This window comes from Mus caroli, unplaced genomic scaffold, assembly GCF_978045245.1.
Source record: "Mus caroli unplaced genomic scaffold, Mus_caroli_1 scaffold_9, whole genome shotgun sequence".
NCBI lineage: Eukaryota > Metazoa > Chordata > Mammalia > Rodentia > Muridae > Mus > Mus caroli.
The window spans coordinates 22,076,465-22,220,643 of record NW_028227264.1 but is presented as its reverse complement, the minus strand read 5'-3'; the positions used below and the strand labels follow the sequence as shown (position 1 = coordinate 22,220,643).

At 42.3% G+C, this 144,179-nt stretch overlaps 2 protein-coding genes and 1 long non-coding RNA gene across 4 annotated transcripts; 1 reads left to right on the top strand and 2 right to left on the bottom strand.

Annotated features, from left to right (window-relative positions):
• Positions 1-28,856: 28,856 nt before the first annotated feature.
• Positions 28,857-96,518, top strand: Enpp1 (ectonucleotide pyrophosphatase/phosphodiesterase 1). 2 transcript variants are annotated; one of them, XM_021174644.3, is made up of 25 exons: positions 28,857-29,078; positions 56,136-56,208; positions 57,353-57,469; positions 59,301-59,426; positions 60,503-60,563; positions 63,108-63,205; positions 65,221-65,300; positions 65,445-65,564; positions 66,163-66,272; positions 70,431-70,496; positions 70,780-70,852; positions 73,437-73,545; positions 75,155-75,286; positions 78,148-78,179; positions 78,777-78,904; positions 80,321-80,390; positions 81,275-81,362; positions 82,199-82,365; positions 83,410-83,461; positions 84,914-85,068; positions 86,864-86,993; positions 88,148-88,228; positions 88,957-89,089; positions 90,913-91,075; positions 94,759-96,518. In XM_021174644.3, the coding sequence occupies exons 1-25, from the start codon at positions 28,893-28,895 to the stop codon at positions 94,927-94,929; spliced, it is 2,721 nt and encodes a 906-aa protein (XP_021030303.1). In that variant the 5' UTR covers positions 28,857-28,892; the 3' UTR covers positions 94,930-96,518. The 2 variants fall into 2 exon arrangements, with proteins under 2 accessions (XP_021030303.1, XP_021030304.1); XM_021174645.3 differs by having other exon boundaries at positions 28,858-29,078; positions 84,917-85,068.
• Positions 36,818-43,786, bottom strand: LOC110303535 (uncharacterized). The gene is made up of 3 exons (XR_002378928.3): positions 43,701-43,786; positions 40,046-40,109; positions 36,818-37,126 (listed from the first exon to the last, which is right to left on the bottom strand). It is a non-coding gene; the product is annotated as an uncharacterized LOC110303535 (long non-coding RNA).
• Positions 96,519-137,641: 41,123 nt separating the features above from the next.
• On the bottom strand, positions 137,642-140,909 carry Ccn2 (cellular communication network factor 2). The gene is made up of 5 exons (XM_021174229.3): positions 140,515-140,909; positions 140,205-140,427; positions 139,693-139,944; positions 139,348-139,559; positions 137,642-138,978 (listed from the first exon to the last, which is right to left on the bottom strand). Exons 1-5 carry the CDS (start codon positions 140,575-140,577, stop codon positions 138,682-138,684), a joined length of 1,047 nt encoding a protein of 348 aa, XP_021029888.1. The 5' UTR covers positions 140,578-140,909; the 3' UTR covers positions 137,642-138,681.
• Positions 140,910-144,179: the final 3,270 nt, after the last annotated feature.

The window sequence follows — 144,179 nt, the reverse complement described above, 5'->3', positions numbered from 1 at the left end:
AAAGTACTAAAAAGGATATTTCATATCCCAATGAAAGAGTTTTGCATTTTATAGGCAAAGTGTCAAAGCCAATCAATGGCTTTTGTAACACAGCAATTGTAACCCTAGTGTCTATGGGGTGCTAATGGGATACTGAAGCCAACTGTGGCTTTTAGATCTAGGCCAGCATACGACATAGATGAGATGAAGCCAGCCTTGGCTGGAGAAGTTACACCTGTCTTTTTTGAGATTGGAGGTCTCTGTGCAGTAGAAACACAGTTTCTAATCTGTTTTAGTCAGGGTTTTACTGTTGTGAACAGACACCATGATCAAGGCAAGTCTTATAAAAAACAACATTTAATTGGGGCTGGTTTACAGCTTCAGAGGTTCAGTCCATTATCATCAAGGTGGGAACATAGCAGCATTCAGGCAGGCATGGCACAGGCAGAGCTGAGAGTTCTATGTCTTCATCCAAAGGCTGCTAGTGGAAGAAGACCTCCAGGCACCTAGGGTGAGAGTATTAAGCCCACACCCACAGAGACACACCTACTCCAACCAGGTCACACCTATTCCAACAAGACCACACCTCCAAATGGTACCACTCCCTGGTCCAAGAATATACAAACCATCACAGCTGGGGAAGTTACACCTGTCCTTTTTGAGATTGGAGGTCTCTGTGCAGTAGAAACATAGTTTCTAATCACAGAATGTAAAGACCACAGGGTCACTTCTAATCATGGAGGAATTTCAGGGTTCAGTAATTCTGGTGGCAGACAATAAAGATGTCCATCTTGATTCCCCTTCAGTGAACGATCAGACTATAGAATATAGAGACTATAGAGAACATATAGAATATATAAAATAGTATTACAGATATAGGATGCATGGACCAAGCTTTCCTAGGTTTCCTAGCAGACATGACTTCAATTTTCCTATGGTTTTCTGAGTGAGACATTAGTACATTCTTATTCACAGGGCTTGCTTCCAGGATGTGGAGAGCAACGAGTGGTCAGAGGGTGATTAATCCTGCACAGAAGTTTCTGAGCACAGTCATGAAATTTGGTTTTGATGGATTTCTTTACAGTTACTTAGCAGAAGACTTGCATGCTGACCAATGTGCACCTTGTCCCTTCCCTCTCTTCTTTTCCTTGCCTCCCTTTCATGAGAGATGGCTGCATTCTGGGTCCTGGAGTTTCCTCTGTTTGCTCTGCAGGTGCATAGGCTGGCTTTCTGTGTGACCCAGAGGTACTGGAGCCACTGAGCAGCAGAGAGGGGAGAATGAAGGGCATTGCCATCACAGACCTGGGCTCTGGGATGAAAACCAAGCCATTCTCACAAGGAACCAAATGGAGGGAAAATGTAAAGAGTATCCCAGTGTTCCAACAGTCACCGATAAATAACACATAAACATTTTTACTTAGCTTCTCAAAGGTAGAACGGTATTACATCACTTCTTTTTTTTTTTTTTTTTTTTTACAAACATAGAGTTCTTCATACATTCTTTCAGTATTCTAATGTACACAGTACTCTACACGAAACCGTCAATTTAAACACACATGATCTCAGGGCTAGTAGTCTGATGTACACAGGACTCTACATGAAACAGTCAGTTTAAATACATGATCTCAGTGTGGCCCTATGGGCCCTGGCTGCCCCTGGGATCCTGGCAGTGGGAAGAGATGAGGACAGATTGTCAGTTTGCTGCTCTCCATCCAAGCCACCTTTATTAACTCTTGGCATCTGGGTTCTATCATGACTGCGTTGGATGCCAGCCAAGAAGAGGGACTTGGCTGTCTCACCAACGATTGGATTAAGAAGAGCCATCAACTGGAATAATTCAATTTGATACACATATTTCCTTCTTCCCATTCCTATTTGTCCGCTGTTTGTTAAATCAAGAAGATGACCAGTCTGAAACATTGTAGCTATTATTATCCAGTCTGAAACATTGTAGCTATATTGTCCAGTCTGAAACATTGTAGCTATTATTATCCAGTCTGAAACATTGTAGCTATATTGTCCAGTCTGAAACATTGTAGCTATTATTATCCAGTCTGAAACATTGTAGCTATATTGTCCAGTCTGAAACATTGTAGCTATTATTGTCCAGTCTGAAACATTGTAGCTATATTGTCCAGTCTGAAACATTGTAGCTATGTTGTCCCTAACAATGTAGAAAATTTAGATGGAGAAGATGCTATATAAGCAAACCATGCTTATACTTAGTGCTTTTTCATGGTAAGCTTCTTTGAAAACTATTTATGTAGCCTCTGTCCAACTGTGCATGTGTGCATGCGTGTATGTGTGTGCATGTGTCGAGTATACACACATATAGTGGAGGCCAGAGGAGGATGTCAGATAGCCTGCCCTGCAATCTCTTACAGAGGTCTCTCACTGAACTTGGAGCTAGGCTGTCAGCCAGCGCATGAGGGCTGGGGATTTGAACTCATGTCCCCATGTTCTTGCAGCAAGTGCTCTTGCCCAGGGAGCCATCTCTCTAGCTCCTGATATAAGCAGGAGAATCATTTCAAAGCACCATTTTACTAGCAAAATGGTAACTTACATGGACTTCTTTCTACTCCGAGAACTGTTTAAAGTTAGCAAAATCTATAGCTATTCACAGTAATATTAGTAGCAGCAAATGTCTCTATTATTATGCATAGCATACAAGTCACATGATAAAATAGTATTTGGAAAGAGGCAGAGGGTAGCTAAAGAGAGGCAAAGAACATGAGAATTTTTCTTAGGGAAGGATATTTGAATGTTGCTTATTATCTGAAAATTCTACATGTTGTAGGCATGGTTGTATATGTCTTTAATACCAGGCTGAAGGCTAAGGGGGAAGGCTTAAGAATTTGAGAGCAGGCCAAGCTACTAGCAAGCTTATGTCTCAAAAAACAAACAGAAAACCAGACCAAGACACCAACATGCCAAGATGAAGAAGGCAAGGCAACACACAAACACAACACACAAACAGTGCTCCAGGCCACCTGGAAATAACAGACCCAAAGGAAGTGAGAACGAGCCAGGCTGGGGACACAGCCAGACAGGCAAGCAGCAAGGACGCTTTCTATTCTTTCTTTAGGAGTGAAGATAATTATAGTGTGTGTGCACGTCGGGGTGGAGGGTAGGGGTGGGGATGGGGGCAGCTCTTCGTTGCAGCAGGGATCTCAGAAGAAAACACTTAAAAAATATCCAAAATTTACAATAAAATAAAGGACCATTTTCTTGCTCAGCATTCTGTATAATTATAAATTTACTTTGAAGCCTCAGAAATGTCCAATTTACACTACCATCACCTCAGGGTAGAATTGCACTTTGGAGCAGTTTAGAAAAACTAGTTTGCCGCCTTTGTAGTTAGGATGTGTAGAGTGTATAACCAGGGCATGGCAGCACAGGCCCATAATCCTTGCGCTTCGAGGGTGGAGACAGAAGGGTCAGCAGTTGAAAGTCATGCTCACAGACAGTTTAAAAACTTTTCATAGCATGAACATAGAAAAAGACTACTGATTTAAATGATATAATGCTTACATAATCCACTTGCCAACATGTATTTAGTTTGAAACAGGACAAAAATTTGAAGAATTCTAGAGGAAATCATTGTCACACCAGAGTGCCCAACGCCATCTTCACGGATACTTTAACTTGATTGCTCAGTCGTAATTACAGCAGGAATTCCATGGCTAAGCAAATGGGTTCTTAAATTTACAAAGCTGGGCAAGGGTAAAGTCGAGTCCTTGCTATGAAATCATCGGAGGATTCAGATGTGAAACCTGCACATGGGGAGGCTCTGGTTTCAGTGAGGGATCTGTCTCAAGAAACAAGGTGATGGTCCCTGAGGAATGACTTCTGAAGCTGACCTTTGACCTCTGGATGTACCCCACCCCCAACCCCACACAATTTACAAAGTACTTTCATATACCCAGATCTTTTTCTTTTTCTTTTCCTTCTTCTATTTTTTGTACTGTTGGGGGTTTAACAAAATCTAATGTAACTGGTGTTCCTTATATGCACTAAGTAAATGCTTTACTGAGCTACATGCCCTGACTCTTAATTATTTTCCATTTTAAAATGTGGAAATCAAGCTGGGCATGGTGGCGCACGCCTTTAATCCCAGCACTCGGGAGGCAGAGGCAGAGGCAGGCGGATTTCTGAGTTCGAGGCCAGCCTGGTCTACAGAGTGAGTTCCAGGACAGCCAGGGCTACACAGAGAAACCCTGTCTCTAAAAACCAAAAAAAAAAAAAAAAAAAAAAAAAAAAGTGCAAATCAAGTGAAGAATGAAGTCAAAAGTCCTGGTTCTGGGCTTGCAGCTGCTCTATAGTATGGAGGACTTAACCCTATCCTGACTGCAGCTCTCACTAGATCTGTGTAACTTTCTTTACTGACAACATTATCAAGGAAACCATTAAAACAACAGTGTGTCAATTGGAACTCAGGGATACTGGGTACAGCCTAATAACATTTCCATCCTTTTCTGAACCTGCCTCTCCTCTGCTCTCACTCCTGAAGTAAAATTCCCTAATGAAACACATATAACCAGGCCAGTGAGATAGCTTAATATAGGGACATTTGTTGACCTGACCTGAATCCAGTCCCAGGAAAAGGTGAAAGGAAAGAACTGAATGTCACATGTTGTCCTGTGACTTCCACGCATGTGCCCTCATATTCATACATGCACACTCATACACACACACACATGCACACATTTAAACACAGGGAGACACACAGAGACACACACTTATACATAGAGAAACACACATATATATATAAACACACACACAGACAGAGACACACACATATACATAGAGAAACACACACCCACAAACACACATACACACACACTCCCATGAACACTCATACACGCACATATGTTTAAAGGTTTACAATGAAGTGAGTGCAATTGTCCCGTGAGTAGCATGTAGGAGTAGCAGCCAAAGCGTTCACTCCACCAAGACCTCTGAAGGTGGTTAATGGAGCATGGTGTTCCTGGAGCTAGGTAAACAGCAAAAGCAAGCTATATCTGAAGTACAAAGGAAACTAATGATGAATAACCCCAGGGATGAATGCAGACACCCAGACATGTCACAGCTGATATAGTTGCCAGATCCAAGTTAATTTTAGAAACATAACTCACGGACTTAAGGTTAGGCTTGGCCTTTCTTTGAAAATGTTTCTTTGACAATTGCATATGTGTCTACAATTTATTTTGATTATATCAAGCCTGCACTCCTACCTGACTCCTTCTAGACCACCCTACCATATTTCCCTCTGTGTCCCAGTCAGGGCTGTCTGTATATGTATGGATGTAAAAATCATCTACTGGATCAGCTTACCAGGGGCCATTTCTCTGAAGACAATTGACCCTACCTGCCCCAGAAACCTTCAATTGCTGAAGCGCTCTCCCATCCATGTTGCAGTTTTGACTGCTTTAGTCTAAAGTGCCTCCCCCATCCATGTTGCAATTTTGATTAGTTTAGTCTTGTGCAGGCAGCCATGTCTACCATGAGTTCCTAAGTTCAATGGCCTGTTGTATCTACACAACACTGTTTAGGAGTTTTCCCCAATCTCTGTTTCTTAAAATCTTTCTTCCCTCTTCCACAGTGTTTTCTGAGTGTAGAGGATGTGTGATGATTGGTAGATCTCTTTTATGAGTGGGGAGGATGTGTGATGATTGACAGGTCCTGTTTAAGGTTGGCACGCAACAGTTACTTGTACTGTGCATTGTGATCAGCTGTAAGTTTCTGTATTCATCACCATATGCTACAAAAAGAAGCGTCTCTGATGAGGACTGAAAGCTGCAGCAATCGGTGGGGTGTGCAGATAAATATTCAGAAAGCTGTTTGATACTATGTGCATTTAACAAAGTAATTGCAGTAGATTTTCTAGCAGATAGTCTAGGGCCTATGACTTCCTACTCATAGTTCTCTGTTAGGCTTATAATATTGGGCATGAGTTTTATTCTGTGGGTGCCTTAAGTTAAATCAGAAGTGGTTGGTTACTCTCCTTAACATTCATGTCACTGTTGCATCAAGGGATTATTTTGCCAAGTTGGACATAATTGTAGAGTTCACAACTGGATAAGACTATTGATGTTTGTCTTAGTTAGGGTTTTTCTGCTGTGAACAGATACCATGACCAAGACAACTCTTATAAAGGACAACATTTAGTTGGGGCTAGATTACAGGTTCAGAGGTTCAGTCCATTATCATCAAGGTGAGAGCATGGCAGCATCCAGGTAGGCATGGTGCAGGAGGAGCTGAGAGTTCGCTATCTTCATCTAAAGGCCACTAGGAGAAGACTATTTTCAGGCAGCTAGGAGGAGGGTCTTAAAGCCTACCTCCACAGTTACACACTTCCTCCACTAAGACCACAGCTACTCCAACAAAGCCACACCTCCTAATAGTGCCACTCCCTGGACCAAGCATATTCAAACCACTACAAAGACTTTCTCCCTTAGCAACCTGGATAGCAACTTTTAGCACAAGTAGGAAAGAAGCTGCGTTATCAACACCAGACTACATTCTCTCCTGTGACATAGCCATGTCCACTTTTAAAAATATGGTTACTGGGTAAACATGGGTCCTGCTGCTTGCAAGGCAAACACCTTACCAACTAAACTATGTCACAGACCGGGTCTCTCTAAGCTGATAAGACATCAGTGTCCCATCATAGCAGGTACATATGTTAATGGCTTAATACAGTTGTCTTCTAATGAATCCACAGCCACTTACTCTGGGGAAACAAAAAAATCCAGGCATTTCAAAAACAGTCAGATCTACATCTTACTTGACACTGCTATCCCAGGCTCCATCTCTCACTCAGTCACATCAAGGCCTTGCCAATGACCAGAGCTCAGGATAATAAATAAATTAGTCTAGGCCACATGAAACAATAAATGGGCTCTTGGCTCAAGCCTGGTTCATGGTGCCATGAATTAACAGAGTAAAATGTTTTCTAGTGTTTTAAGGTTTAATAAGAAAGAACAGATGTGGTTGTCCCATAATGCTTATGTGAGCTCAACTTATGCAGAGAAAAACCATCACACAGTTGTAGGGCCAAGTGACCACCTATGAAGCTACATATCTACATTGTTATTATGCACCCCAAACAATGGAATCTCCCGGGAAAAAAAAGAGCAGAAATTAGGGACTACCCTAAGAGAGCCACAAGCTATCTGGGTAGTGGTCTCTTGATAGCCTTGACTACATAGTCCAATGTAAACTAGATAAATCCTAGTACAAAATATTCTCAACTGCATTTTCTGCTTTAATTGGAAAGGTAGCTAGTGGTGGCTTCTTTTGGGTGTCTTAAAGGAAGCTGAGAGAGATTAACTGAGAGGACACGAGTATTCAAATATAGGACACTGAAAAGTTCCCATGCACCTACCATGACAAAACAGTGACAGATATTCCAAAGAGTAAAATGTAGAAACTTTTAAAAGCAACTAGCATAACACTGGAGAACTGAAAAAAAAAAACTCAGAGGGAAGTTTCTTTATAATAAAGTATAATATAAAAAGCCAAGGACATAAAACTGAAGATTGAGAAGTATGACCATGCAATAATAATAATAATAATAATAATAATAATAATAATAACCCTAACCCTGAAAATACTTGACCAGGATAACAACAGAGTTCAAAGATCCCAGTCTGGAGTTTAAAACTTGCTAGACCAACTCATCCCATCACCCCAGATGAATTTGGTTTCTAAAATTGTATTATGGCTGGGCAGTGGTGGCGCACGCCTTTAATCCCAGCACTTGAGAGGCAGAGGCAGGCAGATCTCTGAGTTCGAGGCCAGCCTGGTCTACAGGGTGAGTTCCAGGATAGCCAAGGCTACATAGAGAAACCCTGTCTCAAAAAAAAAAGAACCTTCATTAAAAATAAGTTAAAAAAATTGTATTATGGTTATCACGAAGGGTATGAGTTATGTTCCATGGCACACACATGGAGGTCAGAGGACAGCTCTGTGTGGTTGGTTAGCTCTCTCCATCCACCTTTGAAAAGGTTTAGAGAGCACTGTTCAGCCCATTAGACTTGCAGTTGGGCAACACATGCCTTTACCTGCTTAGCCATCTCTCTCTGGCACCAAAGACAATTTGATAGTATTTATTTACCTCTGATTACTCATCCAAAAGTGATGTTGATAACAAGTTAATGTTGTACCTATTCCTCAGATGGTTTTTGTGAGAATAAAGTGATTTAATGGGTATCGGCCATTTAGGATAATTACAATGATGTAGAAAGCACCGGCATTGCCCTATTGAAAAATTGGGGGCTGCCACAGAAACCCTCATGCATTGCTTATAAAAATGTATATTAATTCACTGTATATAGAGGACTATTTTCCTTAGAAGTTAAAAATATGATAGGTAACATGTCTGCTTGTAAATTTAGATGCAACCAATGATGTTATCCATGTAGAAGATACAGCAGGCAGAGGGGGATTATTCTAACACAGTACTCCTAAGAGTAGAAATAACTTAACATCCAGGTCTGTTGGTGCAGTGGATTGCTGTGACACTACTGAGCACATTTTATTCTCTGTATGAGATGATGACCCATGTTTTGTGCATAAGGCTGACAGCTGCTGCTGCTATCAGTGATAAAACCCGCCAAGTACTCCCAAGCAGATCTCATCCCACAACTTAGCCCCAGTGTATTGTGGGTGCCTGACTAAGTGGTAGCCGGTATCATTTTATTATTTATCATTATCCCACAAGGCTCTTGGGAGCATTCATGGTTGTTTGTATCAGTTCCTATTAAAGTCGTCCTTCCTTGACTTTGCTCCAAAACAGAAACTCTGTATCTCATGGTTGCTGGCCAGACTGCCCTCCCCTCCCAGCAGCGGCTGCTTTCCAGCTGACCTTAGTCATGGCTTTTTGCCAGAGAGCATGCTTGAGTGAATCCTTAGAGTCTTTTCTGTCTCTGTTCATCATTGCTGGCATCGCTGTATCTGCAAGAAGTGACTGTTGAAGAGCTGTTTGCCACCCATCTTCTGCAGTGGCACTGTCTCTGAACTGCTGCTGTGGGGACTGAGAGAAAGTAGCCTGATAATGTGACTGACATTCTCCACAGTCTATGTTTTGAAAAGCACAAAAAATTTATTCTAGGGAATACACTTCAAGAAACTGGAGCAGACAATGTTTTGAACAAAACACCAATAGTACAGGAACTAACCCAAGTGTCATCAGATGAACTATGGTAAAACAGAAAGCACAGCAAAGGGGGGAAAAAAAAACCATCAGAGTAAACAGACAGCTCACAGAATGGGAGAAAATCTTATCAGCCATTCTTCAGAAAAGGGGTCATCATCTAGCCTTTACACTGGGTCTGGGAGGTATGTGTTTAATCCCAGCTCTTGGAAGTCAGAGGCAAGTTTATCTTTGTGAGATTGAGGCCTATGTCTACATAGAGATTGCCGTGAGATCTCAGGTTATATAGAGAGATCTTGTCTCAGATGAACACACACACACACACACACACACACACACACACACACACACACACACCACTACCACCAGCACCACCAGCAGCAGCAGCAGACCAGTGGAATCCACAAAGAATTCCTGAAACTAAATACTAAGAAAACATAACTGGCACTAACAAATGGGCAAATGAACTGAAGATGAAGTCAGTTTAGGAAAAAGAAAACAGAAAAACAAATGGCCAATAACAGTTTTGAAACGTGTTCTAGGTCTCTATCAGGGAAATACAAATTAAAACTACTTTGAGATAGCCTCTCACCCCAGTCACCACGACCATCAAGAAATCTGACAGTAAGTGCTGGAGCCAATGTGGAGAGGAGGGAAGGAACCCTTATTCATTGTCTATAAAAGTGCAAATTAATGCAACCAGTGTAGACATCAGTTTGGAGACTTCTCAAAAAAATTAAAAATAGAACTACTATATAACCCAGCTATCATACTCTTGGGCATATACCCAGAGAACTTCATACACTACCGTAGAAGTATTTACACCCATGTGTTATTGTTATTTATTATTTATAGCAAAAAACTTTATTAATCTAGATGTTCATCAAGAAATAAAAGAATAATGAAAATTTGCGTGCTTTTCTCTTTCCTCAAGTGTCTGCCCGTGTGTGTGTGTGAGTGCATGTATGTGTGTGTGTATGTGTGTGTGTGTGAGTGCATGTATGTGTGTGTGTATGTGTGTGTGTATGTGTGTGTATGAATGAATGCTATTCAGGTTTAAAGAAAAGTGCAATAACACATTTGTGGATTTAGGATGTATAGTGTTAAGTGAGGTCACACAATCCCAGAGAGAAAATACCACATGATCTCCTTTACATGTGGAATCTAGCCAAATATATATATTCAAGTGTAAATATGGCTACAGCATAGCAAGTAGAAAAGAGAGCAAGAAAAGCTAAATATTAAGGAATGGATGTGAGCTACAAGAGAGGGCCTAACCCTAACTGCTTTCCTAACCCTGTCATGGAATTTTCCAGGGTTGGGGGTAGGCAAGTGCAAGCAAGTAAATTCAGTAGTGACTGTGTAAAATCCACTGTGAAACTCACACTTTCAGACGCCTATATTAACTGTGCAGATTTTGAATCTGATTAATGTGTGTGTGTGTGTGTGTGTGTGTGTGTGTGTGTGTGTGAGTGATTTCCAGGTCCTTTTAATAATAAAGTTAGTTAAAATTACTAAAATATAATTCTGATGTACATTACAGTTTGCAACCCATAAGATTCAAATATCTTTGTAGGTCTAACTTTTATTGTTGTGATTGTCCGTAGCTTCAAAATACACATTTCACATAGATTCATACACAAACCCATTTTCTAGTAAATAAATTGAGTTTATATGCAAATATAAACTTGAAATATATGTGCAGCTTTAGTTGTAGTGACAGCTCCCAATTTGCAATGTTTTCCTTGAAGACAGTGTGTAAGCAATATTCTTTCTGTAGGAGCCTCACCTGTATGCACCTATTTTCACATTAACATCAATAGCCAATAATTGCTTGAGACACTCAACACTTAACAATACTGCAAACTAACACAGTGGTTTCAAGCCCGGTTATGGTGGCTTAGAGGTAGTTGATTGGCAGTTAGGTGTGCTGAATACATTTTTGGTTCATAGTATTTTCAATTTACAGTGTTGTATTAAGTTACAGCCAGTTAACAACTCATGGAGCATTTATGCTTGAAAATGACTCTTATTTGTTTTAAAATGTGTATTTTTACATACTTTCATGGTTTTGTTATCATTTTTAACATGTATATAATCTGAATCTCTTTTTAAATACATCTTATTATTTCCTGCCCTTTGAAGCTTGTTTACTGATAGGTTCAAACACCTCCTTTCTCTGTGATTTCCAATCTGTTCCTGGAAGTGTCTGGGGCTAAACTGAGCAGTGGTAGTACATGCCTTCAGTCCTAGTACTTGGGAGGCAGATCTCTGTAAGTTCAAGGCCAGCCTGGTATAGAGAGTTGTGGGACCATGAAAGGCAGTCGTATTCTGGTGGAGCAAGGCTTACTTAGATCTCTGTAAGTTCAAGGTCAGCCTGGTGTAGAGAGTTGTGGGACCATGAAAAGCAGTCTGTTTTCTGGTGGAGCAAGGCTTACTCCATAGACCCAGTAGAAAACTCTACAAGGGATGGAACAGTGAGCCACATTCACAGACACAGGCGCCTGACACCACTAGTCCTCAACTCTGTAATCCTGTGACTATTAGTCACATAGACAACGTCCCAAGCTCCTGGTATTCTGGCTAGACTTCACCCCCACCAGTTAACCTGGCATAGCCAGGTATGCTCCTCCCCACAGTTACCTGGCAACAGCAGGGCAGCCCAGCCCACTATAAAAGGGGCTTCCTTGGCCCCCTCCTCTCTCTCTTAAATTCTTGCTTCTCTTGCTTCTCTTACCCTCTTGCTCTCTTGCGCTGTTCTTATTACCTCTCGCTCTCTTTCTTCCCTTCCCCCTCTCTCTACGTGGCTATGGCTGGCCTCTATTCTTCCCCCACCCCCACCCCCCCCGCACCCCCCCCCCCGCCCGCCTTTCTACAGTAAAGCTCTAAAACCATGGACAGTCTCTGCTCATCAAGACCCATCATGCTAGAACCATGGGATAGGCCTTCCCCTAAAGCGTCTAATCTCCCGCAGGAAGGCCTCCCAGTGTTTCCAGCTGCTAGGCTGGGCTAAAGACTCTTGCGTGGGAACCACCCAGCATCTTTCCCCCTACCCCTTCTCCCTTCTGCCCGGGGATGATCAAGCTGTCCCGGGACCGTCACTTTGTTCTCAGCTCTTCTGAGACATACAGCAGCGTCTGAGATGTCCGAGACTGGACCTCCGTGAGGCCCAGAGATTCTGAACTGCTCCCTCTCTATCCCCTTGCACTGGGGTTCCCTGGCTTCCCACAGCCAGACTCCCAATAGGGCAGCAGAGAGAGCAGAACTATGTCTGCCCACCAAGAGCCCCAGAGCTCTGGCGGGACTTGGGTCATCTCTCCCACCCCCTTGATTTCCCCGTGACTGGCCCCCCACAGAGAGTGAGTTTCAGGACAGCCAGGGGTACATAGAGAAACCCTGTCCCAAAAAAGAAAAGAAAAACAAGAGTAGGTGCGAAGAAGTGTGAATCTTCAGTCCATGACTCACACATATCTAACCTGTCTCACTTCTCCTATGTGCAAATTTGTGTCTGTGGTCCTGTTTCTGCTTCCTCTATTCAAGCCCTATATGTCACTCAAATCTTGGGTCAACTATCAGTCCTCTAACCACAGTGTACCCTGAAGACTTCAGACTGATTCAGACATTCCTGAGACATGTTCTTCTGGTCCATCTTACTTTGTGACCATAGTGCCACAGCGTGTGGATTGTAAAGTTACATTCTCTGTATATAATTCAATCTCTTTCCAGTATGCATTGTGGGGATGATATTCATTCAGTTGTAGCTCAATCCTGGGTCAGCTGTCAGTTTATCATACAGACTTAATAACTATTTGGTGCATAGTTGAATTAAAATGTAGGAGAAGGATTATGGGACCCAAAGGGGATAGGAACTCCACAGGAAGACCAACAAAGTCAACTAACCTGGACCCTTGAGGTTCTCAGAATCTGAACCACCAACCAAAGAGCATACATGGGCTGGACTTAGGCCTCCCTGCACAAATGTAGCAGACATGCAGCTTGGTCTTCATGCAAGTCCCAAATAACTGGAACTATCCCAAAGGCTGTTGCCTGACCATGGGATATGTTCTTCTAGCTGGCCTGCCTTGTTGGCCTCAGTGGGAGAGGAAGCACTTAACCTCACAGAGACTTGAAGTACCAGGGTAGGGCGAATCCAGGAGGAACAACCCACTCAGAGGAGAAGAGTAGGGGGATGGAGGAAAGATTGTGTGTTGGGACTACCGGGAGGGGGACAGTGAGTGGGATGTAAAGTAAATAAGTAAAAGATAAAATTTAATTAAAAAAAAAAGGTGAATAAATAAAACCATAGTGTGGTGGTTTGAATAAGCTTGGCCCATGGGAAATGGCACTGTTAGGAGGCGTGACCTTGTTGGAAGAAATGTATCATTGTGTAGGCAGGCTTTGAGGTTCTGTTCTCAGGCTCTGCTCTGTGCAGGACAGATCCTTCTCCTGGCTGCCCGTGAGACAGTCTTCTCCTGGTTCCTTTCACATCAAGATGCAGGACTCTCTGCTCCTTCTCCAGCATCATGTTTGCCTGCAAGGTGCCATACTTCCTGTTATGATGATAATGGACTAAACCTCTGAAACTAAAAGCTTGCCCCAATTAAACATTTGCTTTTATAAGAGTTAAATTGGTCGTGGTGTCTCTTGAGAATAAACCAGAGGACAAAATCTGTGCTGGGCTTTTTTGAGACTTCCTTTGGTTTTTTTTGTTTTTTGTTTTGTTTTTTGCTTTTTTCGAGACAGGGTTTCTCTGTATAGCCCTGGCTGTCCTGGAACTCACTTTGTAGACCAGGCTGGCCTTGAACTCAGAAATCTGCCTGCCTCTGCCTCCCGAGTACTGGGATTAGAGGCGTGCCCCACCATACCCGGCTAAGACTTCCTTTGTTAATGCAATTAATATAAGTCTCTTTACCTTGGCCTCAGGCAGACTCTCTGGACAAGGGCAAAAAGCAGCATCAATCTTCACCAAGACACCCTAAGAGTGATCTCCAGAGTTCAAATCATCCTCAGCACCAATGTCTTCCATCTTCCTACTAGGATGGCCCATTAAGTCCCACTCAAAGCATTCCATGGCTTTCCAAATCCAAGGTCTCAAAACCCACAGCCCTCCAAACAAAAATAAGGTCTGGCCTATCATAGCAAAGCCTCAGTCTCTGGTACCAACTTCTGCCTTAGTTAGGGTTTCCATTACACTGAAGAGATGCTACGGCCAAGGCAACTCTTACAAAGGCAAACAGTTCACTGGGGCTGCCTTACAGTTTCACAGGTTTAATCCGTTATCACCAGAGCAAGAAGCATAGCAGCATTCAGGCAGGCATGGTGCTGGAGAAGGAGCTGAGTCCTGCATCTTGATGTGAAGGGAATCAGGAGAAAATAGTCTCACGGGCAGCCAGGAGGAGGGTGTCTTCTGCACGGGGCATAGCCTGAGTATAGGACCTCAAAGCCCACCTACACAGTGACACACTTCTTCCTAATGGTACCCCCATCCCCCCCAACAGGCCAAGTTTATTCAAACTATGACAGATAGTTGGCAGGATTGTTAGTCTCTATCTTAAATCTGCCCGTGATGAGAATTTAAGTTTGTTGAACATATGGTTGTGATTTCAGAAGCTGAAATGGTATATTCCCTCAAGTATTGATGTTGCCATATTGTTTCTCACAGTTTAGGTTTTCCCTGTGTTGTGTGAGGGACTGAGAGAGAGAGACACGGTGGACATGTTTATGAGTATGTGTAAATGTATGTTTTAGTTTCATTTCATTGCTGTGAGCACGTACTCGAAGCAAAGCAGGGGAACTTTTATCTTGGATTGGTTTCAGAGAGACTTTGTCCCATTGTAGAACAGAAAGACATGGGTCTGTGGCAGCCAGGGATTGTGGTAGCTAGATATTTTGGTGGAATCTGTCCTCACAAGGAAGCTAACCAGGAGGAAGTAGGATTGGGCTATCCCTGCAAAGTCTGAGACCTACTCTCCTTCCCCCAACCAGGACATACTCTAAGAAATTTACACAGCCTATTAAACTGTCCATCAACTTACATATTTAAATCATAAGACTGTAGGAGACATTCTAGATGCAAACCATAACAATACGTATTTATAAAGTTGAAGCCTTAGCTAGAAATATATGTGAAATAATTTTATACATATTCTTAAGTAATATTATACATTTAAATACATATTTGCTTGAGTTTCTTTAATTTCACTAATACAGTTAAATTTTTACTATGAATTTTCTGTTTTCATGTGGTGGTAGTGTGTATATGTTTGTGTGGGTATATATGTGGACTGATGGGTGTGAACTTGGGTGTGCATGCCTGTGAAACCAAAGGTAATATTGGGTGTCTTCCTCAATTACTCCTCATCATAGCTTTTGAGACAGGATCTCTCACCGAACCTGAAGCTAATGGCTTCTTTTATGCCACTTGGATAATAAGTTGCAGACATCTCTTGTCTCAACTGTCTCAGAGCTTGGCACTGTCATGCCCATGTGGGTGCTTAAGGATCTATTGTCAAGATCTTGCACTTACAAGGCAAGCACTTGAACTACTGAGCCACCTTCTCTTGTTTTATCAGTAAGCACACCTTTACTTTCAGCATTGGGGAAGCAGACGCAGGTGGTTCTCTCTGAGTCTGTGGCCACCTTGGTCTATAGACAGAGTTCCAGAACAGCCGGAACTATATAGTAAGACCCTTTCTCAAAACATATAAGGATAGATCAGGAGAGATTAGGGGAAAGAGAGAGAGGGTGCTATCAGTAACTAATGCTAATTGTGAAATTTTCATATAAATTTGGTATTCTGATAATTTTTTGCAATTATCTTTGAAAAAAGTAAAATCATCCAAATTATCCAAAATGGGAGACTTGTAAATGTTTTCTGTTCTATTAAATTGATTTTAATTTCTGTCTCAGTGTTTTGCTTTCTGTGATAAAATGAGCGACCTGGGGAGGAAAGGTCTTTTCTTTTCTTTTCTTTTCTTTTCTTTTCTTTTCTTTTCTTTTCTTTTCTTTTCTTTTCTTTTCTTTTCTTTTCCTTTCCTTTCCTTTCCTTTCCTTTCCTTTCCTTTCCTTTCCTTTCCTTTCCTTTCCTTTCCTTTCCTTTCCTTTCCTTTCCTTTCCTTTCCTTTCCTTTCCTTTCCTTTTCTTTCTTTCTTTCTTTCTTTCTTTCTTTCTTTCTTTCTTTTTGGGTTTTTTTGAGACAGAGTTTCTCTGTATGTCTTGGCTGTCCTGGAACTCACTCTGTAGACCAGACTGGCCTTGAACCCAGAAATCTGCCTGCCTCTGCCTCCCAAGTGCTGGGATTAAAGGCGTGCAGCCGCCCCCCCCCCCCAGTGGTTTTTTTTTTTTTTTTTTTTTCTTGATCTCACACTTCTACACCACAGTCCATCCTGGAAAGAGGGCAGGGCAAGTACTCAAGGCAGGAAACTGGAGGCAGGAAGTGGGCTAGCGCCTAGGGAGCAATGGTGCTTAGCATTTTGCTTCTCATGGCTTGCCCAGCTTGCTTTCCATGCCCAAGGGTGGCACAGTAAGCTTGCTCCTCTCTTACTAGCTGTTGATCAAGAAAATGCCTTGTAGCCTTGCCCACAGGCCAATCTGTTGGGGACATTTCTTCCTAAATAACATTTCTTCTTGCCAAATGACTCTAGCTTGTGTCAAGTTGACAAAACTAACCAGCACAATCTTGATCTTTAATTTTTTTGATACCTAGTAATTAGAACCTCCCGATTAGGTCTCCATCGAAAAACTGCACCCTGGGAATGATTACTATTTCATTTCCTTTATACTTATTTTTTAAACAAATTTGCTCATGACTCTTTAATAGTGATAGTCTGAAAGCTTATTTTCCTCATTGAGATGATTTCCTTCCTTCCTTCCTTCCTTCCTTCCTTCCTTCCTTCCTTCCTTCCTTCCTTCCTTTCTTTCTTTCTTTCTTTCTTTCTTTCTTTCTTTCTTTCTTTCTTTCTTTCTTTCTTTCTTTCTTTCTTTTTTTGAGACAGGGTTTCTCTGTGTAGCCCTGGCTGTCCTGGAACTCACTCTGTAGACCAGGCTGGCCTCGAACTCAGAAATCCACCAGCCTCTGCCTCCCAAGTGTTGGGATTAAAAACATGTGCCACCACTGCCCAGCTGAGATGATTTTCAAAATGGAATATTTACCCGTGGCAACACTAACCAATCTTTCCCATGGAGTCAGATTATCACAGCTCATCTTTTCGTTCGTTTTTTAGACTCTTCAGAACTCGTCCTTTAGTTTTTGAATTGTAGACAATATGTGAAGAGGCAGATGGCCTCATTCCATTACTCTGTTCATTCTATCCCTAGGTGCCAGCTATACATTCCGGACTCTTCTGTCAAGCAGAAATGTGCCTCAACTGTGTCAAGTGTTGGCTGCGCAGTTCCTAGGAAGCCGTGCCACCCCACTCCTATGAGTCTACATGCCCCTGGTCCCTTCCTTCTATTCTTCGACTAATTCTCACTGGCTTTTCAAATTTACCCAGAAGTCACTGCCCTCAGGGACTCATCCATGATCTCTATTATAGTTAAGATTTTAGTATGGAAAGGAATTAATCCAAGAAAATTAGGCCATGGCAAAAGAGAAGGGTATGGTTGTAGGAGTAAAGAAAGAAGAAAATCCAAAGACAAGGAGCACGTAAGAGCTGAGTCCTGTAGGACCTGGGTAGAGTCCTGGACATCAAGGCTCTTCCTCTTCTGCTCTCACATCAAGGGCCCATCTGTGCTCCCTGTCCTGTGTCTGGGAGATTCTTTTGCTGATCTAGCCCAATACTGTTTCCATTTGCCTCGGTGTCTACATTTTGGCTATTGTGATGCTTTATAGAAAATGATCAGGGGACAGCAAGTCCCACTGTTGAAGACAAAACAACAATAACAAAACTTAGTCCAGCCAAGTCAGTCAATTGTTCAGATCTGTGAAGCATTCTGTAAAAGGTCCCTCCCGAGACCTTCTCCCTCTCTCTGGGCTTGGAAGTCCCACCTTTTCCTCTCCTGCTCAGTTATCAGCGGTTCAGCTTTTTATTTGATCAATAGAAGATGGTAGAAAATAATGTTTTTACAAGACACAGAGTCAGGAGATGTTTCATAGTGGTGACAATTCCAAGGCCCTGCATCCAAGGTCCTGCAACCAGACCTCTGTGTACAGAAGTCAGCATTCGAATGCACAGTGCACAAAAACCATCTCCTAATAACATTCACTGCTCTTGTTAGTCATGAAAGTAGGCACAGAGCCATGGTCCAGAGCTTATGAGGCACACACGCAGAGTGGCTAACTGCACAATGGTTTTCTAATGCATATTGCACATTATATAAGCAACAATGACCATGAGATCTATGGCCCTCACTTTGGGATTGGTTGCTTCCCTGTGGGTTGTAAGCAATGCTTTCTACTGTGTGTTCTTTAACACTCTGTAATAACCATTGCTAGATGCTGGACTAGAACCTTGAGGGACGAGAAAGATGCTCATTTGCTTTTAAATCATCATCATCTCCTCAGAGTCCTTGGCATGCTGTAGGAAGTGAATAAATGTGCATTCCAAGGTGAGAGTGCTGACATTTATCATGAACACTTACAGCATGCTTCACATTATCTTGGTAGTTATGCAGTAATTAATTAAACATGTTGATATAATAATTTATTGCCAGTGTGTTTTGGAGTTGGAGCCCACAGGCTGTTTTACTCTGTGATAACATTCTCCATAAAGAGTGTCAGGTTTCTGCTGACAAAGGAGGATGTAGAGTCAGGGAGAGTCTAACTTTCCAACTCTACTTAGTCAAACTTTCAAACAAAATTTTTTTCCCCCTCAAAACGTCCTCCTAACAAAATATCAAGTGCAGGCTGTTCTGCATATAAACCTGATAACATCCTGAGTTTTTGTACCTCTAGTTTAGGGTTAAGCTTTAGCTTGAACTAAAAACGATCAAGGGATTCTCACAAATGCATTCTTCATGGCCACCACTGCACTGATACCCAAGCCAGATGTGCACACATAGAAGAAGAAGAAAGCTAGCTAGCTAAAAGTCAATGCCAACATTCTTGATGAACTTAAGTGCAAGAATTCTCATCAAAAACCAACCCAGTAGTGTGTTTAGTAGATTATTCAACATTATCTAGTAGGATCTGTCTCAGAATGTAAGGACAGTTGGACCCCCCCACAAGTGAATAAATTCAGAATGCCTCATAATCAGAATGTAAGGTGGAAACCACAAACAGGGCGGGTTTTCTGGTGCCTGGGAACCCGGATAATCACAACAGAAGAATAAAAGTAGGCTCTTATCATTCACTAGTTGTAAACACCAAACTCAAAATGGGTTAAACACAACCATGTAAGACTTAAAACTAAGAAAATGGGAAACGTTTCAGAACAGTGGAATGGGTGAAAAGCTTCTTGGCTGAGACTCCAAAAGCACAGGAAACCAAGGCAAAAATAGAAGATGGGAGAGCGGAGAGTAAAGTTCTGCACATTCTCAGGCAGCAGTCACTGCAGTGACCAGACATGCCGGGAAATGAGGAAAACGAGTGGAATTCTGCATCCGACGGTTGAAATCTGGTGTGAAAAAGAGCTAGAACTGAGTAGCAAAATAACATCTCCAACCCTCCTCAAAATAAGACATCTGAAGGAAGAAAAGTATTTAAACATGGCAAATGTCTCTAATCACTGAGGAAATGCCTATGGAAATGGATACCAATATCCCAGCGTGGCAGTCAGAAGGGCTTTTATGAAAGGTTGTAGCCAGCTGAGAAGCACATGAAGAGAGGGAGCCAGGTTACTTGGCTCCTGCTGCTGTAGCTTAATCCATGCTTTACGGAAAACAGTTGCTCAAAAAATTTAAAAAAGCTAAGTGTGGAGGTTCATACATTTGATCCCAGCACTTGGGAGGCAAAGGTAGGTGGATCTCTGTGAGTTCAAAGTCAACCAGGAGTATGTAGTGAGATTTTTGTCTCACACAAACAAGTGAGCAAGCAGTATAAATGGGAAACTTCCATATGACCCAGAAACCTCACTCTCTGGTATACACCCAGGAAAATACGAGCAGTGTGTTGAAGAGGCACCTTCATGCCTTTCTGTATCCATTTCTCAAACAAGATATTATGATACGGAAATACCTTACGTATCTAGTAATTGAAGAATGCATAAAAGAATTGTGATATAGATACACAATAGATTGTTCTCTGGATGTAAGAGAAAAATGAAGTCTTGTCATTGTGACAATGTGGTTGGTGCTGGAGACCATTACATTAAATAAACCAGAAGCAGAAAGACTAGTGCTGCAGGCACTCCTTCCTGAGCCCTTAAGGACACCAAGAATTGAAGGGTGCTTATCACGGCTGAGGAGGGGAGGGAGGAGGGAGAAGAAGACACAGAAAGCTTGATGAGTGGACACCAAGTTACACCTAGGAGCACGACTTCCTCACTGGCCCTGCACAGAACAATAATCAACTGTGTATTTCAAAAAAGTACAAGAAAGGGTTTAGGTTTTCAACAGGAAATAGACATTTTAACTGATTTAAACATTATACAATAGCTAATGCTCCCATATTAACTAACTTAAACAAACACTGTCTAAACTCATACAGTATAGTATCTATTAAAGTGGACAGCTTTTATGATTTTATAAATCCAGGGGGAGAGACAATACTTTGTCACCCATTTTGTCAAAATATTTGTTGGAATGGAACAGGAGCGATCTGGTGATTCTTTTTTTCTTTTTAAAAAATGATTTATTTACTTATTATATGTAAGTACCCTGAAGCTGTCTTCAGACACACCACAAGAGAGCATCAGGTTTCATTATGGATGGTTGTGAGCCACCATGTGGTTGCTGGGATTTGAACTCATGACCTTCAGAAGAGCAGTCAAAGCTCTTAACCACTGAACCATCATCTCTCCAGCCAGGCTATTTGGTGATTCTTTTTTTTTTTTTTTAAGACATGGTTTCTCTGTGTAGCCCTGACTGTCCTGGAACTCACTTTGTAGACCAGGCTGGCCTCGAACTCAGAAATCAGCCTGCCTCTGCCTCCCGAGTGCTGGGATTAAAGGCGTGCGCCACCACGCCCGGCTTCTGGTGATTCTTAATAATCACACTTTTTTTAGACGGAGTTACATTTTCTCTGTGTGTATTTTACATTTTTTTCTTTCAAAAGTTTATTTTGTTAGAGAGTGTGAGAATGCCTCCCCTTTTTGCATTTTGCTCTAGTGATATTATTTTCAGGAATTAAGGAATGGCACACAGTGAGTTCCTGCTCTCGTGGAGCGAGGGACATTTGAGTCTTCCCTGTGTGTAGTGTGACAAGCAGACAAGTGAAAAGAGTTAGGGACACCCTCAGCTGCACGCTTTTATGGAGTCTTTAAGTAAGATGAACTGTAGAGTCGGGGTTATTGTAAGTTGAACAGAAATCCAGGCTCTCACATATTTTCTCCTGTCATTCTGAATGCGCCCTCTTGAAAGAGCTTCTGTTTCTGCTCTCCACGCTGCGTGGTTGCGTCCACCTGAGGCATAATGGGGCGGTGCGCTCTGTTCTGATGGTTCCTGAGGCAGAACTCTGAGATGCACATTCAGTGCTCTGTAAGAAGAGAAGAATCTAGACATTCCCACGTGCAGTGGATGATTTGGAACGCTCTTAGTTAAGGGCTTATGAAATAAGACTATTGATCTCCATATTCTAGGCAGTGACTCTTGCACCAAGGGTCAAACCTGACCTCAGAAAAGGATGGGGCGGAGGGCGTGGCTTTACTCAGAAGCACTTGCAGCTCTAGCACAAACCGAGGGGGAGTATTGTGAGCTATAAAATATTTCTGAGCCTTGGTGGGGCCGAGAAAACGAGTCAGCCATGTCCAGAAGGATCTCAGAAGATATGGTGGCTTTTACTCATGGATCACGTCAGACCAGATCCTGACCATGTAGACAGTGAGAATGTGTGGCGAGATGTGAAGCAATCAAGGAAAAGCCCACCCAGCACTGCATGAGAGCCCTGCCCAATCCTTGCTAGGAAATGCTGGGGCATCGTAGAGGTGGATAAACAAACAGGAAGGACAAGCTTATTTATTTCCCAGTGTGAGTAACTCCAGAGACCAGCAGATCTGAGGTAATGATGCAACCCTTAATCCCCATTCAATCTCCGGTGATTCGGGAGGACAGGGTTTAAAAGAAATTACTCCGTTGAATGCGGACTCTTTAAAACTTCAAAGGATTCCCAGAGAACGGGCACGATGCCCGCCATATGTAGAAAAAAGAAGAGTCCTTTGCTAGCAATTTCTTGTCCCAGGTAAAGCTGCCCATGGAGATTGAATTCTGCTCAGAGAATTCCAACACTGAATAAGGAGCCAAAGAGATTATAGCTGACCCGTGTCGTCTTTGTTATCTAGCATGAAGCCCTCATTGTTTCAGAACAGCACATCATTCATACAGTGGAGAACGAATCCCTCCCTCCCCAGTCATCTCCAACCTTAACTCACTTCCACACATTTGGCTGTTTAATTCCTGAGTCATTCTAAAAGCACAGAAAATGATCGTGACAACGTGAGCCTGCCCTTTCAGAGCAGAGACATGGGTAGGCAGAGAATCCCTAGCCTAGAGTTAAAATGAAGACTAAGGGGACACTGTTTCTTTGCAGGTCCTGGTACATCCATAGGACAGAGTTGGACCTTTGTGAATCCGGATCTGTTGCTGTCCTAGGTACTCTTTGTGGACCTCCACGATACTTTTAAAGTATTGTCTCAGTTTTGAACATTTAAAAGTCAAAACAAATATAGAAATCATCTGATATCCAATATGTAAATCTCTGTTGTGGATTTCCAACTATACAAGTATGAAGAGATAAACAAATTCTCTCCCTCAAATCCAATATAAAAATGGACAATACTCTCAACCGGGCATGATGGTACACACCTTTAATCCTAGCATTTGGGAGGCAAGGGCAGGTAGATCTCTTGAGTTTAAGGCCAGCCTGGTCTACAAAGTGAGTTCCAGGACTGCCAGGGCTACACAGAGAAACTCTGTCTCAAACAAACAAAACAAACAAACAAACAAACAAACAAAGACAATATACTCAGTAACTACTATTTTCCCTTCTAGTTTGTATTATGTATACTGCATATACATAATATTTATAACTGTATATCAATATATAATATATTACATTATAATATACTCATATATGTAATGTAATATAATGTATATGGGCACAGTGTAAAGTCTATGTTAGAAAGAAATGTACAGATATTTATATTTAAGAAATTTTTATTTTATGTATGTGAGTACACTGTTGTTATCTTAAGACACTAGAAGAGGGCATCAGATCTCATTATGGATGGTTGTGAGCCACCATGTGGTTGCTGAGAATTGAACTAAGGACCTTTGGAAGAGCAGTCAGTGCTTTTAACCGCTAAGTCATCTCTCCAGCCCCATATTTAAGAAATTTTAAGACATCTACTAAACCAAACCAAATAAAACAACCAAAGCCAGCAAGTTCCAGGTTATAAACAAAACTCTCTTGTATATTGCAATGAACACTTGGGCTAAATGTATAACTAAAAATCTAATTCCAGTTATAATTAAGAATATGAAATACTTAGGAAAAATAGTCAGATGAAGGGGTGGAGAGTTGAATATAGATGGACTAAGAGTAATGTCACTCCTGAGGAATACTGAAGGTCACATAGACAAGCCGAGGCCTGTGCACAGTCACAGGTCAGGTGGCATAGGTGGTAGAGGACAAGTCTCCTCAGTATGATTTACAGGGTAAGTATAATCCCATCAAAATCGGTAGACTCCTTGAAAATAGAAGCTGAGAGTGAGTCCTTACACTTCCTTTGTGCACTGATAAAGACACGTTCACTTTAGTAAATGGTTTCCCAGTGTGCTGGGTAATCCTGACGATGTAATTATCTAGGCACACCTTTGGCATATGGATCTGCATTTTTTCCCAGAGAGGTTTACCTAAGGGAAGATCCATCCTGAATGATATCATCTCATTGGTTGGAGTCCTGGACTGGATAAGTAGAAGGAAGCAAACACCAGTGTCCATCCCTTCCCTTTATGGATACATTGTGACCAGTGACCTCCTGTTCTTGTGCTATGCACGCTCAGTTGCTCAAACCCTGACTCCAAATAAACTCATCCTTTCCTTGTCTTTGTCAGGAATTTTGTCACAGCCCCGAGGAAAGCAGCTAACACAATAAATCTTTCAGAAAGTTAAAACCATGTGTGACATTTGGCTCAGCACTCCCACTTCTGTTCCAGGTGTTGACTCTGCAGGGACAGCAGTACCGATTCTCAAGGACGTATTGTGAGGGCCCACAGGAGCCATGTTCATAATAGCTCAAACTGGGAATGGTTCAAACATTCAATGGCTGGTGAAAAGATACAAGGCAGTACATCCATTCAGTGGAAAGAACCACTAATGTATGTGCAAGCACCAACGGACTATGTAATGTTCTGCTGAGTGAATGAAGTCATATACAAATTACTGTAGGACACCACTCACATGAATTTCTTAGAAAAGACAAGTCCACAAATGAAAAATAGAGCAAATTTAAAAGCTGGGGCTAAAATGGAAGCAGTATTTTTAGATTTGTTTTTATTATTTTTAAGTGTGCATGTATGTGCACACATGTGTGTGTGTGTGTGTGTGTGTGAGAGAGAGAGAGAGAGAGAGAGAGAGAGAGAGAGAGAGAGAGAGAGAGAGTGCCTTTGGAGCCAGAAGCATTTGGTTTCCCTGGAGCTGGAGTTATAAGCAGGTGTAATTTGGAAATTGAAGTCCAGTTCTCTGCAAAATTAGTATGTGCCCGGAAATGCTGATCCATCTCTCTTGCTCAGAGCAAGTTTTGGACTTTGAATGTGTAGGAAAAAACTTCCTCAGAAGATGAACAGGTTTCTGAACTGAATCTGTTACTATTAGTAGATAATATAGTATATTATATTAGTTTCTATTAATATATAAACTAAGTTTTACTAATAAGTCATCAGTAATAATAAATATTAGTCCATTTTATAAAGTCAATACATTTTAATTGTCTATCAATGCCAGGTTTTTTTTTTTTTTGGTTTTTCGAGACAGGGTTTCTCTGTATAGCCCTGGCTGTCCTGGCACTCACTTTGTAGACCAGGCTGGCCTCGAACTCAGAAATCCGCCTGCCTCTGCCTCCCGAGTGCTGGGATTAGAGGTGTGCGCCACCACGCCCGGCTTGCCAGGTATTTTTTGAGATAGCCATGAGGAAGAACGGAGATGAGGTGTTGGTGGTGGCGAAGATTATGGGCAGCCCTAATGTGCAGAATTGCCTTCCCCCCACTTGTTGGACTCCTACCCCAAAGCAGATCTTTTCCTCAAGATTATGCATAAAATACACATAATTCATGAAATAGATCTGGATTCACGTAGGCATGGTGATTGGGTGAGGACTTAACTAGGAACCGAATGGACTGGAGTGTTTAGATAAAGTCGGGAGAAATGCAGAACAATCAAAAGGAACTGGGAGACGAAAGTGAAATTCCCTATCAGTTTACAAGTGAAGGGATTCGGGGTCAGAGACTAGGAAGATGTTCAGTCACCCAACCTTTGCTGCCGAAGGTTGTATTAAAAATAAAAGAAAGAAAAATGAGGATGCTGTACCAAATTTTAAAAATAAACAAAAGTCAAGATATTATTTTTTTTCCTGGGCCTCATACAGATGAGAACCCTCTGTGGCTTTCTCCTTTTTAGACCTTCCTTGATGTTTTCAGTGTTTGATTGGCCAAGAGGTCAGAGCTGGGGAATGTAGCAGCTGCTGCTAAACTCATCAGTTGAAAAGCAAGGGATGTTTCTCAGCTTTGAGGTGGCAAAGTTCCAGTGCAGAGGGATTGGTTTGGTTTGGTGTTTTGGCCTTAGCAACATCTATCATTTCAGGTACCAAGATGGGCAAATTTAAATATTTACAAGTTTTAAAAGATTAAAAATCTTTTCTATTCTTAGAGCACCATCTCTGCTATTGTGCTAAGTTGAGTCCTTAGCTGCAGAAGTCGATGGTTTAGACCTAGAGACCAAACACTACATTTTCACATTTGGTTTATTTGGAAAAACCATGTTGATTTTTGTTTTGTTTTGTTTTGTTGTTTTTTTTAAAGATGTATTTATCTATTATATGTAAGTACACTGTTGCTGTCTTCAGACACACCAGAAGAGGGCATCTGATCACTTTACAGATGATTGTGAGCCACCATGTGGTTGCTGGAATTTGAACTCAGGGCCGCTGGGAGAGCAGTCAGTGCTCTTAACTGTTGAGCCATCTCTCCAGACCCACGTTGATGTTTTGTGTGCCGTGATCTTATTATACTTTGGAATAAGATGCCTCGGCCCTGACCACTCAGAGTAAACAAGACTGAGGCAAGACTTTATCAAAGGCTGTGTAATGTGTGTGGGTAAACAGCCTGAACAGCATGCTGGACATGGTTGTACTCTTCTGATTTTAGAAGTTTAATTAGGTTTTCATAACTACCTATAAAACCCCACGGTGCAGGCTAGGCATCAACACAGGGCAGAAGCCACATCCTCGTGGCCTGTTTCCCAGGTCCACCCTGCAGATGGGCTACATTGTGTTTGGTTTCAAAAGTGTTTAAAGACTGTGTGTGTGTGTGTGTGTACACAAGATTTCTAGAAAACTCACAAAAACATTTAAATTTCCTTCTTGTTTTTAAAAACTCTGAGTTTCCACCTTAGACATATAATCCTTGTATAACCCTGGCAACTGTTGCTAAGAGGCCAATGTGCTCTCTTCCTGTCTTGTCTACAGAGGGCTGTATCAGTCCTTAATGCTTCCTGGCGGTCCTCAGCTGCTTGAGACATTGTAACCTTGCAGATAGCACTGGCTTTTCCAATGAGGACAGTAGAAATGTCATTAATTGCTTTGGGTTGCCGACAAGACACTTAGTCGATTTTTCTTTTACACTCAAGGCCGCTTTGGAAACTGTCTGTTGAGCACTTTTAGAAAATTTGACGTGTATTTGGCCGGTTTCAGTGGAGTAAAACTTTGGCCTTCCATCTGGTTTATGGAAACAGTCAAAAAAAAAAAAAAAAAAAACCAGAACCAAGTTTGGGGTAAAAAAGTATGTTTCAGTATGAAATGGTGGACCTGTTTCTTGTGGCTGGTTTGTAATGTAGTGATAATAATAAAAAATAAACTAAAGATTGCTTTTGAAAGTTGCCTTTTCTCCCGCTGTCACTCTTTGGTCCTACTGTGTGGCTTGGGTATCTATATGCAGATCCTTCTCTCTACAGTCCTACTCTAGCCCCTTGCTGACTGACCCCATAGTATATATACACAAACACACACACACACACACACACACATATATATGAAAATTTTCACATTTTAATACATGTGGCATTCAAAATGTTGATTCATTATTAAATGTCTGAACGAATGAAGTCAGTATAAATTGAAAGTGTTCACATTGTTTTAATTTATTTTACCTCTCTTTATCTCTCTCTGTGTGTGTATGTCTATGTTCCTGTTTGTATCTGCACACATGCATGAAAGTGTAAGTCAGAACTACCAATGGTTGTCAATTCATCTGAAGCCCAGCTCACCTTTTTCTGAGGCCCTTTTTTATTAGCCTTGAACTTAGCAAAGAGGCTAGGCTGGCTTGCTGGCCATCCCTGGGGTCCATATGCCTCTGCCTCCTACTTTGGGATTACAAGCTCAGGCTACAGGGTTTTTGGAGTCTGGGATTTGCCCTCAGAATCTCATGCTTTCGAATGCCAGAACTTTACCTGTTGATTGCCCTCCCCAGCCCGTGCTGACAGTTTGAGAGGGGACAAACCCAATTTACAGCCATTAAATATCTATTTTTCAAAAGTGAATGTGATGTTTATAAACAAAGCAGGTAAGAGATGTCTTGTTAACTTGTGATTTTTCTTAGTCACATTGCTTCTGCTTTTGGGTTCTGGGGGGTGTGGTTTTGCTGATGTTCCCGTATCAGCAAAAAGCATAAAGCTGAAGAATCAAAGGTGAAACAAATCCCATCAAGAATTAGAGCCTACTGCTCACGTTGTTTCAAAAATAAGCTCATCAAATAGAGTTCGAGTTCTTGATTCTGCTCATCAATTAAAGTGCTGACTTCGGGGAAGCAAGACACAGACACCCGGAAGCCTCCGGAAGTCTAAAATAGCTAATAAGTAAATATAATAGGATAGCAACCCTGGACGCCACACATCCCATATGTGTGTTTGTGCAAACCCATCAGTGTTGTGTAAACCCCCGTGTCCCACGTTTAGCAGCTCCAGGTAGAGACTTTTTGTTTGCACTTGTGGGAGAAAAAGAAAGTCACCTCTCCACGCGCTCATTTGCATTTCCCTGGTGAAAGCAGGTCTGCTCCCGGCCACCAGTGTCCCGCCTTTGAGACCTCGGGGGTCGCTGCATCCTCTCACTTTTGGGGCTCTGTGATCTCACACTCTTTGCTGACCACACAGCGATTCCAGTCCAGTCCTCGCTGGGCTACGCGGGGCGATTCCGCAAGGGTTCGTAGGGTGCCACGATCGCGGGCGGGGACAGGGTTTGGGGTGGAAGTTAAAGACACGCCCACGTCAGGGACCCAAAATAGCCCACGCGCCCAGGGCCCGAAATCAGACAGGAAGCCAAATACCCGGGGCGTTGAGCGGCTCGGGCCGGAGCGCCGGCCGAAGGCTGGGAGCCAAGGGTCTGGCGGGGGCGGCGCGGGGCGGGGCGGGGCTGCGAGCCTATTAAAGCTCGGCCCGCGGGGGCAGAGCGGGGCGATGGAGCGCGACAGCGACCAGGCAGGGCACGGGCCCCGGCACGGGTCAGCGGGAAATGGTCGCGAGCTCGAGTCACCAGCCGCGGCTTCGCTGCTGGCGCCCATGGACCTAGGAGAGGAGCCGCTGGAGAAAGCGGAGCGCGCCCGCACTGCCAAAGACCCCAACACCTACAAAGTGCTGTCGCTGGTAGGTCTGTGCTTGCCGCGACCCGACACCCGGGAGGGGCGAGAGCCAGCAGAGAGCACGATCTGCACCCAGCAAGGGAGAGCGTGGGCGCCTCCTGCGCCGGCACCGGGTGACCTGCAGGGTCCTTACCCCTCTCCCAGCAGGAGCAGGCTGCTAAAATAGTCACCTTGAAATACCGTCCTCTTCCCCCAGAGAATACAGGACATTTGGAGGCGGAAACAAATGATCAGCTAGTCTTAGGATAGCGCAGCGATGTTTGTAGTCTTTTAGGTGGCGTAGGTCAGGGTACAGGTGGTGCTCGTGGCTTTAGGTGAATTTATTGCAGTTGAAAGATTTATCACAGCTTTTGAAAGTATCGGGAACTTTAGAAAACACCCATGTTTGGCTCTGTAGTGGTATTTCCAGGCAGTTGTTTAGGAGCCCCATTGACATTCATGTTTATGTGACTGGGAAGAGGCCCGGGATTCATTGCCCACTCTGAACCACAGACAGCGCTGTTTGTGCGTTGCCGGGCGGCACAGTTGCCTGCTGTATCCCTCTGCTCTTCTGTTAGACCAGTTGTAGCATCCACAACCAACTTCTGGAAACAGGACGCCGATTTTCACTCGGGATCTTCCTTGGGTCAGAAAGGAAGAGTCCTGTGTGGTCGTTCAAAGTTTTGGTGGGGACTTCCATTATTCTTCCCAAGCTCCGTTTTGTTGTGTTAAAATGAGAGCACATAGCATAGTTTCAATGGGACTGACTGCGGGAAATAAATTCAGAACCGAAGGAGGAGGTAGTTATTTTATAGTACGTGCAAACCACAGCTTTCTGTGGAGAGCACACCCTAAAACATATTCTTACACATTCTGGCTTGAGCACTGTTTTGTGGAAAAATCTTTCCGATGTTTAAAGTCTCCTTTTGACATCATTTCCATTTCCACTGTTCTTAAGGTTCTATGCAGACACCGTAGCACTTTGAGAACCAGAATCCCTAGACTTAAGGGATGGTGTCATATCCTTAGTTTTTTAAAAATAAGTCTGAGGTTCAAAGAAGAAGTCTCTCAAACCACAGGCTGCTGTCTCCCAGGATATAATTTTGTATCATATGTCACTCATATGATATCGATGGGCATTTATTTAGTTTGAGTCTAGTAAGACTTTTTGTTGTATGTTTTTTAATGGAAGATCGTAGGTGTTACAGGACTACTTAAATTATTGAGTTTCAGTACTCTTACCTACTATGAGATACTCAATGAAGACACACTGAATATTTATGAAATTGTAAGGCATATTTATAAAGTTACTATAAGTCATTGAAGGGTTTCCAGTTATTGAATTCAGTTTTACTCATTTGCATATAGGCCCACAATAGATGTCAGCACAGGTGCACCTTTAGATCACAGAGTTTTCACTCTGACACCTGCAGTCGCTTGGTTGGCCAGTATTCCAACATTACAAATGGCTCTGATGGCACACTTAAGAAATTGTTGCATGCCCTAGAATCTCCTCAAACAGATCAACTATGAATATTTGGTTACAGCATATTTTATGAATTAGAACAAATTCTTGTCTCAGATAATTTTTAGATATTTATATATTTTTAGTTTATGTGTATGACTGTTTAGCATATATGTGTGAATATATTATATATAATATATAAACGTATATTATATATACATACACACATATATACATATATATACATATATATATATACATATATATATATATATATATATATATATATATATATACATATATATAAACATCCCCCACTCCAGTTGTCCAATGTTCTCAACAGAGGTCCAGAGTAATGTAATAGTACCTCCAATTCTATTGTATGTACACACACATGCACACACACACACGCACACACATATACATGTGTGTGTGTGTGTGTTTGTACACCTTGTGTGTGTGTGCCTGGTACCCACAGAGGCCAGAAGAGGATGTTGGATTCCTTGGAACTGTAGTTTACAGATGGTTGTGAGCCACTATGTGGGTGTTGGGAACTGAACCTGGGTCCTCTGTAAGAGCAACAAAGTACTTACCTGTTGTGCCATCTCTCCAGCTGCAGCTTTATGTCTTTTGATGGACTCCAGAGAGGCATAAAATATAAGTTGTTTCTCACTGGAGCTCTTTGCTCAGGACTGAGCTGGAAGTGAAATCTATTTTTTCTCTTTTCCTCCTCTACTTTAATAACCCTCTATCAGAAGCCCTCAAAGGAATTTGACGACTGTCATCAAAGAATGCTGGGATATGTTTTCTAGAGACAGCCTTAATTATTGGATTTATCTTGTTTCTTTTTTCAGATTAAGCATCAGCACATTTTGTATGAAGCTGAAGAATCAGGTTGGACTAATTGCATCCTAGGGTTAGGATCAGGGAGGCCCCCACTCCCTGGCCACAGGATTCTAATCGGACAGGATAATCACAGGGCTGCTTGCAGGGGGAGGATGAAGTAGTGATGATACGATCGTGTGCTTTTCTTAGATTTTCTCTAATTAGTGAAAAGAATGCAGTTACATCAGAGTAAACGAAGAAATGGGGATCTCGTCCTAGCCTTGCTTGCCCGGGTGATGCTTCATCTCAGGACTTTCTGCCTAGGTACTCAGCAGGTCTAAGGAAACAGCAAGAGAGAAAAACAAGCACTGCTTTCAGTGTCCTCTGTGACATACGTGTGTTAGCATTCCCTGGCTGTGATGAACTACGTTGATAATTAAGTTGCCAAGGGAAAAGGCTGAGCAGATCGTGGTATGAAATCAGGGTAGCAGAGGTTCCGTTACATTGATTTGGGCCTCTGCTGAGAGCGCTGGGTGTTGGAGGGGGAAATGAGGATGGATGAGCAAGCACAGATGGAGCCTAGGATCCCACAGTCCCCTTTGACTGAACTCCATCCATGACCCACGAATCTCCCACGAGGTAGATTCTAAAATCTACCACCTCCTAATAGCACTGCCCTGTGGACTAAGAGTTTTATCTCATGAAGCTTTGGGTAGATATTTGCAATCTGAAGTATAGCAGTGTTACTTATGAAGTGCCTTTGCCTAGTTCCAGATCAAGTTTGAACTGAAGTATTCACTCCTAAAGTTGGGCTCAGGTATTTATCTAAAATACCATTGCTCCCCATTCTAGTTCTAAAAGGACTAGTAGCTTTCAAGTAGTTTGCAGTGTGAGCTCAGGTAGACCTTCTAAAGCATTACTCCTGTTAAAGAGTTCTTTCTAAGAGGTAGAAGTTGGCCTTGGTCTAGCTAGACTAGGGTGTGACAGGTTAATTCTCTAGCTTCTTCCCTCTTCCCATTATCTATCCTACAGTGTTCAGAATAACTCTCTCTGTTTGGATTGACATTGTCCATTGACTTTCAAATTTAACATGTCCCTTCCATGGCTTTAGCATTTTATTTCAAAATGACCAGGCTATCTCCAAAGCTAGAACAGTCTAAAATTTGTCTCTAAAGGCATTTGTTTCAAATGCTCCAATGTGTACGGAGGACCAAGGAGCCCAGGATTCATTGTGTTTCTATTGGGTCTCTGATAGTACCTGACTGCCATCAGCATTTGGTTGGTTGAATGAATACACTACACACTTTATTTCTAGTTAGAATCATGGGGAAGACAGAACACTCAGTTATAAAGTCAGAATGTGAGGAATCCAAACATACTTGGCACTCGGCTGTAACCTCAGGGGTAGGTAAGATAAAAACGGGGATAGTATTTTATTTGGATGACGGTGATGGAAGAAGTCATGAATGACCGGGATGAATGAGAGCCAGCATGCCTAAGCAGAGCCCGTGCTAAGCCTGTTGTAACTTAGGTTCAGGATCAGAAATGTAACCCTGAGCTTTCTTCCCCTTTGGCACACACAACTCAGGTGTGGCCAGACCAGGATATATCAAAAGGCCAAAACAAACCTCCCTCATTCATGCCAGGACTTCTTGTGCTTTGGAAACTCTGTTGTCTTACTTGAATTCAGCTGTGGAGTCTTCTGCAGATGCTTTCCCGTGTCTTGTCTCCTGTTCCTATCATTTGCCTCGAGGTCAGGCCCTATAGCCCAGTGTTTGTACCCACCCAGTCTCTTTCTTGGGAACACAGCCATGTTCTCAACACCCCCTTTATTCCTCTTCTATTTCACTTTGCCTCTTCCCTGTCACTGAAACCTCTTAATCATGACTCTGGATAGTCCCCATAATGGCCATGTTGAACATGTTAAACACCATGGGTGAGAGAGCTGGAGGCCACTAACTCTTCTAGATTATGGACAGAAATTTCAGTTGCCGACTAGTTTTTCTTTTCCAGATACCAATATTTAGAATTAAAGTAGTTTCATTTTATAGGCAGTATTTCTTTTTGAGTTTGATAAGTACCATTGAAATTTCTCTGTCTCTGTCTCTCAGTCTCTGTCTCTCTGTCTCTCTGTCTCTCTCTGTCTCTCTGTCTCTCTCTCTCTCTCTCATGTGTTTAAAGATTAGCAGATATATTTCATCTGTATTATAGACTTTAAGGACAAGCCATAGAACCTGGTCATGATTTATAACTTATCTTTTTTTTTTTCAAGAGAGAGCAGCATTTCACATTTTAAACAACTTATCAATGAATAAGCTTTTGGAAGATAACATAACTAGAAAACTCTCTTTGGATAAAATAAGCTTGCTTCTATTGACCATGAAATATGTCCCCCTACTTCCCCCCTCCCCCTAGATAGTCAATAAGAAACCTTGAGCTTTTGAAGTCAAGATAGACCATAGATTATTTATGTAAGCATAAATCTGCATTGGAAGAATAGACAAAATGTTGATTCAACATGAGAAATACTTCACTGTCTGAATGAAAGTTATGCATTTACTAAGGAGAGAAAGAATCGAAGGTGGTTTTTCAAAACAGTGACAAGAATGTTGTATTAAATATTAACTGGAGCATGTGACCACAGTATTTTAGTTACCAAAGGCTTCAGGACAACAGTTGAATACAGTCTGGAATGGCTTATATATTCTCTTGGTTTTTCAGGAGAATTGGTAGAAATGTGGGTGGTAAAGTCTTGGTGGTTATAAGTGTTCATGCTGTGTAAGGAAGTTTCAAAAGCCTTTTCCCATATATATTTTTATTGACCTATGGCACATGAATTCTGTATTAGGAAGACATAGTAATAGCCAGTTCTATCTAACAGTTAAGGAAATAGGCACAGAGGAATTCTTTCAGAATTCTAGAATGCTTGTGTGCCTGGAGACTATCTGGGGTTGCCTTAAAGGCAGAGATTCCAGAGGTCTTCTGACTTGGAAGATCTAGACATTGTGGAATGCATCCAAGGACTCTCTGTGTGTGTGTGTGTGTGTGTGTGTGTGTGTGTGTGTGTGAGAGAGAGAGAGAGAGAGAGAGAGAGAGAGAGAGAGAGAGAGAGAGAGAGATACAGAGGGAGGTCAGCTTGTTTTGTTATTCCTCAGGTACCTTACTGTTGTGGTTTAAGACGATTGTTTCAGTAGCTTAGGCTTCCTAGAAGCCCAAAGATCAGCCTATCCCTGTCTCCCTATCTATAGGGCTGCAAGCACCTCCTCTCCTCTCCTCTCCTCTCCTCTCCTCTCCTCTCCTCTCCTCTCCTCTCCTCTCCTCTCCTCTCCTCTCCTCTCCTCTCCCTCTCCCTCTCCCTCTCCCTCTCCCTCTCCCTCTCCCTCTCCCTCTCCCTCTCCCTCTCCCTCTCCCTCTCCCTCTCCTCTCCTCTCCTCTCCTCTCCTCTCCTCTCCTCTCCTCTCCTCTCCTCTCCTCTCCTCTCCTCTCCTCTCCTCTCCTCTCCTCTCCTCTCCTCTCCTCACCTCTCCTCTCTCCCTCTCCCTCTCCCTCTCCCTCCTCTCCCTCTCCCTCTCCCTCTCCCTCCTCTCCCTCTCCCTCTCCCTCTCCCTCTCCCTCTCCCTCTCCCTCTCCCTCTCCCTCTCCCTCTCCCTCTCCCTCTCCCTTTCCCTCTCCCTCTCCCTTCCTTTCTTTTTTCTTTTCCCCTCCCTCTCTCCCTTCCTCCCTCCCTTCCTTCCTTTATGGGTTCTGGGGATGGAAGGCAGGTCCCTGCTCAGACACTGCAAGCTCTCATTAACTGAGCTATCCTTCCAGTCTGATGTGTACCATTAACGAATAACTAAGGGTATTCAGGTGCAGGCCGTTCCTTCTCTGCACTTCTAACAATGTACATTGCTGAGAAAAATCCATGGCATTAGTTATAGAAACCTCATCCCACCTCATCTGCTCACCCTCTCTCTGTAGAGACCAAATGTCACATCCAGATGCATCACTTCTGGCTACCCCAGTCTGTCACCTTCTTTCCATTGTGATTTTTCATACTGAACGATAGGAATCTAAGAGCTTGCTATTGTGGTGGTGTATAGATCACTTATATGGTGAGCTGTGTTTCTCTTGATAATTCCCTGGCCCACTTTTCCTGGGAAGCCCACAATCTGTGCACTTTGAGTTACTACTGATTCAGTAATGTGTGTGTGTGTGTGTGTGTGTGTGTGTGTGTGTATGTGCATTAGCACACACTTGTAACGGGCCATCTGAGGCCTGTAGTCTCTTACAGAGAAAACAAACCAGAGACTCGGTGACTTTTATGGTGACATTACATGTATTACCAGAATTCTCCCAAGTAGAATCTCACACTAGTCTAGACCATCTTCATGTGATTTTAGATAAGTATGCTTATAATTCAAAGGCAATACAGCTGGAACAAAGTTTCAGCCAAAATATTTAGGGAGCAGTTCTCAAAATGGGGTTAGTGAATTCTTGGGTGTTCCCTAAGGAACCTGCAGGGGGATCTCTAGCTCAGAATCACCACCATCATCATCACCATCATCACCACCACCATCATCATCATCAACATCATCATCATCCACAACAACAAGGTTTAACTATTTCTCCCTGGTTATTTTGGAAGTTCCTGTGTAGATCAGGTTGTCCTCAAACTCATAGAAATCCCTAATGCCTTTACCTCCTAAGTGTTGGGATTAAAAGGTGGCTGTATCACACCCAGCACAAATCACTCTTACCTTAATAGAACAAGATGTTCACTGTCCTTTTGCCATGTTGGTTTTGGGTGATAGTGTCTTAGTGCAGTGGAATGAATGAACCCGATGATGCCTTGGTGGAAGGAGGTCAAGACAGTGTATGTAACAACCAGTGTTAAGGTTATCCCCAATTAGTTAACAAATGAATGAGGCTGTGACCTTGGCTATTTAGATTAGCTTTGACAATTCCCAGTGGTCACCTCTGATCTACTCTTCTAACTCCCGGTCTGGCTAGCTCCCCAGCAGTGTACCCCAGATACTTGCTGTTTCTCCTGGTCATGTGCTCATGGTCCGTCTCCTCTCGTGGTGACTTCCTCCTCCTCCTTTGCTTCTTCTTTCTTCCTTTCTTCTATCTACCGCCAACCAGGTAACTCCAAACCCACCTACCTCTTCAGTAATTGGCTGTAGCCAATCTTATTTAACCAATAGTTTAAGGAACAAGATTTGTACAACAAAAGCTTGTAAAAGTGAAAACTCACTGGTAGACTTAGACCTTCAGGTACAGAATTAAGCATCATAACACATAACAACAAACCAAACCTCCATAGCAGTGGGCTTAATTAGACAAGTAGTCATGGGCTTCTATTTAAACATCAACAATAGTGCCCTCCCCCCAAAAACCCTTTGATTTAAAAGAATGCCCTAGATGGAGCAACAAACATGACCCTAATTAATTTTAGTCATTTATTAATAATTCTAATTATTAAAGCTTAGCCATCATTCATTTTTCTGGATGCTGGAACTGAAAGTGTGCATCTGACACATCAGCCATTGATGGAAGAATGGTAGTTTTCTGCCAGCAATGAGAGCCTGCAGTGAGGTTAAAACCAGATGGGTTTCTCCCTTGAGGGGGCAGTTTACAAGCACATGCTGCCGGGCCTGACTTCTGAATGTAGGTCTTGTATGGCAAGCAGTTTCCTCGCTGAGCCTCCTCTTCAGCCTTTACAGATTCCAAACGCTTCTCCATGCACCGCATCATTTGGTCCCGTCAGCTTCTGCCCCTTGTTGGAGGTGGAAAAGTCATGCCTGAGAAAAGATTGAGAGATTGCAAACCCCGTAACTCTGTGGACCTCACCAGTGGGGTTGCTGATGAGTAGTTTTAGAGTCAGAATTAAGTTTAAACTAATATTATGATTGCATAAGAAAAGATGGTGTCCTGAATATCAGCTTCCTCAGTTGCGAAGCTAAAACCACCTCGTGTATCGTTAAGAGAGTCAGATAAAATACACGTGGTGGCACACTGTGTTCCCTGAGCAAGTATTTCTTTTTGTTGTAGTTAATAGTGCGACCTTGTAACCGCTCACTGTCATTCCTTTGGAATTTGTAAGAAATCAAGTGTCACAGGCCCCACCCCAGACCTCCTGGGCCATCACTTTGCATGTTAACATTTGGAGTGTCCCAGCATACACTGTCTGAGGCCTAACAACTAGGATTTTTTGTTCCTGGGAATTCTAATCAATAATCAATCATGCCATTGCTATCATGCATTAAATACAGCAAACAAGACAAAAAGCCAAGTGTTCGTTGTGGCCTGGATTGTGGTGAACTCTGGTCCTACTTCCAATGGCACATCTGCTCCCTGCCCAGCAGTGGGACTTCTGATAAGAGACTCTTCCCTTCAAGGCACAGTTTCCCTCTTACCAGCAGGGAACTCACTCTTTGTGCCCTTGCCTGAGGCTCTTAGTTTAATTACCATCCTCACCCTGCTGTGACTTGCCCCTTAATTGCTGTTTATTGCTTCAAGTACAGCCAAGTTTCTGCTATGGCCATTGGTAGATAGCAGATGTTTCTCTGAGTCTGCCATTTATCTCTCCAGACACCATATCTGGTCAGAAGAGCTCTCAAGTTAAATTTCCACTGCAGCATACTCTGTGGAGCAGGGCAGTTACTTGACACAGCCAAGCAAATGGATCTCTCAGTGGTTCTCCTGATGGTGAATCAGGTTAAATATACTTGGCACTGAGTTTGTTCCGGGATAACGCATTGTCCAATAGCATCAGTTTTCTAGAGTGCCACCTAGCATCATGGAGATGTGAATTTCTGGGATTCTAGGAAGTATAAATGAAATCTATTCAGGTGGGAAGGTGTAGAGCACCGTGAATAGACTCTCAATCTTAGCGATTTTTGGGTTACCCATTGTGTATTGTTTATTTAAATGCTGTACATAGTCAGTTTAAAGGAAGACACTGTGAAGAACTCCCGCAGACACAAGTGTGCATTTGTTTGTCATCCTTTGGAAATGGACAGAAAAAGCATCACTACTTTTTCTGGAATGGTTCAAGCAACGTGAAGGGATCATGTAGAGTATAAGCTAAGTGTTATTTGTTATTCAATATTTGTTAGTGGATAGTCTTCTCTCTTTGGACTGTTTGCCAGTTAGGGAAACAAAGAAGTCAAGATGTCTTTCCCAAGTGTTTCAGCTCTGCTCACACAGCCTTCTGCTGCACTCAGCTAGGAGACTTAGTTCCCCATCTATTATATCTGTGTATCTATATATCTATGTCTCTCTGTGTCTATATATCATGCTTGTATGTATGTATGTATGTATGTATGTATGTATCTATCTATCTATCTACCTACCTACCTACCTCCTACCTACCTACCTATTTCTGTCTGCCTGTCTACTTGTCCGTCTTAGTTACGATTTCCATTGCTGTGAAGAGATACTATGGCCAAGGCAGCTCTTGTAAAGGACAACATTTAATTGGCACTGGCTTATAGATTCTGAGGTTCAGTCCATTATCATCAAGGTGGGAGCAGGGCGGCATCCAGGCAGGTATGTCACAGGAGGAGCTGAGTTCTGTATCTTGATCTGAAGGCCTCTAGGAGAATACTGACTTCCAGGCACCGAGGAGATTCTCAAAGCTCACCTCCATAGTGACACACTTCCTCCAACAAGGCCACACTTCCTAATAGGGCTGAGGACGTTCAAACCACCACATTATCTCTCTATTTCTCTCTGTCCATCGAATCTATCTGTCATCTATCCACCCATCTATCCATCTATCATCCACCAATCTGCTCAGTGAATATGTGTGAATACATGCATGTAGAGGTCAGAGATCAGTTTTCAGGAGCTAGCCACCTTCCTAAGGATGGTTTTATGACGTTTACTTGTTTCCTTCTGTGCGTTTTCCTTCGTGTGTATTTGTGTGTGTGTGTGTGACAGCACACATGTGGGGTCAGAGAATAACTTCCTGGAGTCTGTTCTCTCCTTCCACAATGTGGGTCCCATAGATGGACCCTAGGTCATCAATCTGGACAGCCAGCAGCTGTACCCACTGGAGCTGTCATGCTTGCTCCCACAAGGTCCCTCACTGGAACCCAAGAATCTCTGTCTCCACCCCTTCAGCCCTGGGGCTGCAGGCATATATCACCATGTTTCACATGGTTGCTGGTGACTGAGCTTGGTACCTCTATAAGAGTCCATGATACCCAGGACTCAAATAGTATGTAAAACCAGAGATTGTTTTATTCTACATTACACAGGGACTGCTAGTCAAGGCAGTAGGATAAGAGGACTGGTCATGGAGGAGACAAAGGTGGTCAGCCCAGGAGACCAGTTAAAGAGTGACTCATACCAACCCTGAGACTGTTCTCTTTCTATTATTCTGTCTTGTAGTTTATTTCTGACTAACACCATGGATTCTTTGACCACCCCTGAGTGGTCAACATAGAAACAACATTCCTCACTTAAGGCTTCACAGAGTCCTCCCTGCTGGAAGAACAGCAAGTCTAGGCCTCCTCTGTTCTGTATGACTTCTTCTGCCAGGGAGGATGGAGAATCCTGCAGGGCCGTGATGGACTTTTCCATCTCCTGTATCCATCTATTGCCATCTATTTGTAACTTTTGTCTTGGAGTATTAGTGTTGAGGCCCCTACACTAGCAGCTCTGGCCAGCCCTATGCCAAGGAGAGAACCCAGTAACGCAGCCACCCTTCTTACCTGATTGTTTGGAGGTGCTAGCTGGCTGATGACATCCTCCCAAGAGTAATAAGTACAAGCTGTACTAGAACACAAAAATACTCAGTTGTATTTACAATCAGGCCATACAAATGCATGGGGTTAGCTCTGCGGTACAAGCCCACCAAGCGTTCTCTGGGGGCAGCATGTATCCTGAAACAGTATGGGTTACCGAGGTGGGAATAGGCTGGGGGTACCTTACCTTATTTCCAATATAGAGTCCCTGTCTGTTAAACAACAGTTCTGTATTAAGTCCGAGGTAACAGGAGTTAAGAGCTAGCATCCAATTGGCCTTCTTGCCAGCCATTATGAACTTGATGAAGAGGTTGTTGCATTGCCCCCAGGGTGTAGGCAGATAGTAAGGGGGTGCCCAGTTTATCCACTGGGGCAGCATTAAAGTGGGAGTGCAATATCCACATCCTGATCCTATCTATCCTAACAGCCATAGCTGTGGTCAGGATCACAAGAGTTAGGTTCTTTCCAGAGAGGTTCCAGAATCTTGTGGTTATGTCTCTTAATCCAGACCTGGTGCAAAGCAATGTGGGTTAGGTGATGGAGCAAACTTATACACCTGGCAGATGTTAGGCCAGAGTTGCTTCCAGACCCTATGGAGAGCTTCCAAGGATTTAGAAAACTTACGTTGGTCATATTCAGCTAAGATATCAGACTGGTGGTTAGGCAGCATGGGAGGGAGGCCTCCCATATAGGATCTCAAGGGGGTTGAGACCTAAAGTATAGTGGGGTGTTCCTAGTCCTATAAAGGCATAAAGTAGGGGGGGGGGACATCTAGTGACTGCCAGTCTCAAGAGTTAATTTAGTCAAGATCTCCTTCAGAAATTCCATACTTGACTTTGGGTTGATGTATCTGGGGTGCTAAGGAAGGTTTGATTCTGGGGGTCTGATGCATTGGCCAGACCCCCTTGAATATGTACCCCAGATAGGTGACAATAGCTGACAAAACTGGGCCTTCTTAGCAGACCCTTAGTAACCAAGTTAACTCAGCTCCTGTAGCAGGTCTCCTGTGGCCTCCTGGAAGGTTTCCAAGTGCTCCCCCCCCTCCACCCCAGGATGTCATCTATATACTGGAGTACAGTTATTTGTGGGTATTCACCCAAGTCCTCATGCAGTGCCTCATGGAGGATGGTGGATGAGTTCTTGAGTCCTTAAGGAAGGCCTGTCCATGTCAGTTGTCCCTTGAAGCCTCTCTTCAAATCTTGCCATTCAAAGGCTCACAGAGGCTGGCTTTTGGGTGCTGAAGCTTCCAGTGGATGTCAGGGGCAGCTTGGTTAACAAAAACCATGTTCTTGGCTGACTAGCGCTCTTGGGCTTCTGGGACAAATGGAAGTGTAGATCCTAAAGCCTTCAAAAAGTCTTTCTAGATTTTCCGTGGGGCTCTCATTCGTTCCCTGCATCACCTGGAGCCTCTCCTTACCTTGAGCAGTGTTAAAATTCCAGTTGGGTCAAAGTCAAAGGAAGTCTCCATTGATATCAGCCTGGACTTGAGTGGGCAGCCCATTTGCTCCTGGAACCAATTTTCAGGCGGCTCTCACAATCCTCTCTCTCTCTCTCTCTCTCTCTCTCTCTCTCTCTCTCTCTCTCTCTCTCTTCTGTTGTGAGGAGGACCTGGAGCAGTTGCTGACCGTCAGCCCAGGTAGGCAGGTGAGTCAGCACGATTGAATCTAGAAGGCCTGTGAGAGCTGATGGTCTTTCTAAAATGGGGGGTGGGGGGGTGTGGGGGATCTGCAACTTCCAATCGTAGAGAGCATTACTGGAAAATGGAACATATGTCATAAACTAAGATTTAGGCCTAGTCTCACAAATTGCCAAATTGAAGCTTGTCATGGAATGAGTCTGTCTTACCTTATGCTTCAAGGCACTTTATACAACTGGTTATATTCTGTCTGCTGGGAGTGGTCCTCCCATCTCCTCTCCTCAGGATCTCCCTCTGTGTAGTCTCTCACATCAACTATCTCTTTGCTGCTCTCTGGCCTACCTCCCATGTCCCTAAAGCACTCCATTGCTGTTAAGTCATGCAGAGGCCACAGCACTGAGTAGTTAGGGGACAGACTTTGGAATCAGAATGCTGGGGTGTTGACTTTATCTCTGCCAACAACTGCTGTGTGTTCTGGGCAAGACCCCAACTTTCCTGTCTTAGTTTCCTCACCCTTATGAGAAGGGATAACAGTTGCCACCTTTATGGCTGATAAACTCCAGATGCGGAATTTGTGTTTACCGTTCCCGAGGTAGGTGCTTTGTGATTTATTCACTGAGAAGTTGGAGCTCCTTGGGTAACAACAGTGTTGTGTGACTGTCTGGACGCTGGTGCTACGCAGGCACCTGGAAGATATTTGCTTTGTTCTCATAGTCTACAACCAGGGGCCTAGATAGCTGTCCAAGAATCACAAAAGGGAGTTATCAAGTGGCAGCTGTGGGGAAAGCTGCCCAGGAGCTGCACACAGGGCAGAGAGTAAGAAGATTGAAGTCTTGGCATGAAGAACCTTCCCTGAGGAGGCAACAGGCCTGAAGAAAGGGATCTGAGGGGAGGCTGCAGCCTGAGCAGAGGCCCTGGAGAAAGGTGCAGGCGTCAGTCAGTCCCAGCCCTGGCTGGTGTGCCTGCTGTGCAGAACTCCGGTTTGAGACCTCCCTCTCAATCTCTCTCTCTCTCTCTCTCTCTCTCTCTCTCTCTCTCTCTCTCTCTCTCATATATGTGTGTTTGTGTGTATATGTATGTATGTGTGTTTGTGTGTGTGTTTGTGTGTAATGTATGTATGTGTGTTTGTGTGTATATGTATGTGTGTGTGTGTGTATGTATATGTGTGTGTCCCACGGACAGTTCCTGGCAGGATCTTGCAGTCTGTCTGAAGGGTTTGGGTTTTTCAGAGTGACTGGAAAGTACTAAACTATTTTTCTGAGAGTTGTTTGTTTTTGCTGTCTCCTTCGGTATTAGCAACAAGATAAGGCCTGACTTACATGTTTTAAAGCTCATTTTAGTATTAGTGATAGGTTAGGTATAAATTGGAGAGCAGGTGTAGAAAGATGCACTGCCTTATTTCTATTTCGGGACTAATTTGTAACTTCTCCCCCATGGGGTAGGCACATGTGGTTATTATATTAACATAATGAATTAATATTAAATACAGTAAAAATTCATTACCTGAGCCACATTTCCAATGTGCAGTACTAAGTTTGACCACAACATTGAGATTTACAGGCATATAGAACAATTCTGTTGTCTTAAAATTCCTATTGGACAGCAACTATGCATTGTGATGTCATAGAGGCTTTGTTTGGGGATTGTGGGGATCAAACCCTGGGCCTTGTACACGCTAGGTAAACAGTCTGCCACTAAGCCACAGCCCCAAAGTTCTTTTTATTTCTAACCCTTTATAGTTCTTCAATTCATACTATTCCTCCTACTCCCACTTGCATATAGCACTTGTTAAAGATACATTAACTAAGAGAACAAAACAAATTAAAAGGCTTAAGCATAAATGTTATTATAAATACACTTTTGAGATTCTTTTCCCATCATGAACGTGTATAATTAAATCGACTGAAGTCATAATAAACATGTTAAAAGTCATCATGGCTGGAAAACTGTCATCCCTCCCTAATTATAAACCCACACACCCATTACCTGTGTGCAAGTTCTGTCCCTCTGTTACCAGTGTTGTTGTGATGGAGCAACTCCCGGGCCTTTCTCAAAGGTTAAAGGTTGCTTGTGCTGCCTTTATACTGTTGCCAGCAAAAAGGAAAAAAAAAAAAACTGAAATTTATTTGACTTTATCTCTTCATTTCTATTGAGTCTCTCTCTTTTTTTTTTTTATTAATTGCATTTGTCTCTTGGCCATTCCATACATGCTCATAGTGCATTCTGGGTAATCTCACTTCCACACTCCGCTCCTATCTGCCTCCCATCCCTCCCAACCACCCCACACTCATCCCTACAAATCCCTTTCTCACATAGGACTTTTTGTCTTGGGTTGTGACTACTGCCCTTAACCAGCAGGTCTGTGTGACCAGAGGTTTGGGACTGTTCATTGGAACCTCGTGGGCACACACTGAAGGCAATAATGACTCCTCTCCATCGGTCTGTTGGTAGTAAATAGCAGTTGAGAGGGGTAGGGTCTCCTGTGCTCCTGTTTTTCTGAGATCATACTCTGCACCCCCATAATTTGTTTCTTTTCACTTTCCTCTAGTCTCCTGCCATTATTCTCCATTGGCTTATTCTGTCTTGAGGCAGGGATCCTGGGTAATGGAGCCAGGCAGGGCCATTTCTCTTCAGCCCCAGGTCAGCAGGAAGCAGTGTTACAGCTTTGGCAGACAAAACTGGAGACAGACTCAGTGATCTAGACCATTGTGTCTGGGTGTGTGGGGTCTGCTCATAGGGTTTGCATTAAAGGGGAAGTAAATACACAGGACAGTGCAGATGGTGGAGGTGAGCCCTGATGCCCTGTGGATGGCCAGCGGGAGCCATGTTCAGTGGACACATTTGCCACACCATGTGCTGTCCTCAATTGAAATAACCCTTTGAGGTTGTGCAAGAAGGATCGGCGATCTCAGTGTGACCCTATGGCATTCTTCAGCCAAGGCAATCCCCGTAGGAGACTATTCCCAACAGCTGGGGTAAAGTTCCTTCAGCCCTGAAGACCACTCCCAACAGCTGGACACTTCAATTGGAGTGTCCAGTGCTGGCCAGAGTGTCCAGTCCACTAAGGAAACAGATGTGAAAATCAAGTCCACACACTGATCACACATTGCTGAAATACATAAACATTCAAACATTCAACTTGTTTTTTTTGATTACATAACAAAACCATAGATTATTTATCATTTCCACACTCCAGCCTGCCAATCCCCATGAAATTAAAATATACAGATATTTTAAAATATTCATTAATAAACAAATGATTAAAAAATCATGTTATATGCAAAAAGATGAATCAATACTGCATGTAGAATAATTTCTTAGTTATGCCTTCACAGCTACAATAGAATATTAATACGTTTTAAGAAATGAAAATAGACCAAAAATTTTAAGCAAAATGGAAATTTGTAGTAGAGTAATTCTGAATTTTTTCTGATTTCCCTGTTCCCCAATAAATACTCTATTTTTACAACAGTTTTAGATTTACAGAAAGGTTATAACTCTAGTACAGGGAGATCCCACACCCTTCCCTGTGGCTGACAGAGACTCACACAATCGCCAGGCCCCTTCTCTATCTTTACTCCTCTAGGACCCCCTCCCGGATGGCAGATGACACCCTGGCTCCTCCACTAAATGTCTCACTAAATGTCCTTGATTTTGATGACTTGCACAGTCTGGAGAGGATTGTCACATTTTGTGGGGTGTTCCTCATTTAGGATTTATCTGATGTTTTCCTCATGATTAGACTTGGATGGTGCAGTGTTAGGAGGCAGTCTGAAGGTTAGAGTGTTAAAGTTCTATACATTATGCATATGAATGTGGTTTATTCTCCATGCCCTTTTTGGTTTTTTTCTATAAAGACAGTCTTCTTTTTTTTCCCTTTGGTCCATTTTCATATTATTCCTTTGGAAGAAAGGTGTATATTTCTTTCTGCCTCCCAAGTGCTGGGGTTTCAGGTGTTTGCCACCATGCCTGGCCTTTGCTCATTGGACATCAGAATTAAACTGAATTAGAGGAAGCTCAGCTGGATGTCTGCAACTACAGAACTGTGTCTACCTAGAGATGGCATCAGATTCACAGCTTAAGGGCTTAGTCTCCAAAATTGAACCCCCTTCTGGTTTGCCGGTTTGTTGTAAGCCTCAAGTTGCTTTTACCCTGACTGGCTCCCAGTCTTCTTAACTTCAAGCAATTTTTTTGAGGGGCTCACATATCTCAAAGAAATGGATTTATAGTTACTATAAAGGATATTGTTGAAGGATGTGGATGAAGAGAGATGTATGAGGCAAAGTATGTGAGAAGAGGGTCGGGATTTTGTGCCCTCTGTGCCCCCTCTTACCAGGAATCTGCATGTGTTGAGCTGTCTGGACCCTGCCAATCAGATTCATGGCTGAGGGCTTAGTCTCCAAAACTTCACCTACTTCCAGTTTACTTGTCCCAAGCCTCAAGGTGTTTTTACCCCTTGCTTCTGATGGATGCTGGAAGTAAGGATTCCAGATGAACTCTGACAAAAGGGTAGCCTCTATTGATAATACACTGCCGTGGACATCCAGCACAGCTTGCTGCAATTCTCTGGCCTCCTTCTATAGCAGTCCTGTCTTCAAAGTAGGAATGCAATTTCCTTACTCCAGGGTAGGTAAGACACTCCTTGTGTCTTACTGTCCACTATTAGGCAAGGGAGGGCCACATGATTTCTTTATGGCTAGTTACCGACAGAAAGATTAGTGTTTCAATAACCTGCTCTTGGGAAGAGAAATACTAGTTTCTGGAGGCTTGTAAGACAGTATTAATGGACAAAGGCTGAAATAAGTATGAATATGGATACATTTAATATCACACATTGTTGGCAGGCTTTTGCTGTTATCACTTTGTTCCAATAAATGTCTTTATGGGCATATCTTTGTATGTTTATGTGAGTACCATATAAATTAATAGCATTAGAACCATAGGTTAAAAGATGTCCCTATGGATGTTGAGTTTTGATTCAGTTAAGTGATCGTCAAACAAACTGAAGCTCTTGTGAAGATGCGATGAAGGCGCCCGTGGTTCATCTTTGCCGACCATTACGTAATCAGTCTTTTTGGTGCTTGTTCATATTGATTTATAGCTTTTGACTTTTTAAAAATATGCATATGGGATAGGAGACAACTTCTGCGAGTCAGTTCTCCTTCCACCATGTGGGTTTGAGGGTCAAACTCAAGGGCTTGGGCATATGCCAGCCCTCTATCACTGAGTTGTCTCGCTGGTCCTAGATTTTTACCTTAAATGAAAGCAAATGCTTATTATTTCTGGGTTTTGTTGTCACCACCCCCCATTTTAAAACCGTTTGGTAACATTTCATTTTATTAATTTCATTTTATATCTTTAAAAACATGTGTATATCTTTAAAAACATGTCATTTTATTTTTATTCATGTGTGTCTGTGTTGGTATGTGCATGGGGTTCCTTGGGAGGCCAGTAGAAGGTGTTGGGTTTCTGGGAGCTGAAGTTACAGGCAGGTATGAGCTAACCCATATGGGAACATCTACTGATAATGCAGTGAATGTGAACACCCAGCAAGCCTGGCCTCTCTCTACAGCATTTCTTCCTTCAAAGTAGGAGTGAGATTGCTTTCCTCCAGGGTAGGAATGAGGAGTGTCTTGTTGTCCACTATCAGACAAGGGAAGGTCACATGATTTCATTATGAACTTATCTCCTAGGTGAGCATTCTTAGGTGAGCCATCTCTTTAGACTCTCGTTTTATATCTTTAACTATTATCGTCATCTACCATTTTATTTTTTATAAGGCATTCTCTCTACTGGACGCCCCCCTCTTCCCAGCTCACTGTGTTAAAAAGAAATGTTACATTTATTTATTCGTGTGTAGGTGACACTAACCTGCCACAGCTTGTGCAAGACAGAGTATAGCTTGTGGGAATCAGTTCTTTCCATCCACTGTGTGGGTCCAGAGGATTGAATTTGGGTTATCAAGCTTGCTGGGGAGTGCCTTTATCTCTAGAGCCATCTGGCCAGCCCCAAATCTCTCTTTTTAATAGGCAACTCTTCTTCAGGACCATTAGTAAATAGACTATGTAAAGAAAGGTCACAAAAAATAGTTTGTTATACAAAAAGTTCTATTAAAGACAAAAGACAGTTAAATTACCAGAGCAAGAACACACTGGTGATATTCACTGATTCTCTGATCGATCCAAGGCACCCACCCTTGTGGGCATAAACTGATGTTCTGTGGGAGGCTGTGTCTGAGGTGTGCCTTCTGGACATTGGAAGATTGATCCTGCTTTGCCTTTGTGGGATTTCCTGCCATTGGCAGAGTGCCTTGATGCCTGTGCCTCAGGCTTGAGTGAAGGCACACGGGACATGGAGGGATGACATCAAAGCTGAGCAGAGGCATTACTTTACGCTATCAGATGGACATTTTCTTCTCAGGCCTTTAACTTCAGAGAGAAAACGTCTGTGGGATCTCACAGGGCGAGACTGGAGGAACCTTTGCTCACTGAGGCGGAGGCTGCAGACACTACTTATTCTCCTCTTTGAAGATACTTGGTATTTATTAAACACAAATGATTGAACACAAGAGGAGTGTAGATAACTGTGCTCTCTGCAGATCTCCCCAACAGATCTCTCATTTGAAGGACATGACAAAGGTGAGCTCCCAGTGACCTTCCACTTCTGTGTAGGGGCTGATGCTCAAGGCCTCGTAGTTTATTCAAGGGAGAGCCCTCACCCTTACAAGATGTAAGAGATTAAATTGTCAGGCAGAAGTAGACTCATGGGTAGCGCTGTATTATGCCAGAGGAAGGTGGTGGAAGGGTGCACGTTGCTCAGAATCATCACATCCTAAATGTAGTTTGTGTCTTAACTCAGTTTAGAGGCTTGACGTTAGCAGTGGCCCACGGTTCTGAGATCTGTAAACTGGATCCGGCTGGAATGTGAAGGGTGTGCTTATAGTTTAATTTATATTGTTTCTTTCCTATTTTTTAAGGCTAGCCTTTAAATTTGAAATTTCCTCTTGGCCGATCCTTCTCAAGTCTTTTTTTAAAATTATAACTTGCAACTCCTCTGCTTTCTGAATGGAAGGCGTGACTCCTTTCTTCAAGTACAAATTTACCAGAGTAGTTCATCACAAAGCAAAGACACAATGATGCAGGTGTTGGCTTAAGTACCCAAGGTGTCAACGCCCTTTTTTTGATTCTTAATTGCAGTTTATAATTTGATAGAGCTCTGTCTCTAAGACCAGTCCAGCCAACTGTGCTGTGTTTAGTTAGTAAATAAAAGCTTGCACACGATTTTCTGTTGTCAGGTTTCCATTAGCTGCAGGCTTTGTCTCCATGGTCTTCATTCATGAGGGGTGGGCTGGGGAAAGTTAAAAGTCAACCAACTCTACTTTGTTCAGTGTTCGTGACAGTAGGATAGATTGTTCTCTCGGAAGACTCTCTGGGTGGCCTGGTTCTCTCAGCATCTCGGATGCTCTCTGTGGGAACTCTGGTTTACCTCTAGCCCCAGGCATGTCTGGGAACTTCTTGTGTGTTATGCTCAGGGCTTGGCCCTTTCATAGGTAGAAAGATGAAACAAAACAGAAGCCAGAAGTCCCAGTGATCCTATGAAGCATTCCCAGGACTCATGGCTACCAGTTTTCTAGAAGTTGCCATAATGTAAGCCCCAGGAGGCACTGGCTTGGTTCTACTCCCTGGTCTGTACCACATAGTGGAAGTGTTGTTCATGGAAATGCCGATTCAGTAAATTGGCTTTGAACCATTCTGCCAGAAGCTGGGACTCTTTTTGCCAGGCAGGTGTGTGTTTTTTCAGTGTTAGTATTTGAGGAGGGTCTGACCGTAAGGTTTGCCCAGGTGATGTGCCTATTTAGGCTCGCGGCCTCTTTCTCCCATTTCCAGTCACGTGAGTACCTTAACATACAGTTCCACTGTCACTGAGGAGGCTCTTCAGTGAGCATCTTCACACACAATCCCACTCTCCCTGGGGAGGAGATAAGTCAAACAATGGAAGAGAGATGCCCACGTGTGGGTAATAGACTCAAAGGCCATCAACACCTGCCTGGATAGAGCTTCAGAGGAAGAGTATGATATATGTTTGGACGTCACAATATTTCACAACATCTCCAATAAAACGTTAGCCTTTGTATGTCCTTTGGATTTCCTTCCCTCTAGGTGCCATCCCAGTGGAGGAGTCCTGGGAAGACTAAAATGCTGCTGAGGTTTGAGTTCTTGCAGGGTTGGGTTTATCTTGTTTTTAAATTTCTCTTGCAGTTTGACCTAAGGGTAGAGGTCTCATAGCTAATGCATCCCCTTGATCCATTTCCATAAAATATCAGCATCCTTTCTCGCTTGTTACACGTGGGCGGCAAATACAACAGTCGTTTGTTTCTGGATTTTTTAAAAGTGTATTTATTGTTGGTATCCTTTCTATAGATCAGGCATAATGACACTTAACAAATGGACCAACTGGGTCAAGTGAAATGCAGGAAAAGGTGGAGTTCTGCTTCTTTCCCCAAATCATGTTTTCAGGCAGGCACTGCTTGGTGGTGTCAGCTTGGGGGTTTTAATATGTGCAAGGCGCCTTGTTAGATGTGGAAAGCACAGAAGTAAATAAATAACGTCTATAGCTGCCTGGAGCTCACAGTCAGTCAGAGACAGGCAAATAAACAAACTCATGTCTGAGGTCTGGGTTCCTGTAACCTGAGGTGGAGACTCTGGTCCAGAGGAGCAAAGAGCAGTGAGTGCCCTTCCGAAGTGAAGCAGACAAGTCAAGACCTCATCTTGGTGTGAGATCATGCAGAATCATACCACAGCCTTCCAGGATGCTGCCGAAAGACTTTTCTAGAAGTTTCTAGAGCAACCCATTTGTGTTACTTCCGTAGTTAAAGGCTTCAAGATCTCCCCATCTCCAGGTCTCTTCCTCAACCTCTGTGCCCCACTCCTTACTGAATTTCTGTCATGCCACTTTTACATTAAACTCCATGATCTTTGGGGAATTATTCGTTTCTTCATAGTTCAGTTTCCTTAAACCGGTGCAATCATCATAATCGCTGTGAGAATGCTCTTGGGAGGATCAAGTGACTCAATATAAAAGTCTAGAACACCTTAGGATGTACTTTGGAAGTGACAGAAGTGACAGGTGTTATTCCTATTTTCTCAGATTCTATACCTGCGTAGGGCTTCTGGAGACCCCGTAGTATGTACAATGAATCTGTTGGTTAACTGTGAGGTTGCTTCTTGCTGGTTTGTGTCTTTCTCATTGATGCAAGGCTTCTTCCGGAGTTGTTCTCTCTAGACTGTACCTCTGAGATGGAAGATTTCACTACAGTGTCTTCTGTTTGCTTTAGTTTTGTGCTTCTTCACCGAACCTCATTTCGTCACACACTGCAGACAGATAAACACTTGTTCATTGGTAGAGAGGGAAATTACTTTCTCCTCTAATTATCTTTTTGTGGCCTTGTTACCTCTCCTTTTGCCTCACCCTGGGGCTGAGGCTACCGGTATGTTAGCATCTTTTGCGATTTTCTACTGTAGCTCTTGTCAAATTCTGTTGTGTTAATTTATTTTAGTGTCCACTGTCCCCCACTTTATCTCTTCATAGGCTCAGAGTTACTTCCTTTGCAGTCCTGGCCATCAGTGCAGGGAATACACACAAGTAGGCATTCATATCTTAGTGAATACTTGATTTAAAAAATGATGAAAATTAAAATAGTGCTAATATGGAGCTGCCAAGACGGCCCAGTGGGAACAAGCATGTGCTACTTAGCTTAAAGAGCTGGGTTCAGTCCTCAGGACCCACTTGTGGAAGCTGAGAACTGAATCCCATGTGCATGCATGTATACACACACATACACACTAAATTATAGGTAAATGTAATATAAAATTAATGCTAGTGTGTTTGAAGGAGTCTGTGAGAAAAATGAGGTTTGTGAAAATGCCTGTTTTTTTTTTTTTTGTTGTTGTTGTTTTGTTTTTGTCTCACTTAGTGTCAAAGAAAAACCTAATGATTTATATTTAGTTGAGAACTCTTATTAAACAAGCAGGAAGCTAAAAAAAAAATATCCTTTAACATAAAGGCAAACCATTTCAACAACTTTTTTTTTTTTTACATCATGTGCCTCAGATTTCCAGGAAATATTTTGCTATAATTTTCAAGAAACTATCCAAAATATAAATTGATGTATTCAAATTATAAGTTGAAAATGTCAAAATATATAAGTGTCTGAATTGTTTCAGAGGTAAGCAAAGCTTGGTGAGGGGTTAGAGAGGTGGACCTGGGTTCAACTCCCTGCACACACATGGTCCTCACAACCATTTGTAACTTCAGAAATCTGGTGTCATCTTCTGGACCCTGTGGGCATCAGGGTGCATACATATACATGCAGGTGATACACTATACACATAATGAAGAATATTAAAATAAATGCCAAGTGGACTTTGACATCAGATTAATCTACGTTGAGAAGCAAAACTGCATCAGAGTTCACAGTTTTGAAAATGTTCCAGGGAAATTTTCCACTAAAATGATTTCAACGAGGTGTGTTATGATAGAATAACAGATACGGCAAATTAATTTTTTTGTGTGGATATAAAGATACATGAAGACTATTTTGTTGTTATGTATACATGTTTTAATTCTGTTACACATTATATTATAAAATGTAATTACAAGGAACTTAAATTTTGACAATGAAGAGCTAATTATGAAAAGAGAAGTGTGTTCTTTCTGGTAGTTAGTAAGAGGGCAGGGTGTCACATACATATACATGGTTGCCTGTTAAATGGTTAGACCAATGGGCACAGTTTAAATGGTGGCTTACAGTCAACTCTTTCCAGCCTGTTCTTTTTCCTCCCGTTCTCCCACACAAGTGCTCAAGTCTGCTTGATCCTATTTAGCTATTCCACCCACGCTTTGACTCCCAAGTCTACGTTTCAGCTTTGTTGATTCTCCCTCCCCAGTTCCCAGGCTGTGCCAAGTTTTCAGCCAGTTTCCCACCCCATTCCTAGACTTTAATGCCATTTAGATCCATTGTGGTCTAGATAGGTCAAGCTGAGCTGCTGGAACCAGAAGGTCTTTCCCTTTCTGTTCCCTATCACTTGGCCGTCCTCGTCTCTGCCTTTTCTGCCACCCTTCCCCATGGTGCAGTCTGCATCCGGTTCATCACACCAGAGCTCGGCCATGACTCCCTCACTCCCAGTAGTGTGCTTCTGTTTCCTGTCACCCAGGCTCTTGGTATATGAGTGGGTCTGTCCCTGTTTGTTTGTTTGTTTGTCTTCTGTCACATTCTCTGAGGCTAACTCCTGGAGATGTTCCACAATACAGAAAAGAACATTTTTGTCTATCTATCTATCTATCTATCTATCTATCTATCTATCTATCTATCTATCTATCTATCTATGAGTACACTGTAGCTGTCCTCAGACACATCAGAAAAGGGAATCAGATCCCGTTACAGTTGGTTGTGAGCCACCATGTGGTTGCTGGGAATGGACCTCAGGACCTCAGGAAGAGCAGTCAGTGCTCTTAACCACTGAGCCATCTCTCCAGCCCAGAACGTGCCTTTTTGAACCAGTTTTTCTGTTCTGTTCTTTTGTGTGTTGAGTACAAACAGTTTTGAAGTAACTGTGCTCAGATAATCATTGCCTGCCCTTAACTGCATAGGCAGTGCTGCTTTTCTGGTTCTCTGATACGGGCAATTTCACTCGCCATGGTTTAATTAGATAGTACTGGCTTGCCAACAACATTGTTTGAGATCTAGGTATCTTAACATTGAAATACATGAAATACTAACTTTGTTGCTAGCCCAGTAGCGGGCAGAGAACTACAGATATGGATCATCAGTAGCTAGTCCTATCATGCATTTCAGATTCTGTCAGTGATTGGTCAAACACCTGTCAGTCAGCATAGACGGCAGCATGTGTTTGTGCTGTTACCTTGGTGACCAGGGTTTTGCCTATGTGACATTTTATAACAGTCAGTTATAGAAAAGGCAGTTGATGGATAAAGCAAGTGCAGAAATGAGCAGAAAAATGATAGTGCCGGGGCTGGAGAGATGGCTTAGTGGTTAAGAGCACTGACTGCTCTTCTGAAGGTCCTGAGTTCAAATCCCAGCAACTACATGGTGGCTCACAACCATCCGTAATGAGATCTGATGCCCTCTTCTGGGGTGTCTGAAGACAGCTACAGTGTACTTACACATAATAAAATAAATCCTTTAAAAAATTATAGTACTGGAATCAAATTCAAACAAATATAGATAGAGTTTTGGAGGGCATAGCTTATGTGATACTGTTGACATTACCACAGTTTGGATGAAGACAGGAAGGTGGAGGAATGGCGTGAAGGCTGCCGCATGGGCTTATATGAGGAGTGTGCCTGTGCCCATAAGAATGGGGAGCCCCAGGAGTGAGGGATCACCGTGGGATAGCAGTGTGCACTTAGGAAGCAAAAGGACTCTTCACAGCACAGAAGCGATCTTTATTTCATATTGTAAGTTATGCAAAGGATGGGCGGGGAGCAGACACACACGTCTGAACTGCTCAGGTGAATTCTACAAAGCAGACTTTAGTTCTCTACTGCTTAGTGTTTGCGCTACAGTGTGTGAAATATAGATGAGTAGTTCTGCCAGCTTATCCTCTATACGGATAGTTTACAGCAAAGGGGATTTTGATGTTTTGAAAAGATGCATGCTCATTCCTTTCTGTGGCATCACATATCTCTGTCACCGTATGAACAGTACCAGAGAATTTCATCAGTACCTTTTCTGATACTTTATTCTGTTCATTTGTCCTCAGGTAGTTGCTATTCATGTTTTCCTCTGATAAGTCTCCATTTTTATGGAGATACTAATAGTTATACCAGGCATATGCAAGACTACATATATACAAATAGAAGATCTACAAGTATATACAAGTATGTTCAATGCCTCAGTGGATACCTGGAACTGGGCTCTATATTTATATCATCTATATATTTATATTTATATCTACCTATGTATCATCTGTATACCAGTCTATCTCTATATCTTATATTTTTTCTCTATTCATCCACCTAATAAAGCCAAACTTAAAAAGTAGACACATATTTACATTAAAACTAATAAAATAACACCAAAACAATAATGAAACAGCCATAACAATATAATGTCATAAAAGTTATGGGAATTTGATTCTTCTCAAAGTATCTACTTGTGCTGTCCTCGTCTTGCTTGTGATGAGATAAAGCAAGGTGGGTAGAGGAGGCTTTGGGTCATGGCCTTAGGCTGCTATCTTGGGTTCCCTGAATGCAAGCACTGCAGTATTATGTCAGGGTATCTGAAAGCCCTGGATCCTCATAAAACTGACAGAGCATACAGCATAGATACATTAAAAAAATGGTGTATGTCTAGAGAGAGACAACACAATGACACATTCTGTGACTACTTAAAACATTGTACGATTTAAAAAATAATTATTTCTGCAATTTTCCTCTTAATATTTTCCGATGAAGGTTGACTGTGGGTAACTCTAATTGGAAAGTGAAGGCACAGATAAAGGGAGACTGCTGTGTCTATGTTTAGTGTTTTTTTGTCTTCACCTTCCCTCCCTCGCACGCTCCAGAGCTTGCTCTTGGAGGTAGCACTTACACTTCCCTTATTCCCAAAACACTTTTGCTTACAGTCCTTTCTCTGTGAATGCTGAAGTGCCCTGTGAGCTGACATTCCAGGGTGCTTTGAAGGAAATGCCAACTTGGAAAAGGTGGGCTCACACAGTGTGTGTGTGTGGGGGATTGCTCTGTGGATTATTTTCCTCCTTTGTCTTCTGACCCTCAAAACTTGTTGTTGACCTTAGGGGTTCCAAGCTCAGTCATTTTAAATATTAAAGGCAGGAATCACGGGGAGGGAGAAGGTGAGAAAACAGAAACCCTGGAAGGATCCTGAGAGATTGGTTCAGTCCAGCTTTCTGCTTTTATAGATGAATAAGCAGATGCTTAGACCTTATGAACTACCCCTTCAGCTCATACTGCCAGCTCATGGCAGTGCTGTGGCCCAGTGGTCATGCCCATGCCCATGCATGGCGCATCTGAGGGTGCTGTTCTGGGTTTAGGTTTGTGAGTTCACGGCTAGCACGTTCCTAGATGGCAGTAAGAAGTGGAGTCTCTTAATAGATTTCCTTCTTTTAAGGATTACAACTTTCTTCTGGCTAATTCCTTTGTGTGAGCCAAGTGTTACATTATCTTTGGATGATTTAGAAAGTTGCTGTCTGACGTTGATCACAATCTCAGAACAGGACTTAAATCACAAGTATGTGGTTTAAAAATGTTCAAAAAGTGAGCCTGTCCTGTGGTCAGCTGCCACATCTGGAAACACAGCAAAGTCAGAGACACGGAAAGGGATGAAGTTGGGGGAATAGGAGGATGTCAAAAGACTCTAACAGTCTTTTTCTCTCCTTACAGGTTTTGTCAGTATGTGTGCTAACAACAATTCTTGGTTGTATATTTGGGTTGAAACCAAGCTGTGCCAAAGAAGGTAATTAATGTTGTGGGGTTCTGTGTGTCTGTGTGCCTGTGGATGCATGTGTGCCTATGTGCATCTCTGAGTGTATGTGTCTCTGTGTGTTTCTCTGTGTTTGTATATGTGTATGATTACATCTATATGTATATGTGCATGTGTGTGTGTGTGTGTGTATTCGGCATTATGATATGATTGAGACAACTGTAATCTTCAAGTCCTGTGCATACTCCACAGATGTTGAAAATTTCATAAGTTTGATGCTGGTTTAAGCACTCTTCCTAAAGTCCTATCTTATTTTGGCCATACAAAGGATTTTTTTGCTTACAAATTTTTATATTAAAATGTGGAGTAGAGTCTGTGACCAAAAACCAACTCTCCACCCCTAAAGAAAAACCACGAAGACATGACCAGAGGTTCTGCCAAAGCCCCAAGGAGTTGGTTGCTAAAGCAGCTCTGGAGGTTACTAGGAGACCAGTTAGCATCCCTAAGTGACAGAGTCTCAAGAGAGTCTTTAGATATTTCTGCCATTGCTAGTTTCAAAGTAGTAACGAACTCATCACACTTCTAATTGTGTTTCCCTAGTATCAAGAGCAGGCTCTATATAACACCAAAAAACACCATATAGATAATGAAAACAAACCACAGGCAATTTCTGTGGTCATTCTTTTGATTCGGTAGTGTCTCCCCCCGTATCCCATATGGTAGGGTTGAATTGCATACATTTTTGTCCTGTTCAACTATCCTGCTATTATAATATTACTCGTCTAAATGTTTAGTGATTGTTTGAAATATGCCAATTTTACCTGTCTGGTTAGGATACCCTAGAGCAGATATACTCAAGCTTAATACAAATGAAAAGGTGGGCTTTTGTGTTACCTAATCTGAGCTCAGGGTAGCGTAGCATGCACTGTTTTAACAGTTGTCAGATGCATATGAAGCAACAGCAGTTACTGTGATTCCACGCTCCGCCCCCTTCTTCAGGTAGGTCTAGGAAAGTCAGTTTCCTCACTTTAGTTTCTCCTTGTAGAATGTCCTGGTTTCCAAGCGACAGATGTGAGTTACACGCCACAGTGGTGGCATCTTGACTCAGGTGTGCCTTAGCTGGTGCACGCGTTGTAATTTTGTGATTGACACCACCTGACTTATTCATCATTTTCAGTAAAAAGTTGCAAAGGCCGCTGCTTTGAAAGGACGTTCAGCAACTGTCGCTGTGATGCTGCCTGTGTCAGCCTTGGGAACTGCTGTCTGGATTTCCAGGAGACCTGTGTGGAACCAAGTAAGTGTGGTGGGAGAAGGGGTGGGGTTACAGGGAGGGGTGGAGTCACGAAAAGGGGTGGAGTCACGGAGGTCAGGAAAAGATCTCCAGGAAGCTGTGCGTCTTTCTGTCTGTGGTTGAATAACTCAATGATTTTTTTCTTTTTAGACGCCATTCATTCATTCATTCATTCATTCATGCATTCGTTCTTCGTTCTTCGTTCGTTCGTTTGTTTATTGAAACAAGGTTTCTCTATGTAACCCTAGTTGTTCTGGAACTTGCTATGTAGACCAGGCTTGACTTTAACTCACAGAGATTCACCTGCCTCTGCCCAGAGTACAGAGCTCAAAGGCATATCTCCAACATACTTAACTTCGTTTTCCCAATTATAGACATTATAATTGGAAAAAAGTTTAAAGACACTTGCAGGGTATTATAATTCTAACACTTCTGGATGTTTTAGCAAAGTGAGATTATGAATTTAAAGAATGCTGCTCTGCTGAGCTTTTATGCTGCAGATATTGCTGACAAAATTATTCATGGCCTGAGGTCGGTATTTCCATCTTGGTCAAGCTTCAAGAATGGCATATATAGCTTGATCATGCTAGCCCTTCTTGTCCTGGGAATACTTTTATTCCTGACCATTGTGATAAAACTTGCCTTTAACAACAGCAATATGTTGGTGGCCAAACTACATGGCTTGAAACTAAAAATGAACCTCCAGAGTTATTAATTTAACAGGCTGGCAGTCAAAGATGCTAAGTCCTGCACAGAGCATAAGACAGAAGTGCATTGCTTTTGATAATGCATATTCCACAACGGGATTCTTGTTAGAACAACCTAAGACAGACACAGTCTTGTTTATGAAATAAAAAAGGGGGATATATTGAGAGGTTTTTGGAGTCACTTGGCAGGAATTTGACACTGGGCCATGACAAGGAAGTAAGCTCAGACAGGAATCTGATTTTTGGGGTAGAACAAAGAAGTAGGCTTCAGGCAAGAATATGACTTTGGGCTAGGACAGGGAAGTAGGCTCAGATATCTTGTTCATCCTGATAAGCCCTTAGATACAGTGATCACGGGAGTGGTCAGGGGACTTTGTTTATTGCCTTGCTTGTTCCTTGATTATCTGTATCTATTGTCTTGCTTGTTCATCAACCTAGAACTGCCCCTATTATATGCATGCAATTAAAAGCATACCATTACATGTAATTACATGCTTGGTATAAAATCAGATTGGGAAAAAAATAAACCTGCCTTAGCCTCAGAACTGGCTGGGGTCATGTTACAGAATAATAAATAAATAAATAAATAAGTAAATAAATAAGTAAATAAATAAATAAAACAATTGAAACTAAAAATTGAGATAGAAGTCAAAGTTTAGGGATTTTTTTTTTTTTTTGGTTTGGCTTCTTTTTGTGTGTGTGTGTTGTTTTTGACACAAGACTCTTGTTCTATAGCCTTGGCTGGCCTCCAAGTTGCCATTCTCCTGCCTCTGCTTGAATAGTAGAATTATAGTTGTTTACTAGCATGCATAGTTCTAGATTTAACTTTGGGAACCCTGAAAATGGCTGCTGGAATGAGCAAGGGTTTTCTTATGTTTGTACAATAATGATGATGTGTCCCAGTTTAAAAACAATGAAATCCCAGGTTTCTAGTGAAATATTACTGGTAGGTGCCTGCATGTTTGCCATCTGTTAGCTCAGAAAGGCTGGGAGGAAGCAGAATCTCAGGGGTCAGTTATAAAATGAGTGATCATCTCTTATCCTCTTGTCCAAAATGGTGTCGACTTTACAGATGTGTTGAACTTGAATCATAAGTATCTGTTTGTCTGTTTGATGCTGGTTTCTAGCACATATATGGACTTGCAACAAATTCAGGTGCGGTGAGAAGAGGCTGTCCAGGTTCGTGTGCTCCTGTGCAGATGACTGCAAAACCCACAATGACTGTTGCATCAACTACAGTTCTGTGTGCCAAGGTCAGTTTCCCTACCCTGGGCCCTCCTGGAGCCTGGGCATCTGCCTTGGGGAGGTTTTGCATCGGCACTGTCTCTTCTCAGAGCAGCTGTGTTCACTGTCATCACAGTAGCAGATATGTTAGTGGGCCAGTTATGGAATGGCTTTGATGTATACGTGGACCAAGGACGCGTGATGTCATCCAGCTAAATGATAGTCACTACGTGGCTGACCTTATTTTACCTGAAGCCAATTTTCTATTATTTTTTTCCCTACCATCCTCCTTATGCCATTTAGACGGTGTCTGCATACTTACTACTGTATTTGAGTAAGGATCCTGTCCCAGTTTTGGCCAAGGCTTTCTTGTAATGAAGGAGCACTTTCTTGGCCATGGAGCACCAGAGCTGGTTAAATGAGACCAGGCACACTCAGGATGGAATGGCTGCAGATGGGAAATTGCTTTGAAGGATGCTAACAGTGTTCGAATGTTTTGCTCGAGAATTAGAAGGTGTCTTGAAATCTGTAACAGAGCCTGAGTCTAAATGTGAGGGAACACAGAATAGTTCTCCCTGTATTTCACAGAGACAAGTTGTATAACCTGTGAGGATACTTCAGTCCGCCAGTGTTAACTCCTTTTCATATTAAGTTGCTTAGTGTTTGCACATAGCCTGTGCATTTCTTCACACGTACCTTAAATGCTCTGCAGTTACTCACAGTACCCATGGAATACAGAAGCTATGTAAATAATTGCTATGCAATACCACTTAGGAAATTAAAGTTTAATATTCAATACTGATGCGACTCAAAAAAAAAAATATTTTCAATGTACAGTTGGTTGAATCTGTGGGTGAAGAGTATCTAGAGGTGGGGGATGAGGAGTGTATTTTCATCTTACAGTTCTGTATTTTGTTTTCTCCTGTTGACTCTTATTTTGAGACAGAACAGCTCTCTATATTCATGGTATTTGTTTACTGTCAGTGCCTCGTGATGTTTTTGTTTTGCTTTGGGGATCTGTGTTGCTGTGTCTGAAAAACACTGCATTCCTGCCATTCTCAAATGCGCTCACTTTATTTTATTTTTATTTTTGAAACGATTCCAGATAAGAAGAGTTGGGTAGAAGAGACGTGTGAAAGCATCGATACCGCGGAGTGTCCAGCAGAGTAAGCTCCCGGCGCGACACAGGCATACTTTTCCCTTTTTCAGAAGGGTTTTTTTTTTTTCCTTTCTCTTTCTAAATTAAGATTAAAAATAGTAATAAATCATTGGTTAATTAAACATTTGCTTTCACCAGACTGTGTTTGCTGCTGGTTCTCCAGAGGACTGTGGTATGACCCTTTCTCTGGAAGCTAGTAGAAAGAAACACCATGAGTAATAGCGGCTGTTATCAGTGAGTGTGGTGGTGTGTCTGTAGCCTTCTACGGAAGAAAGCATCTTGGCTCTAGTATGGAGTTTTTGGTGTTGAACTTGTAGCAAATTGCAGTTCTTTAAATTTTTTTTCAATTGTATGCACTTTTAGCATAAATAACACCTCTGTGAGAAAAAGTTACAGGATTTTTTTTTTTTTTCAAGACAGGGTTTCTCTGTATAGCCCTGACTGTCCTGGAACTCACTCTGTAGACCAGGCTGGCCTCAAACTCAGAAATCCACCTACCTCCCAAGTGCTAGGATTAAAGGCATGCGCCACCACTGCCCGGCTACATGAGTTTTGTAATTCATCTGTGCTCTTTTTTGAATTATTCATGTCAAAAACCATTTTATTTTATTTTATTTTATTTTATTTTATTTTATTTTATTTTATTTTATTTTATTTTGAGACAGGCTTTCTCTGTGTAGCCCTTGCTGTCCTGGAACTCCCTCTATAGGCCAGGCTGGCCTAGAACTCAGAGATCTACCTGCCTCTGCCTTTGTAGTGCTGGGATTAAAGGCATGTACCACTACCATGTGGCAGAAATACATTTTTTTTTACCAGTTTAAAAGTTTTTTAGACTTTACTTTAAACCTGTATTTTTATCTTATTTTGTTCATGTATGTATTTATTTTGTCATACAACATTTTTTGTTGTTGTTTGAAACAGAAGTAATGACAACTAAAACTAAACCTAAACTAAATAATTTCACCAGAAGAGGGCTTTTAGGGGGGAGGGTCCTCTCTAAACTGCTTTTTAAAATGCCAAGATATACTAAAAATTTAGACTTGCTCAACTTTTCTTTCTAAATGTTAATTATTGCTTTAAAGTATAACGTAAGATCTTTTTTGTTGGTTTTTTTTTTTTCTTGGTTTGTTTGTTTTTTCGAGACAGGGTTTCTCTGTGTAGCCCTGGCTGTCCTGGAACTCACTTTGTAGACCAGGCTGGCCTCAAACTCAGAAATCCACCCGCCTCTGCCTCCCGAGTGCTGGGATTAAAGGCATGTGCCACCACGCCTGGCATAACGTAAGATCTTTACTGGAAAATAGAACTCCTGGCATAATTCAGAGCATTTTATTCTGAGAAATTACATTACCTGATATTTCAGTGACCTGGGTTTTATGGCTTTTGTTGATTGACATAGTTTTGTGCAGTGACTGAGACTATACACATTTGATTACACTCACCCAGGAGGGCCAGGTTATCAAGAGTAGTTACTGAGAATTGTAGAACAAAGTTCTTCCTTGGGTGTGGTTGCTTTTGGTTAAAATGGGAGGGCGTGAGAAGATGTGAGAGGGAAAGCTCATTCACCCTCAGATTTTAAGGTTCTGAGAAACTGTGGGCAAGATGATCACTGTTGTTTTGCTATAAGTAATGCGACTTTTCTACCATCCATTAGTGAAAGTGTCTGGATGCAATTTCTGAGCCATGGCTGTTTGTTTGTTTGTTATGTTTTGATCCATGGCTAGCTATTCTCTTTTGCCAAGTGTACCTGATAACAGTGTTTTATGCCCTCTTGGGCTTTCTGTGGCACACACCTCTGTGTCTTTCTGTGAACTCATGTTTCAACATTTCCAGTCACTTCATTGTTTAAATATATGAACACTGTGTCTTTCAGGCTTCTGCACCACATACTTATCTCTTCAAAATATACTGAACTTAAGTATTAAATATGGCCAGGGATGCAGCTGATGGGCAGAGCGTATGCCTAGCATTAGTGGGGACAGACCTGGACTTGATCCTCAGCGTATAAAAAGAAAGCAACAAAGCCTAATTATAGCATATGTTTTATGCCTAATGAGGCACCATCTACTGAAGGAGAGACAGAGATTTGTTCAGAAAAAGAATTAATGGGGAAGATGTAGTTTGCTTGTCAAATTTAGTTTCTTAGAAAGTTTGAAAATCTTATAATATGACAATATCATTTGACCAAACTTTTGTAATGCCAGAAACTATGATTGAAGTTTCTATGTTGTAGCTCAAAACAGTCTGGATCCTTATAAATATTATTGGTGATACATGCATGTGAATAACTTTTTGATAAAATATGTATACAAATATAAATGCATGAAGGATGTTCTCTTATGTTCTTGCTGACTTTTCAGATAATTTCAGTTGCATGCTGACCTCATTGAGAAACCTTCAACGAGGGTGGAGCCAGGGAGAGGGTGGGGCCAGGGAGAGGGTGGAGCCATGGGGAGGGTGGAGCCAGGTAGAGGGTGGAGCCAGGGAAAGGGCATCCTCATTGGCTGTGTCTTCATTTTGTCTCTTTACACAGTTTTCTTTTACTCTTTACCAGGTTTGAATCACCCCCTACTCTCTTGTTTTCTTTGGATGGATTCAGAGCTGAGTATTTGCACACCTGGGGTGGACTTCTTCCTGTCATTAGCAAGCTGAGTGAGTAACTTTAGAGTTGAGTACTGAAGGGTCACGACTTCGGAGATGGATGAGGGAGGGGGGATGTTTTTGGAAAAGTACTGTGAAGCGTCTCACTGTTTTACCAAACTTCTCCATTGCAAAGCGGTGAACTTTCAAGACCACTAGTGTTGATATTGTAGATCTTGGAAACCGCTCCAAAAATACTTCTAGCTTAATTGGTTGTCCTAGTATCTTAACCCTTGACCATGACTACTCATATTTATTATTCTTGAGAATTTTGGGAAAATACTTACTCGTTTCCTTAGTTTTCAAGTTAAAATAGTACTGCAAAATATGAAAAATTTTGGAAACAATAGTATACAACTCATGTAGACTACTAGCTTCTGTCATCATCTGGGTAAAACTGAATAGCCATTCAATTTTGTGTTTTAGTTTTTGAGATGTCTTGTGTAACCTAGGCTAGCCTTAGACTTGCTGTGTAGTTAAAGATAGCCATGAATTCCTGATCTTCCTGGTCTTTCTTTCCAGGTTCCAGGTTCCAGGCATGCCCACCTTCAACTTCTTTATCTTAACTAAAGCTCCCGTTGAATGACTATTCTCCAAATTACTGATGAGATATGATAGTATTTTCTTAATGTCTTAGCTAAGCTTTAGTCCTAACTTTAGTGAGTTAGCACCATCACTGGAAGTGGGAGGAGCATGGTTGGATGTGACCACTGTTAGCCTTTGCTAGTTGTTAGTGTTAATAGTTGCTATCTTGTTCTATGTGCCTGAAATAGAAGTAGATAAGCAGTTCTTGTAGTGTTCTTCTGGAATTCTAAACTATCTCCTAGACAAATACATTCTGCTGTTTTAAACCTTGAAATTACTCTCAGTAAATGCATATGTCAATCATTATGTTATGGTAACTTAAAATTTTCAGTTTTTAATGCCTGCCTGGAAGATAATCTTTTCAGTCGTCACTTGGCATAAATCAAGCCTGTGGACTTGGAAGTTGTTAGCCAGCCCACTGTCCCTTCCTGAGACTTGTCTATGTGGTACCTAACATGGTTCCTAAATTCAAAGTGAAGGAGCTGTTGTCACCCATATGTGATATTTAAGCCAAGTCAAGGCTTAGCTAACTTAAGCTACAGCACTGGGTAACCGGGAGTGTTGGGCTTGTGGCTGGTGACGCAGAGCCCTTAGGAAGGTCACACATATGCAGACACAAATCAATCTGAGGATCTTTTTCAGATAACGCAATTCAAGTGCTGGGGTCAACAATTATATGTTCCTCTCCTAAGAGTAGACAGTGCAGAAGAGTGAGACACGGGGCTAGAAGGTCAGCAACAGCTGACTCCTCCATTCCCTTTGATATATTTTTTGTTTTTAAAGTAACTAAGAAGTTCATCCATGGGTGGCTGATTTGTGTTTTATAGCCAGGGACAATGTCACCTTAACTACTGCATCTTATTAGTCTAGATTAAGCTGAGAGTGCAACTACTTTTCCTTATACTTACTGTTATTTAGCTATTTGAGCACTAAGTATCAGGCTCTCCCAAGCATTGTGTCACTACTTCTGTCCATCTATTCAGGCTACTGATGATTATAGGATAACTGCCTACTTGGCTTAATCACTTTGCTTATTGCTTTTCTAATGAAGACTATAAGGTCTGGAGTTGAGGCTCAGGTGGTAAAGTGCTAGCCCAGCATGCATGAAGACCCAGGTTCAGTCCCCAGTACTGTATAAACCACTCATAATGGTGGATAGCTGTAATCCTAGCACTGGGAAGGTGGGGGCAGGAAGCTCAAAGTCTAGTTTCTCCCTTACTGTACAGCAAACTTGATGCCAGCTTGGGTTACATGGGAAGGGAGAGAAAGAGAGAGAAATAAATAAAACTTTTTTTTTCATTGTTAACACTAAATTTGTAGCACTTGTGTTACTGTTGACTTGTTCTGAATTTTGATCTGGCTGTTTGATCTGCATCCTGGGATAATTACTTAATGTGATATGCCTAATAGCAGTGTCTGTTGTTGTTTTGTTTTCTGTCTAGAAAACTGTGGAACATACACTAAAAACATGAGGCCTATGTATCCTACCAAGACCTTTCCCAATCATTACAGCATCGTCACAGTAAGTAGGCACCCAGGCATGCTCTGTGTTTGGACCAGGAAGATGTAGTTGAAGCGCTGTTCAAGGGCATAATTCAACTTCAGATGAGCATGAGGTAATTTGTTTTGGAATTCAAGCTATAATCTGCCATTGGTCTCTCCTTAGGGACTTTATCCGGAATCCCATGGCATAATTGACAACAAGATGTATGATCCCAAAATGAATGCTTCTTTCTCACTTAAAAGTAAAGAGAAATTCAACCCTTTGTGGTACAAAGGACAGCCGGTAAGCTACTTCTTGTGGCTATTAAAATAGTTTGTTATCCATACTTATTTTAATCAGAGAAAAATAAACTGATTCTGTAGGAATTTTGGCAAACGGTTTAATCTCCCGTGTGTAGTGCAGGCGACTGTTGACCGTCTCATATGAATGTGTGACTACGCAGTTTACTCTAGAGACAGATTTGGGTTGTACCAAGGCTCTTTTTTCCTCAGCCTGAGCCTTTTCTCCTGAAGTTCTAGTTGTTTGGCACGATCGTTTTTATTTCTTATTATTTACCTTTATATGCTTCTGGTGCATACTGTTATAATTTGATGTGGGTGCATGCTGCATAGTTATCACATTACTGTGCTTTATATTTTCATCTTAGATATTTAATTTTTAAAAACAATATGAAAAAAATAAAAATAATATGAAGTAATACTAAGGGGATTTAAATGTTAACTACCATGGTCTGATAGCATACCTCATATACAGGGTTATGGTAGCCTAACTGCTGGACCTTGAAATTCCTGTCACTGAAGACGAATGCGTTGGTATTGTTCTCTGTCTCCTTCGAGGTTAATATCGTTACCATCTCACTCCCTTCGTGTGTCTTTGCCAGATTTGGGTGACCGCTAATCATCAGGAGGTCAAGTCCGGCACATACTTTTGGCCAGGATCAGATGTGGAGATTGACGGGATTCTACCAGATATCTACAAAGTGTATAATGGGTATGCAGTCGCTGCACTTTCCCTAGGCCTTGTAACATAGGACAACTTTCATTTCTCTTTACTTTTCTTTTTATTCAGTCCTGAACTCCAACACTTGAATGACGCTCTGAATTAAAGATCTTCTTTGCAGAGTCTTAGATGGTGCTGAATAGAAAGTAAAATCAGACAGACAGTTTATAGAATCATTTACAAATTGTGTTGTGATCTTTGGGCAGTTTTTTTAAATAAGGTAATACTAGGCATGTTGGTGCAGGACTGTAATTCATGTAGCAAGGCACTGAGGCAGCAGGATGGTTGTGAGTTTCAGGCAAGCCTAGGCGGTAGAGTGGGATCAAGGCCCGTTTATGTGAATGGAAGGCCATCCAGAGTTTCATAATCAGACTCTGTTTCAAATGAGACAAATGAAAAATAGCAAAGAAGGAAGGAAAGAAGAAGAGAGGGAGGGAACAAGGGGGAGAGAGAGAGACAAAGACAGAGAGAGACAGAGATCACAGTGGACACAGAGTTCTGAGCATAGAGGTGCTATGTATTTGAACTCTAGAAAGTAAAAGAAAAAGAGAAGGAAAGGAGAGTTGCATTAAAGAATTCATAACCAGGAGCTCTGGCATGGTGGATACAGCATAAAGAATACGTAGGTGGGAACATGCCATGGTGGAGTCCGGAACATTGTTTAAATGAAGATAGTTGTGTCTCTGTATTTCCATTTCTAAATTACTTTAATAGATTTACTCTCTAACATAAGGGCCTATTAGGATAGTCTCTCTGATTGATTTTCAAAATCATACAGACATTTTAGGGAGGGATCTTTTTTTTTATTGGATATTTTCATTATTTATATTTCAAATGTTGTCCCCTTTCCTGGGTCCCCCTCCGAAGAACACCCTCCCCCTACCCCCTCCTGCCTCCCCCTGCTCACCAACCTACCCACTCCCCGCTTTCTGGCCATGGCATTCCCCTATACTGGAGCATACAGCCTTCATAGGACAAAGGGCCTCTCCTCTCATTGATGTCTGACTAGGCCATCCTCTGCTGCATATGCAGCTGGAGTCATGAGTCCCACCATGTGTGCTCTTTGGTTGGTGGTTTAGTCCCTGGGAGCTCTGGGAATACTGGCTAGTTCATATTATTGTTCCTCCTATGGGTCTGGCAAACCCATTCAGCTCCTTGGGTCCTTTCTCTAGCTCCTTCATTGGGGATCCTATGCTCAGTTCAATGGATGGCTGTGAGCATCCACCTCTGTGTTTGTGAGGCACTGGCAGAGCCTCTCAGGAGAGAGCTATGTCAGGCTCCTGTCAGCAAGTACTTGTTGGCAGCCACAACAGTGTTTGAGTTTGGTGATTGTATATGGGATGGATCCCCAGGTGAGTCAGTCTCTAGATGGTCATTTCTTCAGTCTCTACTCCATACTTTGTCTCTGTAACTCCTTCCATGGGTGCATTGTTTCCTATCCTAAGATGGATAGAAGTATCCACACTTGGTCTTCCTTCTTGAGTTTCATGTGGTTTGTGAATTATATCTTGGGTATTCCGAGCTTCTGGGTTTCTGGGCTAATATCCACTTATCAGCGAGTGCATATCATGTGTGTTCTTTTGTGACTGGGTTACCTCACTCAGGATGATATCTTCCAGATCCATCCATTTGCCTAAGAATTTCATGAATTCATTGTTTTTTAATAGCTGAGTAGTACTCCATTGTGTAAATGTACCACATTTTCTGTATCCATTCCTCTGTTGAGGGACATGTGGGTTCTTTCCAGCTTCTGGATATTATAAATAAGGCTGCTATGAACATAGTGGAACATGTGTCCTTATTACATGTTGGAGCATCTTCTGGGTATATGCCCACAAGTGGTATTGCTGGTACTACTATGTCCACTTTTCTGAGGAACCGCCAGACTGATTTCCAGAGTGGTTGTATAAGCTTGCAATCCTACCAACAATGGAGGAGTGTTCCTCTTTCTCCACATCCTCGCCAGCATCTGCTGTCATATGAGTTTTTTATCTTAGCCATTCTGACTGGTATGAGGTGGAATCTCAGGGTTGTTTTGATTTGCATTTTCCTGATGATTAAGGATGCTGAACATTTTTTTAGGTGCTTCCCAGTTTTTTTTTTTTTTTTTTTTTTTTTTTTGGTATTCCTCAGTTGAAAATTCTTTGTTTAGCTCTGTACCCTGTTTTTAATAGGGTTATTTACTTCTCTGGAGTCTAACTTCTTGAGTACTTTGTATATATTGGATATTAGCCCTCTATTGGATGTAGGATTGGTGAAGATCTTTTCCCAATCTGTTGGTGGCCTTTTTGTCCTATTGACAGTGTCCTTTGCCTTACAGAAGCTTTGTAATTTTATGAGGTCCCATTTGTCAATTCTTGATCTTGCATCGCAAGCCATTGCTGTTCTGTTCAGGAATTTTTCCCCTGTGCCCATATCTTCGAGGCTTTCCCCCACTTTCTCTTCTATAAGCTTCAGTGCCTCTGGTTTGTTGTGGAGATCCTTGATCCACTTACACTTGAGCTTTGTACAAAGAGATAAGAATGGATCAATTTACATTCTTCTATATGCTGACCCCCAGTTGAGCCAGCACCATTTGTTGAAAATGCTGTCTTTTTTTCCACTGGATGGTTTTAGCTTCTTTGTCAAAGATCAAGTGACCATAGATGTGTGGGTTCATTTCTGGGTCTTCAGTTCTATTCCATTGATCTACCTGCCTGTCACTGTACCAGTAATCTCAGAAGATGGAAAGATCTCCCATGTTTATGGATTGGCAGGATTAATATACTAAAAATGGCCATCTTGCCAAAAGCTATCTACCTATTCAGTGCAATCCCCATCAAAAATTCAACTCAATTCTTCATAGATTTAGAAAGAGCAATTTCCAAATTCATCTGGAATAACAAAAAACATGGGATAGTGAAAACTATTCTCAACAATAAAAGAACCTCTGGTGGAATCACCATCCTTGACTCCAAGCTGTACTACAGAGCAATTGTGATTAAAAACTGCATGGTATTGGTATAGAAACAGGTAGGGAGGGCTTTTTTTTCATTGATTTTAGCAAAACTACCAAAGTAGTTTCATTTATACTTTTAAAATTTATGATTAAAAGCCGTATGATATACCTTACTTGAGAATGTCAAAAATGGTCACAAATCTTTCCTTGGTCAACTCATGGTACTGTGTGTTCTGTGTGGCTCACTCATGGAAGGAGAGTGAGTGGTCTGCTCCTGTCTCCACTGTTTGCCATGGTTTTTATATCAGAGATGGAGTGGTCTGTGAGGTCTGAGTGACCTCACTAGCCTAGGTGAACCTACAGGTTAGTGAGGGGCAGCCTAGATTTCCTAGATCGAGTAAAGGGCAGAGCTGATGGCGTGTGAGGGGAGCAGGCTTTGGAAGGACCATGTTAACAGAACCCAGTGACCAGAGGAGGCCGAACTCATTTCACTGAAGGAAAGTTGCCTGGAGAACTGTAGTCTGTTCTCACTGTGTCTGCTTCCCAGTCACCAGTGAACAAGTTCTTCTGAAACAAACAAATGAAAAATAGCAGGGAAGGAAGGAAGGAAGGAAGGAAGGAAGGAAGGAAGGAAGGAAGGAAAGAAGGAAGGAAGGAAGGAAAGAAGGAAAGAAGGAAGGAAGGAAGGGAAGAAGGAAGGAAGGAAGGGAAGGAGGGAGAGAGAGAGGGAGGGAGGGAGAGAGGGAGGGAGGGAGGAAGAAAGGAAGGAACGAATGAAGGAAGAAGAGGGGAGGGAGCAACAGAAGGAGAGACGGAGGGAGGGATGTGACAGTGGACATTCTTAACTGAATGTATAATACCTCCAGAGAAGACAAGAAACAATTTTTAAAGCCCAAGCATTTTTTATCTGTATAAAGTTAATCTTGGTCTTCATTAGAAAAGCAAATTTAAGTTTGAAAATAACACCTTCTTTGTGTGTTGTGGGTGGGGGGAGTCTGTGGGGCAGGGTCTTTCTTTATACACCTCAAACTAAAGCTCTGCATCAGTTTCCTGGTACTGGAATTATTGGATGGAAAATAAATCTAAAGTAATTTCAGATGTTACAGATACCTAGCTAGTATCACTTACTACCATTTCCAAGAAGAAAAAAAAATTGCATTTGACATTTAGTTATTGCAGATTTGGTTTAATTTGCTTATCATCAATTTTAGGTCAGTACCATTTGAAGAAAGGATTCTAGCTGTTCTTGAGTGGCTACAGCTTCCTAGCCATGAAAGGTATGTAGACAGTTTCTGGTACAAAGGCCGCTTTGTTTCATAGACATCTATACAGGCTACAACAAAACTGTTGTTTGCTCTGATGATTTATAGCCAAAGCAACTAGTGAACAATTACAGCTTCATTTCGAAGAATCCTAAGCTTGTAAATGGCTCCTCAGAGTTTTAGGGATGCTTCCCCGGGGCTGTAGGATTTTTAATCAGGATCAACTGTTGAATTATTCTTTCCACTCCGTTTTTCAATGTGTTCGTAAAATATTACATTTTGATACTGTTTGATTTAGACCACACTTTTACACTCTGTATTTAGAAGAACCAGATTCTTCGGGGCATTCACATGGACCAGTCAGCAGCGAGGTAAGTTCATTGCTATCTATAATCACTTCGTTAAATTTAGTATTCTTGAAGTGGACTTCAAGAACATTCTGTGAGGTACTGTGACTTCTGGAAAGAAAGATATTATGGTTTTTTTGGAAAGAAATTCTATGTAACCATGTAACTATGTACATGAAATTCTATGTAGCCAGAGAGAACAATTTAAACAAAACAAGAGCCGAGAGAACTGGCTTTGCTTACAGTTTTTACAGCGCTACATTGAACTGTTGAATGAAATCACCGTCAGCTCTGAATCTTTTATCCTCTCTTTTCCTTCAAACCTGAGTGCTCTATGGGACGTCTTTAAGTATCCAAGACTCCAGATTTCTGTGGATATATCCTCTTCTTACTCTTCTTAGGAGACACTCTCCTGCCTGGGAGCCAAACTTATTACTTAAGAGTGGGGCTTGAAAGCATGGTAGACACTATTAAAAGTGAAGAACCAGGAAAAAAAAAACTTAACGTTAGCTACTGTGACAGTAGGGATGGGAACCAGTTGCCTACGGAGTAAAGATCATAATGTCTCGTATCTGACCTGCCATATTTTAGAAACGTAGCCAGTTCCTGGCTATGGCCACCATAGCTTGAAGCAACACTTCCCTCTTTCTGAGTTCACATCACCATGCCATTCACACGTCACGGAGCATAGAGCATCAATGCCCAAGGTGACATGAACTTCTTCCTCCCTGCGTCTGTGTTCTGTTTTCTTCTGATCGGTGAATTCTTTCCTATGGTCTGAGATGTGAATGAAATTGAAATTACAGACTTGGGAATCCTGTTGGACATAAGATGAGGAAGAGGTGTTGTCAGGTCTATTATCTTTCTCCTTCTATGAGTCCAGAAGACAGACTACAAACCCACTGTCTTCCTTAGTTAGTAGTTAAGCCTTTACCCCACATTCCTACTAGTTCCCTGCTCAGGTGATGAAGGCTGGAATGTTTATGAGTCTTTAGGATTCCTTACTGCTTGTCCAGATGGAAGCTTGGCCTGCCATGTCTACTGTGAGCTCTGTTTTGGGTAGCCATGTCTGTGCTCCTTGGCCTAAATGCAAGATGATTGCTAAATGTCACAGTAGGGAATAGGCCTACTCCCCTCCCTCCCCCGCAACTTGGATTTAAACCTCTGTAAGGAACATCTCTCCTTGTTTTTCTGCCCTGTGACTGGCATGGACTTGAAGCCTTTGAGAGAACAGATACTATTCTGCATTGCTTTTATATCAGTCAAGAGAGGGAAATTAGTCCTCAGTCAGGTCTGTTTCCATCCTTGGTAGTCTTTCCATCCAGGTATGTGTCCAGACGCTCCATGGCAGCTAGCAGCCTCACTATACCCAGCTCTGACTCTGTCATCAGGAGAGCCGGCATGTTCCTTGCTAGAGGCAGGGTTTGAAGAAGTATGACCAGACTAGCCATCTCACAGCAGGACAAGAGAAATTTTGCTCATGACTGATTATTGCTGTGGTTTTAACAATCGGCCAGGCAGCCAGTGTGATTTTCATTGTTGTACTTATTAATTTGTATTTGACTGATATGTAAGACCCATGACAAGGTCAGTTTGGCTGAAAGGCAATTGTTTATTAGGTCATAAAATTAGGATCCGTGCAACCTTACCTGACTTGCTCATGTCCCCTCTTTTTTCCTAATGTGCTCTTGTTCTGGATGAAGTCTGCTGCTTTTCAAATCATACTAACTAACTCTGTTCAACTCTTTTAGTATTACTGGCACCTGAAACCATGTTAATATTTAAAACGTAAAATCCATGTCCTTTGGCTGTCTTCCTGTGAGTGGAGGATCATACTGAAGGATCTTATCTTGTACGAATGTGAGGTGTGGAAGCTGTAAGTGAAGATGTATTGCAGAGAATATAGGCAAGACTTTCTTTGTGTGGCTTTATAACACATGAGGAAAAGAAAATGCCAGTAAGCAGCTTACCCAAAGTCAACCCTTCTGTAGGCTTGGAATATCAGTGTACAAAATAGATGCATTTTTGTAAGGAAATAAGGCGTTCCTGAGAGTTGTAAGGGTTTATTTATTTTTAAGTAAATGGAACTACATGGAGCATTTATGAATTAATTTTAACCCCTTTGCAAGTCAGGAAACATTCGGCCCATTTAAACAGTGACCATTTAAATGATTAAAAAGTTCAAGATGAGGTTGATGGCGGGAAGTGAAATGCTAATTAAGATAGCATTGGCTTCAGCCCAGACACTGCAGACTGGGGTGAGTGTTATTTTGGTTTAATCAAGTCTAGTCTGAGTTTGATGCTTGAACCTCAGGGAGGGACTAGCTAATGGTACCCCCAGAGTATAGAGTTGAGTAAATATGCAATCTGGACCATTCAGCTCCTAATGATTGGCAGATGTTTTATGATCCTGACCTGTATCAGTCTACTGTGTATTTATCATAGTTTATCAATGTTTCAATGGCCCCTTCCCACCCTACCTCCTCTGCCCTCTTTCCCTCCATTCTCCCTCCCTTCCTCTCTCCCTTCCCTCCTCTCAGTAGACTGTGATGATGTAGAAATAGCTTTAGCCTGGAACACATCATACACAGCTGCTTGCCATTCCTAGGTCATCAAGGCCTTGCAGAAGGTTGACCGCCTGGTCGGCATGCTGATGGACGGCCTGAAGGACCTGGGCTTGGATAAATGCCTGAACCTCATCCTCATTTCAGATCACGGTAATCTGAGCTCATGAATTCACTCTGTGGATTAAACAGTGTGTCTTAAAGAATTGGCTCAATGGATTCCTGTTTCATTATTTTTACTGAGGGTTGTAGATAAAGCTTTTTGCTTTTAAATGTGATTTCTTAGGGGTAGTTTTTAGGGAAAATACATTTAATATAAAATGTAATTAAAGTATAAAATTAAAGAAATTTGTGGGTATGGCCAGCCATAACCTATCTGACCTTTTCTCTGATTTGATAAAATTCTACACCAGTATTGAAAGTACTAAAAATAATTTCCAGCATTAAATTTGGGTAACTACAGTTTAGCTTTAATTGGGGCATATTTTTATATATCTCTTCAATTCACTTTAGCATCATAAACCTGACTTTAAAGGTGGCACCTATTTGCTTTTATTTGAGTTTCTCACAACACATGCTACTTTTAAAGAGTTTTAATTTAACTATTGCTTGTGAACACACTGCACCATGGTGTGCTGTTAGAGGTCAGAGGACAACGTTGGGAAGTCAGTGTCTCCATTCGCGATGAGTTCTGGGGACAGAGTTGAGGTTGTTAGGTTTGTAGAAGTGCCTTTTCCAGCTGAGCCACCTCACTGGCCCCCAATGCGGTTTTTTGCCCAGTGATTCTGTACATGTCACGTGATTATGTACAGCTTTGCGCCTACAGAGCATCATCCATGCAGCAAAGCAGCTAATAGGCTCTTTCTGGCTCCTTTTGTTCATCTCGCTTGTCTTTGCTTCAGACATGCTTGTGGGATGCTGTCTTAGGAAACAGTCCTAACACTGTATACTCTGGGATCTCCTTCTTCCGGAGTATACTCCAGTTTAATATGAGGTATTTTGAGGTAAATCGCCCTCTTCGGTTGTGGAAAGACATCTGGCAGTGCTCACGTGGTGATTGCACGAGACACCAGGAAGATTCATTTAGAGCCCAATCTGGGGATGAAGGAATGGGAAAAGGGAGGAAAGCTGGAGAGATGGCTCAATGATTGAAGTGCTAACTGCTCTTGCAGAGGACCTGGTTCCGTTTACAGCACCCACATCAGGAGGCTCATATGATGTGTAGCTTCAGTTCCTCGGATCTGTATCTTCTGGTTGTCTGTGGGAACCTGCACACGTGTCATATGTATATATAACATTTATACATACATATTCAGACATTTTTTGTGTGTATATATATATATATATACACATATATATATATATATATATATATATATATATATATGCACACTCATGTAGGCACATGCACATATGCATACATAAAAATAATAAACATTTTTAAAAGATAAATATGGAGAAAACGTACACCTAACTGAAACGCTGTGTCTTATCAGATGATCAACTAATATGAGTATTGAATTCTGTGTATGTAGATAATCGGTTAAATTCTGGAGGTATCAGGTGGCTGAGGCAGGCAGATCTCTGTGAGCTCAAGGGCAGCCTGGCATATGTAATGAGTTTTGGGATTATGTTCAGAGACCCTGTTTCAATAAAACAATAAGAAAGGGACAAAAACTGATCCTGGAAGTGAAATTAGTTATGTTTTATGTGTGATTTCCTTTAGTCATGTTACGACACGTTTTGTGATTGATTTTTCCAGGCATGGAACAAGGCAGCTGTAAGAAGTATGTGTACCTGAATAAGTACTTGGGGGATGTGAGCAATGTGAAGGTTGTGTATGGACCTGCTGCTCGGCTGAGACCCACTGATGTCCCAGAGACATACTATTCATGTGAGCGAAGCTATTGGCTACTTTTAGATGTCACTAGAGAGAGTGTATCCCTCTACATCAGTACATGCCGGCCACAGGAATGCACAGGTGTTCTGTACAGGGTAGCACTGGAGTGAAGAGAGGGTAACCATTTACCTATTAGAATTTTGGACCAGACACTATGTGGTGATCTATAATTTCATATTCCAGTATATAGTCTGCTTATTAAGTTTTATACACTGTTTATGAGAAAACTTCAACTATGTTTTTAAACATTAAGTAATGACATTCCATGACAATAACCCACCATTAGAATATTATTGTTATGAAGAGGAATGCAGCAGAAATTATCCATTCTGTAGGCCATCAGTTTCTTTACTAAGAAACAATTTCCCAAAGCATACACCTTGTACATATAGAGACACATCCCTTTGGAACACAAACCGCCAAGACACCTTTAAAGATATTTATTACTTTGCACAGCAAGCTCACTTCATAACTGTCTCCAATCTCCATGGCTCCTGTTCTGATTTTCATCTTTGGCTTTGCTTATCTTTTTGATACAATTTTTTAAAAAGATTTTTTTATTTCATGTAGGTGAGTACACTGTATCTGTACAGATGGTTGTGAGCCTTCATGTGGTTGTTGGGGATTGAATTTTTAGGACCTCTGCTCACTCTGGTCAACCACCCCTCTCGCTCCGGCCAGCCCGCTTGCTCTGATCAACTCTGCTCGCCCAGTCCCTGCTCGCTTCAGTCCAAAGATTTATTTATTATTATACAAAATACACTGTAGCTGACTTCAGATGCAGCAGAAGAGGGCAGCAGATCTCATTACAGGTGGTTGTGAGCCACCATGTGGTTGCTGGGATTTGAACTCAGGACCTTTGGAAGAACAGTCAGTGCTCTTACCTGCTGAACCATTTCACAATTACATTGTACAATGGAAATATAAATGTGTCTGAATTATCAAAATTGGGTTAAGTTTGGATTTTACAATGAAATAAATTTCGGTATAGACGGTTGGATATTTTTTTTTAATTTTTAATATTTTTTTATTACGTATTTTCCTCAATTACATTTCCAATGCTATCCCAAAAGTCCCCCATATCCCGCCCCCCACTTCCCTACCCACCCATTCCCATTCTTTTGGCCCTGGCATTCCCCTGTATTGGGGCATATAAAGTTTGCAAGTCCAATGGGCCTCTCTTTCCAGTGATGGCCGACTAGGCCATCTTTCGATACATATGCAGCTAGAGACAAGAGCTCCGGGGTACTGGTTAGTTCATCATGTTGTTCCCCCTCTAGGGTTGCATATCCCTTTAACTCCTTGGGTACTTTCTCTAGCTTCTCCATTGGGAGCCCTGTGATCCATCCAATAGCTGACTGTGAGCATCCACTTCTGTGTTTGCTAGGCCCCGGCATAGTCTCACAAGAGACAGCTATATCTGGGTCCTTTCAGCAAAATCTTGCTAGTGTATGCAACGGTGTCAGCGTTTGGAAGCTGATTATGGGATGGATCCCTGGATATGGCAGTCTCTAGATGGTCCATCCTTTCATCACAGCTCCAAACTTTGTCACGGTTGGATATTTTGCTACTGTTATCCTCTAAATAATATAGTCTTAAAATGAGCTGTGACTCACTTACTTTGTATTAGGCATTATAGTAATTCAGAGATGAGTTAAAATATACAGGAGATCATTTAAGTTACATACAAAGACTGCATGACTTTGTAGGGGACGTGGCCATCTGAAACTGGTAATATCTGAAGGACGACCCTAGAAACATTTTCCATGGATTCTGAGGCTCATTGTGCCTGGTTAATAACCTGTTAGAAATGTGTAGACTGACATTCCTGGGTGGCATTTGGCACAGGGTGGTTGAGGTTGACAGACAGACTGAGTGCTGTTTGGCATGTGGCTGAGCTTTAGCCACAACATCATTCTGGTTAGAACTCCGCATCTTCCAAATTAAAGCAATTATCTATACACATATGTATGGATTCTTTTGTGTAGGTAATTTTCCCAAATGTATGTAACTAAAAGCAGAACTAAAGGGACTTTTAGAAAACTAGACAGTATCTGATATGTAGCACAAACTACAGTAGGAAAATCTAATGGACCCTCCCCGCCCCCATTTAAACCCAGTGTTGACACTAATTTACTTGCTTTCTCGTTTGTATCTGTTTCATTTGAAAATTCCATTTTCTCTCTACATCACAGCTCGTTTCTTCTCTTTAGAGACAGCTTGCTTAGTTTGGAATATGTCTTCCTAAGTACTTTCTGTAATGTATCCGAAACACATATCTTGATTATGACGTGGAGAAATTATGCTAGATCTGGATGGGTGGACAGCAGCTGACGAGTCAGGTGGATGAGCAGACAAGCATGTGGCCTCACAGAGAGATGGGTCAACAGACAATGCACTGGTTTCCTTTTTGTAGAGCAGTGTGACACTGTTTCTTGGCCATTGTGACAGAATGGTACCTAAGCCTTGTCTGCTCTTTTCAGTGGCCATGCACTGATGTAAGAAGAGCTGTTTGAAACTAGCTTTAGGGCTGTCGATGTAGCTCCATTGGCACAGAGCTTGCTTCGTTTGCAGAAAACCCTGGGTTTGGTCACCAGCATTACACAAATTGGGGGTAGTGGCACATGCCCATAGTCCTAGAGTTGCAGGTAGGAGGATTAGAAGTTCAAAGACATCCTCACTACATAATGAGTTTGAGGCTAGTCTGGGCTACACGAGATCCTGTTTCAAAAAAAGGACAGACGAATGCACACTGATAGTTTGAGTGTAACAATACAACACTGTGCATCTTATATTACTTGTATTGTTAATTGTAGCATATCATTAACTTTAAATTCTTTTGTTTGTTACTTCAGTTAACTATGAAGCCCTTGCAAAAAATCTTTCTGTGAGTATCTTAATTTTTCATTATTCAGTTATTGCTATACTTGATAATATATATGATATAGTATACTTGGTAATATATATGATATAGGTCATGATGTCCTACTGTGCTGCATGTCTATAATCTTGTTTTGATCTGGTTTATACTAAATATCTATTTAAAAAATATGTATTTGTCCTAGTGCTGATATATATATATATCATATGCAAAGAAATGCATATTTATATGCATTTATTACATATATGTATAAATATATATGCTTCATATTTGATACAGTTTACTGAAGAATTTTGTATAGATGCATTTAACAGCATGTGAAATAAACACATTAGTTGTAACCCCACTGTAACCCAGTGACACTCTAGGAATCGTAGGTCTTTTGCTCAGTAGTCATTATAATTCCCAGTAAAGGTTCCAATGACCATTCAAGTTCCACAACTAGCAAGAAGCATTAGTTTCCTAGTTGCACCTGTGTCTTCCAGTCAGGCTGGTAAGATGCTTGTGAGTAAAATCCCGACCTGAAGTTAATGTTCATGCCCCAGGTGATGTAAGAATAATGGTTTTGTTTTGTTTTGTTTCGTTTGCCTTTTGCTCCATCAGTGCCGGGAACCAAACCAGCATTTCCGGCCTTACCTGAAACACTTCTTACCCAAGCGCTTACACTTCGCTAAAAATGACAGGATTGAGCCACTGACCTTCTATCTGGACCCTCAGTGGCAACTTGCGTTGTAAGTCATGAAGACATTCTGGGCACATGCAGCCTGATGTAGTATCCAGTACAGGGAGGACTTGCCCCTTTTTAGCAGTACAAGTAGGATGTTCTTCACTCTAACTCTAAACTCTTAGCATGTTGAATTGGATGACTCCTTTCACTGTGAGCTGCTCTGTTCATTGTAGGAACTTTGACAGGACCCTGCACTTGGCTTTAGCATTTAATCTCAACGTATGGCCATCTGGAAAGTTGACAGATGTTCTGTACCATCCTCAGCCTGGGGATGAGCGATCAGCTCTGACTAAGGCCGTTGCTCTGTCTGCTCACATCCATGTTGATGTCTTCTAACAATCGACATTAATGCATTACCCATACCACTGCAGCTCTTCTGTGCAGTAGTTATTTCTTTTTTTTTTTTTTTTTTTTTTTTGGTTTTTCGAGACAGGGTTTCTCTGTGTAGCCCTGGCTGTCCTGGAACTCACTTTGTAGACCAGGCTGGCCTCGAACTCAGAAATCCACCTGCCTCTGCCTCCCGAGTGCTGGGATTAAAGGCGTGCGCCACCACGTCCGGCTTAGTTATTTCTAACAATCCTTCCAAGTTCAGCACTTGTGAGAGCACTCTTTCACGAGCATGCATCTTGTTACACACAGCTGCTGCTTTTCATTTTCTTATACCAACCCATCAAGAAACCTCAGCTTGTTGGGAGTACTTACCAAAATATTTGCATGATTGATAATATTCAGATATCAAAACTTGACCGTTAAATTATTTTGGTAGTCACCCACAAAACCGTTAATTGTGACAAATGTCCCTGCTGAGTAATACTCGAAGCAGCGAAACAGTTCCGTCAACAGTTACACCTCTTCTCTCGACTACAGAGCGAGGCACTTAGTCTAGCAGATGCATAACAGGCCAGTCATTACTCTCAGGAGGTTCAGTATATGATGACTATCTTAATACTATATACGAGGGCTAGGCATATAGCTCTGTGGTAAAGTGCTTGCTTAGCACTTCTAAGGCTCTGGGTTCAAGCCCCAGTACCTCCAGCAACAGCAAAATACTACATCTAAGTATTATTATAAACCACATCATTTACAAATGACCTAAACGAGAAGTTCAAACCAAGTGGAGTGAAGATGAATGCCATTTTATTTATTTATTTTTTTTTTAGCACAGTAGGCATTCCAAGACCCTTACTTATATCTCTGTACTGAGGCTTGGTCACCTCTGTCTGTTGTTTTATGAATGGATCAGCTCCGAGCAAAACAGTATAAAGAATAATACCCAGGAGTTTCAGAGCAAAGTGGCTTTATTTAATTTATGTTGATTTAACAATAGCCACTTATTCTGTATGAATGAAAATAGCAGTGTGGTTGAAGTTTTGTCCAAGGATGAGAATCATATGACTAATTTATATATGTCAAAATTTAGGAATCCATCAGAGAGGAAATATTGTGGAAGTGGATTTCATGGCTCTGACAACCTGTTTTCAAACATGCAAGTGAGTAAGCCTTCTATACTTTGCTGATAGGATCAATCTTAAAAAGTCTGAGTCTTAAAAGAACAAACTTAGTGTGTAGAGAAAGACAGTTACTGAGCTTTATTCCTTTGGGAAGAATTAGAGCGTCTGTTAGGAAGCTGTATTCATGTTTCTGTGGACGTGTGATTTATTGGCCACCTTGATATGTGTCTAATGATCATTTTGAAGATATCTGAGCTCTATGAACTGTTTTGTCTCATGGCAAACATCAGTGACTTCAGGTGATCATGTTTATGATCTGAAAGGAGGTACCACCTGGCATTTGCATGGCATTTTAATTTTTTTCTGAATATAGTTGTAATAATGATTAAAATATTTCTCCTTAGCACCCTGTGAGGTAAGCAGTGTGAGTTTAAACTTCAGCTCTGGGTGATGGGTGCCCTCTCTGATCTCTGTGAATGTCACCCTCACAGATGGCATATATTCACACAGAAACACAAATAAAAAATAAATTATGAATCCCTTTTATGAAAAGAAAAGAACAAAATTTAAAATGCATTAAATTCCACCATAAATACACCAATTCAGAAACCATAGATTTCTATGAAACTTGTCTAATTTCATAGATGAAAAAATGATTTCATTGGTCACTCTGTTCTGATTATCAAGGCAAAGATTATAGTAAAATAAAAGAAATATTCTAGGTATCTATAGATAATGAAAATTAAAACAGGGCCCAAGCCAGCCCACTGGGCATGGCGGTTCCCTTCTTAGCTTATATAGACATCACTATACATATGTGTGCATGTGTACATATGTGTGCAATGCAGACAATATAAAATTTTGACCACCTCCATGCACAACTGAATTAAGCAGATAATCTTTTATATTTCTGGTGAATTCAGGCTCTTTTTATTGGCTATGGACCTGCCTTCAAGCATGGTGCTGAAGTTGACTCCTTTGAAAATATTGAAGTCTATAACTTAATGTGTGGTAAGTGTGAACAGCCATTCTGACGGGTGTAAAATGGATGTTCTTACAGAAGACCTGCGCTTGGTTGCTAGCACCCATGTTGGGTGACTTAGAACCACCCATAACAGTAGCTTTGTGGGACAAGTGGACTTTGGCTTCTGTTGTCACCAGCACTCACGTGCACATACTTATATAGACCCACACATACACATGATTAAAATAAATATAATCTTTTTGTTTGTTTTTTGAGATGAGATTTCCCTGTGCAGCCCTGGCTGTTCTGGAACTCACTGTTTAGAGCAGGCTAGCCTTGAATTCGGAGATTCGCCTGCCTCCGCCTCCAAGTGCTGGGATTAAAGGCATGGGGCATTTGCAACCATCTGGTTAAAATCAATCTTAAATAAATGAAAGGTTCAGGAATCTGGGTGGCATAGCACTTATGTCAGTAGTAGAACAGCACATTTGGGGTGGAGAAGTGACTCTCTAGTTCTTCCAGGTGACCCAGGTTCAGTATCCAACACTGCCCCAAGACAGCTTTCAAATAGCATCTAACTTGAGCTGCAGGGGATCCAACACACTCTTCTGGTCTCCACAGGTACCCACACTCACATGCACGCATGTGCACACATGTACAGTTTTTATAGAATATTATAATCGAAATAACTGTATATGGATAAAAAGAATCACAGATTCCTATAGTTGAAAGCCAAGCGTGTTTTATCTTCATTCTACTTAAATAAAAAGAGAATCAAATGCATCATCAGATGTAAAACTATAAAATGAAACTCATGGTACAAATCAATTTGTCTGGTCCTGAGATGTCTGCTTAACTCTTTACCATTCTTGGGACTCTGCAGATTTATTGGGTTTGATCCCAGCTCCCAATAATGGAAGTCATGGCAGCCTCAACCACCTTCTAAAGAAACCCATTTATAACCCAAGTCATCCCAAAGAAGAGGGTTTCCTGTCTCAGTGTCCAATCAAATCAACATCCAATGACCTCGGCTGCACATGTGACCCTTGGGTGAGTATAGCTGCAAAGCTTAATATTGTGTGTGTGTATGTGTGAACATCTCTCTCTCTCTCTCTCTCTCTCTCTCTCTCTGTGTGTGTGTGTTGTGTTCGAGCGCACGCACATGTGCACACACATCTCTCTGTCTCTCTCTTTCTGTCTCTCTCTCTCTGTGCACATCTCTCTCTGTCTCTGTGTACACATCTCTCTCTGTCTCTGTGTGTGTGTGCACCTCTCTCTCTCTCTCTCTCTCTCTCTCTCTCTCTCTCTCTGTAGAATGTATTATAGAAAAGGCTAAGATGAAATTAAAATGTAGAAGTTGATGTAACATGATTATTAGGAAAATGTATGTATACTTTTAAATCTAAGAACACATGCAGATCACTTCTTAGAAATCTCCCCATCTACTTTCTGCATTTTTAGCTGTTTGTATTCTCTGGATATTATGAGCCCTTGAAGGCAGTTGGGCTGAATTCTACAGGATTCTTTGAGCAGAGCAAACCGATGTTATTGAATGTTCCTTCTCTAAAATAAGGCCCAACCCCCAACTTACTGCAAATTTAGGAGAAAAATATGTATGTGTGTGTGTGTGTGTGTGTGTGTGTGTAGGTTGTTGTTGTTCAAATGGATATAATAAATACATGGTTCCATTTTCATTAGTGGTAATTGTCCTAATCATAGTGATAATGTCTTAGCTGCTGTAAGAATGAAAAACTTTTCAGTAATCCATCAGCCCAATGGACAAGATTTATGAAGTTAGTAGCTGGATCTTATTTTACGGGTTCTCTTTTGCTTACCTTTGGTTTAGACATGGAATAGAGATCAGATTGTGAATCAGATTCATAGTTTCAGTTGCCACAGGTAATTTTGTCTCATGGCAACTGCTGCTTCTCCTCGTTCACCCCACCTTGTCAAAGAAGGAAAACATCTCGCATGATATTTTGTTAATTTTCTTTTTGTTTCTTCTTGGATTAGTTAAGCTACAGAAATGATATAGGACAAAATTAAAGCATAAGTTCTTACTCCTTAAAAAATCCCTTTATAAACTTCTTTTAGATTGTGCCAATCAAGGACTTTGAGAAACAGCTTAATCTGACCACCGAAGATGGTAAGGCATGTTTGCGCTCAGATCTGAAATGTGGATGCGGGTCCTTCTCTGTGTAAGCTTCATAGAGTTGTTGGGTTGGGGGCAGGACATTCTTTAGGAAGAACCAGGGAGCCATTTGATGAGACATAGTTTTCTCTGCCTGATAGTCTAGCATGTTATTTGTAAGACAAGAAACCTACACTGAAAAGGTATACACCCTGGTTTGTGAAAAGGTATGCCTTTCTGCACGTGTTGAAAGTGTTTTGAAATTTTAAAGATTTTTTTTTGTATGTTTATAAGAAAGCTTAGATTTCCATTTAAAATACTTGGCAAATTCCTGTCCCCTTGTTTTAAATTAATTGTAAGAGATTACAGGTTGATTTATCTATCTAAAGTTACTTCCGCATACATTTTTGAAAATTAACTTGTTTCTTATTGGTTCTTTTCTCATGGCTTTCTAATGAAGGCTATGACTTTGTAGGCAACAGATGCAATATTTTCTAACTGTGACTTGGGTGCTCAGAGTTTTGCTGGACGATCTCTAATCTTTAGATGATTTGACTAATGTTTCCTCCTTACTGGAACAAAAGGATAAGTTCTACATTAAACCTGACTTGAGCTGGTTTTCATAACTGTCGGGATTGGGGCAATCTTTTATCCCCAATGTAGCACAGTATGTGATAAAGATTGATGCATTGAGACCATGTAGAGCTGAGTTTGTGGGCTCAGGAGCAACACGATGGGGAAGTATTTATTCCCTGCAAGCCTCCATCACCTCATCTGTGAAGTAGGTGTAGGACTGTACTTCTTAAGGAGATGTAGGAAACAAGATGAGGACCATTCTGCAAAGCACCCTACCCTTAGAGAAATGGCATCAAGCCATTGTGTACAGTGACGTCTTATCTGCCAGTTGTTCCTAGCCTTCTAACCACCCACATGTACCTTCTTCACTTACCAGTCACTAAGCGAAGAGTGTTTAAAACAGTATTAAGGGATCAGGGGACTTGTGATGCAGTTAAATGGGTCGATTACTTGCCAGCGTGCCTGAAGTCCTGGGTTCACTCCCCCAGCACTACAAAGAATTAGGCATGCTGCCACGCACCTGTAATGCCAGCACTCAGGAGGCGGAAGCAGAAAGATCGGAAGTTCAAGGTCTGCCCTGGCTACACACTCACTTTGGTACCAACCTGGGCTAACCTGAGTCTTTGTCTCAAAAAAAAATATATTATTTATTTATTTTTGGGTAGTGTGACAATAACTTATGGTAATCCAAGATAGTATTCTCTTGTGACACTTCTTTTTTAAACAGAACATTGATGTTTCAGTAGAAAAGGCAACGTTTCATGGATTTACATTTGTGTGTGTTTCTGTGCCCTGAGGCGTTTGTGACATGGTTAAAAGAGTTACATGAGTGCTCCGTTGCAGAGCACCAAACATTGTAAAGTGTGGTTTCATTTTCCCTTTGTGACCAAGTAGATGACGCTTACCATATAACTGTACCCTACGGGAGGCCCCGGATTCTACTGAAGCAGCACCGCATCTGTCTACTCCAGCAGCAACAGTTCTTGACCGGCTACAGCCTGGACCTCCTCATGCCCCTCTGGACGTCTTACACCTTCCTCAGTAATGCAAGTATCTGCCCCTTCTTTGCGCTATGTTGAAAGCAGTTTACTGCTGTTAGTCTGTTACCCCTTCCTGAAAGAGGAGAGGAATCCAGAAGTTAGGGCACAGCTTCAGGTCCGCCACTATCTCCCTGTGTAGCTGTGAGACTCAGACTGAACTTCTCCAGAGCTGATTTCCTTTATGCCCCTTTACCCCTCCCCCCTTCTTTTATTTTTTTTTTTAAGACAGGGTTTCTCTGTGTTACCCTGGCTGTCCTGCAACTCACTTCGTAGACCAGGCTGGCCTCAAGCTCAGAGATGTGCCTACCTCTGCCTCCTGGGTTCTGTGAATAAAGGCTTGTGTCACCACACTGGCTACCCTCCTATTTTTAATATTGTGACTCTGATTTATACTCCTAGGAAATCAGATTGGCAATAGGTCACAATTTCTCTTCTTGAAAGGAAGGAATGGCTATCTGAGCGCATGGGTTGTCTCCAATTGACCAAATTTAAGGAGACCCATGAGAGCTCTGTCCGGTTGGTTGCTGCCCCTCATTCACCTGAGAACCCCAACATGGAAGGACCAGCAGGCATTTGTAACCCCCTCCTGCTCCTGCCAATAACAGAGAAGTGGGGAATCAGGTTACCATCCTCCCTCACTCCAGCCCCACTGGTTAAATGGAAGGAGAATGGTAAAGGAACCATGGGTGATTGGCAAGCCATAAAGATAGCCTTAAGGGCTTGCAAGGGGATTGAGAGCTCCATTGAAGGAAACAGGCTTAATAAGTAAACTTAGTACTGATACTCTCTGAGAGTCCTACATAGAAAGATAGAGATATGCACATATGTATATCATTTCTATTCAAATACTCATTTCTTAAAGATTTATTTATTTATTTATTTTATGTATATGAGTACATTGTAGCTGTACAGATGGTTGTGAGCCTTCATGTGGTTGTTGGGAATTGATTTAGGACCTCTCTCTCTCTGGTCCGCCCCACTCGCTCCAGTCAACTCTGCTCGCTCAGTTCCTGCTTGTTCCGGCCCAAAGATTTATTTATTATTATAAATAAGTACACTGTAGCTGTTTTCAGACGCACCAGATCTCATTACGAGTGGTTGTGAGCTACCATATGGTTGCTGGGAATTGAACTCAGGACCTTTGGAAGAGCAATCAGTGCTCTTACCCGCTGAGCCATCTAACCAGCCCTAAAATACTCATTTTTATAGACATTCACATTTGTGCAAAATTTTTTGAGCATTTTAAAACATGTTTGAAGATTACTTTCAGTCAGTATTTCCCCCTGTGGTATGTAGTGTTCACCATGTTTAGTGTGCACAGGAATTTATTGTGGTTTACTGCTGTAATTTGTGATGGCCATTGCTTCTGTCTGATTCTGGTTTTCTTATCCAAACAAAACTATGTGAAGTCGGTTTCTCTATGACCCCTGAGAGCGTTTTCCCTTGCTGTGTTCTCTCTCTCCCTCCTTCTCTCTCTCTCTCTTAGAAACTTTTGGCTGTATTTTTAGATTTGGAAGATGGAGAGAGCTTCTTGGAAATTGACTTTTTATCTCATACAATGTTTAAAACTGTATAAATAAAACATAGCCATCACAGCAGAAGACCCTTGCACATATAGGGATCAATAGCCTTCCCATTGCAGAATGTGTTTGTGCTTTAGATAGAAAATATCCGCAGACAGAAGGGAAATGGGAGAGCGCTGTGACTCTGTGATGGTGCCATGACGATTGCCCCTAACTCATTAGCATCCATCTCTGCTCCATGCCTGACACCTGCTGATTCTCCACCATTTGTTCCTCAGGACCAATTCTCCAGAGATGACTTTCCCAACTGTCTGTACCAGGACCTTCGGATTCCCCTTAGTCCCGTGCATAAATGTTCCTATTATAAAAGCAATTCTAAGCTAAGTTATGGCTTCCTCACGCCACCGAGTAAGTACCTCGCCACCTTGGCCCCACGGCTTTCCCTTCCCCAAGTTTTCCTTTTTGCTTGCTTATGAATCTCTCGTGGGTCTGTGGGTGTGGCTTACTGCTAGAGAACTCTCCTAGCATGTAGGAGTCCCTGGGCCAAGTGTCAGCACCAAATTAATAATAGCAATAACGAAAGTAATAAAATATATTAGTGAGAAATATCTTCCATGCATTCTGTGGCACTGTGTGGAGCCTTTTTTTTTTTTTTTAATTAACTAGTGAGAATGATACTTTAGGAACATAATTGGGAAATCATTACATTTGCCCGAAGCTTGAAAGTCCGATTCATTGTATATTGTGTGTTTAGGGAGTTATTGACCTTGTGCAAATATTCAGGTAGAAGACTTTGTCTTTTCCTTGCATTTCCCTGAAAACTTGAAAGTGAAAGGCTATATCTAGCTCTTAGGAAGGAGGTAATCCACCTCCCATTTCCCCTCCCTGTCCCACCCTCACCAAGAGCCCCACCCCTTACAGTTCACAGCAGAACTAAGCACATCCTCTCCCAGTGAGGCCCAACCAGGCCCTTAAGGAGACTTTTTAAGGCCAGCCTTAAAAGGCAAAAATCAAAACCCCCAGGTACTCAAGCCCTCATCTTCCAGTCCAGCCCTGAGTAAGTTCCTGTAGACACCACTTGGCCATGGAACTATAAGAGAGCAAGTCCTAGCTCAGTTTACACAAAGAAGCCTTGTGTGGCATGCTGGGGCAGACTCCAGGGTTGTTTTCTCTGGGTGGTAGGTGTTGTGCTGAAGCCAGAACTTCTGAACTTTCTTCCTTTGGCTATATAAAAAAAAAAAAGTTTGAGAAGTTTGTAAACACAATACTCTTTCAGCTGAAATAAGAGAAATAAGGCAAAAGTTTGAAAAGGTCTGGTTCAGGGCTTTCTTATTAACATTTGTGTTTCTTCGATAAATTATCAGCACAAAGAATGAGTTTGCATTTTTATTTTCCTAAGGAACTTGGGCAAATGTCTTACTTTCCTGTCTGTGAGGACCTGGGCAGGTTTTACAGGATTCAGCTGACTCTCAGCTAACTGTTACTCTCCACCCCAAGACATTGCGAAACCTTCTTCATGCTGTATGAAAGAGCCGTTTTCTTTTTCTTTTTTTTATTCACAGGACTAAATAGAGTTTCAAATCACATATACTCCGAAGCGCTGCTTACATCTAATATGGTGCCAATGTATCAGAGTTTTCAAGGTAAAAATCTCTAATGATGGTTTCTGTATATGTAAATTTAGTCATTATGTAATATAATTTATAGTTTTGACTAAATGTGCCCTCTGCAGGTACTTGAACACAAAAAATTCTATAAATACTAAGAGATATATTCCAGTATATGTTTACTTTGTATTTACATGTTATAAGCATCTTTGGCAAAAAAAATTATATGGTATATTCTCTCTTGTTACATAGTGAATCCAATAAACTAATACATCAGCTTTCAGTATGGTTCCTTATTTAAATAAGTTTGGGTAATTATTTTCATTTTTAAAATGAATAGATTTTATAGCATTATGTAAAGTTATAATACAGAATATAAAATATACCACGTGTAAGGACATCTTATTTGAATTTTTGTCTATGACACATGTATATTTTCAGAGGACAAATTCAGCTATGAGTAGTGAGTCTGATTCATGGTTTGTGCTTCTTCGGTGCTTAGTGTTGACACACAGTCATTACTGCAGGTTAAGGTGCTTATTTCCGAATACAGAGATGGAGTTGGATCCGCGTTTGCCCTGTAGTCTTTCTGAGCCAAAAGCGAATCCTACATTCTGGGCTTGGCAGCAGACTGAAGCCAATACCGACCTAATCCTCAGTTATTACAAAGACTAGCATTGCTTTATACCATTCTCCAGTTCCACACAGCGGCAGAGCGTGCCGGTCGTTCTTGTGAAATTGCAGCATCTTCTCTTGTTTTTCAGTTATATGGCACTACCTTCATGACACCCTACTGCAAAGGTATGCCCATGAAAGGAATGGCATCAATGTTGTCAGCGGTCCCGTGTTTGACTTTGATTATGATGGACGCTATGATTCCTTAGAGATCCTGAAACAGTAAGAGCATATTTCATACTCTTCAAGGGAGCTATCGAGGGGGATTTCCATCTAGCCAGCAGATCCTTTCTATACAGTGCAACTCAAGTGTACATAGGGACACTTACCACCCAGAGGCATTTTGAAATCTCTACAACAGGTATAATACTCAGTTTCAACCAAATTAATTGTTTTCAATGAAAGAAGTCACATCTCCCCATTCATGAGCCCTGTGTACATGCTGATCCCAATTTCAGATCTCTGTGTGGCTCAGTGTTGAATGCTCATTTAATAGATGTTCAGTTAGAGCAGACACTGAGAACAGCGCTGGTCCTCTGACAGAAGCGCAGAGTGCAGAGGAGAGAAAGGGGATGAAAATGCACCAAGCCATCTCCCACTGGATGGCAGGGAGGGAACCACCATCCTGAGGAAACTGTCAATGGAGCTGATTCCATAAAATGAAATAAGGGAATGTTCTAAAAACTGGTTGATGCTTTTGATTCTTTTGTGGGAAAGAGGTGTGGGGCAGGATTCAAACTCAGGATCTCTCAGAAAGAAGACAAGCGCCCACCACTAAGCTATGTGCCTTACCCTGGTTGAACCCCATTAAAGCAAATAACTTAACAACATTTTCTAAAACCACCTCAAGACAGTTACCAAAGACTCTACTGAGATTTTGTCCCTTACAGAGAACTCTCTTATTGCTTTATAACAAAACATCTTGGGAGTATGTCAGTTTGTAAAATGCATACTTTTAAACTGTGTCTATTATTTTAGGTTTTTGTGTGCTTGTTTGTTAGCAGCAGGGTTTCTCTATGTAGTCCTAGCTATCTTGGAACTCTCCGTGCAGACCAAGCTGGCCTTGAAGTCACAGAGATCCACCCTAGTGCTAGGATTAAAGGTGGGTGCCAACACACCCAGACAGCTTAGCTGTGTCTATTGAAGCAGAAAGTTTATTTTTACATGGCTGGCCTGTAAGCCAAGTTGTGGAGGTTGTAGAAGAGACCTTATATGCTCTCGTCTCACAGAGTTATCCAGAACTCTTGTTTTCAATGTATGTTCCAGGTTATGATTCTACACAGGGTCAGTTTATTTGGAAAATAGTGATTGTCACTGTCTTAAATTTTGAAAAATGCCCAACAAATAATCACAGGTTTAAAAACAGGTCAGTCTTAACAAGAGTCTGTTCTTAGTTTTCAATTCTTTTTCTCAGTTAAAGTTTGGGGGTAAAACCAGAAATTTAGTCAAAGGGATGGAGAATTCATGGCATATCCTCTCTAAGGAGGGGCCTTGGTTGATTCTCTGTCATTGTGCGGCTGACAAAAGAGCATCAATACTAATCTAGAGTTAGAATGTTGGTTGTAAGTTTGTAAGTGTTCAAAGATTTCATATATATGCATATATATACATACATATATATATTATCTGAATATTCTTTAGATAGAAATGGAAAAGTCAAATTTTAATAGAAAAGGTTATTTGAACATTCTAGTTATTAGCATCAATAATTGAGGTATAATGATTATTTAATTATTTATTCTATTTATTCTTTTTTTTTTTTTTTTTTTTTTGAGACAGGGTTTCTCTGTGTAGCCCTGGCTGTCCTGGAACTCACTTTGTAGACCAGGCTGGCCTCAAACTCAGAAATCCTCCTGCCTCTGCCTCCCGAGTGCTGGGATTAAAGATGTGCACCACCACACCCGGCTAATTATTTATTCTTATAACATGCTTATTTAATTAAATGTAAACCTCAGATATGTTTTAGTAAAAGTAGGCTCTACTGAAGTATTATTAAGAGAAAGATAAACGTTTCTTAATGAGAGTGAATGTCACATATTTTACAGAAACAGCAGAGTCATCCGAAGTCAGGAAATTCTGATTCCGACTCACTTCTTCATTGTGCTCACCAGCTGCAAGCAGCTGTCTGAGACTCCTTTGGAGTGCTCCGCCTTAGAGCCCTCAGCCTACATACTGCCTCATAGGCCTGATAACATTGAGAGCTGTACGGTAAGTAACAGCCTGTCTCCCTTGCCTCCCTCACACATGGATGTGTAACCTGTGTGTACCCTACATTGCTCACACTCTGGAAGAAACAGAACTCCTGAGTGTACATGGGTTTTGGATTTACCTCATGGTTTTACATGTGGGCGTTATTTTTTATTATAGTATTTATTTAGGGAGAGAGCATCATGTGTGTGTGTGTGCGCACATGCGCTCGCGTGCATCTTGATACATCTGGCTTGCTGGAGGCCCATGGGTATTTATGGGGAGTAGATTCTCTTCTTCCAACACGTTGGGGTTAGGGAGTGAACTCAGGTTGTCAGGCTTGGTGACGAGTGCCTTTACCCACTCAGGGCCCATCTCGATGGCCCTTAAATTGATCTTTGAAAATTACGACCTTGATCTTTGTAGAAGACCACCTTGTCCTTAGGCTTCTTATATGTTTATGGTTATCTCTTTCTTTGGGTTAGGGAAGTTTTCTTCTTTAATTTTGTTGAAGATATTTCCTGGCCCTTTAAATTGGGAATCTTCACTCTCTTCTATACCTATTATCCTTAGGTTTGGTCTTCCCATTGTGTCCTGGATTTCCTGGATGTTTTGGGTTAGGAGCTTTGTGCATTGTGCATTTTCTTTGACTGTTGTGTCAATGTTTGTACGGTATCTTCTGCACCTGAGATTCTCTCTTCTATCTCTTGTATTCTGTTGGTGATGCTTGCATCTCTGACACCTGATCTCTTTCCTAGGTTTTCTTACTTCAGGGCTGTTTCCATTTGTGATTTCTATATTGTTTCTATTTCCATTTTTAGATTTTGGATATTTTTGTTCATTTCCTTCACCTGTTTGATTGTGTTTTCCTGTAATTCTTTAAGGGATTTTTGTGTTTCCTCTTTAAGGGCTTCTATCTGTTTACCTGTGTACTCCTGTATTTCTTTAAGGGAGTTATTTATGCTCTTCTTAAAGCCCTCTATCATCTTCATGAGAAGTGATTCTCCATCCAAGCCTTGCTTTTTCAGCGTGATAGTGTATCCAGGTCTTGTTATGGTGGAAGAATTGGGTTCTGATGATGCCAAGTAACCTTGGTTTCTGTTGCTTCTGTTCTTATGCTTGCCTCTCACCATCTTATAATCTCTAGTGCTACCTGCCCCCACTATATCTGACTGGAGCCTGTCCTTCCTATAATCCTAGTTGTGTTAGAATCCCTAAGAGTCCAGCTGTCTCTTCAGTGATCCTGTGATTCTGGGATCATGTGATCCTGAGATTCTGGGTGTGTCAGAGTTCCTGTGAATCAAGCTGCCTCTGGAACCCTGAGATCGTGATGTGACCAAGCTCCTAGGATCCTGTGATCCTGTGATCCTGGGCTTGTTAGAATGCCTGGTAGTGAAGCCTCCTCTGGGTGCTGTGGGACTGACTGCCTATGGAGTTTGTACCCAAGGTAAACCGGCACAGGCCGGAAGGAACCCCCAAAACTAGACTATTATAACCTCACTATTATAAATTAATATTAAAGCTATAGTAAGAAAGCATTTAAATATAGTTCTTCCATATATAACATTATGAAGATCTTTATTATAGTATTTGCCATTCTAGTGGTGATTTTTTTTTTTGGAACAATTGTTGATTTTTTTCATCAAGTTTTTTTCCTTGAGAGATTAAATTGCTGTTAAATATACATCAGTTGTCCAGAATGATGTAGTAAGTATTATACATTAAATATGTTCTGGAGCAAATAGCTGAAGCATCAATACAGAGAAGCAAGGAAGGAGCCTCTTGTAACAGGGTCAACTGTATACCTGTTGATACGGTGCTGTGATCAGTGGAGCCAGAAGGGGACTCAGGCTGTTCATCTCTTCTGTTCTACCGTGCTTACTCGTGGCTTTGGCCTACACGAACTAAAAATGATTTCTGCTTTTCAGATTTCACATTTGAATTCTGCATGGACCTGCTGGGGTTGGGGGCGGGGAGAGGCAGCCCCAAATTTATCCTTTCATCAAAATGTTGTTGAGTGACTTGAGCCAAACATCACAAGGCTGTTCTACTCTGCCATTCCGAAGAGGAGTGTCCTCGCTGGTTGATGGGAACATTGTATTCAGTTCTTTAATGGCAGCATAAAAGACACTAAATATTGCAGGAAGCCGGAAAGAAAGTTATTTTAAAGCTTGTTACACAGTTACTGTTTCTTCTGCTTCCCCTCTGAAGGAGTGACTAAGCATTAGTTGCGTTAGCCTGAAGAGACATTCTGGTTATAAGTCCTCTTTACTCATTCCTAAGAATGCTGAAATAAACGGACAGACACTGCCTACTGACAAGGAGTTCATGGCGTCAGGTGCTTCCCTCAAAGCCAGAGTAAGGGGTTGTGGCTGGGAGGGAGCTAAGCAGCAGCTGATTTAAGTTTGATGGGAAATGCGAGGTTTCAGTTCTGCTTTTTATGGTAAAACTCTTTATTTTTTTCTACTAATAAGATCCCAAGAGTGCATGGGGCTTTAAAAACAATTACATTTATTAGTAATGTGTGTGTGTGTGTGCACATGTGTGTGAGCATGTGTGTGTGTGTGCACATGTGTGTGAGCATGTGTGTGTGAGCATGTGTGTGAGCATGTGTGTGCGCATGTGTGTGAGCATGTGTGTGTGAGCATGTATGTGTGTGCACATGTGTGTGAGCATGTGTGTGTGTGCACATGTGTGTGAGCATGTGTGTGTGTGCACATGTGTGTGAGCATGTGTGTGTGAGCATGTGTGAGCATGTGTGTGAGCATGTGTGTGAGCATGTATGTGTGTGCACATGTGTGTAAGCATGTGTGTGTGTGCACATGTGTGTGAGCATGTGTGTGAGCATGTATGTGTGTGCACATGTGTGTGAGCATGTGTGTGTGTGCACATGTGTGTGAGCATGTGTGTGTGTGCCCATGGGTGTGAGCATGTGTGTGTGTGCCCATGGGTGTGAGCAAATGCTGTGTGAATCTCAGAGAACATTTTTCAGAAGTCGGCTCCCTCCGTCCCCAGCCTTTGTCCTGGGGATGAAGTTCATGCAGCCAGGTTTGGCAGCATCTTCCTGGCCCCATAGACCTTTTTGATACACGCCTTTGACCCTTTCCCATGGCCATTTTCAGAAATGCTTATAGAATATGGATGCATCCTTTCTATCCCTGCTATCTAATTTAACTATGTGCTCTACTGCCATGGACCAGAGAGTCTGCCTTTGGTTTTTTTCTGATCACATATTGTCTAGGTCTTTATTCTCTTCAGAAATGAAATTTCTTCTTATGTATTTTCCAACCCCAGTTCCATGAGACCATAAAGGTGACACATTCCCGTGATAACTAGAGTTGGTTTGATATAGTTGCTCACATCTTATACTTGATCTTTAAACCCAGCCTGGATTTGGCCCACTGGGGCAAGAGAGATGGTTCAGTGGTTAAGAACACTAGCTGCTTTTCGAGTAGCCCTGGGTTGGACTCTTAGCACTAAACAGTATAACCAGCAACCATCAATAATTCTAGTTCCAGGAGATTTGATCACCTGATTTTCATGATGCACAGGTAATGCATTCAGGCAACACACACACACACATCTGTGACTTCTGTCATTTCTCAGCCTAAAATATCCTAAGTAAATAAGCTGAGAAGAGGGGGACCTTACTGGGAACGTGGACTGAGTGTTCTCTGGTGACTCTTCTTCATCTTCTGTCCTAGCATGGGAAGCGGGAGTCTTCATGGGTCGAGGAGTTGCTGACCTTGCACAGAGCTCGGGTCACAGACGTGGAACTCATCACCGGCCTCAGCTTCTACCAGGACCGACAAGAGTCAGTTTCAGAACTGCTGAGGTTGAAAACACATTTGCCAATCTTCAGCCAAGAAGACTGATTGTTTTTTATTAAAACAAAACAAAACAAAACAAACACCATAGATCCTTTTGAAAGAGTCTTATATTTGATACAGTCCTCTACACTTTTGCATTGTTTGGAAACGGTCGAGTGGAGTTACAACTGGGCCTCCCTGTGTGGTGTCGATGTCCCTGGCTGGGCTGTGTGATGACTCAGCACATCTGCAGAGTGTTCCTGTCCTGTGCCATGCAGACTTCCTGTCTAAGAATTAGATGTGTCACTAACGCATGGGGAGTAAAGACACTTCACCTCACACCTGGAAGTGTTCTTAAGGGACGAGGGGCAGTGTACATGGTCTGGGGACCTGATGTTGGAACCCTATTGTTGTTAATAAAACTGAGTAAAGGACTGGGGTAGCTCATGTCCCATTAAAAAAAAAAAAAAAGGAAAATGGTTCTGGATTGATTTTTACTTGGAGTTTCAGTTTTAACTAAATGAGGTCCCATTTCTATTTTTTCTGTCTCCTCCAATAACCAAAATCTTGTGCTTTTAAAACAAATTGTGATTGGGTCTCTTCAGGTTTAGTGGCTTTCCATCAAAAAACTGGACTTTTGATGGAAAATTTGTGAGTTGAGGATATCTAGCTTTTATAAAAATCAGACTCTATGTTTATACACACATGCACACATACACATGCATGTACGCATGCACACACACATGTAACACATGTGCACACACATGTACACACATACACATGTAACACGCCCACACACGTGCACGCTCTTGAATATGCACATGCACACACATATGCACTTGCACATCCCAGGCCTCTTTACTAGAAATAAATGAAGACTGAAAAGAGCCCTGAGCCTGGTTCTCTCAGGCCATTAAAATTGGGCTTTGTTTGGATGAAACCGGAGAGAACTCATTGGCACTTGCAAAGGGACTTTTTTTTTTCCACTGTGAAGAGTGTTTTCTCTGCACAAGAGAACCCCCCCTCCCCCACAGCTATGGGAGAAGAGCTTTGCCTGGCTTAGCTCTTCAGTTTGAAGCTGTGTAGATCTGAAGAGAATTCGTCACCCATCACTTAACATCTTCACTGTGCACATGACAAATGACACAGTGATGTAATTTCCCCTCACCAACATTGCCACTGACATTGGTGTAATAACTTAGAAGGTGTTGTTCTGTGTTACCCATAGACTCTGGCATGCATATCTTTCAGTCTGTTCTTTCCAAGTTTGGTACTTCCTGCCAGTCTGTCTAAGGTTTTGTTTGGTTTTTATGCTACCTTTTATCCATTCTGCTGTTGTTCCCAGTAGGTTTATATATAGGCTATTGTTTTATTTGTAAAATGTTATTTGTGTTTTGCTTCTTTATGTCTTCTATTTGCTGAAAATTTTTATTGCTTCCATTGAGTATCAATTTCTTAATTTGTTTCATGTACATTTGCGGTTGCTGGTTGGAACCTTTTCATGATGCTGTTGTACAGTGCTCGGTGGTACATCCTCACTTCCTCTGTCAATGTTTGTTTCTATGTATAGTGGGTTTCTCTTGTCTTCAACATATTTTTCTGCTTCTCATGATTGTTTTAAATTAAAACCTGGATATTTTAGGCATTCTATCTTAGCATTCTGCATCTTCGGTAAATCTCTTCTGACATCATCCCTGCAGAAATACTGGGGACTCGGCCTCCTTCTTACTCTCTGGGAGATGAAGTATTTCACCTCCTCCATTGATATTAGGATGAGAGGAGGTAAGCGGGGTGGGGAATTCAGATCTCTGTTCGTTCATTGCTGATGCCTCCCTTGCTGGGATGTGAACAGTACCACTTACTGCTCCTGGCGGGTCTCCAGTGATGCAGGCATCCTGGAGAAAGCTTCATCACCACTGGATGGGGATGACCCTCTCAGGCTACTCAGCCTTCACTGGCACTGCCCTGGCAGCAGACTGGAGAGCTGGGTATGGCTTTTACAGCTTGCCAGAGGTAGAAGTGTAGGCTCCGCCCCCTTGGCTGGTGTGGGAGGGAAGTGTAGGCTCCACCCCCTTGGCTGGTGTGGGAGGGAAGTGTAGGCTCCACCCCCTTGGCTGGTGTGGGAGGGTCTTTTTTTTGTTTCAAAGAAGCAGAGTAGATTCTGGTGAGCTCCGCCCTTTCCTGCCCTTTGGATGGGGAGAGTAAACCGTGTTTTCCACCCCCTGCCCCGTCATTCTGGCATCTTCATGCTCCTTCATCAAGTCTGAGGGAAATGAGCTAAAACGAAAACTTGGGACACGGAATGTTACTCTTGAGTTCTGAGGTACTTAGCCTGCCTATGTAGTACTCAGTCCTCCTGTTTTTTTTTTTGTTTGTTTGTTTTTTTGTTTTTTTTAATATAAAGGCTTTGTCACCCAATTATCAGGATATGTGCTTAGTTACATAACCCACTTGGCCTGAAGCATCCTAGTGGGGCTTCATTAAATGGATAGGCTCCCATTCTCTGAGCTAGACACCGAAGTCGTAAAGAGGAACTGGTTACAATTCCTATAATCTTGAGGAAACAGGCCACAGTGGCAGAAGTGTGAGTGGGTTCCTAAGGAGCAGGAAATGTCAGTGAACCATGAAAGATATACTGGGTACTTAATTCAGAGTCCATGGCTCTTAGGGTCTACTGTAGGTGATGGCGGCTTTGTCCTACTTTTTCTGACAAGGACCAATATGCAAAAAGAACTCCTCCCACTTTTAAATCTTAAATCTGACTTCTGTACCTCGGGAGTCCATACTTCTTAAGGAAGGTAAGTAAGTTCCTTAGAAAATGACCCGTGTGGTCAGTACCTTCATTGCTGAGAAAGAACCAAGCAGGAGTTTTTTAAAAAATTGTTTTCAAGAACAGGACCACAGTGGGAAGAAGGTGAAGGCTCAGAGTCTGTAGGGAAAGAATATCTGAAGCATTTAAGGACTGTTTAAATGGAGGCTGTGGGGAGCCATGTGTTCAGGAGATGTGATGAGGTGAGGCAGAGGACTGCCCTCAGACGTTTGGTCCTCCTTGCCCTTTTCCCTGTTATTAGCCAGGGTAACTTCTGGCCTGTGGGCACATACTTATCTGCCAGAGGAACTTGCACTTGAACTTTGAAACAATTAAGCTGATTACCCTTCGTGTAGAAGCTTGTAGCAGGAAGAGGGTGATGTAAACGCATTCCTAAGCGAAAATTTTAGCGTGGCTACAAAGCAGGGACATTTGGGGGCTGGTTTTGGTCAGTCCAAATATTGTAAGACAACCAAAAATTATTCTACAAGATGTAGGTGTGTCTATATTGAGAAATGTCAATTTCTTAATAAAACTCTAATATATTGAGTCTTGGCAGCTTTCCTCTGTGGCTGTGTGTGGGGGTGGGGTGGGGTGGGGGAGGGGTGGAGCTCCCCACAGAAAAATGATACGGAGTCCAGGCATTGTTGACATTAAACTGCAGCTGCATTGTTGGAGGGAGAAAAGGAATTAAAGTTCACTTTAGGTTCGCAGAGCAAACAGTGCCAGCCTGCAGCCTCTGTCCTCTTTAGGGGCAAGGGCATGTGACTGTCATTCCAGTGTCCAGAAGAGTCTGAAACTAGAGGGAAGGTGCTAACTTGTGACAACTATAGACGTCTTTAGTGTGAAATGTTTGCCCGTATCCCTTCCTCTGTAAGTAATAATTCTAGGAAAGTGCTGCTTACTAGAAATTGTATCTATCATCAGAATCTACAAACACATCAATGTCTTAGCTCGGCACAAATGGCAGAATCGATCTGAATGCCACAGAAATTGACAAAACAAGGCTCAGCTTTTTTTTTTTCTCTTGTAGCTTTGCGTAGTATTCTCAGCGTCTTCCCGTTTTGCGAAAAGATCTCTGATCAGTTTATGATGCAACTGACCTGTACTTTACTGTGCTTCTCAATGCTCTTCCAGCTTAACTCTATGTTGAAGCATAAACTATCTGGTCAGGGGACAATTTCAAGGTTTTAATAAGAATAACTAATGCTTTGACTTAATTTTTTAAAGATTTATTTATTTATTTATTTATTTTACTTTATGAGTACACTGTAGCTGTCTTCAGACACACCAGAAGAGGGCATCAGATCCCATTACAGATGGTTGTGAGCCACCATGTGGTTGCTTGGAATAGAACTCAGGACCTCTGGAAGAGCAGCCAGTGCTGTTAACCTCTAAGTCATCTCTCTAGCCCTTGACTTACTTCTAATCCTATTACGTATCAAAAATTCAGACTTCAGCATCTGGGGAGATGGCTCAGCAGTTAAGAGCACTAGCGGCTCTTCCAGAGGCCCTGGGTTCACTTCCAGCCCCCACATCACATGGAGGCACACAGATGTCTGACTCTAAATGCTGGGCAATCCTGAAACCTCTTCTGGCCTCTGCAGGCACCGCATGTACATGGGCATGCAAGCAAGAACACGCAGACCTCTAAAGTAAGAAGAATCAATATTTACAGGTAGAATCCATTTCCCGTCTTTGCTCACACTGTAAAGGTACCAAACACTATTATCCTGGATTCTTATCATTCACTGCTGTGTACCTGGACAATGTCACCATTTTGTAGAGCTACTCATGTGTATTAAGTTATAAACAGAAACAAGCTTGCCAATCCCCTGAGCTCCCAGTATGTGTATCCAAGACATGGCCACTTTGTTTCCAACAGCTCATTTTAACCCAGGAATCTGATAATCTTTAACCAGAGCAGGACTAACAGTGGCTTCCCAAGCTGAGCAGATGATTCTCTATCAGGGTGTGAGGCATTCGGGGTAAGTTGGAGTCAAGGGAAGGACAGATGGAATTCCTGTCTCTCTGTGCTCACTTGTGAACATTAACCTGGAACATTTGTTCTCAAACTGCAGGTCCCTTGGGGAGGGGGAGGTCAGATATCAGATATCCTAAATATCAGGTATTTACATTATGATTCATAACAGTAGCAAAATTATAGTTATGAAGTAGTAAAGAAAATAATTTATGGTTGGGGGAGTCACTACAACATGAAGAACTGTATTAAAGGGTTACAGCATTAGGCAAGTTGAAAACCACTGCTGTAAGAATAAGCTCTGTCAGACCCTTCAAGATGTAAAATAACATACAATACACGCTCCAAGTAAGACTCCTGGTACTTCTTGTGTGGCTGTATAGATGGTACTGTGTATCAAGAAGTTGTACTTAGGGGGCTGGAGAGATGGTTCAGCAGTTAAGAGCACGGGCTGCTCTTCCAAAGGTCCTGAGTTCAAATCCCAGCAACCACATGGTGACTCACAACCATCCATAATGAGATCCGATGCCCTCTTCTGGGGTGTCTGAAGAGAGCTACAGTGTGCTTACATATAATAAATAAATAAATCTTTAAAAAGAAAAGAAAAGACGTTGTACTCAGACCTAGCTACAATACGAAGTACATGCTTGCTAGTGGCGGTGTCTACAGCCACCACAGGAAAGAAAGTAGTTTCAGGAGTGCTCCATTGCTTGTAAGGAGACAGTTGTCTGCATCCAGCCATCACAGGGACAACTTCTCCATCTTGTTGGCGGGATCAAACTGAGTTCATGGTCCCAGGTCTACAACCGACTCCTTGTTCTCTTATCATCTTGAGTTACACATCAAATATCCAGGATGAGGTCTGACTACCAAGGCTCTGAGTCAAAGGCCTTGAAACCAGGTGGTCCAGGAGTGTTTACTTGTTTCCTGTAACTTGCTGGCCCTGAGTCAGGGCAAAACCACAATGCAGACTCCCTTGCCCAACCCCGTGTCAAACTATGATTGGACAGTGCTACAGCCCACCCCGTTCCTCCTCAATTTGTGGTCTCACCCTTAAATGTGCTGTACAACTTTGCTTCATGGATGGATCAGTAACAGTGTGATTACAATACATTTTTTTGTCATCTGTATTGACCTGGTGTTTGAGCTATGTTGGATTTAAGTGGACCCCACAATGGCTTTACACATTCCAGCAAGGAGATGCCTTCAGTGACAAGGAAATACAGTGCATTATGGCAAGAAAAGCTTGGAAGCAGGGGCAGAAGGCTGTCACTGGTGGTAAGGAAGCAGAGAGAAAACAGGAAGTGGGGATCAGGCTACAAAACCTCAAGGCCCGCCCCCATGTTTCCCCCTGTTCAAGAGCAGTCTCTCCTGCAGGCTTCATGACTTTCCCAAACAGCACTGTGAGGTGGGGCCACGTGTTCAAATACAAGCCTATGGGGAAGACATCACATACAAACCACGGGGTGATGTGGTTATCAGTGTAAAGGATTATTAGCTTCTACAGGGGCCCAGGGACCTGCCATGATCTCTTCTTAAAGAGAACGCCATCACCACAAACTTCCTAAGACAACAGAAGCTGACTAGGACAGACCGGCCACAGACACTTCCCTGCCTGGACTCTCTGCTGAGCCTGTTATGACTATAGCCTTTGAACTGGTTCCCAGAGCTGATAAGGTTTATGGTCTGCAAGTGTTCTGTTTCATGGGGACTGTAGTTCAGGAGTGCAGCAAACTTCTCCCAGTGGTTATAAGCATGTTTTCACATTGACATATAATTTTTCAGATATTTATTGTCATGGTGCCAAAGTCACACGTTACTAAAAGCAGAAACAAACTTTACATCCATTTCTGTCTAGTACAGACCTTCAAAGCATGCTCAGTGAGCAGATAACATTGGGTCATTCCTACCAAAACATCCACTTGAGGGCACACGCATTGCAGGAGGGTTAGGGCACAATTGCACGGGAAATACGGTTGGTATTTTCAATTTCTGTATTCATTTAATTCTGACTTTTTTTTTTTTTTTTGAGTTAAGGTCTCTTGTAGCCCAGGGTGCAAGTGCCTGGGTTATCACACCCACCAAGTCACACCAGACCTTCTGGAAAGAGGCAAAGAGCTAGCAGCAACCAGAGGGCAGCTGGGACAAGCCAGTTGTCATCTGCTTCTGGGTATCTTCCCAGGGAGGAGAAATATTTCCCCACTACTTCCTGTCTGTGAAATCCATGGTCATGGGATGAAACTAGGCTCAGGTTCAGAGAACTAACAGTGCTGTGTCGCCACAATCATCCTATCCATCGCTGTCGCATGAAAAGCTGACAGAACAAAAAGGCTTCTTCGAGATGAATCACGTGATGGTGCAGCTGACAACTCCTATTACACCCGCCTGCCCGTTCTTTCCTTTAAAACTTTTGTGCTAGCCAGGCGTGGTGGCGCATGCCTTTAATCCCAGCACCCCTGGGAGGCAGAGGCAGGCGGATTTCTGAGTTCGAGGCCAGCCTGGTCTACAAAGTGAGTTCCAGGACAGCCAGGGCTATACAGAGAAACCCTGTCTCGAACCCCCCCCCAAAAAAAAAACCCCAAAAAACCAAACAAACTTTTGTGCTAAACGACTTCCCTGCTTTCCCAGTGAGTCCGTAACTGGAACACTCTCATTCTAACTTTAGCCTGTAAACAAGATGTCATAGTGTCTGCTTAAAATCACATTTATCACGTGAAAGTTCACTCATCAAAGTTTTCGTCTAAACCAGAATAATGCCTTCTAAGTAAATTTATTTTCGATTTTATTTTAGTGTGTGTGCACATGTGTGCATGTGTGATGTATGTAAGGTGCTCCACTCAGTCCTTTAAGAAAGAGTCTCTCACTTTATTAAGAGCTAGGTTGACAGCCAGTGATGCCCAGTAACCTGCCCTCCCTGTCTGCCAGTGGGGGATTAAAAGAACACACCTGGGTTTTTACATAGGTGTTAGTGATTTGAACTAAAGCCTTCAGTGTTCACAGCAAGTGCATCTACCCACTGAGACATCTCCTCGGATCCCCCAGAAGAGATCTTGAAGTGAATGTGCTCTTGGTGCACCGGGAGCAGAAAAATCACTCTAAAGAAAGAACAGAACAGATGAAGAAAGACTTGACTTCTTGACGGAGGAGTGCGCGTGTGGTCTATGATATTCACGGGAAACAGAACCGTCAACAAACACAGGAAAATCTCTTCACTCACTTATGAAGTCACATACAAAACTATTTTTCTGTGCTTGGCACTCGAGAATAGACGCAAAATGCAAAGTTTCAGTCATGGCCGGGGAGGTGGGACCCCGAACAGGCATAGCCTGGGGATTGTTACACAAACTGCGGCATGCTTTCTGAGGGTGAGCTGACAGTTTGTTTCAAAACACAAATAAGAGGGAGACTGGGAAGGGAGAAAGGAGGGGAAGGAAATAAGGGTGACAGTATCAGGAACTGGAGGAGATTTGAGAGAGGTACAGAGGGTCAGGAAATCAAACAAAAATATATAGCAGGGGTATGAGGAACTGGGGATAGCCACTGGAGAGTCCCAGACACCAGGGAAACGTGAAGCCACCAGGACCCAATGGGGATAACTTTAGCCAAAATGTGCAGAGAAGGAGGAGATAGAACCTGTGGAGACCACCTCCAGTAGATAGGCACGGCCACTGGTTGAGGGATGGGGCCACTCACCCATCTCAAAGTTTCTAACCCAGAAATGCTCCTATCCGAAGAAAGAAAGAACAGGGACAAAAAAATAGAACGGAGACTTGTGTAGCCTTAGTGAGATCAGACAACCAATTTCTATCACATACCTGCCAAAAGAGGGGATGGATGAGTGACAATCCACAGCCTGTTTCCTTTTTTTAATTTTTCTTTTTCGCTTTTTTCCTTTCCCCTCTCCCTCTTGCTCCGGCCCCCATTCCCTTTCGCCCCCCCCTCACTCGCTCCGCCCCTCCCACTCGCTCCGGGGGGCCCAAAGGTTTTTATTTGTTTCTCATTACAGGTGGCTGTGAGCCACCATGTGGTTGCTAGAATTCGAACTCATGACCTCTAGAAGAGCAGTCAGTGCTCTTAACCATCTCACCGGCCTTCTTTTTACTTTTTTTTTAAAAAGATTTATTTATTATTATATGTTAGTACACTGTAGCTGTCTTCAGACACACCAGAAGAGGGTGTCAGATCTCATTACGGGTGGTTGTGAGCCATCATGTGGTTGCTGGGATTTGAACTCAGGACCTTTGGAAGAGTAGTCAGTGCTCTTAACAGCTGAGCCATCTCTCCAGCCCCCTTTAATTTTTATTTTTTGAAATTAAAATATAATTACATAATTCTCTCCCTTTTCATCCCTCCCTCCTACCATCCCCATGTAGGGCACCCACCACCCCTCGTGCTCTCTGAATACTTTTCTTCTTCTATAAGAAGATTGGCAAGATAAGTTGGGCTTCTGAGAGAGGTGGGCAGGAGCCTCGTCTGTATTTCGGAAGCTTTTGATGTGGTTTCTCCAGAGGAGTGGTTTACGTCATTCTTGTGTCCACCTTTGCCTTGTAAGACAATCTGCCCCTTTGGAAGTATTCTGCCCTCTAACCCTTGAGTTGTGTGAAGGAGACTAATTATAGTCTCCTATAGTCAGGGTCAGTTGCCACAGTTTTACGACATCGTGACCTTAAACCCCAGCACGCAGCGTTGGCAGGTGCTGCCCATCACTGCCAAGAGTCCGTCATGCAGATCTTTCAAGTCGATTCTGTGTAATTCCTAGGCTAGTTGGCATTTGGAGAAGCACACAGATATAACAACGAACAGGTCTGGTTCTGCTTCTGTCCATGCATTTGTTCCTTAAAGAGACCCACGCCATTTCGGTATGTGTGCTGATTCCATATTCCTCTGTAGACAGCAGCAGGACTCATCACAGCCACTGATACGTGAACAGAAGGTGGCGCGTGGACACACACAGTGAGATGCCCTTCTCCTACATGTTCCTGCTTGGATAGACTTGGAAGGTGTGCGTCCGAATACTCAGATGAGAGAATCTAAATAAGTCACATTTGCAGACACAGACAGTAGCATGGAGGTTGCCTGGAGTTAGGGAAAGCGGGCAGGGCATAAACAGTCATTCAATGCTATATAGGATAAAAGCATTGTTCTGTTTTTGAGACAGGGTTCTCTATGTAGGCCTGGATGTCCTGGAATTCACTCTGTAGACAACACTGGCCTCGAACTCACAGAGATCCTTGCCACGTGAATGCTCTGCTCAGAGGTATACTCCACCATGCCCAGCAGAGGATGAAATTTTTTTTTGATATCTTTTCCCAAACAATGATAATATATTTAATGCTACTGAAATGTAATTTGCTTCAAATTAGTTAAATTTAGAATTTTATGTTTTGATTTATAAACCATCACTTAAAAAAAAATCACAGTGAACGTGTAAGGTTGCGTTGCTATGACAGATGTTAAGTCCTGGGTACAGATGGAAAACACGCTTGATTGTTACTAATATGAAACAAACAAACAAATAAATCACAAGAACTGTAAAAAACACCCCATGTAAGAGCATCAGGGCTGAATGAATGTGAGCTGCAGAAAAAACTAAACAGGGGTCGCTCTGCGCTAAGGAATTGTTCGCCCCCTGCTGGCCAGTCTTGGAATTGTTCTGCTTAAAGATATAGTATCGTAGGAGCAAGACCGCTTTCAGTAAGTTGTCCTGTTGCTAAACGATAAGAATTTTCATTCACCAAAATGTTCTGCATATAAGCTTCAAACTCCTACACCCATCCCTGAAATCACTCATCCATTCCTTTGTTTACTAAAATGAACACACCAGCCTTTACTAACTCTCACCACGTACATAGAGACACACAATGCGACCTTTTGAAAGCGTTCCCCACTTGGCACACCTTCCTGTGCTCAGTCCCTTCATGTTACTTTGTATCAGCAAATAAGGTCCTTGGTGTGATGTACAGCTCGGATTACTCATTCCCCTCGGATGGTCATTTTGTGGAAGATTTCTAGTTTCTAATCTGTTTCATATAGAACAACTATGGGGTTCCCAGGTTTTGTGTGAACAAAATGTTTTTATTTCTGTGTGTTTAGTGACTATGAAGGGAGTTGCTTTGTTACGCAGTAAGTGCGTATTTGGGTCTTTATTCCCCACAGCAGCTGTAACACTTAATATGGTCACTTGTTCTAAATCCACATATTTTTCACATTTGCTTTTATAGATATTTAGAGATATCTTGTAGCAGTCAAAATTTGTGCAGTTTCCTACGGGTGTTGAATATATTCCTATGGGTTTATTTACCATTTGTATATTCTTCCTTTAAAAATATCTTATTATATCTTTTGCATACTTCCTGGAAATGACTTAATTTTTCTGTTACATGCTGATTTTTTTTTTTCAAATTCTAGATCCGGTGCTACGGTAGTTGCAGATATATTCTCACACCATGTGCCTTCTTTTTCAGACTCTTATAATAGGATCTTTTCCATCACAAATACTTTAAATTTTGGTTAATTTTAACTTGGTTTTATTTTAATTTTTTTCTCCTACAAATTATAATGTTGAGTCAATGAGATAATTTTTCATCAAGTCTAGATCCTGAAGATTTTTATCTATAATATCTTCTAAAACTTTTACAGATTGGGGTCAGATTTTGAACCATCTGTAAGGTTTAGATTGAGATTCATACTCCTCCCTTAATAACTCGACCACTGCACGGCGAAACGGCGTTCTCCTTCTACTGACTTGCTTGTAGGCCCTTGTCAGGATGAGCTGGGTGTATTTCCGCAGACTCACTTTGGAGTATCTATTCTGACTCCTCAGTCTGTTTATCTGTCTGTTCTGCTGTGGATATCCTCCATCCGTGTTGAGTGTTAACATCAAGGAGAGTGAATCCTCCCAAGCTTGCCGATTCATTTTTATATTTGTTTTGGATGCTTTCGTTTTATTGATCTGCACAGATTCCAAGACACTGATGGCTTTCTCAAAGCACACATCCTGCTGAGCCTTGATAGTGAAGGGGACAGATGGGGACACTTTAAGCTCTAAATTGTAAGAGTGCACTTGTGCTTCATACTGTTGAAAAGGATAGAGGCCCTTGCCTCTCTTGAGTCACGAGGGGCCATTTGTACTTCTCACACACTGTGTGCTGCCCAGAAAGTGCACATTGTTAACTGACGGGAGTTAATCTTTAACCTAAAGGTAACTCAGATAATGATTGGGAAGAATCGTGACTCAGAACCTAGCCTGGGTGTATAAAACTCCCTACACAGGGAAGGATGATAACAAGGAAGGCGTGCAAGAGGAAATAAGGACAAACCCACCAGCATGACGAATCCAAAGACAAGAGGAGCAACGTGACCAGAGAGGCAGGACTGAACGTTGTTCTGGTTTCTTATAAAACTTGTTACTGGAGAAAGTCATGCTTCTCTACCAGGTTGCCAGTCCTCTGAGGGAAGCACTGATCCTGTCTGCTCGTTGGCATCCATACTGAGGGGCAGCAGGGGTTTCTATTCTGGTTATAGCTGGAAAAAGGCAAAGTGTCTATGTCCTGATAACGCTCTGCCACTTCAAACATGGTACGATATGCCCGAGCCAGTAGAATAAGGAAAACAGAAATAAAATAATACAGGCTCAGAAAGGAGAAATGACACTAAGTTTATAGATGTCACAATTGTTTACATACCCAAACCCCAGTGAACCCACAAACAAATAAAATAAGTCGCTGGAGAAATGGTTCTCAACCGGTGGGCTACAACCCTTGGCACGGTCACATATCAAATATTTACATTAAGATTCATAACAGTAGCAAATTGTTATGGATTGTGAAGGTTGGAGGTCACCACCGCATGAGGGACTGTGGTAACTGATTGCAGCCCGAGGAAAGTTGAGATCACCGCTCTAGCGCCACAGAAAGAATTACACCAGTGCAGTGACATGGGTGTCAGTTAGGGGAGAGGTAAAATTTTTACTCTGTCGATCAGTCTGTGATTACAACTGATCCAGTCTTTCTTTTATGAGTGTCTGTAGTTTTCAGCACATTTATCTTTAATATATACCCAAGTTCTCAATTTCTTTTAGCAGATATCTGTATGAAGCATTATGGTTTTTTTTTTTTGACTGAGTGACTACAAAGACGTTATTAAATTATTGCAGCAGGAGGCAGTGCTAATGCCGAAGAGGGATATGGTGGTGAGAATGCTTAAGCAGCATCAACAAAGCCACAGAGGCCTCAACCTGTCCAAGCTAGCGCTATAGAGTCAGAGGATGGGCGCCACGGGAAGAGATTTCACGTTAGCCCTGACAACAGTGCCTCAGCTCTGCAGAGACACTGGCCAGGGTCCTTTCTGAGGGCGCTCGAGCGTCCACTGGAGGAGAGTTTGGGCCAGTTGCTCTGAGCCTCCAAGGGATCCCCCCCTCCCCCCGGAATAAAATCATCTCACAACCAAGGCAAAGCTACAAGCCACTTCTGACACTACCAATTGCAAGCTGGGTCCCTGGGCTACAGGAATGGGGGCAGTCCCCGCTGGGCTATGCAGACTGGGAAGAGGGGCGACTCCTTCGCTCCAGCGCTTAAGCATCCTTATGGGCCACTGCTTTATACGCTTACCAGCCTCAGCCCATTTTAAACAGTCACTAAACTTTGTATTCTACGCTTACAGAATTCCACAAACACACCCACCCGCACTGGGTCCTTTATTACTTAGAAGGGCTTAAAGAAACATGTTTACAAAGAATTTTTTTCCTTTGTACACATATGCCTATGTAGAGCCTAGATGACCTCTCAGGTGTCTGGGTCCCCAGCCCCGCAAGCTGAGAAGGCTCTGCGAGGCTCTGCAAGGCTGCTACAAAGTGCAGAGTTTGGCTGCATGGATTTTAATGAGAGCGTCAGGCAGAGCTGTGCTGTTGCTCTCCGCGACTTGCAGATCATTACCAAACCAGCTATAGGATGAGAACACAGCACATGGAAACCCTAGGAGGTCACTGAGCTAATGATCTAACCCTACCTTCCGCAGACAGGGCCCCTCCCCAGCTCCTCTGGACCCCAGTCTTTCCTGGTGGACTCTGTCCATTCCAGAAGCCAGGCTAATACCGCCGCTTCAAGGTCAGAACAGAGCCACAGTGAGCAGAGAAGCATTATGTTTTAAATATTGGTTTCAAAGTGTTCATTACTGACATATAGAGTTAAAATTATTTATTTATTTATTTATTTATTTATTTATTGGTTTTTCGAGACAGGGTTTCTCTGTATAAGCCCTGGCTGTCCTGAAACTCACTTTGTAGACCAGGCTGGCCTCGAACTCAGAAATCCTCCTGCCTCTGCCTCCCAAGTGCTGGGATTAAAGGCGTGCGCTACCACACCCAGCTTAAAGTTATTTTTTTTATAAAACTGTCTTATATCCCACAACCTTGGTAAACTCATATTGGCTCCAGTCTTAGGATGATTTATTTTTAAGTTCCCCTGATGTTCTCTCATAGACAGACGCCATTTGCAAGAGAGAGAATGTTCTTTCTCATTTTCTGCTGTCTGTGGCCTTGTTTCTTGGCTTGATTGCACTGATTGTAACACATGATGCTATGCAGCAGTGATTGTATGCCTCCCAGAAAGGACACGGGGGAAGGATGGCAGTATTCGTGGATTGTGGAGAGCTGTGCCGTGAGCAATCGCCATTATAAGATGGCGCTGGCTTCAGCTGTGCCTAACTAGTAAACAAGCCATGTGCGCAAGTGCAAGAGTGAACTCACGCCTAGTCACTGCCCATCTCGGGGCGTAAATGAGGTGATAGGCGAGCAACAAATCAGGAGCTGACACGCCACATCAGGTGCTGAAACGCCACGCTGAGGGCTATATAAGCAGCACCATTTTCCGGGGTCTGGGTCTTCCCTCCTTAAGAAGCAATAAAGCTTGCCGCAGAAGAATCCGGTTGTCCGAGTGTATTCTTGCTGGCGAGAACGATAGCTCGGGACAGTGGATAGTAAGAGCAAGGTTAACATTTTAATGTACACTTCATCATAGCATACAAGAAACACGATTGATTCTTTCACTCCTAACACTGAGGAGCACTGGAGCACACAGATCTCAGTGGCTGGACTGACAATACAGTTCCATGGTAGAGCCTTCTCCTTGATACCCACCCACACCCACACAAACAAATACACACATACAAACACACACACAAACACCCACACCCACAAACACACACAAGCACTCACATACAAACGCACACACAAACACCCACACCCACACATACACACACAAACACACACATACACACACAAATATACACATACAAACACACACACAAACACACACATACAAACACACACAAGCACACACACACTCCCCAAGTGCATTTAATATCACCTAGAAAAATAATACTAAGAAAAATTTGTACTCTGGGAAACAGTTTAATAAAACTACATTGTTTGTAATTACATTTTACATTGTAATTACATGAAAATAAGTGATAATATTAATAATTGCTTTTGCGATGATTGCTGTGTGTTCTTTGGGGTTTGATTTTGTTTTTCCCTCCATACTCTAAAGTTCTCATCCTGAGGAAGATAAATGGTAGTAAATTCTAGGTGACTCTTACAGTTATATTTGATGTAGAAGTGAAAAACCTGTAATCATTTTGCCAAAAATTCCTCTCTCACATGATTGCTAAAATACAATGGATATTATGAGACCTTTGTAATATTTGTAGTATTTGTGAAGAACCAGCCTTCAATATGGTTGGCTTAGGCAATCTTAGGGCCATTTGAAGCTTGTATGTTCGTGAACCAGACGCACAGGCGCCACATAAGTTGCTTGGGAAACAAGAATTGCTTATCCAAAAACCTAGAGCCTCATTTCTGAGCATCTTCTGAGGGACTCTCAGCAAGGACGACTCACACAGGGAGGCCGGCTTTCTTTGTATCTCGAGGGTCAATGACGTCTGGGCTTGTCGATGGACTCAACACGCACGTGAAAGTGTTTAGTAGGACCTTCAGTGGATTCGGCAGCCACCAGGGATATTTGCTAATACGTCAGACTTTGTGTTCATAGTGACACAAAAGAGGACAAAGGACTGGAAGCCATAGCTGCTTAGGATTCTGTTGTTCTTGCAGATACTTTGTCCTTCTGTGCTACAACTTTCGCCCAGCAGGTGGCGGTATGTGACTGTGAGAACTGCAGCAGCAGGCACAGATGTGAAGAACTCCCGGGGGGGGGGGGGTGTTAAGAGTGGGGTTTCCTGAAGCTAGCTCCAGGAGCATGCTGAATATTCTGCGCATCTGATTAGAGATTTGGATTTGGATATCAAGCTACCTGCTCGTTTATTACTTGAGCATAAACAAATTTATTCTAGAGATGAATCTGGGCTTGCTGTCTGGAGTCACTTCCTAATGCCACCTCACATTTGGGCACAGTCACATTTGGGCACGTTGAATACAATCTCTGTTTTGGATTATCATCTTATTGGAAGAACGAGTCTACAGTTGTTGCTATTTACCTCTGCTTAGATGTTTAGATTCCTCACACTCCTTAATTTTACCTCAGATTAACACATTCAACCCAAAGCGTGTTGCATTAGTCAGTCTATCCAGGTAAACGGGGACAAATGATAAAAAGCATCCGGTGGGTGCTGCAAGCTTTGATCGCCTTCAGGTAGCCAGTCGGAAACTGGCTACTGTGGAAACCCTGTCAGTAGATAACATTTTACTGCTGCAGACGATATTTCCCCCTTCTTTTAACCGTCTATGAAATGCTCCGCTGAGCCACGCTCCCTTAGCAACGCCCCTTCCCTGGGGGAAGCATTCCACAAATGTACAAGCCTCCCATTAACTCGTTCCACAAAGTCCAGTCCAAACCCTTAGTGACACTGATTATAATCTCACAATCACTTCTTCTTCCCTTACCTCTGGCTCTCCCAATCCTTTTCTTACGTCACAAGGTCAAACACTCTCAGTTCATGTGTGTCTTTCTTATGGGCTGAGTGACTATACACAGAGCTATGTGTTCTTGGAGGGCCTTGAGCCCCATGGCTGGCAACAGTGCAGCGACCTTAGTGGCCATGGTAGGTCTTGGCACATATGAAATGCTCACTAAATGTCTGTGGCTTTGGTTTACTGCTGCAGGATAATTTCACAGTTCTGATATATTCTACCATTTGATTCCAGCCAACTTATTGCTCTTAATTTTCATTTTCAGTCATCTTGTTGGTGCAGGTCTCCTCTGTCCCCACCCCTCTGCAGTCGTCCATTTTCTTCAAAATCTGGCTGCAATGGCATTTTCTCTATGGAACTACTGTCTCTGTAGCCTTTGAGCACTGCCGTCTGAGAAATCTGATCTTGCCACACAGTATGAGCCTTTAACTTTGTCCGTCTGCATCTTGAGTTCCAATAAAAGGGGAAACTAAAGTAATCCACTGTGGTGGGAAAGGCCGCAGAGAGGAATGCTGGCCTTCACGAGGGATGTTCTGAGTCTTTCGAAAGTTCCTTCCTTGTTTGACCAGACAGGACCATGATTGATGGATAAAGATTTCGGATGTGGGACATGCTGAAGCAGGGCAGGCAAGTCTGTGGAGACCCAGTTCCGTCTATTTGAAGTGGTTGTCTCTTTGCCAGCACTCCCAAGAGAATAGTGGGCTGTTTGATCTCTGGTCCCCATCAAAGGTGCCCTTGACAGACTGCAGCCCAGGTCTGTAAGCTTCCTCATAAACCCATGTTTGGAAAGATATCTCTGGGGGGTGGGGGGCGGGGCGGAGAGGGGGTTATTTTGGTTTGAAACTGGAAGAAAGGAGGCTCGAAACTTAGTTGGAAGTAAGATATATCAAGGTGGGGCAGGCAATGAATCTGGAGGGGACAATATCCTGTGAGTAAAAACGGAGGGTCTTGAGGCGGTTTCTGAGGTGCTTGGCTGTTAACTCTCTCATCAGCCGCCCTCCTCGTTCTCTTGGCTTGGCCCTGCAAGGCTGGGGTGCGGTCATTGATGCGTCTCTCCAGCTCCTGTTCCTAACTGGAACTGTTCGTTCTGCTAATGATCCCCAAAACAAGTTTTGTTTGGGGAAAGATGACCAAGCAGTCGCTTGTTAAGAATCCACTGAACCCCTCTTTCAGACCAGGAACAGTGGAAGATTCAAGGCAGAGTAGGGTAGATAGAGACACAAATATACACACCATGTGTTGCGGCCCGCCCGCAGTCCGCAACTTGAACGGTTCAACTGAGAATGGCAGTTCGAGCTGAAAAGAGAGGAAGCTAGACGGGGCGGAAGAAAGAATGGGGTCAAGACGATTCCATGTTCAAGGCCCACTTTTACTAATTCCAACATTTAGTTATAAAGGAAGGGGGAGGGAACCCAATTTCCCGCCAAGTAACTCGGGGTCCAGTAGCAGGACGAACACGTGTGTGTCTCCAAGCAGCAAAGCTGACAGGGTCCAGCAGTGGGCGTGGCAGAACGAATGAGCAGGAAACTCCACCCTTGAGCAAGCAGGTTCAAGCAGGTGGGGGAAGGGAGACCACAACCATGTCTTGATGTTGTTGCTGTGGTTATTTACATACTGTGTCTTCCTGTTGTTATTTTGGGCTATGTGGATAATTTTCATTTGCCGGGGGAGTCAGACAGATTTAAGGCAAATGGGCACATTCTTTTCCAGCAGGAAAGGAACACTGTAGAGCCCTTGGCAAGCTTCACCACTGAACCACTGTGAGCCCCGGAATCTCCATATGCTTCACAACACTCCCAACAGAACGCTCAGGGGAGCCAAAACCAATTGCTTGGCATTTCTGTAGAAGACTGCCATATTTCTCACCTACTCTCATCTCTAATTGATGTCCTGTTTTTCCTTTTGTTAATCTTGCCAGGTACAGTATTGCTGTCTGTCCTTCTTAGATGGTGTCATCGAGAATTACTTAATATGTGTTTTGAAAAAGATCTATGATTTTTATTTTACAAGTATGAATGTCCGGCTTAGATGTATGTTCATGTAGTACCCAAAGAGCCCAGAAGAGGGCGGTGGAATCCACGGAACTGAGGGTCAGATGGTTGTGCGCCACCATGTGGATACAGGGAAACTCTCACTGGGTTCCTCGGAATAAACAGCAAAATGCTTTAAACTGCTAAGCCATTTCTTCAATGTTTTGTAGTCTCAAGTTGTGAACGTATCTTGGGCCTTGTCCACAGAAATTCTCTGCAGCCTGGCTTGCAAATACACTTTTCCAAAAATCTTTCCACATTGCTTTAAGCCAAGTGGCCTGGAGATCATAGCGTTTTAAGTCTTAAAATCGTTTTTATATTAATCCTTCGGCTTGTGTTTCTCAGACTACATAGGTAGGACTATGTCAAACCTCAAACTGCTTTTGTGGGAAGAACCATGATTATAGCCCCCCTCCCCCATCCAGACTAAATAATTTTTCTTCTTGGACTTGTGGAATAGATATTGTAGCTCATTCTTTCCATGAAGATGTGGTAACGTTGGAGTCCTGGTTTACGGGAATAGTGGCCGTGGTGTGGAGGACGGATTTTCAACTTTACCTCTTACACTTACAATTTCCTATGCTCTGCTCACAAGAGTGCTACGATCCAGGACTCTGGTTGCTGACTGCAGAAGTCTCCCCTCCAGGGATGCCCGTGGTCCACACAGCTGAAGGTGTTCATTTTTCATGATTTCAAGGTGCTGCAGAAATCCCCATTTTTACTGAAAGGTCAACAACAGATTTTTAAAGAATATTTATACCTTTGTCTAGCATATCTAGGGTTTGAAGTATGAACCTGTTCAACACATCTAAAACTCTGAGAAGGATGTCCATTGAGAAGATTTGTAATACTAATGTGGTCTTTAAATCTATCCTCCCAGCAACGGAGTGCTGACCTCTGTTCTCTCTCTGAGTTCCAGACACACACGGTGTGGAGGGTGGAGTTCTGCCTGAGTTTTCCTGTGGCAGAAGCAAATAATCTATTTTAGGCATGGCCCATATCACAAGTTTTTACTGTTCAAGTACGGTCACTTGCCTTGATTTAGTTACTTCAGTCAGTTTGTATATGCTAAGCTATTTCGGCACCTCCTTTGGGTGGCCTTGCCCTCGCCTGCAAATCATCCAAGAACATGGTCAAATTGTTCCTTACAGAGGGGGTCAACCCTTTTCCCAAGCGCCAGCAGAAAGAAACTGAAATTCCTTCAGGGCTGCTATGCCAGTTTCTGCCACTTGGTGGCACTGTCGAACACGGGTCCTCCTGGCTTCGGGGTACAGAATTTGGTATTTATCTTTCCTCCTTGGAGGTAGTCTCATTTGGATAGCAAGGTTACAATTCTTAGTTCAATCAGATTTCCGGCCATTGTATTCCGTGGCTACATCACCTTTTGGCTCCAGCCAACCAAGAGTTTAGATTTCAAATATTTTGGTGAATATGAACCTTCCTCCATCAATATCTAATTAAAAACATTAATGGATACAATGTCTCACCATTTTGCAATGGTTCCAGACACAGGCAACAATGGAGCCCAGCAGGAAAACGACTTATCCCGAAGAATTCTACAAGTTGATAAAAGATGACTGACTGGTGGCAGTACCACCGTGACTTTGGACCCCAGGTCTTGGCACACAGTTAGATGTATCTCTGGATACAGTACCCATGGATGTTACTTTTTTTTTCCAGGTCTACAGAATTTTCTGAAATTTGAGAGAGCTGGTTAATTCTTTAAGAAATGAAAATAGTAAGTAGAATCAAATTAGATTTCTTTTTACATGGAGGACAAAACAGTATGTCAATTATTCAATTAGTTTGAGTCCTGAGAATTATGTCTAGAGTGCGTGTGAAGACTTTCCAAGTAGGCATGCTCTCGTTGCTGAGTTCTTCATACAACTTCTCTGAAGACAGCTCTGCAGAGGCAAGTTTAAAATGATAACGCAGGTGTTCCAGAAACATCTTCAGATGACAGAGTGTTGTTTTATTTCTGATTCTTTTTTTAAAGATTTATTTATTAATTTGGTGTTTTGTCTGCATCTATGTACGTATACCAAGAGCAGACCTGGTGTCTAGAGAAGTCAGAGAAGGGTTTTAGGTTTGGAACTGGGGTTACAGATAGTTATGAAACACCATGCAGGTACTGGGAATCAAACCTGGGTCCTCTGCAAGAGAAATTAAGTAACCATGTCCAGCCTGTGGGTTCTATTTTGTTGCTCCGCTCTCTCCCGTATGTGTTCATTAATACAAGCGGTTTAAATATTTCAGTAACATACAGTGGAAAGACTCAACGGCACTGAGAAAGCACTAACTGTGGCAGCTCCGTGCTTGTGCCTAACACGGAATCAAATGCTTAGAATAACCCATTACACATAGTATCGAATCTGCTACACCGATTCTTAAGAATTTAGTGTTGTTTGCTTCTATAGATGGGAAAACTGGAATCTAGGAAGTATTGTTTCTCTTCTCTCATACTGTTTACCATGGGTCTAAAGATTAAAAACATAAGTTGTTGGCAAAGTAGGAGCCACTGACTGGTCCCATAGCCCTCCTCTGTCTCTCTGAGCAGTGGCGCTGATGGCGACAATTGTCTTTGCACAGCTTTTACCATGAAAAGCATATGGGTGCCCTTGACTCTACTCTACAGTTCTGGAAATGTGTGAAATGAGTTAACCCTCCTGCCAGTCCATGCAGGCACACATTTAATATTATCCCTGAGCTATGAGGAGTCCAGATTTGCTATGTTGGAGCTGAACTTCAAAAGCTAACATTTATGGGGAAGTTTCCTATAAGAAAGTCTATTTTGGGAATTTATTAATCCCTGTTCTCTATTAAGACTTAAAGTGCAGTGAGTCCCATCAATGTGTTTGGCCTCCGTTGCTTGGAAGCAATCTATGGCCAGTTTAAGACTTGTCAACTATACAGTCACCTCCTAAAAATAGTATTTATTGGTTGACCCTAAGCCCATGTAACGGACTAACCCACAGATACCATTGACATTCAATCATCCACTAATGCCTCATCTAGAAGGAGCACATTCCGTTCAGAACAGGGAGCTCCTAAGCGCCTTTTCATCCGATCTCTACACGAGAGCCTTCGTGCATGCCCAAGTCAGGATCTGAGCATAAGAGCTAAAAAACATGACCCAAAACATATGATTTGCTGGGGAATCGGGTTTGTCTAGCAAATAAGGGCTCCCATTTTTTCAGTACGTATGAGGACATGGCTAGATAGCTTCTGATGCAGCAAGGTGTTCTAGAGGTAGTGAGAAGTGAAAAGTGGTTATCAAATACTTTACACATCACCAAAAAATAGTTTGTGCTAAACTTGGATGTGATTACTCACACTGACGTGAAACAGAGCAGCACTGCCCAACTGAAGTATGAGATGTGCAATTCAAAACTTTCAGGAGTGTCATTTAAAAAGAGAGAAATAGGTTAAATTAATAACAATAATTTATGATATATTAATTTATATAGAAACCTACATAAATTTATCATTTGTTTTTCATATAGATTATCACTAATAATGTATTTTAATATGTTAATGCTATATACCACGTTAGTGATAGGTTTTATTTAATATAATATTATTATTTTGGCATATAAACAGCACTCACTTCTTGATATTTTTTATATATTTCAAAATAATTAATACTGGAAATTTGGTTAGATATATGAGGGAAGAAGCCTTGGGGCCACTCAGTGAATAGAGATTTGAGCTAAGATCTGAGCCGGGAGCCAGAGCCCTCTGGAGAATCAGAGAGAGTGAGCTGTGATGGCAGGGCAGCAGCTGGCTCCCACTCTTCCCAGGGGTCCTCCTCCATACCCATCTCATAACTCAGCCCCACCCCCCGAATCCCCTTCCCCCCTCAGTTAACATTTGGGTTTTGTCTTAGTTCAGGTTTCTATTGCTGCAACAAAACACTATGACTAAGAAGCAATTTGGGGAGCAAAGGGTTTATTCGGCTTACACTTCCACATTGTAGTCCGTTACTGAAGAAAGAATTCATTTTTCAACTTTCTCATTTTCTCATATTATTTGATCTCCCCCACATGTTTACATAGGGGTGTGTGTGTGCGGGGGGGGGTGCGTGCGCACATACAGATCCACGTGTGGGCCTCTGAAGAGTTCATAGGCTCTAGCACCTGTGTACTCCCCAGAAGACATTGAAGCTCAAAGGATGTTTGATTCAGGAACTATTCTACGTGAGGCAAATGTATACCAGACATTCACCTTGCAAAGAAACAGAAATTATATGTCTAGCATCATCCAAAGGTCTGTCAGCTCCTGCTTCCACGTTCCTGCCCTGAATGAGTGCCTGTCCTGACTTCCTTCAATGATTGACTGAGATCTGGGAGTGTAAGCCAAATAAATTCTCCCCTCCCCAACTTACTTTTTGGTCATGGTGTTTCATCACAGCAGTAGTAACCCTAAGGAGGACAATATCCTTTCAAACAAACAAACAACCCAAAGCCAGAATTTGATGCGGGAAGAGGGTCTGTTTTAATGTTTTAAATGATGTAGAGGGGAACCTCAATTATAAGAATACTCAAGGCTGCCTTAGGTCTCAATCCTGAAGACATTCCCACCCAGCTTAAAATTGACTCTTCCTTCCGGTGGGTAGGGGGTTCTACCTGGTAGACAGGGAAGTACTCTGGAGAGAGTCAGTGGGCTATTGCTGGGCACGGTAATTTGGCTGGTAGTGAGAATGTTGTCCCATCCACCCTTTCCTTCATTTGAATATGCAAATATTACTGGAATGGTTACAGGAGATGACAAATCTGTCTGGTCCCCAGGAGAGACTGATGATGTTTTAAAGATATAGATATTCATGCAGTGGGAGAATGAGCCTGAAGAGAGGGATGGGATCGAATTCAGAATGAAGGATTTAAATCAGAAATTAAAATGTGCAAGAAGCTTCGGAACGCCGTACCTGCTGTGGTTTGAGTGGTAAATAAGTTCGAATTCCTGCATCCCTAGCTGGTGGTGCTGCTTCGAAAAGTTACAAAGCATCTGCGAGGTTACAAAACGTTCAGCTTTGTCGAAGGAAATACCTCACGGGGGCGGGCTTTGAGGTTTCATATCCTGGACTTCATTTCCTGTTCTCGCTCCACTTCCTGACTACCACTGTAATGGGGCAACCAGTTATGCTCCCGCCACTGTGCCTTCCCGCCTGGAGTTATCACCTAAGGAACTGTAAACCAAAATTAAGTTTCTCCTTTACGATGCTTTTGTCTGTATATTTTAGTCACAGTAACAGAAGCGAAACTAAGACAACCGTATAAATATTTCATCAGCTGGTGGAAAGATATACTGAAGGTGGTTTCACTAATTGGTAGATTAAATTACTGTTCCCAATTCTTCATTCCCTGCCCGACGAGAGCATCAGGCATCACCCACACATTATCATGGGACTTGCAGAGATCTGCTTCTGCAAACTACACTCGGATACCTGCTTGGCCATGTGACTTGCTTCGGCCAATGGGAACCCAACGATGCCCCACCCAAGTATTAGCGAGACTGACAATGGTGTTCTTGCTCTCACTTCCGTGTCTAGAAGAACTTTGTGTTTACAGTGGTATCCGGAGTGAGAAGTAACCCAGAACACATCGCTGGTAACGGAAGCCCAGCTAACAGGCAAATGTGTGGAAATAAATGTTTCTCGAGCCACTGAAATGTCGGGAAAGCCATAGTAAGGCTGAGTAATATTCATTTCCATGAGGAAAACTCACCTTGCTGAGAATATTCTCATGATTTTTTTTATTGATGTAATTTGAAAAAGTTTCATATCAAGTGGCAGTAGCGACAACCAGCATGATCATTCTTCCCAGAATAAGGTTCCGTGAACTATATGCTATAAAGCAGTGCTTGAGTAGAAGTTGACTTTTAATAAAAGGGTAGGTCCCTGTGTGTCACCGTGCCATGGAATTCTTTACAAGGTTCTATCTGCACTTGATAGAAAAAGCACTGCTAAGTAAGTCAGCTCATTCTCCGTTGGCCCAGTTTAGCAGGACATTTGTCCCTGTATGACGTGATCCTGTCCTTTCTTCTCTGAACTCTCAATAAAATAACTACCCTGGCTCAGGAAAATATAATCATTGTGAACATTCCTGCACCATCATGACATATGTATTTGCTGCCTAATTTATCTCACCCTATACCCTTCATTGCACTCAGCAGTTGCCTATTACACGTCAAGTACCATTTTAGCTCCCCCATACATCTTGTTCTCCAAAATTTAATACCTCACAAATTCGTAGGGAGATATGTGCCTGGGTAGAGGAAGCCCCAAGGCCATGCATGAGGCAGGGCTGAGCTCAGAACACAGGTAGAGCCCGAAGCAGAAGCAGAGTGTAGGGACCTGAGCCTCAGGAACTGGAGTCTGACCAGCGTGCCTGTGAGCCACACCATCTTAGCCAGTCTTCCATTGCTGGGAAGAGACACCATGACCAAGGCAACTCTTACAAAAGAAAACATTTGACTGAGAGCTTGCTTGCACAGCAGGGAGCATGGCACTGGAACAGTAGCTGTGAGCTCAATCTTACTCCACAAGCAGAGAGAGAGAGAGGGAGAAAGAGAGAGAGAAAGAGAGAGAGAGAGAGAGAGAGAGACAGAGAGACAGAGAGACAGAGAGACAGAGAGACAGAGAGACAGAGAGACAGAGAGACAGACTAGGCCTGACATGCTGACATGGGCCTATGGGGACATTCTTTTTTGTTTGTTGACTTGTTGTTGCTTATTTGTTTTTTTTTTAACTTTCTATTGATTCTCTGTGAGTTTCACATCATTCACCTTAGTCTTGCTCATCTCCCCATCCCCTTATATCCACCCTTAGCTCTTGCAACTCCCCAAAATAACACACACACCCACACACACACACACACACACACACACACACACAGAGAGAGAGAGAGAGAGAGAGAGAGAGAGAGAGAGAGAGAGAGAGAGAGAGAGAGAGAGAGAGATTTCTCACAGTGGAAGCTGCAGTATGTCACAGTGTGTCCCACGCTATGTCCTACGGTCCACACATCCTCACTTGCCAATGTTCATTGCAGTGACTCATTGGTAGGGTCTGAGGTTTTAGCTTCTGTGGCCCCTCCCCGGGACTCCTGCTGATTATTCTGTTGTTGCCCTTTCTCATGAAGATCCTGTAGCTTTGGATCAGCAACACTGTCCCTTCTACTTGTCTGTTCCAAGATGACATAGATTGTGGGGTGGGCCTGGTAGTAGCTGGTCAGTGTACTGGATTTCCTTTATTTGTACCACAAATATTGCTCCGGCTAGGCTACCCAATGTATGGAGCCATTTTTACCCAACCATTACTCATACTAAGAAATTTAGATTTTGCCTTAAACATAATATGAAACTTAAAAAGGATTTATGTTTTAGAAAGGTAATTCCAGTTGCTGGGTAAGGGACAAGAGAGGAGCAAGGGGAAGAAGGGACATTTGAGGTGGAGGGTACTGGGAAGGCTCAGGATGACCTGGGCTGCATTTCAGGAAGGAGAAACAGTCACATCCAGGATGCATCTGGGACATAGGACTTGCTGACAGGTTGGCTGTTGGGTGTGAGCCCCAAGAAGAGCGTAACCTCAGCATTTGGCTTGAATGGTTGGAAAAACTGGCGTGCTATTGGCTGGCACGGTGAAGACTAACAAAAAAGCAGATTATTTGTGGCTTGAAGAGGGAGATTACAAGCCTTAGCTTGTGCAAGTGTTCTAGAGGCAAATATTTGTAACTGAGGCTGCCACTGGACATGGGCTTGATGCAGTGAACACTATCTATGATGTTTTCTCCTGAGCTGTATACATCTGCCAAATCCACCTGAACTAAGTTTGAGGTCAAATAAACTTTAGAAAGAAAAAGACTACCCCAAAGGTCTTTGGCTATGATAATCACTCTAAGAAATAGAAATATAAAGACTCAGAGAAGCAGCGTGTATTGTATTTATCTTTATTATTGTATTTATTGTATTATACATTATCTGTGTATATTGTATTTATTATTTTCACTCTACTTCTCTCTAGGCTGGGAATGGGTATGATATGGCCTACTGGCTAAATCTGACCTTCTTCCTGATTTTGTAGATGAATTTTCCTGACATATATTCATGCCTGTTTACGGATACATTACTCATGGCAGCTTCTAAGCTCCAATGACAAGGTCAAATAGGAAGGCTTTATGGCCCCAAAGGGCTAACTTTGCACTTTGAGGCCCATTCATGAAAATGTGGCTAACTCTTGCTCTGTTGGAAGCAACACAGGCCAACTTTCAAAGTCGACTCCACTCAAGAACTGCAAGGCTCATTTGAGATAAATTCTTCTCTGTTCCTTCAGCTGGTATTGATTAGTTCAGTGTAATAGTTCGTTCAAGCTTGCATCATCCATGAAGACTCAGGAATTTTGTGTGTTCCAAGTTTAGATAGACACCTTGCTGGTCATGGGGGAAGCTGTGAAGGTTTGTATATGCTTGGCCCAGGGAGTGGGTCTGTTGGGAGATGTTGCCTTGTTAGAATAGGTGTGGCCTTGTGGGTGTGGGCTTTAATACCCTTGTCCTAGCTGCCTGGGAGCCAGTATTCTGTTAACAGCCTTCAGATGGCGATATAGAACTGTATCATGCCTGCCTGGATGCTGCCTTGTTCCCACCTTGATGATACTGGACTCAACCTATGAACTTATATGCCAGGCTCAATTGAATGTTGTTTTTATAAGACTTGCCTTGGTCATGGTGCTTGTTCACAGTAGTAAAACCCTAACAAAGACAGAAGCCTTCATAAGACTTGCCTTGGTCATGGAGCTTGTTCGCAGCAGTAAAACCCTAAGACAGAGGCCTTCTCAGGATGGAAAGCTCCACTCAGAGCTTCTGGATTGAAGTTACCAGAAGTCTGGAAAGACAAGGACATTCTGGTGACTGTTTTAGCTCTCTTCTCTGCTCTCTGTCTCTGTCTCTCTGTCTCTCTGTCTCTCTCTCCTCTCTGTCGATGAAGACAACCTCCATGACTTTCCTGTGAAATTACTTTTCCTCCATAATTATCTTCTTGTTTATGCCCGTTAGATCAACTTGCTAAAAATTTTAACAGAACCCACACGGATATGTGTATATATTATAGTGGTTTACAAATGCTTTCTGACACATCTCATCCTCAAATGGTTCTTCTTCATAAGGTGCCACTCATCCTCCTATTGGACTTTTCTCCTACACAGCTCTCTAGGTAGTGAACATACTGTACTTGAGTTCATGGGTATTTAATGGCAAGTGCGTTTGCCTGCACATCTCGAGTCTGCAAGAGCAGAGAACACATCTTGTCTGTGCATCATTTCTGGTCCCTAGCACAGTGCATCAACACACCACAGCAGCTATTAAAAAAAAAAGACCATCAAGTGACTACGTGGGGCCTGGGAAGCTGACTGAAGACTTGTCAAAAAGGAGCTGGGCAAAGAGAATGGAAAGAAATGCTCCCCTTCCCGAGAGTCTCCTTTTCACGCCCTGCACTGAGGCAAGAGAAAATATCTTGTGCAAGACCAAATTTCGAGCTAGATTAGATTGGATTTTAAAACATCTGAAATAAAAATAGTGTAATGACCAAAAATAACTTGAAAATTATGGTCTGTTTCCTGGATGATTTAAGAAATGGGATTTGAATATGTATCAAAACATGCTTAATATCTAGGTATTGGACATGGGTGGGAGATAAAGCTTTGGCTGTGTTCGAGTTCACCAGTCTCAGTCTACTTTGTAAGCTACTTAAGTCCTCTATGCCTGATCATCTTTCTGACATATGTGACTTTGGAATTTACATTTCAGACATCAACTATGTAAGATATTTTTATTCTTTAAATCATCTACTGATAGCATTAGATCTGGAAGATAAATTTTTTAAAAAAGAGACTATTTCTGTGTTCTTGTGATATAAATACACTCAATTTGATTTAACAGATATTTATGAAAATCTTCCACATTTGAAATGAGTTTCTGAGCTGTAGAACTTTTGAACTGATAAGAAGGGAGAAGACTAGGTCATGAAGCATCGGAACAGGGCCTCTAAGTGTAACTTCCTGTGATGGTAAAAATGCTCTCTTCATGTGCTATCCTGTACTGGACCCATGAGCTTCATGCTGTGACAAATTTAGTGTGACAGAGAAACTCAATTTTATACTGAATTTTATTGAAATTCATTGACATTTTACTTTACATATTTGTTTATTAGCCATTGTAGCAGTTTTAATAGGTTCCCCCCATAGACTTAGGTGTTTGAGTGCTTGGCCAACAGGGAGTGACACTACTAGGAGGTGTGTCCTTGTGAGAATAGGTGTGGCCTTGTTATTGTGAGGGTGGGCTTTTGAGACTCCTAGTGCTCAAGTTCTGCCTAGGGCAGAAGAGAGTCCTTTCCTCTGTAAGATAGATTTCTCCTGGCTATTGGAACAAGATGTAGAACTGTCAGCTTCTCTAGTACCATGTCTGCCTGGATGCTGCCATGCTTCCTGCCATGATAATCATGAACTGAACCTCTGAACCTGTAAGCCAATTAAATGCTGTCTCTTATAGCAATGGAAACCCTAACTAAGACAGCTGGTGTGGCTCCAAAACCACGAGCATATGACTAAAGCTGGCCAGATAGGAGGAATGAAGAAGGTGTTTGTTAGAGCATCCTAAAAGGAAGAGGGCTGCTGGTGTGATGGAGGGTTCAGAAGAGACACTTGTAGGAAGAGTGCAAAAGATGGATTAGGATGGTGTGTGTGTGCCTACACACACAAACATATACACATCCATGCACACACACACATCACATATGCACACACTCATACATACACACATATGCACACAGGCACACACATATGCACATACTCATATGCATACATACACATGCACACATACATGCACACACACATACACACACTTGTGTATAGTCATGCACACACACATGCATACACATGAAAGTACAGACACATACATATACATGCAGGTACCTTTACAAACATATATATGCACATACACACACATGCACACACACACACACCACCCTAAGTTGAATATAGTGGAAGCATCAGAGAGAGAATGTTCCCAGACAGAGGTCTACAGGGAATAAAACTAAAATATGGACTCTTTGCAGGGAATATGGGTAAGTTTAGTTTGATCTGATCATAAAACCTCTACACAGAAGTAATGGGGAATAACACAGTGTAGATCCTTTAAGGCCATCTTGTCTACCCTACTGAGAACGAGAGTACTGATAACAGCTAGGGGACCTCAGCACTTCTTGGAGTGGAATAGGAAAATTAATTAGTAGACTTCTACAAATATTGTAGTAAAGCATGATGAAACGTACATCAAGAAATACGGGAACACAAATCTGCTTGAGGAAAGACGGATTTTAAATGAATGAGTGAAGATGGATTAGTACTTGTTTCTTCTCTGGAAATTTCTGCAGACAGGTTGGTTTGTTCTAACATCTTCCACTACTAGAACTAGAAAAGACTTTGGCACCTTTGAATAATATGAGGAAACACCAAAACTCAAGCTCAGCCTTCAGAAGCCCTCTGAGTAAATGGAAGGAGGCCCCCTGTGCCTTCAGTTCTCTCTTAAGACCTGTGAGAGGGTGCAGGTGCACAGGAGTGACAGAGAGGCCTGACTGCTTAGAGCTCTGGGTAATTACATTTACGGAGCCATGAAGATGGCAGGTGGGAACAGAAGAAGCACACTGGAGGCACTATGAGGTGTGTCTCAGTGATGGAAGAGGATGGGCTAAAGCTGATCTCCAACTAGGGTTACCAAGGCCACCTCAGCAGTAGCCACAGCAGAGAGAGAGAGAGAGAGAGAGAGAGAGAGAGAGAGAGAGAGAGAGAGAGAGAGAGAGAGAGAGAGAGAGAGAGAGCGCCCAGTGACTAGCTGTAGAAGAAGGCAGGGCTGTGCTCCCATCCCTGGGCTGAGGGGTTAAGAGCATGTTCATCCAGAGAAAGTTTGCTTTTTTCTCTTGTTATCTGCTTTGTTGACACCACAGTCTAGAGCCATGATTTTAATTGATTAAACTATTTTAGGGGATATTTGTAAGTATTAGTGCATAGGTGTGTTTATATGGGACTGAAATAAATAGAGATAACAGACATGTGGAAGGAAAGACATGCCCCGATACTAAAAATCAGTGTCCATGGAGCTGGTAAAAGTAGACCTGGGTTGGTTATAAACATGCCATCTGAAGGAAGACTAGAGCAAGCACTAAAATCAGTTTAAGGATACAATAGGTGTTCCAAGAAAAGAGAGAAAACTGAACGATATACATCAGTTACCACAGCAGACAAGATACATAGAAGGCAAGGTAGGGGAAAGAACACGGGTGACAACCGCTAGCAGTGACAAACATTATTGGTAATAGTTGAGTTATGTCAAAATCCCTTTAAAAATCAGTTGTCTCAGCACACTAATTAGAATGCCAGAGGTAGATTAGAAACACGACATAATAGTCTGTTGACCACACAAAGCCCTCTTTAAATGGGTTAGGATCTGACAGAGCCATAACAGGTGTAGCCCTGCTAGATATAGTGTTTTTTTTCCTGTACATAGCTTTGTTAAGAAAAACACAACAGCGTGTTTTGTTGGTTTTAACATGACTGCTTCCCCCTGTTCCCTCCCTGGACCTAGGGTTTAATTTTTCTCTAGTGTTCACTCTGAAGACCCTGCAGAGTCTCTGGGGGTGGGGGGTGGGGTGGGTGAAGCGCTCTGAAGTGTTTTGGGAAGGTCAGGTGATTCCTGGCTTTTGGATCACTGTTTATATAGATGAGTTTCCAAAGCACAGTTAAAAATATCTGCCTGTGGGTGAGGACAGAAGAAGCACCAAGAATAATGGAAAGTTTCCCCATAACGAGCAAACAGATTAATACTGCTATTAATAGGCACACAGGATCACAGGGGCACGCTGGTTTTGAAGGAAATTATGATGGTTAGTGTCGATGCTAATAAGACTAACAGTTTTTCTCCTTTTCTCTAAAATCAAGGGTGAGTCACCTAAGCATGTTTCAACAAAATAATGACTAAAAGAAAAACAGCCTCCGTCCAAAAAAATACTCTCTCTACGGCTGGTCCACAGACCTCGTTCCTTGCTAGATACGCCCACTGATGCTTCCAGTCAATGGACTCCCAGAGGAACCTTTTGGCTGTAGCGTCTGGCAAGTATAGCTTCTCGGAGTTTCTTTCCAACAGTTGTAACCATAACAGTAGCTTCCGGGGCCACGCCCACTGGCCTACATTGTTACCAATAGTATCTCTCAGCAGCTCTCTGCTGTGGATACGTTTCTAGAAGGTCAACATGAGTGTCTGACCCCTGTACCTCCGGAACATTAATAGATTCTACACACAGATCCTGGGCTTTCAGTCTAAAGCATATTTTATTATCATGGTTTTCTCTATGTTGGTTGTTCTCAACCTGTGGGTCATGACCCCTTTGGGAATCAAACAATCCTTTAACAGAGGTTACCTAAGACTGTCAGAAAACACAGATGTTTACATTATGATTCCTGGCAATAGCAAAAATTACAGCTTTGAATAGCAAGTAAAATAATTTTATGGTTGGTGTGTGTGGGGGGGGTCACCACAATATGAGGAACTGTATTAGATGGTCAGATCACTAGGAACATTGAGAATCACTGTTCTAGGTACTTAAATATTATTACAATACATAGAAAACAGATAGCCCTGACAACAGGTTTGAAGGTCACTGAGAACTGTGTACACAAGTCATGAATGGACGGATGTGATATTATTCAGGGTCACATTTCTAGTTGCTTGCTAAGTCACCAAGGTCAAACCCAATGCCACACACTGAGCTCCTAAGGTCACACGAGAAAGCTCAAATATCCTAGTTTAGGGAACTGTGGTGTTGGCCCGTCCCCTGCATGGCTTTCTGTCTCTCACCACATCCTGACATTGTGGCATCTACGTCAATAGTATTCTGGGAAATGCCCCAGACCTCCCAGAGCCCCTTGATATAAATATGTAAACTTGCCCAATAACCCTAGCTTGAGCATTATAAATGACAAGAAATAATTTCTGCATTGAGATTCATCAGCCCAAATGATAGGTTAAGTTTAAAAACACAAACAAGGGACTGGTGAGACAGCTCACATGGTAAAAGGACCCAATGACCTGAGTTCAATCCCAGGAGCCCACAGTGGAAATAGAGGAATGACTTTCTTCTTCTTCTTCTTTCTTCTTCTTCTTCTTCTTCTTCTTCTTCTTCTTCTTCTTCTTCTTCTTCTTCTTCTTCTTCTTCTTCTGCTTCTGCTTCTGCTTCTGCTTCTGCTTCTGCTTCTTCTTCTTCTGCTGCTGCTGCTGCTGCTCCTTCTCCTCCTCCTCTTCCTCCTCCTCCTCCTCCTCCTTCTTCTTCTTCTTCTTCTTCTTCTTCTTCTTCTTCTTCTTCTTCTTCTTCTTCTTCTTCTTCTTCTTTTTCTTCTTCTTCTTCTTCTTTTTATTAGATATTTTCTTCATTTACATTTCAAATGCTATCCCGAAAGTCCCCTATACCCTCCCCCCTCCCAGATCCCAACCCACCCACTCCCGCTTCCTGGCCCTGACATTCCCCTGTACCGGGGCATATGATCTTCACAAGACCAAGGGCTTCGCCTCCCATTGATGGCCGACTAGGCCATCTTCTGCTACATATGCAGCTAGAGACACAGCTCTGGCGGGGGTGGGGGGGTACTGGTCAGTTCATATTGTTGTTCCTCCTATAGGGTTGCAGACCCCTTCAGCTCCTTGGGTACTTTCTCTAGCTCCTTAATTAGGGACCCTGTGTTCCATCCAATAGATGACCGAATGACTTTCAAATTGAGCACACACACACACACACACTCTATCATGATGATGACGATGACCAAATAAATTAAGCACTTTAAAAGTACAAATAAGTAAACTAAGAAGCAGTCAATGTTGCTGAGAGGTCTGCCTAAGGTCTTGGATTGAGCATCCTTCTCAGTACTCAATGGCCTCTCTGCAGAGGGTATAACAAACACTGAGCCAAGCTGACACATCCTGGGAAGAATTTAGCTAAGGAACTCAGATTAAAAAAAAAAAAGAAAGTTTTGTCTGGTCACATAAAAGAATCTTCTGGAATGACATAAAAGAATATATTTTTTGAAAAAATATAAAAACAATGGAAGTTTATCTTTAATTTTTTTATGGTGAATGTCTCAGTTTTGGAGGACATTAGTCTCAAACATAGAGTAAGTCAGATAGATGCATTAGGTTTTAAAAATGAGCACAAGCCAATATTGCTGAAGGAGGATAAAAATTTTGAAAACCTTTTGAAAAGGTTTGAAATGTGGATCAGAATTTCCCAATACAAACAGCTTTTTAGATTCTTGGGCTACACATGGCTTGTATTAGATCTGTCTTTGTTTCCCAAGTTCAAGTTACTTTGTGTTGCACCCAGAACAATGGCAGTTAAGTTGGAGTGCTCTGTGGGTTACTGTATGGGGTGATGCAGCTCTGAAGTTGCATGAAAATATGGGATAATGACGAAAGATACCACTCAATCCGCTTTCCTCCCTAACTTTGTCTTTTTTAACATCTTGGATGGAAACTGGAAACATTTTGGAGTTTCTTTATTACCCAGCCTGTGTAGAGGAAGGACTTAGACGCTCTGTGAGTCATTCAGACCTGTTTTCTTATATAAAAGTATGTTTACACAAAATACTTTTTAATAATTTTGTTTATACGCATGTGAGTACAGTTGATTGAAAACATCATTTCGTTTGGCTCCTGCTCCAGGATGCGTCCAGCTTTTCCTCAATCAGTTTTTGATATTTTTAAATTAGGTCAAGGAGAAGTAGATGAGAATCATTTTTGTTTTCCATAAAAGTGCCATCTTCTATCAGCTCTCCTACCAGGATTCTGATGGAATACATTCACAAATACATAGTATGTTGATAATTCCTATTCTAAAGTGGACAGCACACAGCAAGAAACTATTTACCACATGTGACTCAGGAGGCCTTAGAACCTCAGGACTTCTATGATTAAATGAAGTTCTTCAAGTCCCGTGAGTATAAACCACATGTACAATTGTGTAACTGCCGTTTTTTCCTTCATCTTTGAATTCATGTTTTCAGGAACATGGTTGATAAAGCAAATATGAAAAAAGATGCTGAGGGGGTTGACATGTTCTGTAAAATATAAGTAAAAGCAGGCATGAGCCCATCAGATATTTAAACAGATGCAATTTTCCTGTAAGCACGATGTGTCTTGGGAAGTTTCTCAAAGGTGTTTTGGGGGTGAGAGGTTGTACCCTTGTTAAATAATATGTTTGATTTTCCATTCTTATAATGTTGTAGTTAATTATACTATAAAGCTTGTTATGTGTACTATATGTTATCTTCCAAGAAAGGAGAGGAAATATTATTTTTTTCTGGCTGAAGAGTAATAGTTGTTTTTGTAGATAACTCAGAAAATACAAAATATAAAGATAAAAACTTACTCCAGACAGTTCTTTTGAGTGTTATGGCAAATCACTAAAAGCTCTTTACCTCATTTATCAATGTTAATAAATAATATCAATTTATCACTGTTAAGTTTTTTTTAAATAGAATGGATACATTTAACAATTTGGATCAAGTTCTGTCTCCTAAGTAGCTACAATTCTGACTTCCATCATTGTTGATTAAATTTGCCTGTTCAGTCCCATATCGATGGAGTCATTCAGCTTAAATGATTTTGTCCTCAGCTCCCCCCCGCCTCCCAGAATAGCATAGTTCCTTTCCTGTCATTGTGTAGGATCCCACAGAATAAAGGTCCCTTATTCTGTCTATTCTCTTGTTAAGGGACATTATTTTTTCAATCTGCAGATGAATAAAGTTGCTTTGAAACATTCATACGTATCTTTTGTTCCTTTCTTTTATATATAACAAGGAGTAAGCTTTTGTAGTGTCATAGAATAAGGGTTGCTTTTATTAAATATTGGCACTATTTTCCAGCTATCAAATTTATATAAATTATGGATGTTAACTTTAATGACAAAATTGTGGTAATATGTGTTGACTAATACAAGTCTTAATAAAATTTGCACTTATTTATTTATTTAAATCCCATTTGCTACAGCATTGCTGAGTTTGAAGGATTTATTTATATTATTTTACATGTACCTGTGTATGCCTGGTATCTAAAGAGACCAGAGAGGCCATCAGACCCCTGGAACTGAAGTTGCAAATGATTGTGAGTTGCCATGTAAGTATTGAGACCTGAATCTGGGTCTTCTGTAAATGCAGAAAGCCATCTCTGTGGTTAAAAACACATTCTTCAGATGTAACTCTCAACGAATCTTTGATTTTGACTATTTTTAAAACATCTAATACAGAAGACAGATCTACATGTCTTTTATCTTGGGTTCTATATTTAGATTTAGAACTCAGTATTTTAAGAATGTTTTGGTTTGCTGACTTTGTCCTTAGTCTTAGTAACAGTCTATAGATAGTCAGCATGATTCATGAAGTAAAGAATAGTTGTATACTTGTGGATGGAAGCACTTGGAGACATGGGATAAGCAGATACACTGGATATGCAATGAATATGTGCATTTCTTAAAGAATGTCTGTGTCAGCCATACATTTTAGCTCATAAGCTAATTAAAATGGCTAACTTTAACAGCTAAGCCATTTATTTATTTATTTTTGTGAACTGTTTATCAAAGTCCAAAACCATACAAATCTCCAACAATTCTGTTATATTCTTTGTTATTTTAAAATTTTGTGTTTCCTGTTATAAAATAATGATTGTCTACTTCATAAATTTGTAAAACTACATTAAAGATGATAAAAAGACACAAATGTACTTTAAATAGAACATCATGAAATGAATAGTATTAATTAAGAGATTTGCCTTTTCAAAGCTATTTCTGGGTTATATCTGGGTTTGGTCCATCGGGGGCTAATGTCCTCTGAGGTCCTACATGAGACATGTTGTATACTCCAAAAATGATATCACAGAAAATTTTTATTGTATGTGTTCAGATGCTGTCCCTTATGGGTCTCAGGAGGTGACTGTCACATTTTTCTGTGGTGACAAAAGACCTAAGGCTGGTGATCTTTTTTTTTTAATAATTAGATTTATTTTATTTTATGTGTATGACTATTTTGTCTATCTGTGTGTATTGTAGCACGTGCATCCCTGGGATCCTTGTAGTTCAAAGAAGGGCATTGCATGCCCTGAAACTGGCTCTGAGCCGCCTCGTAGGTAGTGAGAGTTAAACCCAAGTGGTCTGGAGAGCAGCCAGTTCTCTGCCCACCGAGGCATCTTCCCAGACTTAGTGCTTTCTTCTTTAAAGGGGGCTGGTTGGCACAGTGTTGAAGCTGAATGTCCAAGACTGACCAATCTCATCCTGCATGGTTTGCCTTCCCGCCACACTGCTGAACGGAGGATGAACAATGAACAGGAAGGAGAAGACTGACAAGCTGCGAGTGGGAGCAAAAGGGATTTATGGGGCATGCTGCGTTCTTTTCTAGAGTTCCTTCTTATGTGAAATAATTAACTCCATAAGAAGCACATTGACGCTTTTTGATATTAGTATCTTTAATTACTTTTTATATGTTTCTTGGCTTCACCCTTCAAAAGTTCTAGTACATCTACCTAGAATCAATTACTACCAGAAAGTCCTTGGTGTTTTAGTATCTACATTTTCCCTGGGGGCCAGCCCTGGCGGCTCTTCTTTCTTTCTCTGGTTCTCTTTGAGGCAATGGGCCGGCAAGTTGGGGTGGAGGAGCGACAGTGGGGGTAAGATTTGGTCTTGATATTTAGGGTTGCTGTATACTAATAAAACATTCACCTGCCTTAAGTCCAAGTCCCTGTGCTTCAGTAACTGACCCGTCTTCTGAGATCTGAGGTGAGAAACTGTTTAGCACCTCTTCCTAAATCAGGAGAGTAAGCAAAGTTGCCTTTGTTCTATCTCTGTAGGAACTGCACCTCTCTAACCTTCAGCCTGCTAGTCGATGTTGCAGGAAGGAAAGGGGACACTTCAAAAAAAGTGATTTTAGCATTTATTTCTAAATTCTAAAATGTTTCCTCTAGAAGCTCTCTAAGACACAGGAGGATAAGGGTTGTCTAAGAAAGAAATGGAATAAGCGATATGCTCTCCTCTTTGTCCTCAGTACTCATCCATCTTTCAGAATACATGATCACATGGTAAAAAGGTCATCACAATTTACACATAAATTCAAATTATAAACCGAATAACAGAGAATGTTTACATGCATATACAGCCACTAGGAGTAATTACTGGGCTAAACATTCATCACCTGTCACTAACTCTGCAGGTTCACGGAGAGTTAAAAACCGTAACTTTTGTGACCAAAGTATTAGTCAAGTTTTATATAGATAAACTCAGTCAATATTTTATCTTCTGTTCTAGCATCTATAGTAAATCATTAGTTCCCTTTTTATGACCTTTGGTTAATGGTTTACAACCTCTTGGAATGTGTTCTGATTAGTAGATGCCTGCTTGCTATCTCAAAAGCAATTCACTATGACACTGAAGACTGGCAGAGTTCTTAATGCAGTTCCGATTATCAGAGAGAACCCCATAGCAGCCCCACTATAAAAGAGCTTAGTAATTACTAATATAATTCTCATAGGATCAACATTAAGGATTAAGAAATCATATATTTGTCTATATAGCATCACTACAAGACAGCACATCTTCGTTGTTCTGCAGAGATCTGGTCAAAAGAGTGGATGGACTAATACCCAGTGATTGTTATATATATTTAATAATGACAGAAAAAACACATTAACAGCAGGACTCTTTCCTAAAATGGATTTCTTCTGTGTCTTGCCTTCAGGAGCGATCCGTCATACTTTATAATTTAAGGTGGACCCATCTCAGGAAGATCACTTGCTAATTATTAGCTGCTACTTGTCGGCTCCTGACAACATTTCAAAGTAAAATCTGGGTCTAGAGATTCTTCATGGCTAAGTTCTTATTCTGTGGAAGCTTTCCCAATGGGCAATGTAGAGAGGAAGATGTGTGTGTATGTGTGTGTGTGTGTGAATTTTATGTGGATGAGTGTTTTTATGCATGAATGAGTTTCAGCTCCTGTGTGCCTGGTACTTGAGGAGGCCAAGGAGCAGGCCTTTTTTGCCCTGAATCTAGAGTTACAGATATTTATGAACAGCCATGTGGGTGAGTCACATGGTTCTCTGCACTCTTAATTGCTGAGTCCAGTGAACTCACAGATGTGTGCTATTCCCAAGCCCAGTTCAGGGGTGCAGTTGTAGTTCACCACTGTTACACTGTGGCTGGTTTTCTGTTTCCCTTCCTCTGTGTTTAGCTTTGTGGGCCACACTCACACCGGATAACAGGAAGGGGGAATTATTGGGAAGATGTAAGGACAAGTACAAAATAAAGGAGAAGGAAAATGTGGTGGGCAGAAATGAACAAAGTACATAGCACACATGAAGATACCAAAATGAAACCGATTATTTTGTGCAACAACTGTGCATTAAGAGTAATTTTAAAAAGAGATAAGCTGTATTCAATGTGATTGACAAGTCCTTATGCAAGCATCTCAAACCAGTTTTCAGCTTGCTCGCTAGTACATTTCTTTCGTAGGTTTCATAGAATCAGTATGCCTTGAGTTCTCCTATGTTTTTAAAGGTTTTTCTGTGTATTTTGCTTCTACTTATTTTCTTTTTTTGATAGAAGTCTTTCATTGTGTTCCAAGATGCATCAACTTGTTTGTGTAATCCAGAATATTTCTCTGTAGCTGGAGAACTCAGAGCTTACTCATCTGTCTGCTCCATCATTCCCTTCTCAGAAACAGACTCCATCCTCTGAGGATCTGGTATCTTTGTTTTTCACTGTTGTGGATTGCTGAATCAAAGCAACTAAATTTGAGACAAGTCTAATATTGTTTCCTTTGCAGATTAATCATGTTTTTGGTCTCTCAGTTCAGTGTAATAGTTAGTATTGAGTGCCAACAGGGCCGAGAGCCACGGAGACAAGAACTTGAAGGTTATGTATGACTTATGTGTGATATGTTCGCATGTCTAGTTGACAAACGATGGACTTGTGGTGGCTAATATTGATTATCAACTTGACTTGGTCTACTCTTCTGCCAAGAGGCTCTTCCCTATGTAATGCAGCCTTGAATTATATTTTGGATTATATTATAATATTTTTATTATATTTTGGTTATCTTCCTTTTTCACCTTTTGTCCTCTTGGCTGCTGTACCTGATTCCCCCTCCCCCACCTCTCCCGTCTTCCCTCTTCTTTTCCCCTCTCCTCGAATGGCTCAGGGTCAGGTTCACTCTGGGCTTTCCCAGATGTTCCTGCCTCTGGCTATGCCCTCCCTTTTATCTACAACAAACCTTCTCCTTCACCATACCTAGGAGCAGTCATATCCTTTCTTTTTTTAAAAATTTTTTTCATTCATCAGGTGCCAAAACCAGAAGGTAGGGTATGCTAGCCAGAGGACCCTGTAACAGGTAAGGACTGAGGGATTCTGGGCAAAGCTGGCAGGCAGCCAAGTCCACTTTGTTATATTAAATAGCACATCAGTCTTGTCTTGGGTTTGAGGCCTAACAACAGAATCTAGATTCATCAAGACAACTGCCATAGTTTTGATTGTCAACTTGGCATACCAGGGAAGGGGAAACGTCACCTGAAGAGTGTCCTCCATTGCACTGGCCTGTGAGCATATTGTTAGGGGGATTGCTTGATAAGTAGTTGATCTAAGAGGGCCCGGACTCTGTGGGTGGTACCACCTCTGGGCAGTAGGTCTGGGCTGTGTAGGAAAGAGAGATGAACAAGTCCAGGGATGCAAGTAAAGTCAACCCCATTCCACATGGTCTCTGCTCAAGTTCCTGCCTCCAGGCGCTGTCTTGATCCCCTGCCTCTGCTTCCTTCGATGATGGGGGTGTATACTGTAAGTGGAAATAAACTTTGTCCAGCCAACTTGTTTTCAGTCCGTGTTTTGTTAGAACAAAAGAAAGAAGAGTGGAACAACAGGCTTCTGGGTGTGTTTGAGAGTGGTTTTCTAGATGAGGTTAAATGAGATGGGACGATCCACCTCAGGTGTGGGCAGTACTGTTGCATGGGATATGGTCTGGTCCCAGAATGAATAAACACAAATGTGCTAGCTGACCGCTCTAGCATTCATCTCTCACTGAATCTCCTATCAGCTTGACTGCCGCACTCTGCCCCCACTCCTTAGACTGTGACCTTCAACTGTAAGTCACAAAAACCTTTTCTGTTTTCCTTCTTTCCTCCCTCCCTCCCTCCCTCCCTCCCTCCCTCCCTCCCTCCCTCCCTCCCTCCCTCCCTCCCTCCTTCCGTCCTTCCCTTCCCTTCCCTTCCTTTTCCTTCCTTCCTTGCTAAAGCAAGACAAGGAAGTGCCCAAGTCTCCTAAGTCGCTGGGATCACAGGCCCATGTCACCAGGCTCAACTTCCTATTTGTAATCTCAGTCTTCTCTCTCAATGTCTCTTGCCCTGACTGGCTCAATTTTGACTCAATTCTTACATGTTTGTATCTTGTCTCAGTAAGCAGCCCCAAATGGAAGTTGTACTGGAGTGATATAACCCCCTACCCATGCCTACAACTGTTTTCAAATCAGCTGTAGTTCTAGCCAGCACTTGCTGCTTCCCTGAGATCTCTCTTGTTCTCAAAACATCACATGCTCCCCTCTTTTCCCTTTTCCCACGACCAGCTGCTGACACAATTCAGGCCTTCGGGTGGTTGGCAATTTGTCTCCATTACTATCTCGGGGTCAAGGGTGTCTTGTCTTCTAATTTTGTTACATACTGCTCATGGGAGTTTGGTTATGCAATTTACTTACTGTTTCTGTGTGCAGAATTTGGAAACATCTCGAATCCCTTCTTCCTCCCTACGACTTTGTTTTCCCCCACAATTCTTTGATTCCTTTCAGGAGTTATGCTTTCTCCCTGGCTCTTTATGATTGCGGCCAGACATCGGTTGCCAGAGAAGAAATGGGAGCTAGCAATGTACTGTTTGTGTACCCCGGGTGTGTTTATTTGGGGTATGGTTTATTTGAGGTAGCAGCTGCTGCTACCAGTGTTGCCATGTACCTGTGAGGGTGTACCCTAAAGCCCAGTGTTGTGACTAGAAATACTTTTCTCATGGGAAGTTTTTCATTTGGTTTGTGGTGTGGGCACTGTTTGTAGAATGTCTCTGCTTTCAGGTATATTTTTGTCTCTCTGAGTGACTACAAGATTGCTAACCCTCCCAGGACAGGCTAGTCTGTCTGCGGTATGTTTTTCTCTGGAATCCACAGCTGTTCTCATCTAGGAAAAGAAAAATGTGTCTGGAGTGTTTGTGATTCTGTTTGTTTCACTGGCTAGTAACAGCCAGGTAGATCTTATATCTTTTCTATATCAGGGTCCTTAAAGAATTTAATGTTGTCATCTATAAACCATTTTGGTAATGTGGGACAATAGTGTGGAATCACCTTCAAATAAAAACCATTTTCAATCAACATTAATCGATAAAAAATTGACTTATGCTATCTTTATATTTGCCATGAGTTGTCATAGCAATAGAAAAATAAAATCTGTACAATAAAGCTTATTATCTGACTTAATTTTAATATATGTTAGTCTATGCTTCCCGTTTAACAGTGAGGTTTTCGAGTTCAGAACCAGAGCTATAGTCAAACACAAGCTAATATTTAAACATATTCTCCATGTAAGCCACAGATGAATCTGTGATGTGAAAGATTATAAATTAGCTTTAATGTCCAGATGTACCAAGCAAAGTGGCTGAGTGAAGTATGCTGGGGGTTGGTGGAAGCTGGAGTCAGCTACACAGAGCTGAACTTAAAGCATTCCTTGAACCATGTAGACAGCTGATGCGCATGTCTGCTTGGTTCAGTGTAAGGGATGCTACTCAAAATCCTATTGATTTCGTGCGATGCATGCATATCAAAGGTATTTGTGAACTTCCTAGTGAATTACCTTAAGATATTTATCTTCTTGCTTACACTCAGGAAAACCAAGAAAAGTTTACAAGAATGAACAGCCACGCCTTTCATATAAAAAATATATATATACTTTATTTTCAACTAGAAAGGTGCAAACATGTAACTTTTGGTCACACTCTCAACAAATAAACTGCCCCCCACCCCAAACCAGTCATAATCAAAGAAGCAGCAAACACTTCCTGGTGGGAATCTGACCAGTTACCCTGAGCCAGCCATTTCTTCATCAAGGCCATTTGTTCACCAACAGTGATTTTACCACATTTCCTACTAGAAATCTGACTTCCAATGCATAGCTTTATCATCTGCATAGCATTTGTTCTGACAGAGAGTCACTCAGGTCACAATTCCCACTGCAGTATCTCCTTTGTTTTGAATCACAGATAAGCTTCATGTCCTACCTATGGTGTTTGGAGTTTGAGGCTATCAGTTTAAAATCCCAAAAGCACTTAAAACAGAAACAAATGACTTTAAATTAACTTAGATAACTGTACAAATATATATATATATATCCACAATATTTACAATATCAATAAAAATCTGGCTTGTTACAGGCAAACTTACTTGCCACAAGCTGTCCAGTCTAATAGACAAGGCTCTGACTCCCGACAAGTGTCACTGGAATCAGAATCGTCAGAGCTGAAACTGCTGTTCTGAAAGAACAGCTGAACTCAGCCTCATCTAGTGGAGGACACATGCTCAGCTCTTGCTAGAGCAGGTCTGTCTGCAAGCATGCTATAATTTCCCTCCCCGGTTACACTCCAAAAAATAGGCACACGGCTGCTTTTAAAATAACCTCAGCTAGTACCTGTCTTTCTTTCTCCTGGCATCTCCACTGTTCCAGGAGACTCACCTCAGTGTGCGTTCTGGCACTGTGCGATTATGAACAACTGTCAAGTGTAAACTGTCTCAAAACCAGTGTCTGAGGTTGACAGACTACTTGTATGGCAATGACATAACGTTCTCACTTTGGTGGGATAGTTTCTCCCACGGCAGTTAAAAACACAGATTTAAATTAATGTGCTACTGTAATTGTTTTTACAGAAGAAAATGAGATGCAACTCAGTTCAAGTTATAGTCTAATGAGTTCATGTCCCTTACTCCCTGGCTTTACGCCATGTCTCCGTACATCTTCCTGTAGTACAGGGACTCAAAGATGTCATTGTCCCCAGGACAGTTGTAATGGCAGGCACAGGTCTTGATGAACATCATGTTCTTCTTCATGATCTCGCCATCGGGGCATTTGAACTCCACTGGCAGAGTGGTGGTTCTGTGCGGTGTGCAGCAGCGGCCGTCTGTGCACACCCCGCAGAACTTAGCCCGGTATGTCTTCACACTGGTGCAGCCAGAAAGCTCAAACTTGACAGGCTTGGCGATTTTAGGTGTCCGGATGCACTTTTTGCCCTTCTAAGGAAGACAGAAGGAGAAACGGCAATTACTACAACGGGAGTGGCCTTCCTCAACCCTTTGTAGACTAGCTCTATGTCATCTGACTTGTGTTTATATTCTGAGGGGAGAGACTGGGAGTTTCATTTGCCAGTTTTCCAAAAATAGCCATGGCCTCATTTGGAGTGTCTTGAATTAACTAGCACCACGGGGAATTTTGTAGTGGAAAACTGGCAGCTGCTGTTACAGCATCTCTCATTCTAGCCAGACAGCTCCATGGTTAGATATTTCTGGAGACAACAGGCCTCTAATAACATGGGAGGTGAGACAGCCAGCTCGGTTCTCTTCCCTGTCATTCTGTAACTGAGTGACTAGGGGCAGAGGATGTACCTTAATGTTTTCCTCCAGGTCAGCTTCGCAGGGCCTGACCATGCAGAGGCGACTTTGCTTCTCCAGTCTGCAGAAGGTATTGTCATTGGTAACCCGGGTGGAGATGCCCATCCCACAGGTCTTAGAACAGGCGCTCCACTCTGTGGTCTGGACCAGGCAGTTGGCTCGCATCATAGTTGGGTCTGGGCCAAATGTGTCTTCCAGTCGGTAGGCTGTGAGAGCAGAACACACAAACACAAGGTAAAACATCCGGATAGGACAATTTCCCCTTAATTTGGTGTACTTGGGCATTGGCCCTGAAGTTGGGGAGAATGAATAACCATAACTTTGAAGGAGACAACTCACCAGCTAGAGCAGGGCCAACTACTGTGCGGTCCTTGGGCTCGTCACACACCCACTCCTCGCAGCATTTCCCAGGCAGCTTGACCCTTCTCGGGAAGGGGCAGTCAGGGCTGGGCAGGCGCACATCCATGCTGCACAGGGGCACGCAGCCCACGGCCCCATCCAGGCAAGTGCATTGGTATTTGCAGCTGCTTTGGAAGGACTCACCGCTGCGGTACACCGACCCACCGAAGACACAGGGTGCACCATCTTTGGCTGCAGGAGAGGAAGACAAAGTTGTAGAGGTCAGGCGTAGGGTCACAGGGATCAGAACAGCTGTACCCTGTGTACCATATCACTGTACATGTCAAGGTGACGAGCTAGGGTCAGGACTGCAGGGGGCCGGTTGGAAGCAGCTGCGGATAGGGGCTTTTCTTTTACTAGAGGGTATCACGCTGGACTTGAGAGAGGTGGTGGTCCAACACCAAAAGGTGAGGCCTCTGCAAAGGGAGCTGGAATGGGGCTGAGGATCTTACCAGTGCACACTCCGATCTTGCGGTTGGCGGGGGAGCCGAAATCGCAGAAGAGGCCCTTGTGTGGGTCGCAGGGGTCACGCTCCGTGCACAGTTCTCCCAGCTGCTTGGCGCAGACACGGCAGCAGCCGCAGCCGTCCAGCACCAGGCTCACGCCGGCGGGGCAGTGCGGCGCTGCTTCGGCTGCGCACTGACATTGCGCGCTGCAGTCCTGGCCCGTAGCAGGCTGCGGAGAGGAAGGGGAGGGAGGTCAGTCTGTGATCGCAGCTCACTCTGCCCTCCCTCCGTCCCTTCCGTCAGTCCCGAGGCTTACCCGGGTGCAGAGGGCGAGGAGCACCAAGGCGAGGCTGATGGGACCTGCGACGGAGGCGAGCATCGTCGGGACGCGGCGGGAGGATGCACAGCAGGGTGCAGAGGCGACGAGAGGCGCGGCCGGAGCCTGGACTCGGACAGGGGCGGAGGTTGGTGTCTGGACGCTCCAGGCGGTGGCGTCTGGGGTTGTCGGCTGGGCTGGGGCTGCTGCCGTCTGGAGGAGGTCGGTCTCCTGGGGTCGGAGCTGGAGTGGATCTGGCTGAGTCTTCTTGGAGAGAAGAGCTGTGTGAGACTAGGCGGGCGGCGCTGGCTTTTATACGCTCCCGGGAGCCGGCTCGCCAAAGAACTGAATGGAGTCCTACACAAACAGGGACATTCCTCACATTCCTCCCCACCTTCCTGCCTCATCAACTCACACCGGATTGATCCTGACCCCTTGACACTCCACATTCCTCCGTCTGAAAAAGCTGGCACACTTTAGCTCGCCAGGAAAAAAAAAAAAAGGCGCTGTGTTTCCAACACAACACCAAGAAGTAAAACTTTCTCCGTATCGTCTTCTCACCCCTCCTGATGAAATATAACTTAGAAATAAACGATTATTTCTCTGATCTTTTCTTCTTAAAAATCGCTTTGCCAGTTCTGGCTACTGACATAAAAACTTCTCAAGACTCAAATAGCTCAAGAGGCAAATACCATGGGCCCCTAGAAATTAAAAAAAAAATATTTCTTTTTCTTTGTTTTGGATTTTTTTTTTCTTTCTTTACGGGGCTGTAGTCTCTTGGTGTTCTACTGAGAGGAGAAGGGTGCTTATAGCCATTTGAAATGCCTCCTCTCCTCCCAGAATTCCTATGTGCAACTTTTGTATCTGAAATACAGGCATTTGATTTTTGGTCACTGGAGATAATCATTTTGGTGGCTGAAAGATATGAAAGCCAAGGCTCTGGGTAAGGATGTAGGTTTCCAGGGAGATTTTCAGCACTTTTTATGTAAGAACTTGTCTTCAGGGTCCAGGGAGGCAAGGGGAATGACTGGGCATGGCGTTTCTAGAAAAATAAGTTTATGAGTTCAGACCAAATGGCTGTGTTCAGAAGCTAAGTGTCAGGGAATAAATATAGTGGGAGAAGAAAAGAGGACTAAGGACGGAGGCCAGAGGGGTTCAGTTGGGATATTTTAAACATGGCTGTACTGAGGTACCCATAATCTAATGATGTTGTTGGGGTTTGTTCTGTTTTGAAGAACACTTGTTTACATAACAGCAAAACCATAGACGGTTGTATCTAGTTATAATCCGGCTATGAACTAAGCATCAGTGCATAATATATTTTTACTGACTTTCCCAAGTGTCTACAATTAGTGATGAAGCCTCTTGCTACTCAAGTAGCTTGCAGCAGCTCGTGGAGGGAGGTTAAATCAAGGAAAGCACAGGTTTATCCCCTGCTTGTGTGTTGATGTTAAAAGTAAACAATGTATCTAAGCTTGTCTCTGTTTCTTAGAACTGCTACTTAGTTTCTGTAAGGACCAATTTTATACACTGTGCATTCATTTAGGACCTGTGTTGTTTATTGGCTCTCTGTCTCTCTGTCTCCGTCTCTCTCTCTCTCTCTCTCTCTCTCTCTCTCTCTCTCTCTCTCTCTCTCTCTCTCTCTCCCTCTCTCTCTCTCTCTCTCTCTGTGTGTGTGTGTGTGTGTGTGTGTGTGTAGCTCCAATTCTCATTGTACATAGAAAGATTCTGGGACCATCCCATGCTTTCCCTAAAGCTACATCATTTGTCACTGGCTTCCTCTCATAGTTGGTGTTTCTGACTATAAGTTTAAAGTGAGTATATCTGCAAAGACTAATTTTGGAGACAACACACTATAGATATTTATAACACGAAAACAGCCCATTTAAATGGGCCAGTTTTAAAACTTTTTCAATCCATCCATGGATGATTAGCAGGGGTGTGTGTGTGTGGGGGGGGGGTAGCGGGAGGGGGGAAGGGAGTTAACCACTTCAAGTGGCTGACCACATCATCTGCACACAATTACCTTGTTAAGCCAGCCACATGCTGTAGTGCAGTTACATGTCAACAGCGAAAGGTGTGAGTGGCTTGAAGTGTGAGCAGTCTCTGCAGTGCTGGAAGGATTTCCGACATTGTTATTCAATGTTCTTTCCAAGCATTCCTCAAAGAGAAGAGGCCTGAGAGTTCCTATTTAAAGAAAGAACATTCCAAGTTATGTGAGTAGCCACATGTGTAGTATAGGCAAGTTGGCCTTACACTTTTGCTGTCTTCTTTGATGATATTTTTTTAAAAGTCCAAACTATGTGGGAAGCCACAGTGAAATCTTTCAAGTCTTAAACTCCCAATTATATCTACCAGCAATGGTCAGAAAGGTGGAATGAGTGAGGAAGGGAAGGGATGGGAAGGGTGAGGCTCATCTGGGGTGGGATGTGGGCTCTGAGGTGAGCTCTCTAGCCTGCAATGTGATGAGGGGAGCCAGGAGAGTTGGAGCAGTCTCTGAAACCACAAGTCCACCTGAGAGCCACCAATGGCTTGCTGTATCCAGGGGGCAGGCTCAGTCACAGGGGTAAGTGGTTGGGCTTTTTATAATTGAGTAACTTGGGCAGTGTTTTTAGAACGGCCATTCATAAAGCTAAGGGAAGTCACAGAGAGAAGCCTGATGCCCACTTAGAACACGAAGATAAGAAGTCTCAATTTCGTTGCTCTCAGTGAGGATTAACCATCTTAAACTTCTCAGGAAACAGATGCTTTGTGTTTTAACTTTAATTTTCACCTCTCTTCTTCCTTCCCTTGCCTTTCTCCTTTTGCTTTTCCTCTTCCACCTTCCATTTAGAGTATATTATCGTCCTGCACTACTGTTAAAAAATGCCAGCATTATAATATTAGGTTTTACTATAATATTCACACCTCAAATTCTCAGTAACTCCATAGTTAGTTCCAAATGGATGGTTTTTAATATTAACTAAGAGGAACTAGTTAAAATATACAACTAAGAGGAACTAGTTAAAATATACTGGCTGAAATATACAACCAACTCATGAAAATCTCAGAATATACTGTGCATTTGAAATGTAGCTTGGAGCTTTATAATTAAAACACTTGAAAGGGTGAAGACAGAAGACTACCTCTACACAAATCATACAGACAAGATGGGACAGAAGGAGAAGGGTGTGTGACAGAGGACATTCAAGACATTCACAGACTGGAAAGCATGTTTTTATTATGATGCAGATCATTAAGTGCCAGGAAATCCAGAAGGAAAGACTGACACACCAGCCTTGGTTCATGCCATGGGACCTGACTTCTTACATCCTTATAAGTGACTCAGCAAATGTTTGTGTGCACCTGGGCAGTAAAACGAACGTAGCAGCTTCTTACAACTTCAGCCAACTCTGCCCTAGCCCAACCCTTTTGATTGACAGCAGGTCAGAAATGCGAGAGACAAATCCTTGAAATTGTATGGAGAAGGAAGTTGTTGTTTTGACTTCTAAACAGGGGTTTAGTTAGTGACCTCAAAAGAACATTCTACCCCAACCAACCCTTCCAGTAGATGAGGAATTCACTAAGGTGGCCACTTACGGTATGCATGGGTGAGATGATGTACTCAGCTCTTTTGCTTGAGTCTTGTACAATGTTTTCTGCCCCCCTCTAAAGAGGTTACTTGA

Coding starts and splice junctions, on each gene's coding strand:
- Enpp1 (XM_021174644.3), top strand. CDS start 28,893: ATGGAGCGCGACAGCGACCAGGCAGGGCACGGGCCCCGGCACGGGTCA. Junction 59,427..60,502: donor CTACAGTTCTGTGTGCCAAG/GTCAGTTTCCCT, acceptor AAACGATTCCAG/ATAAGAAGAGTTGGGTAGAA. Junction 70,853..73,436: donor ATGGACCAGTCAGCAGCGAG/GTAAGTTCATTG, acceptor TGCCATTCCTAG/GTCATCAAGGCCTTGCAGAA.
- Ccn2 (XM_021174229.3), bottom strand. CDS start 140,577: ATGCTCGCCTCCGTCGCAGGTCCCATCAGCCTCGCCTTGGTGCTCCTC. Junction 140,428..140,514: donor TCCTCGCCCTCTGCACCCGG/GTAAGCCTCGGG, acceptor TCCTCTCCGCAG/CCTGCTACGGGCCAGGACTG. Junction 139,560..139,692: donor AGTTGGCCCTGCTCTAGCTG/GTGAGTTGTCTC, acceptor CTGCTCTCACAG/CCTACCGACTGGAAGACACA.